This window comes from Crocuta crocuta, unplaced genomic scaffold (assembly GCF_008692635.1).
Source record: "Crocuta crocuta isolate KB4526 unplaced genomic scaffold, BGI_CrCroc_1.0 scaffold176, whole genome shotgun sequence".
Classification (NCBI taxonomy): Eukaryota; Metazoa; Chordata; class Mammalia; order Carnivora; family Hyaenidae; genus Crocuta; species Crocuta crocuta.
Window position 1 is genome coordinate 1,823,229 of NW_027531905.1, and position 144,179 is coordinate 1,967,407.

A 144,179-nucleotide genomic window follows, 5' to 3' on the forward strand; every position below is an offset into this window, starting at 1 on the left:
TGCCATGACTGTGCGAACCTCAGTCCCCTTACAATCCAGGTGCGATGGAGCTATTCTCCACCCAGTCCAAACTGTGACCTACTGCTTTTATAGAGCAAAGGGCATTATGGTGCAGAGGATCATTATCTAAAGTGGCACCATCTATGCGAGGTCATCTCTCCTACTTACTTAAAGTAGCACCTTTTGTGCACCAATTATCTCTACTAGTTATCTAAAGTGGTACCTTCTGTGCAGCACTATAGGGAAAATTGGAGCAAGCCTTTCTGCATTCCAGTCAGGGCACACGTTAACCTCCAAGGGACCTGGAACCTATAGCCCCAAGGGAGGTTATTGCATGAGCAGAAACAAGATGGAGGACCAAAGATGGAGTCAGTGCTGTCAGCACTCCTACGACTAGAGACATTAATATATGATGATTTTGAGACAAAAATCAAAAAATTCTGGGAACAGATTCCCAGGAGCCAAGATTTAACCAACTAAATAAATCAGTGGAAGAAGGCTCCATCTATCTGATGAAAGACTGACATCTGATCTTTAAGATCTTTTAAATTGGGCATAATAATTCTTGATCTATTAACATGGAAATATGGGGCATCTGGATAGCTCAATCAGTTAAGTGTCTGACTCTTTTTCAAATGTTTATTTTTGAGAGACAGAACACTAGCAGACAGAGCAGGGGAAGAGCAGAGAGAGGGAGAACAGAATCTGAAGCAGGCTCTAGGCTCTGAGCTGTCAGCACAGAACCTGATGCAGGGCTTGAACCCATGAACTATGAGATCATGACCTGAGCCTAAGGTGGCTGCTTAACCGACTGAGCCATTCAGGTGCTCCAAGTGTCCAACTCTTGTTCTTAACTCAGGTCTTGATCTTGTGAGGTTGTGAGTTGGAGCCCTATGTTGGGCTCCGCATCAGGTGCAAAGCCTACTTTTAAAAAAATTTAAAAACAACAACAACAACCATGGAAACTTTTTTTCTTTTTAACCAGTTATAACATATGCATCTCCTTGTTCAGTGGTTCGGGTGTCTGAGACTGTGCAAGAGTTTAGATTCTTGCTGTAATTGTAGGGATTTTGCAGAAGGTAAGATGTCACCTGAAGAGATTTAAATGTAGTCTTTTGTGGGTGTCCTTTCCAATAAACTAAGTCTCTAGGAATGTTTTCTTTTGGAATGGATCACATTTTAAAATCTAGTGGAAAATATGTTTCCTAATATCACATTAGTGCCTTACCCTATTAAACCATGTAATGATTACTGAGGATAAACATGAGGATGTTTTATTTCAAGAGTGTCATAGGTGCTTTTCTATCTAAGTTGGGCCTCTCTATGATGTGAGTAATTAGTCATTTCTATGGAAACAAAAGATAAAAGTTAACACTTGGAGCAAATTCCAGATTGTTTCTGAATCTGAAGAGCAAGCAGTCAAAAAAATTTCTAGATTTGAGCTCAAAACATCTTTGTTTTATTTTTATTTTTTTCAAAACATCTTTAGATGTTGGAGTGAGGAGGCAGTTTCAATCTGTTGGATTTTCCTTGTTTGCAGTTTGAATGATTTTGATGACATCATTGAATATTCTGGTGAATTCTGAGTGGCCTGAAACAGAAGTAGGCACGAAGGTTGTCTGTACATGATTTGTTGTGGTGATTTCTTTGAAGCTTCTATCAAGTTGTCTGGCTTTAGGTTGTAGAAATTGAGGAAAAGGGCAATTTTAGTTTTTATTCCAAGTCTGAAGGGTCAGAGAAAATTGGAAGTGTTAGGTTGGAAAGTTGTAGCCAGATACTGGAGGAAACTAGAAGAATTCAGGATCCAGTCCAGTTTACAGAAAGATAAAAAACCTCAAAGATAATGAACAGGACTAGAATCTGATAACAGGTACACTATAGTTTTCTATTGAAACATAATTTTTCTCTCTATAGTCACTTCATTTTTACCAAAGATAATCACAGAAAGACTAATTTATTTGTAAAATGAATCTAATCCCATCAAATTCAGCTTGTTATTTACATAACAGTGCAGCAGAATAGTTATTTTATGCACATTTTAAAAAATGGTATTCAAGTCCAAGCTTTGGTAATCCAACGGTCTTTGTTGGCTCCACAGATCCAACATTAGTTTCTTAAAAAATGCCTGGTGGTAGGAAATCTCAGATTGGATATTTAAACACCCTTTTAGGCCAAGAAGTCAAGCCAATGAGTTGTCCAATTATGTTCTGTTACAAAGAAACAAATTCTGAGGGAATTTATGCAAATACCTACACTGCCATGAAAATAAGAATACTTAATAAGAGGGCTGTTTTGTTTTGTTTTTAATTTTGGAGGGATCAGGTAGAGAGAACAAGGTAAATGTTTAATATTTGTTTTTGTTTTGTTTTGTTTTAAATGTTTAATTTTTATTCACAAAAGTTTACCACATTGTTATGTTATGTAGTAGTATTTTATTTTATTTTATTTTAAGAGAGAGACAGGGAAGAGAGGTAGAAGAGAGAGAATCTTAGTTAAGTTCCACACCCAGCGCAGAGCCTGACACAGGGCTCCATCCCAAGACCCTGGGATCATGACCTGAGCCAAAATCAGGAGTCAGATGCTTAGCCGACTGAGCCACCCAGGCACCCCGGTTATATAGTAGTTTAAAAGAAAAGAGAAAGGGGTTCTTCAAATTTGGAAAGCAAAACAGTAAAGAATGAGCAATGCTTCAAACAATGTGATAAAAATTATAATCATCTCCATTAGTTGGTTTTGTCCCATATAATCAATTCTACTTTTCTTGCCCTTGGGTTAGCAGTTTTACGAATCAATCAGTTTCTACATTAGCATGCTAGAAATTCTTACCCAGTTAAGTGGTATGATCTTCAAGTTATCAGAAACTTGTACTCTAGAGTATTTGTCAGGGTCTTTTCCATGAATCTCCTTGAAGACAAAGCATTTTAGCCTGTAGGTAGTTGTAAATGCTCTCATAGATGATTCACTGTATATTAATAGCTGTTTGTAAACGACAAGAGACAAAAAGAGCCATTGTTATAGTTCACTATGAAAAAATGATGTGATTGACAGGTAAGTTTGGCTATTTTTGGGGTATATGACATTTAAAAATAATTAGACTACGATGACATTGCATATCAGATTCCTAGGAATTCCATGCAATTTCTGGAATACTTATATTAATAACATGTATCCATACAAATACAACCTAAGAAGGTTAAGCATCACTTTTACTTGATAATGTTTTCAATGTAATCTCACATTTAAAAAGTCTATAGTTTAATGTCTCCCTTTTTGTAAGAAGAGAAAAAAGCTTTGAGATTTTTCAGGAACCTTGAAAGTTAGTTCAAAGTCAAAAAGACTGCATTTAGAATTTGATTTTGTGAAGTTTGTAAAAAATGTCGAAAGCTTTAAAACACTTGATTAAACAGGATCACTAGTCATTGTGAAATAATACTTAGTCATCTATTTAACCAAAGAGACAAAAAAGATTTCAAAAGCAAATATAGAAAGTACATAGTTATAAAAAAAAAAAAAAAACCTTACCTCTTTTAATATATTGAAAAGATTAAGCAATCAAAAACCTGATAAAGACAAAGTGAAACACAGGAAATGATTTTCATAAGGTACAGAATCTTTGTTTCCTAGACAAAATACACAAAGGTAAAGAAAAACCTATCAGAATCCCTTATTAAGAGTGACTAACATAGGGCGCCTGGGTGGCTTAGTCGGTTGAGCGTCCGACTTTCGCTTAGGTCATGATCTCGCAGTTCGTGGGTTCGAGCCCCCCGTCTGGCTCTGCTGACTGCCAGCTCAGAGCCTGGAGCCTATATCAGAGTCTGTGTCTCCCTCTCTCTCTGACCNTTAACAGAGAAAATTAAACTGTGGTTTTGTGTCAGTATATTATTCAGCTCAGTTTTGGAAATCTTTATAAATAAATCCATTGAATTTTAGCTAATTTTGACCATGCAACATGAAATTTCTTCACAATTTTTCTGTAACATTCTGTATCCATTTAGATTTTTGTTTTATTCCTTTTTCTTTTTCATTTTACTTTAAGACAAAATTACTGTTTTCCCTTAATAAAAACACATCCTATATTTTTTGCTTACTCTTCATGTAAAAAACACATCCCATTCTCCTCTCATACTTTATATACAAAGATGTTTTCTTTCATTCTTGTTTTTAGGTGGCTTATTTTTATATATCAGTTATAAGCTTTAACCATTATAATCTTTTTTTAACCATTATTAACCTTTGTTTTCCAGTGAAAACTAGTAAACAAGCAGTTGGGAACTGTCTGGCATATATCAGCATCCTATAGTAGATTAGCAAATTTATGAATATTTAATAATAAAAAATATACTTTTTAGAGATGTACTTCTTCATAGTACATTTTTTTAATGTGGGAAAGGCCACATTAAAATAGATCCAAATATCTTTTGTCTTTTTGTAAAAAATAAGCAGTCAAAAGTAAATAAACTTAAACATATGTTTAGCAGTTAATGTTTCAGTAACATTAGCTTATTATTGGAAATGACCTACATATTTAACAAATACCCATCATCTAATTTAATCTATTTAACTCATTTTTAATAATTATACTTGTATTAAACTTTAAACACCTAACTAGCATCTTAACAATTTTAACCTTTTTTAAAGTTTATTTATTTATTTTGAGAGAGAGAGAGAGAGAAAGACAGAGAGAGCGGGCAGGGAAGGGACAGAAGGAGAGAGAAAGAAAGAGAATCCCAAGCAGGCTCCTCACAGTCAGCCCAGAGCCCAACACAGGACTTGAACCCACAAACCATGAGATCATGACCTGAGCCAAAATCAAGAGTCGGAACCTTAACCGACTGAGCCATCCATACCCCTAACTATTTCTGAAGCTTCTATAATTCAAGATTATCCAGATCATATGAACTTGAAAAGCATTTCAGTTAGTTTATATTTCTGAGAGTTTTAAGAATCCTTAACTCACATAAGTACTTATTTTTCCTTAAGCCAATTAAATAGAGCTCTTTTTGAAAATTACATATACATAACATACATACATATACATTAATATAAGGACAGTTGTAAACAGAGATCTGTAGCTTTCATTTAAAAATTTCAGCTGTGGAGCGAAATAAGTCAGGCAGAGAAGGACAAATATCATATGTTTGCACGTATAGGAGGATTAGGAGGAACTTGACGGAGGAACAAGGGGGAGAAGAAGGGCAGAAATAGTGGGGGAAAGGGAGAGAAGCAAACCATGAGAGACTCTTGAATGCTGACAAAAACTGAGGACTGATGGATGTGGGGGGAGGGGGGATGGGCATGGAGGAGGACACTTGTGGGGATGAGCACTGAGTGTTATGTGGAAACTAATTTGACAATAAACTATTAAAAAAAAAAATTTCAGCTGTGTGTCAGGTATAACAATACAAAACTCAAAGGAATAGCTGAACCCAAATTGTTTTTCTGGCTGATGGGATAAATTAAGATTATTTGCTGAAATGACTTGCGCTTTTACCACAAATTTTTCATTTGCTGTAAGAATTCTTTAGAGAAGCTATTTTTGGAGTCATTTTGTCTTTTAGAAGCTTTGGCATACCAGCCAATGAATGCATGTATTGCCTTTAAGAAATTTGGGATCCTCTTTTTTTAAAGGTGCCCCCATGTTGGGCTATTTTATCTTAGTTAAAGATTTTCCCAAAGTGGTCACTGCAGTTCCATTGATTCTTTGTAATATTTACCCATTTCTCTAAAAAGGTATAAGATCATTGGGGCACCTGGGTGGCTCAGTTGGTTGAGCATCTGACTTCGGCTCAGATCATGATCTCATGGTTCATGGGTTCAAGCCCCGCATCAGGCTCTGTGCTGACAGCTAGCTCAGATCCTGGAACCTGTTTCGGATTCTGTCTCCCTCTCTCTCTGACCCTCCCCTGCTCACACTATCTCTCTCTCAGAAATAAATAAAAACATTTTTTTAAAAATTTAAAAAATAATAAAGTAAAATAAATAAAAAGGTATAAGATCCTGGTCTGAGCTTTGGACCAGATGGAATCCATCTTTGCCTTAGAATCCCTAAGAAAACTTAATTAGCATGGGTTTGACAGTTATTCCAAAATAGAAGGAATCACACATTCCTCCCTCTTTTGAACAGAATAGCATGACTTACTGAAAAGTTTCAACAAGCATTGCTCAGTAAAATCAGATAAATCAACACAAAAGGAGTGGAGTTTAGATATAAGGAAGATTTTCCCTGGAATTCCATGGTTGGTAGTGCGCAGTGGTCTCCATGGGTTTTGGCACCTAGTTACTCACTGGCCTTGGAGCTCATCAAGGGTCATCCCTGGATCCCACTTTTGACACCAAAAACTTTCAAAAGAAAATTCAGAAATTTTTAGTTGATATAAATGTTTTACTGAGTGAGAAACAAACTGTTAGTGTACAGGGAGACTTCAAACCAAAAAAGGTTAGACTCTCAAGGCATGTGATCATAGGAGAGCTCATAAAGTGAGAATGAGGAAGTTGTTTAATCTTTACAATGATTGGTTATTACAAGGGGAGTTTACACAGTATGGAAGTTTCTCAAAAAAATAAAAATAGGATTACGGGATGATCCAATAATTTCACTACTGGGTATTTATGCAAGGAATACAAAAACACTAATTCAGAAAGATATATACAGCCTTCTGTTTATTGCAACACTACTTACAATAGCCAAATTATGGAAGCAAACCAAGTGTCTATTGAGAGGTGAATAAATAAAGAAGATGTGACACACACACACACACACACACACACACACACAGGAATATTATTCAGCCGTAAAAAAAAGAATGAAATCTTGCCATGTGCAACAAGATGAAGCCAGAAAATATAATGCTATGTGAAAGAAGTCAGTCAGAGAAAGAGAAATACCCTATCATTTCACTCATATGTAATTTAATGAGCAAAACGAACAAGCAAAGTAAAAGAGAGAGGGAGAGAGACAAACAAAGAATCAGACTCTTAACAGACTCTTAACAAGTTTGTATACAGAACAAACTGACATTTATCAGAGGGAAGGTGGGTGGAGGGATGGATGAAATAGGTAATGGGGATTAAAGAGTGAACTTATGATAGCACTGAGCAATGTATAGAATTATTGAATCATTATATTGTATACTTGAAACTGATATTACACTATATGTTATGTATACTGGAATTTAAAAAAAAATTGTTTTTAAATGGGAGTTTACAGGGGCGCCTGGGTGGTTCAGTTGGTTAAGTGTCCGACTTCGGCTCAGGTCATGATCTCATGGTTTTTGGGTTCGAGCCCCACTTGGGCTCTGTGCTGACAGCTAGCTCAAAGCCTGGAGCCTGTTTCAGATTCTGTGCCTCCCTCTCTCTCTGACCCTCCCCTGCTTATGCTGTCTCTCTCTCAGAAATAAATAAAACATTAAAAAAAATTTTTTTAAATGGGAATTTACATATATCAGGGGATTGGTTAAAAGTGATCCTTTATACTATTTTAGAAAGGTGATGTAAGTTTTATGATTATCAGAGACAGTTACAAGAAATAACCTAGGTTAAGTTTCTCTTAAATTAATGATGTAAGGGGGTGCCTGGGTGGCTCAGTCGGCTAAGCGGCCGACTTCAGCTTAGGGCATGATCTCATGGTTCATGGGTTCGAGCCCCGCATCAGGCTCTGTGCTGACAGCTAGCTTAGAGCCTGGAGCCTGCTTCAGATTCTGTCTCCCTCTCTTTCTGCCCCTCTCCTGCTCACACTCTGTGTATCTCTCTCTCAAAAATAAACGCTAAAAATTTTTAAAAAATAATAATGATGTAAGCTAGATTAAGTTTCACTTACATGACCTGACTGGTTTTATCTGCTTGAGGAATTTTTAAGCCTGGTGTCCATGTTATTTTAAAACTAGTAAGTAATAAACATCACTAAGTGTTATTTATTGTTATTAATTATTTCACTGGGATATATGCTGAAACTTGTAGTTACAATAGCAATTACTTCTCTCTGGGAGCTTCAGTACGTTAATATTGTATAAAAAAATATTGCCATGCAAAAATTGAGGCTGAGGAGAACAATTATCTGCTGAATGCTTTTGAAATCCATGCTTTTGAAGTGACATTTACATTATATCTCATAAACTTCTGGCCCTCAGTCCACAGTCACTTTTTAGTTTTTGTTGTTTTTTTTTAATTTTTTAGAAGTTTAGTTTTGAGAGAGACAGAGTACGAGAGGGGGAGGGGCAAAGAGAGAAGGAGACACACAATTTAGAGCAGGCTCCAGGCTCTGAGCTGTCAGCACAGAGCCTGACTTGGGGCCCAAACTCACAAAATCATGATCTCAGCTGAAATTGGATGCTTAACCAACTAAACCACACAGGTGCTCCTCATGGTCACTTTGTGTAAAAGAGAACTCTGTTGATTCCCTTTTGTTTAACTCAGGTTGTATAGAGTCCTGTGAAAAGTATTTTGCTTCCATTCTTGGCTTTAACTTTACACCTGATCCAAATAAGAGTTTCTCTCTGTCAGTAAAGACAGAGAAATAGTTAAGAGTGCAAGTTAGTAAGACAGATGAAAGCCTAGCTATCCTCCTGTCTTTTGATTCCTGCCTTTATATTGAAGGTTCCCTGAGGCATCCATATAAATGATCCTCTGAACTTCTGTGGCCAGAATCAAGTCTTTTATCTCTTCATAGCCACAGTTCCTTATTTTTAGGAGCTGCTCAATATTCAGTAAGCATATATTTGGCATATGACACATTATGCAGATGGTTTTGACAAATATCTAGCATAAAGAAGGTACAGTTTTATGGGACTAGCATATGCAAGTATATAAATAACTATAATATAGGTAGAATAATAGCACAGAAGGGAGATTAACGAAGTATTTTGTAATTTCTGATGAGGAAAAGAATATACAAGACTAGGAGAAGGCTTTGTAAAGAGGGTTGTATTTGAAGGTTGGTAGCATCTGACATTTGCAAATGGGAGGAAAAGCATCTAAGAAGGAGAGGAATGATAAGGGCAAAGGCTTGACAAGCAGGAGTTAGAAATACGTGAGAAGATCAGAAAGTAGTATTTCAATTTGGCCAGAGAATACAATGTGGATAGCAGAGTAGGGAAGCATAAAGCCAATAATTAGGAGTAGAACTTTGGGGACCAGAATGATATAAGACTGCTTAATTTTGTAGCAGTAGGGATCTATAAAAGGTTTTGGAACTGCACTGGGTGTAGAGAGAGATTTGCATTAGGGACAAGTTGGGAATAAGGAGACAATTAGGAAACTGTTGCAAACTCTTGGAAAGAGGTAAGGAGTGCCCAAACTAGGACACATGTATGAAGATGGTCATTGCAGAATTCCACGGTGGAGAATTTGAATGTCTATCAGTGGGAGAGGTGCCATCAAGTATTATGCAGCTGTTAGGAAAGTGAAGAGTAGATGAATATATACTCAAATCGATGGAACTTACAACGTAGTGCTTAGTGAGAAAAGAGGAAAAAGAATAAAACATGTTAAGAAAAATTATCTAGGGGGCCCTGGGTGGCTCAGTCAGTTGAGTGTCAGACTTCGGCTCAGGTCATGATCTCACCGTTTGTGAGTTCGAGCCCCGCATCAGGCTCTCTGCTGTCCACACAGAGCCTGCTTCACATCCTCTGTCCCCACCTCTCTCTGCCCCTCCCCCACTTGCTCTCTTTTTCTCTCCAGATATAAAAGAAAAGAAAAATCATCTAGAACTTGAAAGTAAACCAAAAAGATGACCACATGACCTTCATTGTCATACTAGGGTGTGGTCCCCCGTGTAAGGGTCCATATATGCCTTGAGAATCCTATTTGCTAATCCTTTTGGGACAAGGTATGTTCAGGCTGGCAGTTGGTCAGCAGTAAGCTATTTCTGGGTTGTAACAAGGTAAGGAGCTTGATCCAGAATAGCAATCAACGTTTTTACTGAGTGCACTGTTTGTCCACAGGATCGGACTTCACCATGAAGGAAACTGCTTGGTGACATCCTTGCATGAGCTCCTAATCTCACTGACTAGCACTATGAACAGCACTGCCTTAGAGAATCCTTTGGATCTGGGATGTGTTGAATAGTTTTGGATAGAAGGACCTAGGAAAGAGAAAAAGCAAAAATTACTCTAAAGTTTTCAGCTTTGTTGACCAGGAGAATGGTGATATCATTACATAATAGTGGAGAAGTAGGTATCTTATGGGGAATACATGGCAAAGACTGCACAGCTGAGCTCAGGGACCCTCAAGGGGGTCCCTTGAAAAAGACTGAAGAAGAGTCATGGGGAGAAAAAAGGAAACAATATATATCTAGCTGAAATCTGCATAAAGGAAAATATAAGGGGAGTGACTATCAGTGTAGAATTTGATTTTACCTGTCTTACATATAAACGAATACATTTTTAGTCTGGTCTCGTTTCATGGACACTGGTAGAGGAACAAAGGCTCCTGGGTCAAAGGCACAAAGGACTTTATTATTCATTGCACAGCAAGCAGCGCGAGCATGCATTCGCATGTTTATGTCACTTCCTCTTGACTTCCAAGACGCTCATGGGCAACACAAAGGACTCAGATGGATGCCAACACAAACAATGGGTTGCATTCCAGGAGGGCAACACAGCCCAAACGAATGTCTACTCAAGCAATGAGTTGCATTACAGGAAAGAAACACTGAATTTGGGGACTCTGCCAATGTATAGTGAGCGGTAAGCAACTTCTTTGTCCTGGAGGGAGACATGACTTTATGGCATAGCGCTGCTCATTATAAACACAACCCTGTGAATGGCCCAAATAAAGCATATCAGGGCTGTATATTCTTGTCATTCCCAGCAAGACAGGTAAGATGATGAAAAACCCGTAAAGGACTGCCTTTCATAACATTCCACTTTTTGGTCCGACCGTCTTGGCCTTTGACAAGTTATCACATGACTAAGACACTTTTTCAGCCACAGTGATTATTGATCAGCAGAGGCTAGGACCAAATGCATTCAATTTATATCATACACCATTTAACGGAGGCTATTAATAGAACTCCAAGAAGCAAGGTGAGGTTAACCTGCAATATTGACCTTTGCTGTGCCCTCAGGAGCCCAGATTCATCTGTGAGTAAATCCTAAGGGAAACCAGTAGGTCTTAGACAGCCAAGATGTAGTGTAAGCCCGGGATAGTATCCATTATGACCTGCACAAGGAAATTAAAGCTTACCTGTTAATAGTTAGTGATATTGTCAGTAATTACAGGGATAGTAGATGGGCCAAAAAGAAACCCTCAACCTAACTGAGAGATATTCCATGGCCTATTCTTCTATATGTACAACTATATAAACCAAAGAGACACAGGCCACTCTAGTCTGGATTTACTGTTAAACTTGATTTGGATCACTATGACATTGTTTTGCTTCTGCCATATGGGCAGTGTCACTGACACTTGTAATACATAGAAGTTCAAGGCCATTCATATACATGCACATTTTTCTGTTATAGCACATGGACTGGGATAAGAAACCCAGCATCAGGTCAGATTGACAGCTAGCTACAGCTGCTGCTTGCCTCAGGTAGATCATAAAATATCTTTGGCTGGAGGTGAAGGAAGCAACAATGTTTTTAAAAATGGTATTTTGGATGAGAGCACAGATTGCTGTAAATGTGGAGAGCATTTGCTACCAGATTTCAAGGAATCTCCTCATACCCCCGGACCTGGCCCACAGAACCTTTCTTCTTCCTCTTCCATAATACTAGGTTTCCCATCAGGATCCAATTCTCATCACAATATTGTTAGATCTAGGATATGATTTTACTTGATTAGACTCTTACTGTTTCATGGATACTGACAGAAGATAGAGGATTTCTGGGCTGGAGACAAAGACTTTGTTACAGCACAGTGAGCAGCACACGCAGTTTGCCTCTTTTGCCCTTCTCCCCCAAATCCCATGAGGGTGACACAGAGGGCTCAGATGGATACCTGCATAGAGGGGATATTACAGGCGGGAAAAAAACACAAAACACTGAGCTTGTGTGATACAATTTTATAACAAGCAATAAGCAAACTCGTCCTTTGTCTTGGTGAGGATGATACCTCATCTCTCAGGATTGTTTGCTGCAAACACAACCCACCTGAGAAATGGTTCAAATAAAGAGCAATTGGGACTTTACATTCATGCATACCTATGGAAGTATGAAAAACTTAACAGTGACCACGAGCCAGAGGTAGGGAAACTATCTCACCTCAATTTTTAACACAATTTAGCAAATTTATGTATTTTTAAAAATGCATGAGTCTGTCTCTTTCCCTCTCTCTCTCTCTCTCTCACACACACACACACACACGCATTTCTTTCCAAGAATTGTAGAATCAATGGAGATAGAAAGACCTTTTACTGAGTAAGCAAACTTAAAGTGAACAGTTTATTTTAAAAGCAACCAAGTACATATTTGAAAGAAAAGGAGTCACTGTATTTCTTATTAATGGGATACAGGTATTTGTTAAATGGATGTGAACATTGGATGATATTTGGAAGACTTACAAAAAGGCTCTAAGAATAAGCTCCCCAGTAAAATAAGCATAAAAGTTGAAAATAATAAAACACTGCCTAAGGTCTCTAGAAATCCTCCTAAGGACATACAGCAAATGAAGAAACATTCATTCAAGATAATCTTTTAAAACCCGGTAAGAATAAGAGTCTAGCATTTGAACTGTACCTCCACTCCAGGTGGGTATGGCCAAGGTGTTGAGGCTACCTCTCTCCCCAGCTCCTACTCAAAGCCTTCAGTATTTTCCTGGGAAGGTCAGGATGCCACCATTTCTCATCACACTCCTCCCCAGATACTTGTGCACAGGCTAAATTATGGGTGAATATGGTCTGTGGTTGGAGGATTGCTACCTCCACCCAGCCCCCACTTATCAGACATCTCATTCGTGGGTGGCAACTACCCAGCACCCGCTCTGAAAGTAGGGGTTTCACTCAGAGAGAAGCACATCATCAACCTTGTTCCCAGTTCTGAAATTGTAGTTTAGAGATTTTTTTCCAGGAAGAAAGACAGGCTGCAAAACACAGAACTCCAAGCTCTCAAGAAAATGACTTTATTTGAAACAGAGTGTGGGGGAAGTTCAAATAAAAGTAAGTAGTACAAAGACTCTGACAGCTTCATGTGAGATGCAAGCTAAACCATAGGCCAGGAAGTTTACCAGAGATGCAAGTTAAACCATAGGCCAGGAAGTTTACCAGAGAGAACCAGGGAAAGGAACATCTAACAAGAGCATGCCTGGTGTCAGAACAAGCCTTAAATACTGACCTCTGAAACTAATCCTACAAAGAAGTCCAAAATGAATTGGATGACATTATGGAGCAATTTTTACCCCATGCATTGTTGAATACATTAGAGCAATCGATCTGTAATGAGTGAAGGCTGACAGCTAGGTGTGATACCAATACAGACTTAACAGAATAATCAGAGAAAGGAACAGTCAAGAGAGCCCTACTACAATCACTGACATCCCAGCGCAACAATGCTTATGTCCAAGCTGTGCCCACTAAGAAGCAAATCAGAAGTTGCATAGGGTGAGGGAAATAGACTTAGTCAAGCCATGTCACTAAACAAACACGAAATAATTACAAATCTGTGGCATCAATATTTAGAGTTACTGTATTATATTATCTAGACTATGCTATTTTCAAAAAAAAAATTACAAGACAAACAGAAACTGTGACCCATACACAGAGAAAAAAATAGGCAACAGAAACTGTCTTAGAGAGAACCCAGATGTTGGATTTAGTGAAGGCTTCCGAGAAAGTATTATAAATGTGTTCAAAAAACTAAGGGAAGTCCTATTAAGAAGTAAAGGAGAAAACTGCTTGGCAGTTCCTCAAGAAGTTAAACATAGAATTACCATATTACCCAACTTCCACTCCAACTTCCACTCCTAGGTATATACCTAATAGAACTGAAACTAGGTACTCAAACAAATACTTGTACACCTATGTTCATAGTAACAGTATTCACAAAGCTAAAAAGTGGAAACAACTAAATAAATGTCCATCACCAATAAATCAATAAACAAAATGTGGTTCAGTAGAGCACGGGACTCTCGATCTTGGGTTGTAAAATCAAGTCCCACATTGGGTGTAGAGCGTGCTTAAAAATAAAATCTTAAAAAAAAGCAATCCCTATCAAAATAACACCAGCATACTTCACAGAGCTAGAACAAACTCCTAAAATTTGTATGCAACCAGAAAAGACCCAAATAGCCAAAGCAATCTTGAAAAAGAAAACCAAAGCTGGAGGCATCACAATCCCAGACTTTAAGATGTATTTACAAAGCTGTAATCATCAAGACAGTATGGTACTGGCACAAAAACAGACACTCAGATCAATGGAACAGAATAGAGAACCCTAAAATGTACCCATAAATATATGACCAACTAAGCTTTGACAAAGCAGGAGAGAATATCCAATGGAATAAAGACAGTCTCTTCAGCAAATGGTGGTGGGGAAACTGGACCACTTTCTTACACCACACACAAAAATAAACTCAAAATGGGTGAAAGATCTAAACGTAAAGTAGGAAGCCATCAAAATCCTTGAGGAGAAAGAAAACAGGCAAAAACCTCTTTTACCTCAGCCACAGCAGTTTGTTACTCAACATGTCTCTGGAGCCAAGGGAAACAAAAGCATAAATGAACTATTGGGACCTCATCAAAATAAAAAAAAGTCTGCACAGTGAAGGAAACAATCAGCCAAACTAAAAGGCAACCGATGGAATGGGAGAAGATATTTGCAAATGACAGATAAAGGGTTAGTATCTAAAATCTGAAAAGAACATATCAAATGCAACACCCAAAAAAACAAATAATCCAGTGAAGAAATGGGCAAAAGACATGAATAGACACTTCTCCAAAAAAGACATCCATTTGGCCAGACACATGAAAAAATGCTCAACATCACTTATCATCAGGGAAATACAAATCAAAACCACAATGAGATACCACCTCACACCTGTCCAAATGGCTAACATTTACAACTTAGGCAACAACAGATGTTGGCAAGGTTGCAGAGAAAAAGGGTCTCTTTTGCATTGCTGGTGGGAATGCAAACTGGTGTGGCCATTCTGGAAAACAGTATGGAGGTTCCTCAAAAAATCGAAAATAGACCCCATGACCCAGCAATTGCACTGTTAGGTATTTACTCAAGGGATACAGGTATGCTGTTTCAAAAGGACATATGCACCCCAATGTGTCGAGCAGCACTGTCGACAATAGCTGAAGTATGGAAAGAGCGTAAACATCCATTGACAGATGAATGGATAAAGAAGATGTGTATATACATACAATGGAGTATTACTCGACAATCAAAAAAGAATGAAATCTTGCCATTTGCAAGTACGTGGATGGAACTAGAGGGTATTATGCTAAGTGAAATTAGTCAGAGAAAGACAAATATATGATTTCATTCATATGAGGACTTTAAGATACAAAACAGATGAATATAAGGGAAGGGAAGCAAAAATAATATAAGGACAGGGAGGGGGACAAAACATAAGAAACTCTTAAATATAGAGAACAAACAGAGGGTTGCTGGAGGGGTCGTGGGAGGGGGGGTATGGGCTAAATGGGTAAGAGGGGCATTAAGGAATTTACCTGAAATCACTGTTGCACTATCTGCTAACTAACTTGGATGTAAATTAAAAACTAAATTATAAAAAAGAAAAGAAACAAAGGTACCATAAAACAACAACAACAAAACGAGAGAACTGCAGGGGACAATCTTTCTAGACAAGGCAGTTGAGGAGAAGGGAGCTACTGAAGAGCGGGTTGGCTTGGTGTGTACTCACACCTCAGAAACAGCTGCTTTTAGAAGACTGTTTCCCAGATGAGATGTTTGGTTTTCACAAGCCAGAGATGGACCAAAGTGTAGAGGGCTGCTGTATTTACAGAGCTAGGTCTTCCAGTTCTTGACTCACTGACAGTGAACGCTACGAAGAGGACTTCCAGAGCTGTTTGGGGTTGCATGAGACTCATTCAGGAAACATCTGTAATTTTTGTGTCCTGCTTGTGAAAAAATGATTTAAAAAAGCAAAACTGAATCATGTGGTAGATGCAAGGGCAGGACCCAGTCTGAAGACAACATTGAAACCAAAGAAAGTGAAAACTCTATCTGGACACAGATAGATAGAAAGCAACCAGATCTGTAAACCTCAGAAGGAATTTCAACATCACGATTCTGATGCTCACATTACCACCTCAAGTGCCTCCCGTGCTCAATCTCTTTGTTATTGTAACCAGTCAGATAATGGCCCAGATAGAGAGATGTCTCCAGCTCTAACAGAACGTCAGTTTTCTCCTTTTTAGATCTCACACACTGGAAAAGACAGAAAATATGTTGTGGGATTATCTATAAAGGCCGTTTTGGAGAAGTCCTCATTGACACACACCTATTCAAGCCTTGCTGCAGCAATAAGAAAGCAGCTGCTGAGAAGCCGGAGGAGCAGGGCCCAGAGCCTCTGCCCATCTCCACTCAGGAGTGGTGACTGAGGTTTAGGTAGAAGGGGAACAAAAAATGATTTTAATTTGGGAAGAAAACAAAGCAACAAAACCCTCCTATTTTCACTTGGACACCTGCTATTCTGGCCAGAACACACTTTCTAGAATAGCATTGAATGGGTTGTTATTTCTCCTCCAGTTCCGCAAACTCTGAAGCCAGTGTCTAGCTGACTAAAAGAAAAAATGTGCACACATTTAAGATGCTGATAATTTCTTAGGAAAGCCGAATGCTGCCGTAATGAGGTCTTGCCAAGGTTCTGATGATGCAAACCTGTACTGCTGAATATTAAACAGGACAGACTAATTTCCCTGGTGCAAATACTTTGAAGGTATAATTTTTTTTTATTCCTTTTTTTAATGTTTATTTTTGAGAGAGAGAGAGCATGAGCGTGAGAAGGGAAGGTACATAGAGAGAGGGGGACAGAGGATCCAAAGCAGGAGGACAGAGGATTCTGCACTGACAGCTGCAAACCTGATGCAGGACTTGAACTCATGAACCATGAGATCATGACCTGAGCTAAAGTCAGATGCTCAACTGACTAAGCCACCCAGGTGCCCTGAAGGAGTAACTTCTAAACATACAGCGAGGTAAATTGAGTGTATATGCTGCATCCTATGTCACCTCCTACCATATTGATTTTTAAAAACTTTTTTTAATGTTTATATTTGAGAGAGAGAGACAGAGTATGAGTGGGGGAGAGGCAGAGAGAGAGGAAGACGCAGAATCTGAAGCAGGCTCCAGGCTCTGAGCTGTCAGCACAGAGCCCAATGGAGAGCTTGAACTCAACAGTCATGAGATCATGACCTGAGCTGAAGTCGTACACTTAACTGACTGAGCCACCCAGGCGCCCCTCTCCATATTGATTTTTGATAAAGATTTTAATCTATATTGAAACTTCTTTTTTTATATTTTATATAAAAATTAAATATATATTTTATATTTTTTTAAATGTTTATTTTTGAGAGAGAGAGACTGAGCGTGAGTGGGAGAGGGGCAGAGAGAGAGGGAGACACGGAANTAAAAATGTTAAATTATCTGAAAAAATGTGCAGGTCTTCAGGATAGGTTATCCTTCACAAAGAAACAAAGGTTAATGCTTCTTGGGGCACATTTCTTAGAGGGCTTGCCTAGTGTGTAAATAATGGACTTTTGTTTGTGTTACATGACTGGTGACTTCACTGAAAATCTGCACAATTCAGTTTTAGCCCTGGATTACTTCAGTTGACCTTTGTGAAGGCTTTGCCTGTGTAGAGTGGTTGTTTGACTTGTTTTAACCTATTAAGGTTTGGGGTTTTTTTTTTCACTCTATATTAAAATAAAATTCTACTAAAACAAAACAACAAAATATGGTATATCCATATAATGAAATATCATTCAGCCAGTAAAAAGGAATGAATTACTGGGGCACCTGAGTGGCTCAGTTGGTTAAGTGTCTGACTCTTGATTTTGGCTCAGGTAATGAACTGGAGATTCGTGGGATCAAGCCCTGCATCAGGCTCTGTGCTGACAGTTAAACAGACGCTTAACCACCTGAGCCACCCAGGCACCCCTGAATTGTACACTTTAAATAATTAATTATATTTTATGAATTTCACCTCAGTTTTTAAAAAAAAGTAAAAGAAGGAAAGTATGATGGCAGTGCCTCATAAAATAGTATCAGAAAAGCAATAGCAATTATAATTTTAAAAAATCCTAATGGAAATTCTGAAATTGAAAAAGTACAGTAATTGAAATGGAAGAACTTAAAAATGTTATGCAAAGTAAAAGAAGCCAGTGACAAAAATCCGCATAATACATTATTCCATTTATGTAAATGTGCAGAATACACTAATCTAGAGAAACACAGTAGATTGGTGGGAGATGGAGGAGATTGGCCACTGACAGCTAATGGGTACAAGATTTATTTTTAAAAATGTTCTGGAATTAGACAGTGATGATAAATGCATAACTCTGTGGATTACTAAAAAAACACCGGGGGTGCCTGGGTGGCTTAGTCCATTAGGATCAGACTTTATTTTGACTCAGGTCATGATCTCCCAGTTGGTGAGTGCGAGCTCCACATCAGGCTCGCTGCCATCAGCGCAGGGCTCACTTCAGATCCTCTGTCCCCTTCTCTCTCTCCATCCCATCCTTTCAGAATCAAGCATTTAAAAATGAATAATAAACTTAACAACCAAGAACATGTTGGGTGGATGGTGGGAGAGGCAATCTGCCATGAACCTGCCGGATGTGCCAAGAATGTAAGGCTTTGACTACTCTTTACCTAGGGCATTTCTCAAATATGTTTTTGCAGCAAATATTGTCTGCTTCAAAAAAAAAGTAGACTTGCTTCAATTTACCATAAAAGTTTTAAATCACCCAAGCTTGTTGTTTTTCTCAAGCATTTATCTGGATGCTACCTATATTACACAGTAGGACTTAGAAGACATGAGGAACCAGCATAAATGTGAAGCTCTGACTACTGCCCTTGTCACGTGCAATAAAGTTCTTTTTCTTTGACTCAGGAATCTCTTCTCTTCTGCTAGCATTCATGAAATGGTAGTAGGCTAACTTGTAAGCTTGAGTGGGAGAAACTCTCAGACTCTGCATAGTTCTTTTTTTTTTTTAAATGTTTTATTTATTTCTAGGAGAGAGAGAGAGAGAGAGAGAGAGAGACAGCGTGAGAAGGGGAGGGTCAGAGAGAGAGGGAGTCACAGACTGAAACAGGCTCCAGGCTCTGGGCTGGCCGTAGGCACAGAGCCTGACGCGGGGCTCAAACTCACGAACCGCGAGATCATGACCTAAGTGAAAGTCGGACGCTCAACCGACTAAGCCACCCAGGCGCCCCAGACTCTGCATAGTTCTTGACAATTGCAAACTTCAATTCCAGGTAGTTTTTAAGTCAAAAAGTGAAAACCATGGGTGCCTGGCTGGCTAGGTCTGTAGAGCATGTGGCTCTTGATCTCAGGGTTGTAAGTTCAAGCCCCACATTGGGCACAGTGATTATGTAATTTAAAAAAAATTTTTTTAAGGGAAAGATAAAACAATACATTTAGTGAATTTTTTCTAGAAGAAAGTATAGCAGATTATCTTCATGAATTTAGAACAGTGAACGAGTTCATAAACAGAACGCAAAAGAAACTTGCCATAAAGAAAACATTAGACTACACTTCTTTTCAACATAAGACACAATTAAGAGAATGAAAGGCAATCCACAGAATAGGAGAATATATTTGAACATATGTAACCAACAGAAAGCTTATGTCTAGAAGAGAAGAGGGACTCCTACATATCAGTAAGTAAAATGTAGACCCAAAAGAAAACTGGGCAGGTTACTTGAACAGATACTCCACAAGACACTATCCAAATGAACAATAAAGAAATGAAAATATGCTCAAATTAATTCATAAAAGGGGTTGCAATTTTTTTTTAAATATTTTTTTAATGTTTATTTATTTCTGAGAGAGGGAGAGACAGCTTGAGCAGGGGAGGTCCAGAGAGAGAAGGAGATGCAGAATCTGAAACATGCTCCAGGCTCTGAGCTGGCTGTCATCACAGAGCCCGACATGGGGCTCGAATCCACAAACCGCGAGATCATGACCTGAGCCGAAGTCAGAGGCTCAACTGACTGAGCCATCCAGGCACCCAAAAGGGGTTGCAAATTAAAGTCACTTTGCATTGCTACCATATATTCATAAATTGGCTAAAATTAAAAAGGCTGACAATGCCACGTGCTGACAAGGATATGGATTCCAGGAACTTTCACTAAATGAAGATAGGAAGCAGTACAATCACTTCAGAAGACTGGCATGAAGCTAAACATATGCATACCCTATGACCCAGCAATTCTACTCCTAGACATATACTTGATTAAAATACAGGCACACATGCGCCAAAAGACCTGTCCAAGAATATTCATATGAATATTATTTATAATAGTAAATTATAAACCATCCAAATGTATACCAACAGTAGAAAAGATAAATTGTTCAAACAATGGACTATTATGTAGTATTGAAAATGGACTTGAACAGACCCAATTAAAATGAACTATAGCTACTTGCAACAATGCAGATGAATCTTGTAAACATGTTAGCAAAAGAAGCCAAAGAAATATGGTAGAACAGCATTAAAACCAGACTGAATACAATCTAATGTGAAAAACATTAATGTGAGTAGAGACATTACTTAAAGAGGAAAGGAATATTCCACAAGAAGATATGATGATCATGAATTTGCAACTAACACAAAGTCTTATAAAAGGAATATTGTCACATACAAAAACAATTGACAGATTCAGCAATGGTAGGAAACTTAATCTACTGCATTAAAAAAATTTTTTTCTTAATGTTTCCATTTTATTTTTGAGAGAGAGACAAAGTGCTAACAGGGGAGGGGCAGACAGACGGAGACACAGAATCCAAAGCAGGCTCCTGGCTCTGAGCTGTCAGCACAGAGGGGGCTCGGACCCATGAACCATGTGATCATGACCTGAGCTGCAGTCAGACCCTCAACCAACTGAGCCACCCAGTAGCCCCTACATTTTATAATTATAGAAAACAATACTCTATATTTACACATACATACTTAAGTAGTAAAAATAAAATAAAATCATAGAAACTGTTTTAAAAACTTCATGGTAATGGTTGCAGTGGTTGCCTCTGCAAAGGGCAATAAAGAGAGAAAATCTATGTAGGTGTACAAAGGATGCTTTAATTTTATCTGAAATGTATTATGTGTGATATGTATGATATTATTATGTATGATATTAATGTATTATGTATGATAAATATTTATCATACATCATTATGTATGATAAAGATATCGGGGCGCCTGGGTGACTCAGTCGGTTAAGCATCAGACTTCGGCTCAGGTCATGCTCTCACTGCTCGAGAGTTCGAGTCCCCATTCAGGCTCTGTGCTGACAGCTGGGAGCTCAGAGCCTGGAGTCTGCTTCGGATTCTGTCTCCATCTCTCTGCCCCTTTGCCACTCATGCTCTGTCCCCTTCTCCTCCAAATATAAATAAGCATTTAAAAAATTTTAAAAAGAGAAAGATATCTGACACAACATGATAAATAATAAATTTTAAAATTCTAGATTTATGATGCATAGATTTTATATCCTATTTTATTTTTATGTATTTAAAATTATTTTCATTATAAAACAGTAATGTACAGAAAGCAAAATCTGGTAGAAATGAAAGTAACTTCATAGGGGATTAATGACTGAGTTCTACTCCTGAAATCATTATTGCACTATATGCTAACTAACTTGAGTATAAATAAATAAATTTATAACAAAATATCCCCCCCAAAGAAACAAAAGTAACTTGATTTCAAAATACAAGTATTGTATTGTAAACTAAGAATTCTACAAGTTTACTAGAAAAAATGAGAACATAGAGTTAATTCTATCCATAAACAATCATATATGTCTACATAATATGTGTGCATACATATATACATACATGGAGAGATATATTTAGACAAACATGTATAATGGAGAGAACATTATATCTCTTAGAGAATATACATTCCCTAAATATTTATAGAGAAAATACAAATTAAGTCATATATTTGGCCACAAAAACAACTCTTACAAATTTAAGTCAAAAAATAGCAAAATAGGCAAAGGATATGAATAGACAATTTAGAGAAATAGACTATCCAGGTAGCCAGCAAGTTCATGAAAAGAGGTCAAATGTACTAGTAATTAGAGAAATACAAATTAAAGTAATAATGAGATACCACTTTTCACATATGACACTTTCCAACATTCAAGAGTAGGTAGATTTTTAAAACTGTGGTGAGTGAAAAACTATGACAAATACCATATATATAGATATATTAGAAATACATATGACAAGCATGTTAAAAGGACACAAACAACAAAAGGGTACATACTGGACATTAGAATGGATTCCTGGATGGTGAAGGATGGGATTGGGAAATGGAGATGATGGAAATAAATGAAAAATTAAGTAAAACAAACCTGTTGCCTGAGGGATGTAGAGGAAATGGGGTAGGTGTTATAGACTTTCTAGAAAACAGTCTGACAGCATATGTTAACATGTCCTAGAAGCAGTGGAATACTCATATATAGAATTACCAAATAAATCATCCACCCTGTGAACTGTTATATAGCCATGAAAGGAGAATTAGAAGTATACTTGATGCTTTGAAGAATTTTGTAAGATATAATTGAAATAAAGTTTATATAGAAAAGAGTACACAATGATGCTATTTTAGGAAACAATGCTTCCCCCACCCCCCCCCCGNCTAGATATTAGTGGGAAGGAAGGGGAAAGGATCGGAGAGAGAAATTCATGAATGTAAAATTATGTATATGTGGAGATGTTTGTAGTCAAAAATTTAAGTAAGATTTATATGTATTTGCTTGTTTAAAGAAAGGTTCTCAGTTGGAGTTTCAGGCTACATATGAGATATGTTGGTCATATGCGTCTTGGTCATAGCCTGCTCTGATAACCCTATTCTAGGCATACACAACCCTGCTTGTTATCTCTATGATTTGTACTATTTGTGCAGTCTTTGGGGTCATAGTTCTTTCATGATTTCATTACACAAAGAATTTTTAAGCGAAATCATGAAAACTTTGCTGCATGAATAGATAAAACTTGTCAATTAACAGGCCTTAGCTCAATGTTTATTTAGGAATATGTAACTGAAATGTTGGTAGTAACTACGTCTTAGGAATTAGAGAAAAACTTAGGACTTAGGAAAAACTTTTTTTGACATTTACAATGCATTTTAGTAAATGAGGTATGCTGAGAAAAAAATGTGAAGGAAGAGCCTCTTGTCTGCAACTGAGTACATGCTAGGCTTTTAAGTCTTACCAAGCTTAGGTTGCAAATATTAATATAAAATGTACACCCTGTTTATGAAAAGACTAAGTGCTACAAACAGCATTAAATATTAGGAAGCAGTACCAGTACCATGTAATTTACTATATTGTATTTGTATTTCAGATCCCTTTGGTGCTTCATGAAGAATATTTCCAGATATATCACAGACATTAAGCCTTTGCCTCCAAACATAAAAGATAGACTGATTAAAATAATGAGTACCCAGGGGCAGATAACAGATTCAAATATAAGTGAGGTAAGAGTATGTACATTTATAAAGCAAGCGTGTTGTATTTTACTGTTTAGACATGGTTTCAGATTTTTGGAGCAATGGCATATAGTAGGTTTAGTAATAATTTTAAAATATAATAAAACATTGGGATCCTTTTTTCTCTGCAGAAAACCAAAACGTTCATTTGTAATAGTTACTTAAAAATCTTCTCCCACCATTCTTCCACTTGCTTCCTTTGTCTTCACCATACCAGCACCCTTGATCTCTACATTTTCAAAAAGTTTTAAGATTTTTGAACTATTATACCTCAGTAAGGCTGGAAAATATCAAAATGCAGGATGAATACACAAATGGCAAAAAAAAAAAAACAGTAAGAAATATATGTTTCATTATGACTGGCACACAAACCACACTTACATGTCACATACTGTGTGCAATACATTTGGATAGTTTCTATTTTATTCTATTATGTCATATTTCAGTTTACAAAAATGTTGATCAGAGTCCACTAAGGTGATTTTATCCACTCAAGGCTAACAATCAGCAGTTAAAAGCCACTCTTCTAAACTCTTCTCATCCTTCTGGATACCTCACTCCTGCTAACTGATACTCTCCCTCCTTACAACTAAGCTAACATTGGCTATTCTATAAGGCAGTAAGTATAGTAAGGGCCTCCAACCCGAATTGAAATCCTAGCTTTCCCACTCTCTGACATTGAACCTCAGTGCCCTTAACTAGAAAATGGGTTTGCAGCCATCATCACTGTCTTCAGAGACTCTAGTCTAGTCTAGTGTACTATAGAAACTCAGGTTCTAACTACCAACTGCTCACTTTAATACACATTCTGCCCGAAGCCCAGTATCAAAAGGGAGCAAACTGTGATGATAGCACTCCAGCACATGCCTGTCCCTGTGACCTCAAGTTGTAATTGCACTTACATGTGCCATGAGTGTTTCTTTTAACAGGCTGAGGTACCTGTAACTCTTCAATTTCTTCACGTTAGCTTGCATTGGAATGTAGACATTTGAGTGTTGTAGTCTGCTTGGCTCTCTGGAGGTAGGACAGTATCCCCAGGGTCTTACTGTCAGTGTTCTATGGATATATATAGTTTGTGTGTGGCTCACAGAAGAAACATTATGAAACTACAGAAAACTGACAGTTTTCTTCACTTTCCCACTGTCCCCATTTCGTTCTAACTGTTTAGCTTATATTGGAGTGGCTTAAATGTTCATTTTATGGCAATCCTTAATATTCATTTAAACCTAATTTTACTTGAACAGGAAAGGGCTAAGGGTTGAATGAGACAGAGAAAATATAGTAGTATGCTTTCTTTAGTGGTCTCTCTCAAATCCCCGTCCTTATAAGAGTCCTGCTTGTGAAATTGTTCAAAAAGCGAGATCTAACATCTGTTGCAAAGTTGCATGCATCATTGGATGGCTCTTTTTGAAATATTTCCTAAATCTTTTTATAGTTGGATGGAGGAGACCTTTCTAAACATAACACCAAAGGTAGAAACCAAGAAGAAAAATATTGATGGCTTTGATTACATAGCAATATGAACTTCCTTATGGCAAGAAGAAAAAAAAAGAAGCAAAGTCAAGTAACAAACTAGGAAAAATATTTGCAATACACATGTAATACTTTGTTATCAAGGTAACAAACCAATAAGAAAAATCAAATACTAGAAGAATCAGGAAATACCAAAGGAAAAAAAATATAAATCACTATCAACATATAAAAGGATATTTAACTTCATTAGTAATAAAAGTCAGTTTGTCTTTCAGTTTGGCATTGCCAGAGTCTTAAAAAATAATAATACCCAGTGTTGACAATAATGTGAGCAAAAGTCACTTTTGTCTCCTGTTGGTGTCAGTGTAAACTGATAAAAACCTTTTAGGAGGACAGCATGGCGTTAACTATCAGAGGTCCTAAAAATGTACTTACTATTGACTCAGAAATTTTAGTCCTCGTATTTTTTCCAGTTTTATTGAGATATAATTGACATATAACATTGTGTAGGTTTCCAGCATACAACATAACATGATGATTTGATACATTTATATATTGCAAAATGATTACCACAATAGGGTTATTTAACATCTGCATCACCTCATATAATTACCATTTCCTTCTGCATTAATCCCAAGAAAATAATAATCAGGAAAGTACACAGGTATGCTCATCATAATATCATTTATAATAATAGTTGACAGTTATAAATAACATATAAGCGAGACACCTTTATTTCTCACAAAATATCCCGTTTAATAATAAGGATATTGAGGCGCGCACACACACACACACACACACACACCAGAATTTGCCCACACTCACAAGGCAGTCTGCCTTTAGACGACATGTTCTTAATCACTATACTTTATTGCCTCCTAACTCAGCCTAAATGTTCAACTGAAGTGTTTGTCACTGTAGGAAGCATTTAGTACATTATGGTACGTTCATAAAATGGAATAGAATGCAACCACAATAATTTTTTTTGTAAAAAGTGCTCATCTTATAAATAATCTGATCCCATTTTTCTTCAAAGTATTTTTTTAACTCAAAAAACATCAAAACTAATATGTTTTCTCTTGGCATTGGTATGATGGGTAATTTTAGTTATAGTGGATAAAATCATAGCCTTTGGAATTAGAAAGACCTGGTTTTCAATCTTAGCTCTGCTTCTTTTTTGCTATGCATTTTGTGCTACTATTTAAGCTCTGGGTGTCTCAGTTCCATCCTTTATAAAATGGTAATGATGAATCTCTCAGGAGTGTTTGTGTGTTTGAGAAAGAGAGAATACTAAAGGGCATAATGTGTATAACGTACTTAGTACCCTTCCTAGTAAGTGCCCAATAAATAGAAATAGTTATTCTTATTTTTATAACTTTTCTATATTGTCTTAATGTTTTATAATAATAATACACTACTTTTACATTCAGAAAAGTAAAGTTAGTTCTACTTTGAAAAAAGTAAAATAAAAAGAAAACCCAAGAAAAGAGCTCAGAACCCTTTGAAATTCATTTGCTGTATTTGTTGCCCTCAAGTAAACATTCAGAAATACTGGGTCTGCTTGTACTAGTTCTCAATAAGAATGAAGGAGGTAAATGTTCTAGATAAGTAATATTCATATCCTATAACCATTCAGTGTCTAAGTGATTGAAGATTCATACTTGCTGAGCAGAGGCATGTAGCCAAGATCTCTAATAATAGTCAAGAACTACCGGAACAGGATAAGCACATGCCACCACCCCGCTCCTGCTTCTCAGGTCTAGTGGGTCCTTACTCTGTACCAGCCATCTCAACAGTGCTATATGTTTCAGTAAAGACTTTGGGGACGCTGGAAGCTGCACCCCCTGGTTAGTAGTAGGTTTGTATTTTTCCTGCTTTACGCATGTGTCTCCACACAGATATTTCTTTGTATTTTCAGCTATATTTTCCATCTGCCATTTGTCTGTCATGACTGCCAAAACACTGAATGTGGAATAAACATTTATATTCATAACAAAAATTAATTTTTTTAATCATGTATTTTTTTTTTTTTACAGATTTTACATCCTGAAGTGCAAACTCTAGATCTTCGGAGCTGTGATATTTCAGATACTGCTCTCCTGCACCTATGCAACTGCAGAAAACTGAAGAAATTAAATTTAAGTTCCTCAAAAGAAAACAGAATTTCCATAACTTCAAAAGGTATGTTTGTTAACACTGAATAAATTGGTAGACTACTCTATATCATCTAGTATAATTTTGGAACAAAGAACCGGAGGGGTACTAAATATGTCAAAAGATGTCAAAGAAACAGAAATTATATTTGTCAATAAAAATATTCAAACTAAGGGGTGCCTGGGTGGCTCAGTCAGTTATATGTCTGACTTCAGCTCAGGTCATGATCTCACGGCTCATCGATTCGAGACCTGTGTTGGGCTCTGTGTTGGCAGCTTGGGGCCTGGAGCCTGCTTCAGATTCTGTGTCTCCCTCTCTCTCTCTGACCCTCCTCTGCTCATGCACACACATAAATACACACTCTCTCTCTCTCGTTTTCTCTCTCTTTCTCTCTCTCTCTCTCAAAAATAAATAAACATTAAAACAAATTTTTTTAATATTTAAGCTAAAGAATCCAAATTAGAGGGACGCCTGGGTGGCTTAGTCGGTTAAGCGTCCGACTTTCGCTTAGGTCATGATCTCGCGGTTTGTGGGTTTGAGCCCTGCATCGGGCTCTGTGCTGACTGCACAGAGTTTTTACCCTTTTTTTCTATCAATATAGAATTTTAACCTTTCCCTTCAATAAAAGAAAGAGGAACTTATTTGGCTAGCTAGATTTCAGGAAAGTTTTGTGAGTAGTTGGCTATATTTTGCAGTCATCATGGTTAGCAAGTTAGGCTACCTATAATATTACAAAAAAGCATAAGTTTTTATTATATTTTTATTTATTTATTTTTTTTTTNTGGCTGTGCAGAAGCTCAAAAAAGCATAAGTTTTTAAAGTGTTTACACAAATAATAACTCACTAAAAAGAACTTTCATGCTGGACACTGATAAATATAAGTTCTTTTGGGGGGGGTAAAAAAATAAAAAGTAGAAGTTCTTTCTTAAGATACAGAAAACAGTAAAAATGACCTACACATGAATTCACCATCTTTCCTTTTGTGTCTTCTGCTCATAAAGGTATCTTTTTAACAATGTTGTGTGTGTGTGATTGAACGGTCCAGGGTCCCCAAAGCACTCTCTTCTTTATGTGGCTCATTATCATGGACAAGTCTCCAATGTGTATTTTCATCAGTTTAATTGGATTTAAGGGGGAAGAGAGAATGCAAAAACATATGTATGATTCCTAAGGAAAAGCGTGAAAACTATTACCTAAGACATTTGGACAATTTAACTTTTGATTTCCCTTCAGAGTCCACAAGAAAATTAATTTTATTACTTTAAAACTTTTTGTTTTAACAAAAAGGAGATTTACCTACTAATTTAATTACCTAATTTGGTTCTGAATGACTTTTGGCTGTTTCCTAAAGGCAAATCTACTTGTCAACAATAAAGACTTCATTACAGATACTCTGAATGATATACCACAGACAAAGTAGAGAATTCCTGAAACATTCTAAGAGAGTTTTAATAATGGCAGCATCCCTGGACTAAGTATATCCTCACAGATGGACTACTTTGCAAAAGGCTCACATACGGTTGCATATATCAATACTGGTGACAGCTAAAATGAAAATCGGTCACATTTCTCATATACATAACATATATAGCTCATTGACACGTGATTATGTTTTCCCTCAGGAATAAAAGCTGTGGCTGCCTCCTGTTCATACCTGCATGAAGCTTCTTTGAAAAGATGCTGCAATCTCACTGATGAAGGAGTCCTTGCTCTTGCACGCAACTGCCGGCTGCTAAAGATCATTGATTTAGGTGGCTGTTTAGGTATTACTGATGTGTCCTTACATGCCTTAGGAGAAAACTGCCCATTTTTGCAGTGTGTTGATTTCTCAGCTACTCAGGTAAATGAAATATAGACTTAAAATACAGAGACTGTATGTGTTCGCCCAGTGAATTTCCATGACTCATCAGAAGAGCATAATTAATTCTTTCGATTGTTGTTGAATTTGTTGACTACCTCATGCTTCAGTGTTTATATAATTGCAACATAATTTGGCACATTTCCCTCAATTATTTTAAGTAAGGGTGAAAAAGATAAATTTGGCTAAAGCACACGTTTGCTAAATGGGAGGCAATAAAACTGTACATAAATGATTAATAATATTTAGGAAATTTTACTTCCCTCTTTCCCATTAGTGTGCTGTGTTGCTTTTTCTCTTTGCTTAGGTATCTGATGATGGTGTGATTGCACTTGTTAATGGACCTTGTGCCAAGAAATTAGAGGTAATTTTTAAAAATCTATGAAGTTGATGCTAACTAAATGTTTATATTATCCTCAGAAATTATTTTTTGCATGTAGCAAACAACCAGTGCCTTATTATAAATTAGGTGTTTCCATGGCATTTTTTTTGGTTGGGTTTGCTTTGGTTTTTGCCTCCTTCTGTTTATTTCCAGAGTGAAGAAAAACAGTAAAGTTAGGAGATAAAGCATGCTTTAAATAAAAACCCATTTTACTTCCAATGAAAGTTCTTATTTTCCAGAAGTTTCACTTTCTAACACGTTTAAGGATAATCTTATTATGGATGAAGAATATGAAAGTTTATCAGTGTAAAATTATATTCTTTAGAATTTTCATTGCCAAGACTACTAGTCTTTTACTATTCTATTTTCTTAATATACATGAAGGGTTCTGGAATATACCAGTCACATAACACTTATTTAGATCTAAAGATGTTTAAAAATCAACAGATGCAGGCACCTGGGTGGCTCAATTGGTCAAGCATCTGGCTCTAGATTTCTGTTCAGGTCATGGTCTCATGGTTAGTTAGTTCAGGCTATGTGCTGGTGGTGTTGAGCCTGCTTGGGATTCTCTCTCTCTCCCTCTCTCCAACCCTCCCCAGCTTGCTCTCTCTCTTTTTCTCAAAGTAAATAAACTTGAAAAAAAAAATCTACAGATGCAAAAAGAGGCTTTGTCTGAAACACCCCCCTTCCATCTATCTAAAAACAGAACCTTCCAAAAGAATTCAACTGCACCAAACCCCTTTCAAGGAAGACTACCTAATACCAGGAGGATTTACTGGATGAGTCAGATGAGAAATTGCATGAACAAACATTGTGACAAGACTATCATACCTCCCATCTACTCTCTAAAGGCCCATTTTGTTTTCCCTAAAAGTCATCTGTTTTTCTCTAAGTGTCCTATCTCCCCTCCCTTTCTCCTGTTAAGATGATATATAAACTCAAAGTCATAGCCATTTCTTTGAGCCACTTTCTTTCCGAGCTAGTGTGTGAATAAACTTTATCTTTTCTCTTGCTAGTCTGTCTTTGTCAGTTTAAGCCACAGGCTCCCAAAGATAGAACCTAAGAGAATGGAGAAAAAGTTTTCCTCCCCAACAGCCACATGGTACAGCTATTTAAAAAGATCCTAAATTAGTGTGCAGCCCTTCTATTCAGGGATTGATGTGGCACCTATAACCTGTTTCTAAATATAGTAAGAAGCCTTTTATCCCAGGATTTTGGTTTCCACCTTTCCCAGTTTATAGTGAGGGTTTTTAAGCCTATCAATATAGATGTACTTTTCAACAATAAGCCATGTCAAAAATTTTTTGGAAGTAAACAGGCTATAAATGAATTACAAATATTAGTAATAACTATCGTAATAGAAAAGCAATGCCATGTTTTTGCCCAAATATTTCTCCTTGAGTTACTGCCCTGAGATAACTTTTTTATGTTTTTATATCTGCATGATGCTTGTATGTATGTGTGTGTGCATGTGTATACATACATACATACATATAGCATATCTATTTTAACAAATCTTTTGAGTAAGAAATTACCATATTTTCTTATACCAAGTTCCAAATTCCAAATTGCATTCTGACCATAGGGGTAATAAACTCTGCCATAACGTTTACTGTTTGAAATACTAACATTTGTTGAGTACTTACTATATATTACATACTACTGCCTTATATTCATTAGGTTATCTAATTCTTATAACAACATTATCCTATAATTATCATCATCAATTTTATTTAAGTTTAGAGAGAGAGAGAGAGAGTATGAGCAGGGGAGGGGGCAGAGGGAGAGAGAGAATCTCAATCAGGCTCCACACTCAGCACAGAGCCTGATGCAGGGCTTGATCCCGTGACTCTGGCATCATGACCTGAGCCACAATCAAGAGTCAACACTCAAACAACACTCAATTCCTGATCTACCCAGGAGCCCCCATCATCATTTTTTTTTAATTTTTTTATTTTCTGAGAGAGAGACAGCATGAGCAGGGGAGGGTCAGAGAGAGAGGGAGATACAGAATCTGAAGCAGGCTCCAGGCTCTGAGCTAGCTGTCAGCACAGAGCCCAACGCGGGGCTTGAACCCATGAACTGTGAGATCATGACCTGAGCCGAAGTCGGACGCTCAACCAACTGAGCCACCCAGGTGCCCCTCCCTATCATCATTTTTAATGAAGTTCCCAAACAGTTAACATAGTTTATCATTCCCAAATAAAACCGCAGAAATTAGATGTTATGCAATGATGGGAAATATGTCTACATATTTACTTCAATATTATAAAACTAGGAACACCAGGGGCGCCTGGGTGGCTTAGTCGGTTAAGCGTCCGACTTTCGCTTAGGTCATGATCTCGCGGTTCGTGGGTTCGAGCCCCGCGTCGGGCTCTGTGCTGACTGCCAGCTCAGAGCCTGGAGCCTGTTTCAGTCTGTGACTCCCTCTCTCTCTCTGACCCTCCCCTGCTCACGCTGTCTCTCTCTCTCTCTCCTAGAAATAAATAAAAAACATTAAAAAAAAAAAAAAAAAACTAGGAACACCAACCTAAGCAGACTTAGGAAAAGATTGAGGAACAAATAAGTGTTGGCAATTATAGTGCCATATCATTCAATTTTTTGTATTTTCAGTTTTACAAATCTTATTTCTTTAAGTCCCAAAATATTTCAGTGGAAATCTTTCTAAACTTTATTAGAACTTTGGGCACCTGGGTAGCTCAATCGGGTAGGTCTCCGACTTTAGCTCAGGTCATGATCTCACAGTTCAAGCCCTATATTGGGCTCTGTGCTGACAGCTCAGAGCCTGGAGCCTGCTTCAGATTCTGTGTCTCCCTCTCTCTCTGACCCTCCCTCACTCACACTCTGTCTCTCTCTCTCTCAAAAATAAACATTTAAAACTTTTTTAAAGAATTTAATTCCTTCCTTAAACAAAGAAAATATACTTTAACTTTTATCTCATTGCATGTAGTATTTTTGTGACCACAGTTTCTGACTCACTGAAACACAAAATTTTTTCATCTTTTTTACTGACTTTTCTCTTGTGGATATGTATTCCTACCTTTTATCATATGCCCTGTTTTAATCTCTTGCTTTTCATATGTTCTGTTCCTGGAAATTATATTATCAGTGTTACTAAATTGTTTGTAACTTGAAAATAAATTTGGAGATGTCAGTCAGTTGAGCATCCTGCCCTTGATTTCGGCTCAGGTCATGATCTCATGGTTTGTGGGATTGAAGCCAGTGCTGGATCTGTGCTGACAGCATGGGGCCTTGGAATTCTCGCTCTCCCTCTCTCTCTCTGCCTGTCATGCTCACTCTCTCTGTCTCTCAGAATAGATAAATAAGCTTAAAAAAAAAAAAAAGATAAGAAAAGAAATTTGATTAAAAGTCTAAGGACCTAAGATGCCTGGCTGGCTCAGTCAGTAGAGTATGCAGCTCTTGATCTCAGTGTTATGAGTTCAAGCCCCACATTGGGAATAGAGTTTACTTAATTAAAAAAAAAAAGTCTAAGAAGCTTTCCTAAAAGATTGACAAACAGTTATACAAACCTATGTTACAATGTTTATTGAATGTCGTGATTGTTTCTAAGATTTCTGTTGATTTAAATTCCCAGTGGGCAGAGATCATTTTGTTCATCATTTTATCATCATTTTATCCCCATGTTTTACTGCAGTTCCGGACACATAATAGTACCTCAATAAATGTTATCATATTAACTTTAATTACAGTCATTTTGTAAATTACTATAATCTTCATGGTTAAAAGTGTTTTTGCCTGTAAAATTTCATTTATTCAACAAATATTTATTAAGCACCTACCGTGTTCTAGGCATTGGTATATCAGAGAAAAAAATCTGTTCAGATGATGTATTATTCCTTCCTTAAATCATTTTTTCTGTTGTTGGTAATTCAGATTATTTCCAGTTTTTAACTGTTAGAAATAATCATATGTCGGGGCTTACAAATTTTTTCTTCCATTTGTGTAATGAACCCCCCAAAATGGAATAAGTAGGTCAATAGATATGGACACATTAATGCTCCTAAATTGTTGTAAAATTGTTTCCTATAACGCTTATGTTGTGAATTCACAATTTTGCCAAGGCCCCACTTAGCAGCATTGAATCCTTTTTTTTAATGCCTTAATATATTTTTTTTAATTTTTTTTAATGTTTTATTTATTTCTGAGAGAGAGAGAGAGGGAGAGAGAGAGAGACAGCGTGAGCAGGGGAGGGTCAGAGAGAGAGGGAGTCACAGACTCTGAAACAGGCTCCAGGTTCTGAGCTGGCAGTCAGCACAGAGCCCGACGCGGGGCTCGAACCCACTAACCGCGATATCACGACCTAAGCGAAAGTCAGACGTGTCACCGACTAAGCCACCCAGGTGCCCCTAATGCCTTAATATATTTTAAATGGTACGTGAGTGGAACACTCTTTTATCCATCTGTTCTCAAATTGTATTTCTTTGGAGCCTTTGCCAATTTATAACAAAAAATGCTTTTTTCCTCAATTTTTGTGAGTTTTCAGTATACTCAGGTTTCTTTTATTTATGAGATATGATTGATTATAATATGTACACCAACTTAATATCAACTTTTCAGGAGGAAAAAGATTACTACCATAAATATCCATGTCAACTATTAGATAAACCTTACTTCCAAAATTCTTTTTTTTTTTTTTTAGTTTANGATCATGACCTGAGCCGAAATCCAGAGTCAGGCACTCAACCAAGTAAGCCACTGGGGTGCCCCCTTACTTCTAAAATTCTTAAAATGTTTTTTTACTGTGGTCAAATATACACAATGCGAACTTTACCATTTTAACCATTTTTAGTGTACTATTCAATGGGATTAATACATTCACATTGTTGTGCTGCCAGCACCACCATGCATCCCCAGAACTTTTTCCTGATCCTACACTGAAACTCATTACCCATTAAACAATAATTCCCCATTACCCCTTACCCCCAATCTCTAGCTACCTCTATTCTACTTTCTGTCTCTATGAATTTGCCTATTCTAGATAACTCATATAAGTGGATCATACAATGTATCCTTTTGTGTCTGACTTATTTCGCTTAGCATAATGTTTTCAAGGTTTATCTATGTGTTGCACATATCAGAATTTCATTCCTTTTTAAGAGTAAATAATATTGGGGCGCTTGGGTGGCTCAGTTGGTTGGGTGTCCAACTTCAGCTCAGGTCATGATCTCACCCTTCATGAGTTTGAGCCCCATGTCGGGCTCTGTGTTGACAGCTCAGCGCCTGGAGCCTGCTTCAGATTCTGTGTCTCCATCTCTCTCTGCCTCTCCCCTGCTCACACTCTGTCTCTCTCTCAAAAATAAATAAACATTTAAAAAAAAATTTTAAAAGATTGAATAATATTTCATTGTATCTATATGGTATATTCATGTGTATATGCACACACATGTGTATGTTTATATATGAATGTGTTTATATATATGCATATGTGTGTGTGTATATATATATAAGTACATAAACACTTTGTTTATACATTCATCTATCAATATTTGTTTCTACGATTTCACTATTATGAATACTGCTGCTATGAGCATAGATATACAAATATCTGTTCAAGTCTGTGCTTTCAATTCTTTGGGTATTTACCTAGAAGTGAAATAGCTGGATTATATGGTAATGCTATGTTTAATTTTTTAAGGAACTGTCATACTGTTTTCATAGTGGCTGTACTATTTTATATTCCCACCACCAATGCAGAACAATTCCAAATTAAAACATCAAACAAGAGACATATAATATTTCAAACATATGAAAAAGTATAGAAAGTAATATAACACAAAACTGTGGATCAAACAGTTGAATTTAACATTTTCTTTTTATTTTTAAGTTTATTCATTTATTTTGAGAGAGAGAGCATGAGCAGGGGAGGGGCAGAGAGAGAGGGAAAGAGAGAGAGAATCCCAAGCAGGCTCCATGCCGTCAGCACAGGGGACTTGATCCCACGATCTGTGAAGTCCTGACCTGAGCTGAAATCAAGAGTTGAATGCTTAACCGACTGAGCCACCCAGACGCTCCTTGAATTTTAATATTTTCTGCACTTATTTCAGATCCTTGTTAAAAATGGTACCTGTAAAGCTCCCCTGACACTCATTCTCCCTTTCTTTCTTCAAAAATAACCACTATTCTAAAGACGCCTGTGTATTTATCCTTGTGTGTTTGCATACTTTATCTATATATGGATAGAAATATATAGATATAGATCTATAAACATAGAGTATTGCCTTATGTTATAAATTTTCAACTGATAGTTTCATAATATATGTGTTCTATTACAATTTGCTTTTTTATTCAAAATTGTTTAATCTTTCAAGCTTTATTAAGGTATAATCTGTAGGGGCGCCTGGGTGGCTCAGTCGGTTAAGCCTCCGACTTCGGCTCAGGTCATGATCTCACAGTTCGTGGGTTCGAGCTGGCAGTCAGCTCAGAGCCTGGAGCCTGTTTCAGATTCTGTGTCTCCCTCTCTCTGACCCTCCCTTGCTCACGCTGTCTCTCTTCTCTCTCTCTCAGAAATAAACAATAAACATTTTTTAAAAAGGTATAATCTGTATACAATAAAATGTACGCACTTTAAGTGCACAGTGTGACGAATTTTGGTAACTGCCACCACCACCTGTAACCACCACATTGACGTATAAAACATTTCCATCAGCCTAAATAAGTTTCCTCCCATCCCGCTGCAGTCGTTCCCTGCCATGCCTCCATCCCCAGGCAACCAGGGATTTACTTTGTCCTTATAGTTTTGCCTTTTCGAGAATGTTATGTAAATGGAGTCATGCAATACAGTTGTTGTTTTTTTTTACTTTTTTCCTTTTACTTCTTTCACTTAGCATAATGTTTTTGAGATTCATCCATGTTATTGCATGTGTTAATATTTCATTCCTTTTATTTGCTGATTTTGCTGAGTAGTATTCCATAGTGTGGATATGACAGTTTGCTCAGACATTCACCATTTGAGGGACATTAGGGTTATTCTAATTTTGGACTGTTATGAATACTGCTATGGAAATTTGCATACAAGTCTTTGTGTAGACATACATTTTCATTATTCTTGGGTAAACATGTAGGAATGAAGTTGCTAGGTCATATAGAAAGGTGTTCCAAAGTGTCTGAACTAACATGCTGTTTGGGATTTGTGCCTGTTAACACAAGGAGATGTTCTTCATTTTAACTCTTTTATCCGTTCCATTAATAAGCCACCATTTGTTTCTTCATTACCCACTTCTTTACTATTACAGATAATATTAAAATGAGCATATTTATAAGTTATTTCCTTGGGAATGTATGCAAGAGCTACTCTATGTATAATGGACATTTGGAGTTGGAACCGCTGGGTTCTGGGGTACACTTATCTTCAGCTTTAACAGATTTTGCCATATTGCTTTATAAAATGGTTGGGCACTTAACTTTTAAATCATCTATATTTTCCAAATTACTGCATACTTACATTAGTCCTTTCTATAGAATTTTTCTTGCAAGTAGATATTTCGTTCTTTTTGTTTGTTTGCTGTTTAAGCTTTATTTATTTGAGTAATCTCTACACCCAACATGGGGCTCAAACTCATGACCAAGAAATCAAGATTTACATGCTCCCCCAACTGAGCTGGGCAGGCGCCCCTGGTTCTTTTTGTATCAGAATATTTCCCAAGCTTTTTCATACTGTCATCATAAATCTATTTATTTCTTTTAACTATCCTTTCTTTATTTTTAAATAGGAGATTCATATGGGACATTGTGTGAATCTGACTGATGAAGCTGTAGAAGCTGTCCTCACTTGCTGCCCTCAGATACGTATATTACTCTTCCATGGATGCCCTTTAATAACAGGTTAGTATGATAGATTGCTAGATCCTGGCTTCATCATTTAATAACTGTGTGGCCTTGAGTAAATTACTCAACCCATTCCATTATTCAGTTTCCTCATCTGTAAAATGGATATAATACTAGTAAGCTTGGTCATGAAAATTATCTGACAGCACTTTATATGGTGGCTAGCACAGAGTAAGGGCTCAGCAAATGTTAGTCACGATGATGGTGGTACTGGTGATGCTAACTGTTCAATAAATGTTAACTATAGGGTCGCATGGGTGGCTCAGCCGGTTGAACGTCCGACTTCAGTTCAGGTCATGATCTCACAGTTCGTGAGATCGAGCCCCACATTGGGGCTCACCCCAGTGAGCTGACCCCAGTTTAGATTCTCTATCTCCCTCTCTATCTGTCCCTCCCCTGCTCACACTCTTTCTCTATAAAATAAATAAATGTTTTTTTAAAATATTTTTAGTGTTAACTATGATGAGGATGATGATAGTAGTGTTGATATTAAACATGATGTTTTATGTAGACAAAAAAATTCAAGCTTCTAATATTACATCTATTAAATATGCTAAATGACCTGTTGACTATAATCTCATCAAATTATAGCTATTGAAATTCCGAACAGTGTGGACTCAGACTAATGTGATAGATACTTCACTGAAGGAGAACAAAGTAGTCACAGCCCATTTGGCCTGTGACTGGAAGCCATGATACTGGAGATAAAACACAGCATAGGGAATATAGCCAGTGGTGTTGTATGGTGACAGATGGTGGCTACACTTGTGGTGAGCAGAGCATAATGTATTCAGAACAATTTAGACTCTTAGGCTAATATGATACTTCACTGAAGGAGAGCAAAGTAGTCGCAGCCCATTTGGCTTGTATAAGAGCCTTGATACTACAAATAAAAGCTATAACATAGGGGATTATAACCAATGATATTGGTGTATGGTGACAGATGGTATGGTAGCTACACTTGTGGTGAGGATAGTATAACATGGAGAGATGTTGAATCACTATGTGGTACACCTGAAACTAATGTCACATTGTGTGTCAACTGTACTCAAGTAAAAAAATTTTTTGGAGAAAAAAGAAAAGGCTACTGACAATAGTAAAATATAAAGATTTTACCTTTAAAAATATTTTATTGCTTATAAAATATAATAGCAGTAATAGTAATATATAGGAATATAAATTTTTAAAGGGCAAAATATCATTGGTATCAAAATTTATATAAAATAATGAATAAAATAATGTTATTGTGAGAAAAAAAAAAAGAGCCATGATACTATACACGACCGTGTCTTGCAACCATAGCACCTCAGCCATTTTGCATTACCTCTGCAACGGCCCACATGCCACAGTGTAACCTGGACTTCACTTGTCAGTCAGCACTGATGCCCAGTCCTCCCAGGTCATTTCTCTAATATCAGTCTAAACAGATTTTCTCTAGGTTGAGTTATGATCCTAGAGGTCCTTTTAGCAACCTTCTGTTCTTATGTTTGGATTGTCCACGTAAACCCAGCCTACAACAAACAGGTTGTATTTGGTATCGGTGACCTCTATAATGAAGACCAAAACTTATTTTTGGCCAAGCCATTTCTCAGAAAATTAAACCCAAAACAGATATCAGGAACCGTTAACAGGAGCACCTGGGTGACTCGGTTGAGCACCCAACTCTTGATTTTGGCTCAGGTCATGATCCCAGGGTCAGGGGATCAAGTCCCATGACTTGGGACTTCTCTCTCTCTCTGCCCCACTTGCCCGCTTACACTTGCACACGCTCTTTCTCTCTCTCTCAAATTAAAAAAAAAAAAAAAAGAAAGAAAGAAAGTGTTAACAGTGCTTACCTCCAGGGAAAGTTGTGAAGGGACAAGAGTAGGAAAAAGCCTATACTATATACCCTTTGTTCCTTTTGAATTTTGTATCATGTGGATGGTTGTATCTATTAAAATTAGTAATAATAATTTAAAGAAAATCACTTAGAAGGGCACCTGGGTGGCTCAGGCAGTTAAGCGTCCGACTTTGGCTCAGGTCATGATCTCACAGTTCGTGGGTTCGAGCCCCACGTTGGGTTCTCTGCTAACAGCTAGCTCAGAACCTGGAGCCTGTTTCAGATTCCGTGTCTCCCTCTCTCTCTGACCCTCCCCTGCTCATGCTGTCTCTCTCTCTCTCTCTAACAAATAAATAAAAATATTTAAAAAAAAGAAAAAGAAAATCACTTAGAACAAGAAAAACTCATGGAACTGAGTGCAGGGGATTGGTACCTATGTACATTATCCTGAGGGTTGAAAGAAGGCAAACAGGTTCTCTGGTTATCAAATAAGGCAAAAAATTGTATTCTAACAAGTAGGCTCTTATTTTAAGATCAAAGAGACCACAGCATAACAACAATCTTTGATAATCTTTCTAGAATAACAATCTAAGTGTGTAAATCTACCCCCTGAGCTATGTGTGCGTTTGATCAATATATTGAACAAGCAAGGGGTACTCAAAAGTCACTCGCTTTTCCTTACAAAAACAAATTACAAATTTATTTATTATTTATTACAAATATTACAAACCTACTCTAAAGAGCAGATTTTCCCTACTGCCAGATGAAATCCCACATGCCATTGACTTTTCTTATCATTCTCAGATGGTTAAAATGCCTTGTCATTTCTTATCACTGAAACCTCTCATTTCAGTAACTAAAATGTCTTAGATCCATGCATTACTCCAAACAAGTTCAAGTGAAAGCTTTTGCTCCCCCGGTCAGCTCAGATCTGGCCTTCAGTGCATAAAGAGACATTATTAGTTCCTCTCTTTTACCAGCCCTCACGTCTCTTCCTTCCCCAGCTTGCCCACCGTGGTTTCTGATCCCACCAATGTTAGTGCAGGGCATGCCTGGGATAAGCAGGAACAGAGGTGCCACTGTGACCAGGTGTCAGCACTCTGGGGCCCTGTGGGTGAGCGGATCCGGACTCTCTCAACAGTGGGACACTTCTGAGGTGCTTCCGGGCTCGCTTCCTACCACCCACCCCCATCACTGCATGTATCTCCTGTCTGCAGTTCTCTTGATTCAAGCCACAGTGCCTCTTCTGGCTAGTAGGTAATGTTTTCTTTCTCTGTCGCCAGGCATCTAGCAATATACCTCAGTCTCTCTCTGTTTCAGGTTTCCTAACTTATCCCAGTTGCATTCATGAGCAAAATTTAAGGCAAACCCATGGCATCCCATCTCTGTCCACAGGAAACACATACTTTCAGCAATGAGAGTGCGGGTACTTCCCAACCCAGTCTTCTCTTTAGCTGCATAGACTCTCACCATAGCCTTTTGTCCTTTAGTTTTCTTAGATATGGGTCTGATATTGGTGTCCTATGTCCCCCAAGCTCCAAGGGATATATTAGACTCACCTACTGATCTCCTTAGAATTTCCTCTCACTAGGCTTGAAGGGAGGGGCAAGCACCTCTAGGCTTCTTTCTAGAACTCCAATCACAGCTGTCTTCAAAGAAATCCTTTCTTCAATTTCCTATTCTCTAACCCTTCTCACTTTAATACTCTCGTATCTTTGAATGGATGAAGTGCCGTTGATTCCAAAATCAGATTTTAGCCAAGCATTTTCAAGTCATGTGTAGGTGATCTGGAATCCCACTAGAAGCAGACAGTAGCTGGTATCTCTAGTCCTAGAACAGTAGCTGTAGTAATTCTATTTTAATGTTCTGTTATATTTGTCTCAGGATAACTTGGCTAAGCAACATGTCATAAAGACAACTGTTGCTCATTTTACCCTCATTATCTCTCTGGTTACTCTGTGGATGCTTTTCTTTCATATTACCCCCAAACTCAGTAACTGGTCATTTCTTAAAGATTAGTTGCAGTGTAGGAAGTGAAAACATAGTAATGAAATTTTTATATACTTACATCATAATCCATTGGTCTGTCTTGCATTTGATTAGATCTTTGGATCTTTTACCCATACATAAGTTAGTAATGTCATGCATCGGCATTTTGGGCAATATTGGTTCTCTTAGTAATATAGATCTTCCAATGTTGACACATTTCATTATACCAAAAAAGTCACATTTGTTAATATCACCATTGGGTAGTTGTCAAGATCATAGTGGCAGCTACAGATTTTCCAAAATTCACTTGGAAGCTAAAATTTGATCATTGCCAACAAACTCTGTCATTTGTTTCCTTTAAACTGACAGGTTCATTTTGCTCATTTTTAAGAAATAGTCTGAGAAGCACCCAAGTCTGAATAACCTTAGGCTGTCAGTCACTCTTTCAAAGAGAAGTGGTGCTCCATGAATAAAGTGACCAGTTTAGCTCACAACCCTCAAAAGATCTGACTGTAGAATCTGCAGACCACACTTTGAGAATCATTGCTTTACAGCAAAAGAACAGCTATCAGTTAACTTCGGCATTTGGAGCAGTAACAAATACCCCTTTCAAATCACTTCTTATATTTTCATGTGGCTACTGGAAGTGAAAGTAGACATTAAAATGACAGAAGTTCAAAATACTTGGGATAAAATAACTATAGTTGACCTGGAAGATTGTCTAGGCCAGCATTTACCAACTATATTACTGTTAAGTAAATGAACCAAAGATGACCTCTGTGTTGTCTACTTCTTCACATCCAGTTGGGACTGTTAGTTCAAAAGCCCACCAGCACCGAATCTTCATTTATCCAATGGTTCTAAATACAGGCTTAAAACACAGATCTTGGGGCACATGGATAGCTCAGTTGGTTGAGCATCCGACTCTTGATTTCAGCTCAGGTCATGATCCCAGGGTCGAGGGATCGAGCCCCGCACTGGGCTCCACAGTCAGTGTGGAGCCTGCTTGGGATTCTCTCTCTCCCTCTGTCCTCTCCCATTCACATTCTCTCTCTCTAAAATAAAAAAAAAATAGAGGCACTTGTGTGGTGCATTCAGTTAAGCATCCAACTCTTTTTTTTTTTTTTAATGTTTATTTATCTTTGAGAGAAAGAGAGAATATTAGCAGGGAAGAGGCAGAGAGAGAGGGACACACAGAATCTGAAGCAGGCTCCAGGCTCCAAGCTTGTCAGCACAGAGACTGACATGGGACTTGAACTCAGGAATCATTAGATCATGACCTGAGCCAAAGTTGAATGCTTAACTGACTGAGCCACCCAGGTGCTTCAAGCATCCAACTCTTGATCTCAGCTCAGATCATGATTTCACAGTTCGTGAGTTTAAGCCCCACATTGGGTTCTTCACTAATGGCATGGAGCCTGCTTGGGATTCTGTCTCTCCTTCTCTCTGCCCCTCCCCCACTTGTGCTCTCTCATCTCTCTCTCTCTCAAAATAAATAAATAAACTTACATTTTAAAATATTTTTTTAATTTTTTTTAATGTTTTTCTGAGAGAGAGACAGCGTGAGCAGGGGAGGGGCAGAGAGAGAGGGAGATACAGACTCTGAAACAGGCTCCAGGCTCTGAGCCAGCGGTCAGCACAGAGCCCGACACAGGGCTCGAGCCCACAAACTGTGAGATCATGACCTGAGCCGAACTCGGACGCTTAACTGACTGGGCCACCCAGGTGCCTATCAAACAATTTAAAAATTAAAAAATAAAATAAAATAAAATAGAAAATACATTTTTTAAAGAAGCATATTTAGCCATCTAGAGCCTGCCTGCTTTGCACACCCTGAAAAACTGCGTTCAGCATCTACCACCATAGGTAAGATGAAACCTAGGGGTGTAAAAGATGCCCTTGCCTTTTGAAGCTCTCTGACCCAGAGACTCCTTATCTTGATGCAGAGCAACACCGTGATATCTAATCCTCCTGTCTGGTCCTCTGAGAGTTGCCTCACCTTCCTTCCCTTGTTAGTAGTGCCCTCGCAGACACACTATTGTCTTTGGAAGGTCTGACGTTGTGAGGGACTTCTGCAAGCAAATCTGTCAAAGCACTGCCCAAATACAGCTCGTTGTGTCCTACTGCCATCGTGTGGCCGTATCTTTTTCCTTGCTCTGCCCTGAAATCCCTTAAGCTTGCTATAGTGGCCTGGGATGGTTATGATGTTATAGAAAATATCATAGGTAGGTGTAGTGTTGGGACTCAGGGAAGGCCACCCCAAAATATGCCCTGGAGCGTATTTATTATTTTGAATTAAAGTTACTTAAGAGGGGCACCTGGGTGGCTCAGTCAGTTAAGTATTTGACTTCAGCTCAGGTCATGATCTCACAGGTCGTGACTGAACCCCTCATCCTGCTCTCTACTATCAGCACAGAGCCCACTTCAGATCTTCTGTCCCCCTCTGTCTCTGCCCCTCTATCCCTCAAACTCTCTCCTCCTCTCTCTCTCAAAAATAAACATTTTTTTAAATAAAAAATAAAGTTACTTAAGAAACAGCCAATGCAAGAACACTCTGACCCTCTTTTGTCTCCAGAAAGGTAGGAAGCAAATTTCCCCGCACCAGGAGATAGAAAGGCATCCTTATCATTAGAGATGGGGAACTTAAGACCTAAGAAGCCTATATAAACAAACCTTATTCTTTTACCTATTTACTACCCCAGCCCAAATTCTGTTTGGAACTCCTTATTAATTCAAGCTCCCAAAGATAAGTTTTCCTTTTCCTATCAGTTCCCCACAAATTTATTGTTTCTCTGTCTAAAAGCTGCCTGTGATGGTCACTTCTTAGGTACCATATCTATGAGACCTCCATACATGCAAGTTAAATTTGATTTTCTCCTGTTAATCTATCTCATGTCAATTTAACTCATAAACCGGCCAGAAGAATCTTGAAGGGTAGAGGGAAGTTTTTCTTCTCCAACAATAGCATAGAACTAAGTGTTTATATGTCCAAAAAGTTAGAGAAACACAACATACCACTATAATGAATTTTAATTTATCAAAGACTCTGAGAAACACTATAGCTAAGAATATTATTTAACTTTCTTTATCCAAGCATTTCCCAAAGATTTTTTTGGATTCCCACAGAACCCTTTCGTGGACCTCAGCTTTCCCTTGTGTCTAATTGTCAGCCATAAAATTGGGAGATCTGGTAATAATGCAAAAGAATTCATACCCCATGGTTTTATTAATAAAGGTTCATAAAGAGAAGAAGCCGAAGCTTCTCAGCTACCCAGATCGTCTCTACTCTTCCCCCTTTCCTGTCAGCACTCCAAACCATTGTATATTTTTGCTACCATCATTGAATGAAAATAAAATGAGGTAATATATTCACTTTATATTTAATTTTTATTTATTTTTTTTCCAAAGAAGTTTTTGGCCTGGTAAATGAAAGTTTTCTTACTTCACATGACACATTATATGACGTTTTCCCTCATGCTTATATATCTGTGTGGTTGCTTGTATATGACTATATAAGATAAGATGATTTATTTTCCATAAAAACATATGCATATGTATGTTCAATTATAATGTTAACCTCACAGTAATCAGACTGCCAAATTGGCAGTTTCTGCTGTATTTTCTCATCGGATTCCCTCAATTAATAGGTTCATCTTCTCTACTATAATTCTTAGTATGTTTAAATTTTCTTAACCTTACAGTCAGACTGTAAACAGAACTCCACATTATAAATTGGGTCTTGACACTTAGAAACCTTCTGATTTTATTCCTGCAGAAGAGAGAAAAAAAAAAAAACAACTAAGCTATTTAAAATATTGTAAATTATGATTGTTAGAAGGCCACAGGCCAAAGGTAGAGTCACTTGCCTCAGTACAGCAAACTAAGACTTACCAGAAGTTTCAACTTCTCCAGGAGTGAAACTGCAAGCCAATCAGTGTGAGTTTTCTGGTCAGCACCTTTGAGGTAATCTGTCACATGGGCCCTTTATCCCCCAAAGAAAGATGAGATACTCCACCTAATAAGACCCCTTGCCTTTCCCCCTGTGAGCAAGGGAACTAGCCTGAACCAATACTTTCTTTTCTTTTGCTAATAAGTTCTTGCCCTACTCTTCTTCCTATAAAAATCTTCCATTTTGTACAACTCTTTAAAACTCCCTTCTGCTTGCTAGATGGGATGCAGCCTGATTAATCAACCAATTAGTAAAGCCAATAATTTACTTGGTTGAATTTTGTTATTTCACATAATGTACTTTTTATAGATGTTTTATGGAGGTAGGAAAATAATTTTACAACTTATTAAACTATTTTTAATTCAATTATGTCTGCAATGATTATCAGTAAGTTCAACTCACACACCTTTGCTGATCTACAACAGACATGCATTTCAGTTTCACAGTATTTGCAGGCATGGAGGTTTAGATTTTAGAAGGACAATAAAACAGTAAGACGGCACTAGATTAATTTATATTTTACACTGAAAGACAGGAAAATCCAACAGGAAATCTGCCACTTTTGATTGAACTGACCCAAATTTTAGTCATATGTGAGGATTAGTTTCACTCTGATTACTATACAAGGAAGTTCTTGACTTCAATTCCTGGATCATAAATATGTCAAGATTTACCACACAGAGCCCAAAACAAAAGTACTTTAAGGGACACCTGTGTGGCTCAGTTGGTTAAACGACCAACTCTTGGTTTCAGCTCAGGTTGTGATTTCCCTGTTCATGAGTTCAAGCCTCTCATCAGGCTCTGTGCTGACACCATAGAGCCTGCTTGAGATTCTCTGTCTCCCTCTCTCTCTGCCCCTCCCCAGCTCATGATCACTTGCTCACTCACCCGTGCTCTCTCTCTCTCTCTATCAAAATAAATAAATAAACTTAAATATTTTAAGGGGCGCCTGGGTGGCTCAGTCAGTTGAGTATCCGACTTCGGCTCAGGTCATGATCTCACAGTTCGTGGGTTTGAGCCCCGCATCGGGCTCTGTGCTGACACCTAGCTCAGAGCCTGGAGCCTGTTTCAGATTCTATGTCTCCCTCTCTCTCTGACCCTCCCCTGCTCACGCTGTCTTTCTCTCTCTCAGAAATTTTTAAAAAAAAATTTTTTTAATTAAAAAATACATTTTTTTAAGACCCAAGTGTTTTGCTTCAGAGTTTCCTTTAATTAAAGTTGACTCCTTGCTTAAAGGACAACTCTTTTTTTATTTTGCATTTTACTTTTTCTAAACTCTATATTATTATTTCCTCCTCTGTATTTATTCATCCATTACCAATCCCGCATGACAGAACTTTTTAAACATATTTGTAAAATGCTTTTATTATTTGTTTTTGAGAGAGACAGAGACAGAGAGACAGAGTGTGAGCAGGGGAGGGGCAGAGAGAGAGGGAGACACAGAATCCGAAGCAGGCTCAAGTCTGTCAGCACAGAGCCTGACAGGTGACTCCAACTCCCTAACTGTGAGATCACCTGAGCCAAAGTCTGATGTTTAACCGCTTAACTGCCTGAGCCATCCAAGTGCCCCTGTATGACAGAACTTCTTTATGCCAGACACTAATGAAGCACTTGAAGCATTAGAACTATTGTTTGTAAAAATCTGCCAGCCTCACATTTTTCACTGTGAATNGTCAGCACAGAGCCTGACAGGTGACTCCAACTCCCTAAATGTGAGATCACCTGAGCCGAAGTCTGATGTTTAACCGCTTAACTGCCTGAGCCACCCAAGTGCCCCTGCATGACAGAACTTCTTTATGCCAGACACTAATGAAGCACTAGAACCTTGAAGCATTAGAACTATTGTTTGTAAAAATCTGCCAGCCTCACATTTTTCACTGTGAATTCTACAAAAATATCTAAACTACATTTTCCTTGATCATTTGAAAATATTCGTTAATTTATACTTCCCACAATTTCTTCTTTTTCTTGGTGCTCCGTGTATCTCTTTCAAAACTTTATTATCTACAGTCTCATCTATATTAGTCATAGATTTTGAGAGATGGTAGAAGCTTCCTTAGACTTCATTTATACAACACCCCTGTTTTAAGGATAAGGGAACAGAGAATGAATTTAAGTGGAAATACTTAAAAGTAGAACTAAAAGAAAAAACCTAAGTCACCTGATGCACAGTCTCTAATTTTTCCCCCAACAGAGCAATTCCCTGAGCTGGTGGTGTCAAGTGGCTTAATTGTTACTAGAAAAGGGTGGGAAATAGGAAAGCGACATCAAGCAACAGCAGTGGGATTGGTTTGATGACTTTTTGAGTCTTTTTCAATGTTGAGTCTTTGTTTTCTAGGGTGGCAGAAGATGCCACCTTAAAATACGCTTCTTTAGGATAAGGATTTGTTTTTTGAGCTGATTGTTTTTGAGAAATAGCAGACAACCAGAGAGCTCTGAATATGAAGAAGTTATCCTTAGAGAAATTTGCTTTGTAAAGAAAAATCTCCATCTGTAAGGATCTCCCTCTCTACACTGGGAAGAAAAGGGTAACTCTAAATACAAGAGAATCTTACCTGTGGAGGAGACACCAACCTAAATGTGTAGAGCAAATCCTACCTTTTACTTCTGAAGTAACTTTTTCTAGTAACTTCCTATAATTGGCCTGCCCACCCCACCCCAATATCTTTCTTTTGTCTTTGGCTGAAGATGGTATTTAAGGTGGTGACTAGGGCCATCTCAGGGAGCTTACTTATTTTCCGTGGTATCTCTCATGCATAGATGAAATAAGTATGCATATTGATAAACTGTTTTTTTCTGGTTAATCTGTCTTTTTATTCAGGAGGATCTCAGCCAAGAACTCAGAAGGATAAAGGGGAAATTGTTTTTCCTCCCCTACAGTTTCTACTGTGTTCTGGCAAGGGATCACTAAATACTTGGAGAATCCAGTTTCTCCATATAGCATAATAAACTCATAGGCATCACGTATTCCTACTATTCAAACTCACAGTCCTAAATACTCTATTTTCTCAGGAAAAAGGTGCCTGAGGAGACTTTGAGTAATATAATACTGCCATCTAGCATCAAAAATTTTAAATTACATAAAAATATATTGTCTGGTTACTACTGGAGGGAAAAATGTCCTCTTATTTATGTGCAGTAATAAATTTCTACAGAAGAATGACTCAAATACTTAGAAAACAAATACGTATGTATAGTGTTTGATAACATATTCCTAACTAGTAAAAATGCCAAAATAATCCTAAAAACACCAACTGAAATGAAATTGGGAAGTGTAGTTTCCAATTTTGTTCTTCTTTTCAAAATTGTACTGGCCGTACTGGGTCCCTTGAATTCCCCAAAACATATTAGTGATGAAGTTTTGGGGTGATGGTGGGGTTCGGAGCTGATGGCCAAGAAAGAATTCTTGAAGGTGTCTTTGGTGCAAAAAGGTGATTTTATTAAAGCACGGGGACAGGACGCATGGGCAGAAAGAGCTGCACTGGGGTTGAGACCAGTAACTGATTATATACCCTCAGATTGGGAGAGGGTTAGGGACAGTGTAAGTCTCTAAGGAATTTTGGAAGGAAGGTTTCCAGGACCTGGGGGGACGCTAGCTGTTGTTAGGAAAACACCGTTTATTACCGTTTAGTAAAGCCTCAGTCATGAGACCCTTCAGATGTATATCGGGGCCATAAGCTTGGAGTATGATTGACAGCATATATGTTGGGGCAGTTGAGATAACGGAAGTAGATTTACAGGATCCTGGAGATTGGGATAAGTTAAGCTAAGATTCTCTTTTGCCCCCAGCAAAGGGTCATCATTGAGGCAGCTGAACTCCTAGAGACAGGTCACTCTGCCAGTTTCAAGGACTTGTCAATGGGCTGTAGTAAGAGAATTTAATTTTTCACTTGCCTTAGTTTCCCACAACACCACGGAAGCACTTAAGCCGCTTTCCTTTGTTCTTGAGTAGCCAGGAGCGTCAGAGGAATATCACACATATTCCACCCTGGGGTAGGAGTAGGGGTGTTAGCCTGTAGTTTGCCCTCTGCTTGCCCCACCCTCCCTCATCATTAGGATCATCTTATCAATGTCTTTTTTTTTTTAAGATTTTAGTATTTTTATGTAATCTCTACACCCAATGAGGAGCTCAAACTTACAACCCTGAGATCAAAAGTCGCATGCCCGGGGCGCCTGGGTGGCTTAGTCGGTTAAGCGTCTNTTAAATTAAGAAAAAAAAAAAATGGCAACTAGAATTTGGGGAGAGATTGCATTGAATCTGCAGTCAGTTTAGGGAGTATTGCCATGTTAATATTATCTTCTGATCTGTGAACATAGATGTCTTCCCATTTATTTAAATCGTGGATTTCTTTCAACAATGTTTTATAGTTTTCGGACTTTTTCACTCCTTTTGTTAAATTTACCCCTAAGTATTTTATTGTTTTTGATGGTAACATAAATGGAATTCATAATTTCATTTTTGGATTGCTCCTTGCTAGTGTATATAAGTCATTTGATTTTTGTATATTGATTTTTTTTTTTTAATGTTTATTTATTTTTGAGACAGAGAGAGACAGAGCTTGAGGCAGGGAGAGGCAGAAAGAGAGGGAGACACAGAATCAGAAACAGGCCCCAGACTCTGAGTTGTCAGCACAAACCGATGCAGGGCTCGAACCCACGAACCGTTAAGATCATGACCTGAGCCGAAGTCAGATGCTCAGCCGACTGAGCCACCCAGGCGCCCCTTGATTTTTGTATATTGATCTTGTGCTGTGCAACCTTGCTGCACTCATTTACTTGTTCTAATTTTTTGGTGTATTCCTTAGGACATTCTGTATACAGTATTATATAATGTACAAGTAAAGATAGTTTTACTTCTTTCTTTCCAACAGGAATGCCTTTTATTTCTTTTTCTTCCCTAATTTCCTTGGCTAGAACCTCCACTGCAATGCTGGATAGAAGTGGAAAGAGCAGACATCCTTACCTTGTTTCTCATCTCAGGGGGAAAAAACATTAGTCTCTCATCATTAAATATTAGTTTTTTCCTAGATACTCTTGATCAGGTTGAGGAAGTTCCCTGCTAGTCCCAGTTTGATGAATGTTTTTACCATGAGTGTTGGCAAATGCTTTTCCTGTGTCTGTTGAAATGATAATGTGGTTTTTGTCCTTTAGTCTGTTGATATGGTATGTGTCATAGACAGAATGATGCCCCCACCCAGAGATGTCCACATCTTAATGCCCAGGACCTGAGTATGCTATGTTACATAAGGTTGCAAATGGAACTGAAGTTGCGAATTAGTTGACCTTAAAATAGATTATCCTGGAATGTCCAAGTGGGTCCAGTGTAATCATAAGAGTCTTTATAAGTAGAAGAGGGAGGCAGGAGAATCATCGAGATGGCAGCATGAGGATTCTGTCCAATGTTGTTCCTTTGAAATATGGAGGAATTCAAGGAATATGGTGACCTCTAGAGCTGGAAAAGTCAAAGAGGTAAATTCCGTCCCTTGAGCCTCCAAAAAGGAATGCTGATCCATTGTAGCCCAATGAGGCTTAATTTGGAATTCTGACTATACAATAATAAATTTGTGTTGCTTTAAGCCAGTAAGGGTGTAGTAATTTATTACAATAGTAAGAAACTAATACAGTGTATTACATTAGTTGATTTTCAGATGTTAAACCAACCTTTCATTCCTGGGATAGATCCCAGCTGATCATGGCAGATGAGCCTTTTTATATGTTGTGAGATTTGATTTGCTTGTATCTATTGTTGAGGATTTTTGAGTACATATTTATTAGAGATACGGGTTTGTAGCTTTGTGTGTGTGTGATAAGTCTTCATTTGACTCCCACATCCGGGTAATACTGGTCTTACAGAATGAGTTGGGAAGTATTCCCCATATCTGCTACTAGTAAAGCCACTCCAGCTTTGTGAATAGTTACTATTTTCATGATACAGCTTTGTCCATCTTTTTATTTTCAACCTATTTAAAACCTGCCTTTGATCTAGATTTCCTCTATAATAAATGATATTTTTAAAATTTACATTAGAGAGAGAAAGTGAGGGGGAGAGGCAGAGGAAGAGAGAAAGAATCTTACACTGAGCGTGGAGCCTGACGTGGGGCTTGATCCCACGACCCCGAGATCATGACCTGAGCCAAAATCAAGAAGAGTTGGACACTCAAATGAACCAGCCACCCAGGAGCCCCTGATATTTTTATGACAACTGCATTTGTTCTCTTACAAGCTTTAAAAAAAAAAACAGCTGCCGATGTAAACCTTTGTTTTTTGAACTATAATTCCCATTTCATATACTCTGGTTCTCTTGCTGCACTAACTCTTGGCATTTTGGCTTATTTTTGTATTGTTTATTTTTTTTAACATTTTTTTTTATTTACTTCTGAGAGAGAGAGACAGCATGAGCAGGGGAGGGTCAGAGAGAGAAGTCACAGACTCTGAAACAGGCTCCAGGCTCTGAGCTAGCTGTCAGCACAGAGCCCGACGTGGGACTCAAACCCATGAACTGTGAGATCATGACCTGAGTCGAAGTCGGATGCTTAACTGACTGAGCCACCCAGGCACCCCATTTTTGTATTGTTTAAAATAAAATTTAGTGGCCATATGTTGGGCCCACTTTTTTTTCTATTGGTTTGTGAAATCTGTAACTAACAACCACTAAACTAGAAACTTTCCAAGACTACTTTTGAGATCTGTTGTATATACAGCATAGGCTGTTTCTATGGAACAAGTTTGGTAAACTTATGCACAGTTTTTAAAGCAATAACATTTTATCAGTATTTTTGCTTTAATTCATATTTTTAAAAGATCTTATAAAATCAACTTTGCAAAAGAAATGTAAGCCGTATTAAAACTGCTACTATACATTGTGACTAATTGAGAACCATCTAAATGTCCAATAATATAGATTGGTTAAATCATAATGAATTCATATAATAGTTACCTGTTAAAAATCATGCCGTTTAATAGTATTGTATGACGTGGACCATGTTTACCTACAGGTCAAATTGTCCTATTCTAGTAACTGCTCCTTCCCCTAACCATTTATATTGCAGCTCCCCGGGGTGCTTTACCACACCTATAGGCTTTCTTTAATCCTGCTCACTTTGCAAACAGTTGCTTCATTAAACCCTGTTCAAGCATACCACCTAAGTATGTCTATTTCCCTTCAGGACCCTGGGAAAGTTTATACACAGATTAATCGTGAAATTATACCATTACTCTCTGGTTGGTGAAATTAAGATAAAATTACAAAGAAAATAATGAATGCCCAATTTTTAAGAAGTATTACTATGACATGTGCACTGCAGCTAATAAAAGGTTACATTAACTAAATGTTTTTAGTTGTATGCATATCATCCCATTAATCTTTTAAATACCCCTGTGAGACACAATAGTTATTATGACCCCTAGTTTATACATGAGGACATATTAAATATCTCTAATTATTGTTGAGGTAATATATTGTCATTGTTTTCTTTTGTAGATCATTCACGAGAAGTCCTGGAGCAATTAGTAGGCCCAAACAAACTAAAACAAGTGACGTGGACTGTTTACTGATGCTTATTGAAGCTTATCAAAGCACTGATCTTCACACTACATTCCCAGGGAACAATGCTCTTAGAGACTGGCTTTCCAATAATGTGGTTTTTGCTTTGAAGTTAACCAGACTCTTAAACATTTTACTAGTGCTGTTATTCTGTTTGTTTGAGGAGTCCTTGTTTTTGACTTGGTAAGCCTAGCATGCCCTCTTGTATTTGGGGTGGGGGTGGGGGGAGTGTTGTGTTTGTTTCTTAAATAACAAAGTTTTAAGTTACCAGTTTTCCCTGGAGATATCCTTCTCCTACTTTATTTGTCATTATAAGAGAAATTTACCAATATGAATAACCATTAGAATTCTAACTAAAGTATTTCTAAAGGCATAATTACCTTTCTAGCTATTTTCTGGTCCCTTCCTTCCTGAAGTATTTAAATGCTCATTGGCCAAAAGAAAAGCTGAACATCAGACCTGTAAATCTTCCCGGAATTCAATATTTCAACAAAACCAAGAAATACAATAGTTTAATGCCATGAACCCGTGACATCGTACACCTCAGCCTTTCCAGTATATAAATGTTACTGAGGCCCTTGCCCAGCCACTTACTTTTTATGGCTACTTTCCCCAAATATATGCTGTGCATCTATGAAATTTCTTCCTCAAAAACTGCATTCAGGAATGTGTAAGAATGAGTAACTACAACATATCATTATAGAGGCTGTTTCATAAAGCTCTGTTGGCTTCAATTGTGAAATAGATAGCACAGGTCTTAGTTTTCAAATGAAATGCATTGCTCTTTTATTATCACAAAGCTCTCTGAAGTATAGTGTTTAAACGACCCCCAAATTCAGAACATTCCCTATGCCATGAGCCTGTCTCAGTACGACTTTCTTAAAGATTTCCTATTTTAACTCTGATGTAGTGCAAAGCAAGGGAAGTACAGTATAGGCAAAATCCTTCTACGTGTTTAGAAAGAGGGTTTATACATTCAACTCTATTTCTTGACCTTACTATTAATTACTTTATAAATGTGGTATATTTACAGTATGGATATATGTATTGCCCCTCAAAGGTGGTATATATGTATATGTGTAAAATGGGTAAAGCCTGTTTTACCCATGAATTTTCTTTTAAGTAGGCTCGATGACCAACATGGGGATTGAACTCCTGACCCTGAGATTAAGACTTACCTCCTCTACGAACTGAGCCAGCCAGGCACCCCTAAAGACAAAGTCAATAAAATTTAATAGTAAACATCAAACAAAGTTAGTGGCTTTATCCTCTTTTGGGGAAACAAATTTTAAGATCTAAAGATTAGCTTTTTAGGGTCTATAAAGGATTATCTTCCTAAAGCACTTTGCAGTTTAATATTCTTGACTTTTTATGTTGCTGGTTGTATTAGCTATTTCTATTTGAAATTTCAGTATCCCATGCCTGTCTATATCATCCTCACCTACTACCTTGACCTCTGTTTTTCACCTTACCACCTACCACCATCTGACATCTTGTCTATTTTTTCTTATCTTTCTCCCCACCCTAGAATATAAGCTTCATGAAGACAGAAATTTTTTTCTTTTTTCCCCCATTGCTGTATCCCCAGTGCCTAGAACAGTATCTTGTACATAATAAGCATCCAATATTTGTTGAACTGATGGACACAGAAAAAAAACAAAGGACAAAAATAAATAAATTAAAAATAGCATCTGTACTTCCAGTTTCCAGTCTGATGTTATAAAGAGATTGGAAGTCATCACTCCTAGCCTCAAAAGATAAAAACTGAACAAACTGAAAGTCATGAACTGCTACAATACTGCTTATACTGTAAGTGGACTCAGACTAGTTGTAAATGTATACTGGGGCAACCACTAAAAACTTTTTTTAATATGTATAATTGATATCCTAAGGGAAGAGAGAATGTGGAATCATATAAAATGCTCAATTAAAAGCAGAGAAGGCACAGGGCACCTGGGTGTCTCAATAGATTAAGAGCCTGACTTCAGCTCAGGTCATGATCTTGCAGTTTGTGAATTCGAGCCCCACGTCAGGCTTTGTGCTGACAGTTCAGAGACTGGAGCCTGCTTCAGAATCTGTCTCTCCTTCTCTCTCTGCCCCTGCCCTGCTCATACTCCATCTCTCTCTATCTCTCTCAAAAATAAATAAACATTAAAAAAAATTTTTTTAAAGCAGAGAAGGCAGGACAAGAGTAGAAAACCAAAAGGAAACAAGAAACTCAGGCAATAAATAGGAAATAGTTATAAATATGGAAGAAATTAATCCAACTGTATCAATAGCCACTTCAAAATGTGAATGGTCCTTTTTTTATTTTTTGATTTATATTTTTAATTTACATCCAAGTTAGCATATGAATGGCCCTTTTTTTAATGATTTTTTTTATTTTTTTAAGTAATGTTTACACTCAATATGGGGTGAGATCAAGAGTCCCATCCTCCAATAATTGAGTCAGCCAGGCACCCCTAAATGTGAATAGTCTTAATACAAACCTGTTTGTTAAACTATGAGGTCATTCACAGCTCACCATTATATACATGGGAGATTTTAAAGTATCTTAAGTAACATTTGGATGCCTCAAAGACCTTCTTGTGCCCCCCAAATAAATCAAGAGAGGATAACAGAAGCCGGGTTTGTAGATATTTAAGCTTAAATCGTCTCAGGTTAATTTCCACAGTGCTCCACAGTGTAATTTTCTCCAATTTTCTCTTTCTTCTCTTGCTGAGAAGGGCAATAACCAGCAGTATACTCTGAATTTTCAAAGGATATGAAAACAAAACTCTTTCCTCTCAAATCTCATCCAGTGCCATTGTAGCCTATGATTTCTATTAATTTTCACCAAGGATGAATAAAAATTTAGAGTTGATAATGTTTGAGACCCAGTAAACCATTGGGAATTAGATGCACAAGAGCTGCTTCACCAAGCTGGAATAAACTCTGACTTCCAAGTTCGAGAATCCCGAGTTCCTCTGCAGCCCCAGCTCCAAAGTTCCCATCTAAATTATCCTATTTTCCTATCTAAGCAACAACCTGTCCTTAACTGCTGTATGACTATAACCCTGATCACATCTCCCTGGTACCCTAATCCCAGTAGCATGCATGTATTATCAGGAAGCTTACGTATAATGCATATGTTATAAACAATTCCTAAGCAGTGTATAAGAACATGAAAGTACATTAGGGGCACCTGGGTGGCTTAGTCGGTTAAACATCCGACTTTCGCTTAGGTCATGATCTCGCGGTTGTGGGTTCGAGCCCCACGTCAGGCTCTGTGCTGACTGCCAGCTCAGAGCCTGGAGCCTGTTTCAGTCTGTGACTCCCTCTCTCTCTGACCCTCCCCTGCTCACGCTGTCTCTCTCTCTCTCTCCTAGAAATAAATAAAATATTTTAAAAAATTATTAAAAAAAAAAGAACATGAAAGTACATTAGAAAGGTTGCATTTTCTACTTTGCTTGTAACACATATAATGCTGGAGTTTAGTTTTAAATTAGAGAACAGAAAAATATAGTACATGGGGGCACCTGGGAGACTCAGTAGGTTTAGCGTCCGACATCAGCTTAAGTCATGATCTCATAGCTTATGCGTTCAAGCCCCACATCGGCTTGCTGCTGTCAGCGTGGAGCCTGCTTCAAATCCTGTCCCCCTCTCTCACTGCCCTTTCCCCACTCATGGTCTCTCTCTCAAAAGTAAACATTAAAAAAGGTAAAAAAAAAAAAAAAAAAAAAGGGGGGGTGCACCTGGTGGCTCAATCGGTTAAGCATCCGACTTCAGCTCAGGTCATGATGTCGTGGTTCATGGGTTCAAGCCCTGCATCAGGTTCTGTGCTGACAGCTCAGAGCCTGGAGGCTGTTTCAGATTCTGTGTCTCCCTCTCTCTCTGCCCCTCCTCCGCTCATGTTCTGTCTCTCTGTCTCAAAAATAAACTATAAAAAAATTTTTTAATAAAAAAAAGAAACTTCAGTACATATAATTAATACAAAATTATAAGACCCAAAGGTAACACCTAGATCTCCCTTCCATCCCAGTCTACCAGCTACCTGGTACCCTCCCCAGAAGGGTACCACTGTTACCAGTTACTTATCTTTTCAGGGATATTCTATGTATGTTGCAAGCAAATACATATTTTATATGTATACATATATGTAAGTATATAGGTATATCTTTTCTACATCAATAGTGATACACTGTACATATTCTTCACATTCTCATTTATGTCATAGGGTTTTTACTGATACATCAGATCCTGACAACCTGGGACATGTAGCAGCAGCATAATCAATTTCTAGCTAACCTTAGTGAAACATAAAGAGGCATCATAAGGTATCACAGTACAGAGTATGTAGGAAATTTTAAAATCTATATTTTTATCCATGATTGTCCATTGAGGTCCTATTATCTATTAGGCACTTGATGCTTTCATTTAATAGAATAGCCTTTAAGGTGAGGTTTACTAAGTTTTGTTACAGTTTTACAGATGAAGAAATTAGAGCTCAGAGAGCTTAACTACCTGAAAATCCCAACTAGAAAGTGACAGACTTGCCTGACTCCAAAGCCCATGTACTCTGTACCATACTAAGAGCATCTTTGATCTTTACAGGTAGTTTATTGGAAATACAGCATTCTTCTATATTTTGTATTGTGTTTAATTCAAAGATATATCATAGAGTTGTCCTCAACTACATGAACAGACTTTGCTACACTTTCTCATTCCTCTCCACTACTTAAATTACATATTGCTACCATTTTGGTACTGTCTTCTATATTTCTATCCCTACAGCAGTAAAACTAGAAAATTGCAGGTAGAGATTTGTACATTTGGCATAGCGCAGAACTACATGACAAAAGCTGATAAAACTTTAAGTCTTCACATTTTGGAAACAAGACTTGCCATTTAACAGGAACTGCATGCTCTAAATTGGCCGTCTTTAGGGTTAAATCCAAACCTAGCTATATTCATACTTAAAAGCACTTGGACAACTCAAGGTTGAAAATCCCATACTGTGCTTGTTGTCAATCCATTGTTTTCCCTCCTGGTAGACTCTGGAAGTGAATATTCTACCACTTTATGCAGCTGGTGTTGAATGCTATGTCCACTGAACTGGGGTCGCCCAGGGTCACCAATCAGTACTCGAGTTCCATGCGTCCAAAAGCAATTCTTCAGCCATTGATGAAGACCATCTGCAAGGTCTTCATCATAAAACATATCTCCAAGCACAACAAGGTCCCACTTATCTTGTTCCAAATCCAAAATGTTTTTGGTTAAAATGGGAAGAGGATTCAGTTGGTTCAATTCACAATTCAGTGTGATAGCCATTCCTGCAACTTTGAAAAGAACATAATGCATTGGTATATGCTGGGCAGTTTTAATCCCCCATTGATTAACTTAAGCAATTTAGAAAGTCTCCCAAAAATATCTTTCCCTTCTGTTGAAAGTCGTTTTTTGAGGTAAAGAAGTTTATACCAATAAAGCCATTTACTGCAATTTTCAAGTATATGAATGGATATCCTGAAAACAAAACAAACAACACAAAACACCTAAAACTGTGGGGGTTTTAAGGAATACTTGCTAATCTAAAAACCAAGAGGTTTGGCATGTGAGTCCAGCAGGCAGAGAAACAGCCTTGGGCTTGAGCAACGTGGCAAGTTAGAACTGAGACTCCTGGGGGCAGCTGGGTGGTTCAGTTGTTTAAGCATCTGACTTCGGCTCAGGTCATGATAGTTCAAGCCCTGCGTCGGGCTCTGTGCTGACACCTCAGAGCCTGGAGCCTGCTTAGAATTCTGTGTCTCCCTCTCTCTCCCCTGCCCCTGCTCATGGTCTGTCTGTCTCTTTCTTTCAAAAATAAATAAAACATTAAAAAAAAAAGAACTGAGACCCCTGTATAAAATAGGATCTTCAAGAGCTAGAGCCTCAGTAAAATTGAGAACTAAAAGAAACTCAGATAAAATTAAAGCTTCCCTGTCTCAACTTGGGTTTTAATGGAATAAAATCTCCCTCAAGAACCCAAGGCCTCTCCTCACTTGGGTTTTAGGCCAAATGCATACAACCTGCATATTTCAGGAAATTTGTAGCCCAGAAATTAACAGTAAGTGCTCCCAGGGTGGTATCACTTTGGGGTATCTGACAGACATAAATACAAATCCTCTTGAGAAGAATGCACTTCAGGTCTCACAGGATCCTCACAGATAATATCAATATCCCACCAAACAGAAGTTCACAATATCAGATTACAAAATACACACAGAAATAAGCAATCACGTTGAGGCATCTATAGATCTTTATCCTGGAAGAAAATCAAGATGAGCTTTAAATATTTTAAAATATGAAATCCTTACTAGGGTCTATGTCATTGGCCAAGATCCTTGATGCCCCGCCCATTTCAGCAGCAATAGCTGTAGCTCCACATCCGCTCCCAAGATCCAATACTGACTTTCCTCTGACAACATCCGGATTATCCAAAAGATACCTAAATTAGAAGGAAAGCAAAAAGCACTATCTGCGATGGGAGAATATCAGGAAGAAGCATAAAAGAAAAATCCTTTCTTTCTTAAGCTCTACACCCAACATGGGGCTTCAACTCACACCCTAAGATGAAAAGTCACATCCTCTACCAACTGAGCCAGATAGGCACCCACCAAAAATGTGTTGTTTTAAAGTACTGAGCATTTTACTAGGATCCAGAAACCGTTAAGCACCAAGAATATAAACTGACAAAACACCTACAATTAGGACTCAGTAAGTGAGATCCAAAATTCACAGTCTCCTTCTGGGGCGCCTGGGTGACTTAGTCGGTTAAGCGTCCGACTTTCGCTTTGGTCATGATCTCGCGGTTCGTGGGTTCGAGCCCGCGTCGGGCTCTGTGCTGACTGCCAGCTCAGAGCCTGGAGCCTATTTCGGAGTCTGTATCTCCCTCTCTCTCTGACCCTCCCCTGCTCACGCTGTCTCACTCTCTCTCTCTCTCCTCGAAATAAATTAAAAAATATATTTAAAAAAAAAACAAATTTCACGGTCTCATCTTGATTGTTCATCCTAGAGTGGTTTTACCTACTGCTTACGTTATGTTATAATGACCTCTCTGATAAGGTTCATTCAAAGTCCAGTTCAACCAAAGTATCTGGACCAGGGCTAAATAGTTATCAAACGCTGAAGATGGATGAGAAATCTGGAAATAATAAATGTCAACTGACACTTGACCTTACTATAGGAAAGGTAAGAACAGCAGGGACTATGGCAAAGTATGGGTGTACAGGGCCGGTCTAAAAGGGAGAGCTGCTACCCATCTTCAGCTCACTGTTGCCACACAGAAATCCCATGTTATCACATAGTCTTCTTTTTCAAGTCAGAATAGATTTTTACATGAAATTTTCCAAGTTTTAAATGTTAGCAACTGGGGCACCTGGGTGGCTCAGTCGGTTAAACATCCGACTTCCACTCAGGTCATGATCTCATGTTTAGTGGGTTCGAGCCCCACATCAGGCTCTGTGCTGACAGCTAGCTCAAAGCCTGAAGCCTGTTTCAGATTCTGTGTCTTCCTCTCTCACTGACCCTCCCCTGCTCACGCTGTCTCTCTCTCTCTTTCTCTCTCGGAAATAAATAAAACATTTAAAAATTTAAATAAATGTTAGCAACTGATTTTTTGTTTTAAGCTTACAAGTAAAGGCCAAACAAAACACAGCTGTGGGCACACCAACGCGTGACCTCTGATTCAGTCTGTTAAGGAATTTGTATTTGTATTTGAAGTTGATAAACAATCACTTTAATAGACGTCACTTAAAATGTCAATATTTTTAAGGTAGGATGTAAGTGAAGAAAGCTTGAAAATTTGGCAACAACAACCAGGAAATCAGAATTGTTTATTAACACCTAGAAAGCTTTCCAATCTTCATTCTCTGAAAAGCTCTATGTTTACATTTATTTATTTTGCTTTAAAACTGTTGACAACATTAATTCTCTTAGGCCATATGATTTCTGTGAATGAGAAGTCATCCTTTTCATTTCAGAGCTCCATAACCTCAAGGCATAAACAGGTTTAATCATTTACCAATCCAAGAGCAAACACCAGATTGAAATGCTGCAAGTTCTTGCCTTTGTTTCAGCAGCTCTGTTTTAATAAAAAGCATAGTGTGAATGTGTGAGAGAACGTCCTAAAGAACACCTTTGTGGGCACCTCGTTGGCTCAGTCGGTTAAGCCTCTGACTCTAGATTTTGGCTCCGGTCATGATCTCGAGGTTCAGTCATGATCTTGAGATTCGAGAGATGGAGCCCCTGGGCTCGAGCTGACAGCACAGAGCCTTCCTGAGTTTCTCCCTCTCCCTCTCTCTCTCTTTCTCATACCCTCCCCTGCTCATACTCTCTCTCAAAATAAATAAATAAACTTAAAAAAAAAAGCTGATTCAAGTACAGGTTCACCTGAGATGTCAATAAGCCACTACAGACGGGGGAAGCCTTGAGGGGTCCACTCACATCTCTTGTTCTTTGGGAGACTGAGATGACACAATAATGGAGGGAGTGTGAGGCTCGAGCAGCAACATTTATGAAATTGAACTAGGAAAGCTGAAGGACTGGAGCTTTAGGTTCTCTCTAGGAACTCTGCACTGGCCACACATCATGAACTTTGAACCTGAGAACAGTGTGAAATGTCCAGATCACTTATAGCTGGCAATGGTCTTGATGGCTGACCCTGGGGTTTCTCTTGGAGAGAGAACTGTATTTGGGGAAATACCTTGATAAGCCTGGAGTAAACTGTTCCAAATTAAGCAGACAAGAATTTAGGGATCTGCTCTGGGTTTGTTTTTTGGTTTTGTTTTTTTTTTTTTTTGTGAGAAGCAAGGAGAATGCAGAAAAAAAGGATCTGTAGAAAACAGAAAGGATCTGAATGGTCCTTAAAGGTTCCCATTTCAGTTAGGGCAGTACCTAGACAGGGCTTGGCCTCCTGGCCAGTAGATTGCCCAGTAAGGATCGCTGTAGGGCCACAGGTCAGCTCTCTGCCACCAGAATTTGCATCTGGGTGTCAAAAGCCGCAGGTGGATTTCAGGAGTGAGGCTGCCACTGTTGGTGACTTCAGTGTTCTCCTCCAGGAAAGCTTTCATCTCAGGATCCAAAATGCTTCCAGCTCCTCTCCAGGGGCAGTGGCCCCAGGGAAACAAGGGAAGACCATTGCTTCTCATAGCTTTCGGAAAGACACCAGAGTGGTTCATGGGAAATGGTGCAAATGTTCTCCAACCCAGGCTCAAGGCCATCAGTCCTTTTCCGAAACACAAGTTCTGTCAGTGATGCTGTTGACAGGAGCTACTGCTCCTCGAGAGGAAGGAAGTGTCTGGCTGCCACGCTGATCTCAACTGGAAATCCGTAGGTCCCTAAAAACAGAATACTGAAAATTCCAAGGCTCACTGACACTTCCAAATCCCATTACGCTGTGAGAAAGTATTATAGTGTAAGCTCTGTAGCAGACGATTCACAAGTGCAAGTCCATTTCCTACGGAAGTGTTCATGCACCAATTTAGTAAAATATAACTGTTTAAAAGGAAGCCTTTTTGCCACAAAAGCCTTTTAATACTTTAGAACAACAAATACACAAGCATTTGAATCTGAGAGAAATCCCTGGGCATGTGCTTGTTCCATAAAAGAAGGTTTACCTTTGACATTCTTTCACACATTTAATAAATCACTTACCTATAAGCAAGCACCCTGAACAAAATAAAAGTCGGCAGCTTTGGGAAGCTTAGATTCTAGTGAGCGATGCAGAGCTATTACCAGGGCAAACACAGTTCTTGCCTTTATGAAGCCTTGCCAAGAGCTGTGGAGGTTAATGAACTATAACTGCCTGTGGACAAAGATATACAAATCATACTGAGTACACTCTCTATTTCAATAAAAATTGTTGTAACATAAAACATCAATGTAATCAAGATTCACACGTTTTCCTTAAAAGAAAACTTTGTCGATTTAATTGTCACAAAAGACTATCAACTCCCAAATATCTTTCTGTAAATATCTCTGATGACTCACCTTTCCCAAGCCTGGGCCAAAAACGCGTGTTCCAACAGAAAAGCATCTTGAATGAGAATAAGAGAGAATAAGGAATGGCAGTTTACACATGAACTATACACCCAGTTATTTGGGACCTCTGGTCTGTTCTGCATAAGTGTTTTAAATAGTCATACAACCATCCACTCCAATATTTAGAGGAGAGGCTCCAAACTCAAATGCCTACCAGGGACCAGACTGGTGATGAGTGATACCTGGTTCTAACAGAAAGACTGTAGAGAACTAAAGATTGTTTCTCAACAGTCCAAAGAGGCCAGCAAACTGCTTCCAGGTAAGAACACCCTGCCACATCTTCTCAAGATAATAATCCAGATATTTACACATAAACTCCCACTTGTAAACGCAAGCAATTAAAATATCCAAACACAGCGCAGGCTAAAATGCCTGTCAGGCCACTTGTGTGACCTTGGGACAGGCTTCCGCGGGTGTTAACCCTCTCCAGATCATGCCCTCAGGATCCCAGGGTCTCTAACAGCCTGACTTCTCACAGGACTAATTAATTCTGTTAGGAAGTATTGGGTCAGCCCTTGAATCACACAGGCCTAAGCTTAAAAATACCACAGAACAGGGGTGCCTGGGGGGCTCAGTCGATTAAGCCTCTGACTTAACTGAGGTCATGAATGATCTCAGGGTTCGTGGGTTTGAGCCCCGAGTGGGGCTCTGTGCTGACAGCCAGCTCAGAGCCTGGAGCATGCTTCAGATTCTGTGACCCTCTCTCTCTCTGACCCTCCTCTGCTCACGCTGTCTCTCTCTCACTCTCAGAAATAAATAAAACATTAAAAAAAAAAACCCACAGAACAAATGTGAAATTGATTTTCGTTTGGGACACCATTTCATCTAGACCGACGCTTCCCCCTCCCACTCAAGCACCAATGAAGCATCCGTTAGGATCACGCGATTCCGTAGTGGACACTTGATACACCTATGCATTATTAAAGAAAGAAGGGGGAGGTCAAAAGGGTAAGTCCCAAAAGTATGTGTGACCACGTTATTTTCCTCCAAAAAGACCAGGAGTCGGTCTTAAAGGGGCAGGCACAGTCCTCTCCTCCTTACCAGGCTGGGCTAACAGCGCCCAGGGAAGCTAAGGCCCGGCCGCCGCGCATCTCTTCCAGCATTGTTTAGAAGCGCTATTGGCGCCACACTCGGAGGGAGACTCCCAGCTCCGGGTGGTCAGCGGGCCCCGCCCACTTTCCCAGCAGCCTCTCTGCCCTCGCCTACCTTTCTTAAAGGGGCAGGTCTTCCGGAGGAGGCGGCGCTCGACCTCACTCTGGGAACGGGGGACCGCCAAGCTCTGATTTTTACAAAATCCTGTCAAACGGTGGAGCATCTGCTTTGTGCCAGTCACATGTTGGAGAGGAAAGATGTTTCTCTTCCTTTCTTCTACCCTTCAAAGTTTCTTCCAGCTGATCTTAGTTTTAAATTGACATTAAATACATTAACAGAAGAGCAAATTGAATTTTGTACCTATGGGGAATGCCAGGTGTAGAAGTACAAAGACAGGAAGGTAAAATGAGGATATATGTCATCCTGAACTGAGGAGAAGGGAGGTGGAGACTTCAAAGGGGAGGAAAGCAATTCACAGAAGATGAAAAGGAGTAAATGTTCGGTAAACAAATGTACGCTGGGCCATACAGAAACAATGGGACAGAGAGAGGAACTTTAAGACTGCTAAATCCCTCCCTACCAAGCGTAGTTCATATTATACTGTAGTTATCTAACGCGATAGCTCTCATCTGGAGCGGGTCCTCTATTTAAATTCTTTCAGGCAGTTAAGGAAGGTCAAGGTCTTCCTGAGTCTTTTGTACCTACAGGTACATCCTGATCATCTGTCTTCTGTCAGTTGAATATAAAGATCTCATAAGAGGTAGAGGAAAGCTCTTCCTCCCCTACACTAAGAACCAGTTTTCTCATCTGTAGAATAGTGATGATGATAATAATGAATTGGGAGGATTTAACGAGATAAATGTCAAGCGCTTAGCATATAGTAAATGCCTGATAAGTACACTGTAACTGATTATCATTGTTGGAAATATGGAGATAGTGTTGGTAAGGCACAATACTGGAGGCTGAAGATCAGGTTTTCAGTTAAGACTGAGAAGATCAGATTGAGTTTCAGAACAGCGTTTTAAGCTGCAGGTGGAACAGAGAAGACAGAACGGAAGACAAGGAGGCCCCTGTTGGAGGATGTAGTGGCAAGCCAAGCAAGCAATAATGAGGACAGAACTAAGGCAGTCGTGCCAAGGATGGAAAGAATTGGACACATCTGAACAGATTCAGGAAAATCTATTAGCAGGACTTGGAGACTAATTAAATATACTTGTTTAACCATAACGATAGAAACAACTTAGGGCAAGAATGTTGGTGTTTCTTTCTCAACTTAACCTGTCCATGCTCTTTATCACCATGCTATTTGATTATGTTCTCCCCTGCTTAAAATCCTCTCTGGTTCCCCAGACCTTCCGTATCAGAGTCAAATTCCTGCTCACAGCTTCCTAGGATCTTAGGGCTCCGTCCCTATCTCTCTATCCTGCCTGGTTTCAAAACCCTCCTTCTCTCTCCTACAGTTTGCTCTCATGCCTCAGGGCCTTGTTCCCTCACCCTAAGCCTTGGTTAAGACAGTCAGCTAGGGCCACCACCACACACCCAGCCATCCTCACTGTCTCTAACCACCTCCTCATCCTTCAGAACTCAGCTCAGGGTCAAGGCCCTCTGAAACGCCTTCCCCAACACATATACACACTAATCTTGACATTTTCTTAGCTTCTTATGGGTCTGTTTGACAAGAATATCATGCAGAACTGTCTGTCCCTGACTGTCTCCTCTAATTAGACTTAGCGGCAAACCATCTCTTTCCTCTTTTGGCACTTTTCGCACAGTTGAGATACTCTATAAGTTCCCTTAAATGAAAGAAAAAGCAAATAAAGGAGTAAATTAACAAACATTACACATCAGTGTTTCATTTTTCACTTTTAACAGTTTTATTGGGGTATAATTAATATGCAATAAACCTTACATATTTAAAGTGTACAGTCTGATGTTTTGATGTACACACTCATGAAACCATCACCAAAAGCAAGGTAGTGAACATATTCAGTGCTCCTGTGTTCTCTCCCCACCCCCACCCCCCATCCTTGCCCTCCCTTGGCAGCCACTGACCTGCTTTCTGTCACCATATTAGTTTGCATTTTCTAGATTTTTATATGCAGTATGTACTCTTTTTTGCCTTTACTTTCACTCAACATGATTATTTTGAGATTCATCCATGTTGTTTGAGCATCTTTTCATACACTTATTTGCCATCCATTCATCTTCTATTCAAATTGCCTCATTGTATTTTTTAAAATATGTTTAAAATTTATTTATTTTGAGTGGGGGAGGGGGGAAGGGCAGAAAGAGAAGCAGAGAGAGAATCCCAAGTACGCTCCGCATCGTCAATGCAAAGTCCAACTTGGGGCTTCATCTCATGAACTGTGAGATCATGACCTGAGTCAAAACCAAGAGTCGGATATTTGACTGAGCCACCCAGGTAACCCTGGTGTCTTATTTTAAACTGAAATTGTTGCATTGTTTTTCTGTTCTTACACAATTCAGGTAGACTAAAAATAGGAGCTTTCTATCTTTGTTTTTCCTCAGTGCTGGTAGAACAATAAAGCTAATGGAATTATTTGGAATAATGAGAAAAACATAACTTCTTTTGCCACTTTGAGAGATACTGTTTGTAAATATAACACATTTTTTAAAATTTTTTAAGGTTTATTTATTTGTTTGAGAGAGACAGAGACAGCATGAGTGGGGGAGGGGTAGAGAGAGAGGGAGAGAGAAAGAATCCCAAGCAAGCTCTGCACTGCCAGTGTAGAGCCTGATGAAAAAACCATGAGATCATGACCTGAGCTGAAACCAAGAGCCAGACTCTTAACCTACTGAGCCACGCAGGCCCCAACGTAACATAATTTTTAAGTGTTTAATAATACAATTTACAAATAAGTTTGTAAAAATACTTCAAATAAAATATAGATACTTCTGTTTTGTTTTAAAAACAGCCTTGGGATGCAAAGAATATATAAATTGCATCCCAGGCGGGGCGCCTGGCTGGCCTAGTCTGTAGAGCATGTGACTCTTGATATCAGGGTCTTGAGTTCACGCCCCATGTTGGGTGTAAAGCTGGCTTTCAAAAAAAAAAAAAAATTTGCTTGCAAGGAAGTGTGATTTGCCTCCCGCATCCCAGAATGTGCTTCACACCTGACATTTGAAGTGTGAAGTTAGGGGGTTTCTAGAGCTTACGCTTCCTTCTAGCTTCTCTCCACCAAACTATTGTTGCAACTATTGTGTAGGACCACGTCTGTGTGAATGTGTAGGTTTTTTCTTTTTAGTTCCTCATATGAGGTTTGCAGTTGCTGCTCCTTCTGGAGGCAAACTTGTAAACCCACTTAGGCACGACTAGAAATCCTGATAGCTGGCCCTTTAAAACCAATTTGCAATGAAAAGGATCGAGCTGTTACTGAGCCCTGCAATCTGAAGCCAACTAAAGCTACAGTGCCATCTAGTGATAATTTAGCTTAACATCAGCCAGGTGTGTCAGCTAAATGGCGAAAGAAACCAAACCTGCGACTGTGACATAGGCTTAATTCTGTGTAAAGAGCAGATTCTCATTCACAAGGTTACCATATACTGGCACACTCGTTCAGTTGGAAAATACGGTGGAAACACTTATCACCGATAATAGTTAAATCCTAAAGTTTAAGGAAGATTTGGTTTCATCCCATGACATTCTCTGCCTGCCTTTCTCTCTCATTCTCACTGCTCTCTCCCTCTCTCTTCTGCCTCTCCCTCTCCATCTATCTCCCTCTCTTTCCCTCTCAGTGTCCCTTCTCTCTCTCTCTCTCTCTCTCTCACACACACACACACACACACACACACACACACACACACACACCCCAACCAGTCCACCACCAATTCCAAAAGACTTTGCCTTCAAAATATACCTAGAATCAGGGGCACCTGGCTGCCTCAGCAGTTAAGCCTCCAACTTCAGCTCAGGTCATGATCTTGCCAGTTCATGAATTCAAGATCAGCGATGGGCAGGGTGCTGACCAGGCTGAGCTCCAGGCCCAGAGTCTGGAGCCTGCTTCAGATTCTGTGTCTCCCTCCCTCTGCCCACTCCCACCCCCAACACACACACACACACACACACACACACACACACACACACAGTGTGTGTATGTTTCTCAAAAATAAAAATTTTTTTACATTTTAAATAAATAAATATTTAAAAATATGCCCAGAATCTGGCCACTTCTCACCACCTGCACTGCTTCTCTCTACTACAAGCCACCATCACCTGTCGCCTAGAATATTGCAATAGCCTCCTAACCTCTCCATTTCCACCCTTGCTCCTTGTGGTCTGTTCCCAGCAGAAAAGCCAGAGGGATCTTCTGAAAAGAAAGTGAGGTCATGTCCATGCCCCCCCTGAATGCCCTCCGGTAGCACCGCACCCACTGCGCCTCCTCCTCACACAAGCCGGGCCCCTTCTCTGACTTCCGCTCCTACAGCCTGTCCCCTTCTACACCTTTTCAAACATGCCAGACCCACCGTCTTGCTGTTTTCAAATATATTTGCTGTTTACTGCTTCAGGGTCTTTGCACTCGCTATACCGCCAACCATGGACCCTCAGACCATGAGCACAACTAACGCTTTAGTTGTCAAATGCTTTTTCTATATCAATTAAGATGATTGATTTTCCCCCCTCATCCTGTTAATGTGATATATTACATTGATCAATTTTTGTATGTTGAAGCTTTCCGGCAATGACTACCTGCCCGGACGAACATGTTCCTCGTGCAGGACCTCCCACACCCGTCCCCGGAAGAGGAGAGAAAGCACAAGAAGGAGCCCCTGGTGCAGAGCCCCAACTCCTACTTCATGGACGGTGGTTTTGTGCGTGGGCTGCTCCACTGTCCTGTGCCAGCCCACAGGAGGAACAGCGAAGCTTACAGAAGGATGCTCCTTCAGGACCAAAATCACCCTGAATCAATATGGGAACCATTGGGAAACTATCCCAATAAACAGATTTTAGATTTAAAAAAATGTCTTTGTATGTTGGATCATCCTTGTGTTCCAGAGATAAATCATGCTTAGTCCAGTATGATCCCCTCATTATGCTGCCCAATTCAGTTCTTTAGTATTTCGTTGGACATTTTTGCCCTTCCTCTCTTTTAAGTCTGTTCAAATGCTACCATCTCTACAAGGTCTTACCACTCTACTTAAAATTGCAATCCTCCCTAAATAAATAAATAAATAATAAAATAAAATCATAATCCTTCTTTTCCCGGCTTTGCTTTTCTCCATAGGTATTCATCCCTTATTTTGCTTATTGAACTGAGGACAGGGACTTGCCATGAGGACAGGGATTTGTTTCCTCCCTCCCTCCCCCCACCTCTGGGTGAGGCCTAATTCACATTCTCTGAAATGCACAAGTCTTAAGAAAACAGTCTGATGAAAGGTCTTTTTTTTTTTTTTAAGATTTTAAGTAATCGCCACACCTAATGTGGGACCTGAACTTACAACCCTTAGATAAAGACTCACATGCTCACTGACCAAGCCAGCCAGGCACCCCTGATGAGACTTTTAATAAATGTATACATGCATGTAACCCACGCCTGTCAAATATAGAATGTTCCCATTGCCCCAGAAAGTTCCTCCTGCCCCTTCTCAGCCAATCTCATCCATCAACGCACCCACCTCTAGGCAGCCATTGTTTTGATGTCTATCACCATAGGTAACTATTACTTGTTCTAAAGTTTCACATAAATGGAATTACACCATGTGTAGGCTTTTGCATCTGGCTTCTTTTGCTCAGTATGTTTTGTTTTTTTTTAATTTATTTCTAGGAGAGAGAGACAGCGTGAGCAGGGGAGGGTCAGAGAGAGAGGGAGATACAGACTCTGAAATAGGCTCCAGGCTCCGAGCTGGCAGTCAGCACAGAGCCCGACGCAGGGCTTGAACCCACGAACCGCGAGATCATGCCCTAAGCAAAAGTCGGACGCTTAACCGACTAAGCCACCCAGGCGCCCCTGCTCAGTATGTTTTTGAGATTTGCCATGTTGTTGCTGATATTGGCACTTCGCCCTTTTTATCATTCTGTAGCTTTCCACTGTGTGAACGTACTTTATCACTTTTTCTGTTTATTGACATTTATGTTGTTTCCAGTTTGAGGCCATTACAGATAAAACGGTAAAGCTGCTCTGAACTTTCCTGTAGGACTCTTTCTGTGGACATACGTTTTCATTTCTCAGGTAAGTACCCAGGAGTGGAATGGCTAGACTATATGGTAAGTGATAAGGTTCAGGGCAAGCGGCCTCAAAAACGTGCCTCTTCGGCATGTAGATTATTTCCAGCTGAAGATAACTGAGGCCCGGCCGACTCGAAAAGAGCTTTTATCCTCCCCCCTTAACTGCCTAAAAGAATTTAGATAGGGGGCCTGTACTGGAAAGAGAGCTTTTACCAGAGAGAACTTTTTACATCAGAAAGACTTATCTGTGTAGCATGGCAACATTTATTTGCCAAGCATTTGATCTTCCCATTTCCCTGTGAATTGTCTTCCTTCTCCTTGAAACCCAGACCCCGGACTGAAATGAAGTCAAACAGAAAAGCTTTAGGACAGCCAGCAAGAGAGTTGAATTCTTTTTTTTTTTTTTAATGTTTATTTATTTTTGGGAGACGAGGGCAGCAGAGAGAAATGGAGACACAATTCGAAGCAGGCTCCAGGCTCCGAGCTGTCAGCCCAGAATTTGACCGCGTCTGGAACTCACAAACCGTGAGCTCATGACCTGCGTTGAAGTGGGACCTTTAACTGACTGAGCGACCCAGGTACTTTGACAAGCGAATTCTAAGGACGGTCATTTTGTTTTAAATAAATGTAGTATTACAAATGAAACATTAAACATGAACTTGTTTCTAATGTTCAGTATAGGAAAACAATGTCTCTTCTTCCCAGTTTTCCCATCATAAAGCTGAAAGCAATTTGTCCCTTGCCAAAGTCCTTGTTGCTCACAGTTCAAATTCAGATCTTAGGGAAACAAAGTGGTCCCTCCTGAGAGCAGTGGGGACCCCAAGGCCAAGCTGAGCCTCTTCAGCCATGAACCCCTCCCAGCAGCCTCACATTAGCATACGCTTTCAAGACAGCCCCCCAACATTCCTTCTCACCGTATTGTAACCCCTACACTCTGAACCCCCAGCCTCGCTCACACACACCCCCACTTCCTCTTCCACAGCAGCACTTCCCCTTTGCCTATTTCCAATTTCCTCATCAGTAATAACTTTTTTCAAAGCACATATTACCCAGAACCCAAAAAGGTGTGGTGGGCTCCTTCTTACAGGTGGCTCAGTGCCTCCCCTCTGGAAGGAGGCCTGTGCTTGTCCCACATAAAGTTGGGAATGAAATACCTGCCCCTCCAAGTACCCCAGGGCAGTGCTTCTCAAACCTCAATATGCATACCAGCCACCTAGGAATCTGGCTCAGACCATGGAGGTACCTGAAAGTCTGTATTTTTCTTTTTTTTTTTTAATGTTTTATTTATTTCTAGGAGAGAGAGAGAGAGAGACAGCGTGAGCAGGGGAGGGTCAGAGAGAGAGGGAGTCACAGACTCAAACAGGCTCCAGGCTCTGAGCTGGCAGTCAGGACAGAGCCCAACGGGGGGCCCGAACCCACGAACCGCGAGATCATGACCTAAGCGAAAGTCGGACGCTTAACCAACTAAGCCACCCAGGCGCCCCAAAAGTCTGCATTTCTAACAAGTCTCCAGGGAAGGCAGTGCCATTATTGTGTATCACCTAAAAAGTTTTAACTAACGCACGCACTCTCCTCACTACACATTTAGGTGCAGAATCCTCAGAATGGGATCCGGGAGCTGTAACTTTGAAAGCTCCCATAGTCAGTCCTATTTGCAAACACAATTCTACAACAACGTATTCCAAACCCCCCTGATGATAAGACCTACCTGAGACACTTGATTAAGTTTCGATCCCCAGACCTTGGCCCGAAAATGCTGACTTAGTAGGTTTGGGTAGAATCCAGAAATCTATTTTATAAGAGACACAAATGATTAGGGACCCAAAAGTGGATCTCAAACATAATTTTAAAGCCATTCAATTCTGGGGGCACCTGGGTGGCTTAGTCAGTTAAGTGGTTGATTTCAGCTCAGGTCATGATCTCACAGCTCAAACCCCACATCAGGCTCTATGTGGACAGCTCCTAGTCTGGAGCCTCCTTCGGATTCTATGTCTCCCTCTTACTCTGCACCACCCCCTTCCACTTGCTCTCCGACTCAAAATTACAAACATTAAAAAAAATTTTTTTTTATTTTTTAATCTTTATTTATTTTTGAGAGAGAGAGCACGAGCAGGGGAGGAACAGAGAGAGAGGGAGACATAGAATCCAGAGCAGGCTCCAAGCTCTGAGCTGTCTGCACAGAGCCCAACATGGGGCTCAAACCCATGAACCACAAGATCATGGCCTGAGCTGAAGTTGGACGCTCAATGGACTGAGCCACCCAGGCACCCCTAAAAAAAGTTTTTTAATAAAACCTTCTATTTTGTGTTCTAGTTCTCAGATTTCTTCATTATTTCATTGTCACTATTAACTTCTGAATTATCTCCTACAGATGTTGATAAGCTGCTCTGTTTCTTTACTGTAATCAGACTTTCGGTGCTGATTCAAAAAGGGAGCCCAAGCATTCTCCCAGAGGGCAGTTTAGAATGTTTAATTATTGTTTATGTAGGAAAAAAATAACCCAAGAGTGTTAGCACAAGCTTTTATTGGAGAATGCCTGGCATGAGAAATCTCGAGGAGCCGTCAATTTAGAAGAAAAGAGTGGAATGCTTTATAGGACTTGAGCAAGAGGGGTCTGTCGAAGTTCAGTTTTGGGAATAGAGAGGAATTGTTCTAGAGACTTAGCAGCCATACCTTGAGCAATCTGGATTTTCCCTGGAGTGATGGAGAAGATCAAATGGGGCTAAAGTCCTGTGCAAGAAGGCAGAGGAGCGGGAGGACAGACACCTGCCAGGTCATCAAGGGAAAATGTCCAGTCTTTCAGGGTCTCAAAAGCTCTCAGTTAACAGGAACACCAAGTTTCATATCTTGGTTTGACCACATCGTAGTCTGTTTAGTTCACTAGGTCTACATTACTCCTAAAGATTGCTATCTCAGATTCTGGTAAGAATAAGCATCAAAGAGGGGTGCCTGGGTGGCTCAGTCGGTTAAGCGTCCAACTTCAGCTCAGGTCATGATCTCACAGTTTGTGAGTTCAAGCCCCANGAATAAGCATCAAAGCTCCCCATGACTTTTATCTTTGTGGTTAAATACCAATTATTTGTCAAGTGAGTGGCTGCCCAAATGAGGATATAGAGAATGACTGTGAAGACAAGTATTAACATGAGACTTATCTGAAGGTCTTGAACAGTACCTCTAAGTCATGTTAGTACTTGCTGTATGGTTTGCATGTTTATACCCCCCCCCCATTCATATGTTGAAACCCTAATTCCCCCATGTGGTGGTATTTGGAGATGGGGCCTTTGGGAGGTAATTATGTCATCAGGGTGGAACCCTCATGATGGAATTAGTGCCCCTATAAGAAGAGATAGGAGGGGCGCCTGGGTGGCTCAGCCAGTTAAGCATCTGACTTCAGCTCAGGTCATGATCTCATGGTCCATGGGTTCAAGCCCTGCGTCAGGCTCTGTACTGACAGCTAGCTCAGAGCCTGGAGCCTGTTTCGGATTCTGTGTCTCCCTCTCTCTCTGACCCTCCCCTGCTTACGCTGTTTCTCTCTCTCTCTCTCAGGAATAAATAAAAAACATTAAAAACAAAGAGATAGGAGAGCGCTTGCTTCTCTTTTTGCTCACCACCATGTGAAGATAAAGAAGGTGGTCATGTGTAAAACAGGAAGAGGGACTTCACCAAGAACCCAACCATGTGGCCCTCTGATCTTAGACGTCTAGTCTCCAGAAACGGTAAGAAACATGTGTTTGTTGTTTAAGCCACCCAGTCAATGGTATTCTATTAATTCTGAACTAGCCCACCTGGGGTTAGGAGGGAAAATAAGTTTCATCCCCATCCTAAGTCTGCAGAGAAATGAAATTTGATATTAACAGTTTTATGTCACACTTTCTTTGTTTATCATCCATATTTACCCAAAGTACCATATATTAGGGATGGAAACTTTAGGTATTTAATTTTAGCAATAAAAGCTCTAAACTAACAGAGACAAAAGAAAGCCAAGAAAAGGAGGAGGAAAAGATAAAGAAGCGTGTGTCAATCCGTGACTCCTGGTTTGCCTATACCCTGTTTTCAAGGTCTTGGGTAGAATCTGTTCATGGCTAACCACTTGCTGTGTAGTCTAAGGCTTTTAGGAAAATTGTCTCCTTCATGATGTCTTCTGTTTCTGATAAAGTTCCTCCTGGTGCTTTAGAGAACACTCTTACATTGATATGCTTTTCAATATGGCAAGTCTTTGGGATGAAGGTTATGAAGTGATTCTTGCGGTTTACCTTTTGGATTTGATTAGAGAACATACTGGGGCACCTGGGTCGCTCAGTCAGTTAAACATCTGACTTCGGCTTAGGTCATGATCTCATGGCTCCTGAGTTTAGCTCTTGAGTTTGAGCCCTGAGTCATGCTCTGTGCTGACAACTCAGAGCCTAGAGCCTGCTTCAGATTCTGTCTCTGTCTCTTTATCTGTCCCTCCCCCATTCATGCTCTGTCTCTGTCTCAAAAATCAATAAACATTTAAAAAAGAAAAAAAGAGTCTCTGATTAGAGAACATACTGGGTATGACTCTAATATTTTTAAACCTACTAAGACTTGTTTTTTCCCTTAGCATATATCCAGCATAAGATATTTCCCCTATCCTGGAGAATGTTCCATGTGTATGACAGGAATGTATATTCTGCTGTCATGTGTTCTATCACTATCTGTTAGATCTAGTTGATTTGTACTGTAGTTTAAGTCTTCTGTTTCCTTGTTGATCTTCTATCCAGTTGTTCTATTATCAAAAGTGGGGTTGGGGCACCTGGGTGGCTCAGTCGGTTAAGCATTCGACTTCAGCTCAGGTCATGATCTCGCAGTTTGTGGGTTTGAGCCCCACGTCGGGCTCTGTGCTGACAGCTAGCTCAGAGCCTGGAGCCTGTCTTCGGATTCTGTGTCTCCCTCTCTGACCCTCTGCTCATGCTGTCTCTCTCTCTCTCTCAAAAATAAATGAAACGCTTAAAAAAATAAGTGGGGTATTAAAATCTCCATGTATTAAATTTTCTACATCTCTTTTCAATGCTGTCAGTTTTTGCTTTATGTATTTTGTGGCTTCATTGTTAAGTGTGTATAAGTTTATAATTATAATACATTCTAGATGGATTGGCCCTTTTGTGACTATATAGTGTCCTTCTTTGTGACTCATAACTATTTTTATCTTAATTGTCTGTTTTGTCTAATACTGTTTTAGTGACTCCAGCTCTCTTCTGTTTACTGTTTTCATGGAATATAATTTTCCATTGTTTACTTTCAATTGGTTTGTGTCTTTGAATCGAAAGTGAGTCTCTTGTAGACAGCATGTTCTTAGAGCACGGTTTGGTTTCTGATAATGCATTCTGTCCATCTCTGCCTTTTAATTGAAGTTTTAATCAATTTATATTGCATATATACTGATAAGGACGGACTTCTACCATTTTGCTACTTGTTTTGTGTCTCATGTCTCTTTTGTTCTTTCATTCTTCCATTAGTGTCTTCCTTTATGTAAAGTAGATATTTTAATTCCCTTGTCATTTGTAATAATACATATTTTTTTGAGTGATAGCAGTCCCCCCCCTCCCCATCCAGGATTTTATTTGCCATGGTTTCAGTTACTGTGGTCCATCTTGGCACCTCTTTTGGGAACAAAATCTTTGTCCTAATTAAGTCTTCTTTTTCATGGAGGAGACAGATAAAAGAAATAAAGGCATATGAGAGCTATTGATAATTTCTAAAGGAAAAAAAAAGAATAAAGTGATTAGGGAAAAGTAGGTTGAGGTACAATAATGTTTTATATGGAGGGTCAAGGGAGGCCTCATTGGTAAAATGATGTCATTGAGACAGGCATGGCAAGTGACACAGAATGGAAAAGGAAGGAGAGAAAGGTGAGAAGAAAACCAGAAAGAGTCAGGTCCTAGAATCTAAAAAGAAAGGGAATTAACAGTTGCAAATGCTGCAAAGAGGCCAAGGAAGAGAAATGTTTTAAAGTGTCTAATGATGACCTTGACCAGGACAGTGTCAGCAGAGCTGTGTGGGAGAAGCCATCCTGCTGCTGGAAGACCCAAGAAATATTTTATGATGAGTTTTCAAGGTCCTTGCTGTGTGAATCGAAGGTGCAAAATAGTGTGAATGCTCAATGAGGAATACAAACCAGAGGACAACATTCTTACATTTGTACCTGCACTTTTATTTGTTTTAAACTGAGAAGTGAAGATCAGCATAGAAAAGCTAAAGTGACAGGGGTTAACTGATGGAGATAGTACCCAGGACAAAAAGACATGTCTGTAGAAATCACTGTTCTCAGAAAAAACCCAAAGTCCCTACAATGGGTTTTAAGGGCCTCACTACGCCCCTGATGTCACCCCCAATCCTCTGGCCCTTACTCTGTTGAGGATTTAGTCACTCTGGCCTTCTTGCTGCTCCTCACGTGAGCTAAGCCAGCATTTCTCTGCTCTTTTGCTCCCCACCCCAGACAGCTAAGACTCCCCCTTGCTTCCCTCAGGGCTCTACTCACCTTTTCATGGAGTGTCCTTGAACACCCTCAATAGATAAACCGCTTTGCCCATCCGAGCATTCCCAACCCCTCTCCTAATTGTTTCCCATCATATTTATTACCATCTGACAAAACCTATGTCTTGCTTTAAAAAAAAATTTTTTAATGTTTATTTATTTTTTGAGAGACAGAGAGTGAGTGGGGGAGCGGCAAGAGAGAGGAAACCACAGAATCCAAAGCTGAGCTGTCAGCACAGAGCCTGATGCAGGGCTTGAACTCATGAACTGTGAGATCATGACCTGAGCTGAAGTTGGACGCTCAACTGACTGAGCCACCCAGGCGCCCCTATGTCTTGCTTATTTAATTGTCCACTGCTCATGTCCCCCCCACTAGAATATAAGCTCCGCAAAGCCAGGGACTTTGCTTTGTTTACAACACTAAGGACATTGTGGGGCGCAATATAGGCACCCAGCAAATATTTGTGGAATGAATGAATATGTGGCAACGAAGTAGCAGACACAATATATGAATTTAGAAAAAAGTCATTATTGTCAAAAGGCTCAGGTCAGAGAAGGGAACATGGACAATGACAGCTGAGCAGACATGTCTTGGCACACTAACCACTAGATAATGATCTAAGTGCTTCACTCCAATTGTCTTAAGTTTCAAAATAAGTCTAGAATTTAGGAACTATTATGACTTCTGCTTTACAAGTAATAGAATGGAGCCATGGCGAAGTTAAGTACCACGCTCGGGTCTCAGAACTACTCCACAGGGGAGCTGGGATGACAGGCCCAGCCAGGCTGGTTCTGGAGCTGTGTCTGTGTAGCTGTGCACCAGGCTTTCCTCCCTTCACCGGCCAGGATCTAGACTCGGTTGTGGGAAAGGAAAAAGATATGTTAAGCACTGAGTGAAAGGCAAGAATTTGCATGTTTGTTGTTTGTTTTCTGGAGAGCATCAAGAGCCCAGGCCATCTAGAAGGGAGCGTTCCTGTGCCAGTAAGTAGGAGATACAATTAGGAGAAAGTGGGGGCCAGCTGGTGGATGGTCTCAATGGCTGGGCTTACAAGCTTGGATTCCATCAGGAATTTTAATTGGGAATCATGGTGGGTGTGCGATCAGAGGAGGAACAAAATGAAGATGGCAGTACCTTTTTTGTACCTTGTCAACATGTTAACGGCCTCTGAAAATAAAGTACGCAAAATAAGGAGCGTTGGGAAGGTGAAGGAAAAGCTTCCTCATCACCAAGCTCAAGCTGTCTTTTAATTACACATTGTAAAAAGATGGAAATATAGCCAGGTGTCCTGACCAACTTTCCCTGTCTCCGAGAGACAGGCTCAGATGCACTCGTCAATAGTTAGCCAGTGTTAATAGTGATGATGTAATCATGACCTAGCCTCACCCATGTTACTTCATTTCACATCCTTTATGTAAAGTATTTCATTTAATCTGTGCAGCAGTCCGTTCAGAAGAGAAACACAACGCCCAGTTCTAGAATCTCAGGCTGTTAGAACAAACTTTCATGTCATGCCCACTAAGGCTCAGTTTTTTTCTACAACAACTTACAGTCAGTAGAGTCACTATGATGGAGCTTTGGAGGGGTGGTGGGGGTGCACAGCCAATGGCCAAGAAAGAATTCTTGAGATATCTTCAGTGCAAAAAGGTGATTTTATTAAAGCACGCAGACAGGACCTGTGGGCAGAAAGAGCTGCCCTGGGGTTGTGACGAGTGACTGGTTATATACTATGCAGTCAGGGGAGGTAGTCAAAAGGGAGACTTCCAGAAGGACTTTCATATGTTAAAGAAATGTCTTAAGATTCCTGAGCCCTAGCTATTGTCAAGCTAAGGTTGTTTTCCATCTAGTAAGGCATTAACATTACGACAGTGGGGGTTCCTGGAAAAAAACTTTATACTCTATTTGCCTCAAGTAGCTATCAATGGGCTACAGGTTATAAGGAAATTTAATTTTATCTGCCATTTCCTTCTTTGTTCCCCACATCACTGTGAGGGGTGGGTTCCAACATCCTCAGTCCAGGAAACTAAGTCTATATAGGTTTCTGGAGATTAGATTATTGATAAGATTGCCTTCTATAATTTGCTGAGATATTTGTAAACTGACAGAGACTCCTGTCTTACATGATTGCGATCTCTATCAGTTAACCATTTGTTTTCTTTCCTTTTTCTTTGTTTTTGGACAGCCAGGAGTGCCTGAGGAATGTCACACACACACTCTGGGGGGGGGGGCTCTGCTTTGCCCTCCTTTGCCTTAAACTCACTTATCAACTGGACTCTAGTATCCTGCCTAATGAGCCATGTCTGCTTCTGGGGCAGCATTTCACAGAGAGTGTCCCCAACCCTCAGCCTGCCAAGATCCTCAGAAGCTGAGGGTTGGTGGGGTGCCTGGGTGGCTCGGTCAGTTGAGTGTCCGGCTTCAGGCTCAGATCACGATCTTGCAGTTCGTGGGTTCGGGCCCGCGTGGGGGCTCTGTGCTGACAGCTCAGAGCCCGGAGCTGCTTCGGATTCTGTGTCTCCCTCTCTCTCTGTGTCCCTTGCCCACTCATTCTCTGCCTCTCCCTCTCAAAAATAAATAATAAAACATATTTTTTAAAATATTTTTTAAATTTATTTCTAGGAGAGAGAGAGAGACAGCGTGAGCAGGGGAGGGTCAGAGAGAGAGGGAGACACAGACTCTGAAATAGGCTCCAGGCTCTGAGCTGGCAGTCAGCACAGAGCCAGACGCGGGGCTCGAACCCACGAACCGTGAGATCATGACCTAAGTGAAAGTCGGACGCTTAACTGACTAAGCCACCCAGGCGCCCCTAATAAAACATATTTTTAAAAAGCAGCAGCTGAGGGTTGGGGACAGTGCCCACACCCCTTTGAGTTCATGAACATGCATGGCACTGAGTAGGGCATGTCCCTCAGGGGCATATGGCAAACACAGAAACCTTGTGTATGACAGCTAACAATGACCATTAGAGTCCCCAGCTAGCTCAGTTGTCAACAACTCTCCTGAGAATCTGCCAGAGGATAGACACTGTAGGAGAAACAAAAACTAATGAGACTTGGTCCCTGCCTTCAAGGAGCTTTATTTAATATGAATCTCAGAAGTAAACTGAGATTTTGAAATATGCCTATGTTCCAAATAAGTTCTGTAAGAAAGCAGAGCGAAGTGGCTCTAAAAATCAAATTAGTCCACTACCTAACAGCTCTGTGAGCTTATGATTAAATGACCCTCTCTCTGTTCCAACATCCTTGTCCATAAAATGAGACAGTGAAAGGTAGGTCCCTGTGTCATAGCATTGAGGTACGGATTGAATGACTCAATGCATGCAAACTTCTGAAAGCAGGGCTTGCCCGGAGAAAACATTCAATAAATATTTATAATGATTATTATTATTTAAACTACCAATGAGTATTCTATCACTGCATGAGTCAAATCAGCTAGAATTTTTATGAAGTCAGCACAAGAAGCCCTTGTCTGTTTGTTACTTCAGGAGTTAGAGTTTATCTTTACACAGTAACATTGTAATAGATGATGCTTAGCTCCCAGGCACTCAAACAAAAGGCTCATTAACCCCATGCTATCACTTAAGACTTGCATGTTTGTAGCTTAACACATTTAAAATCATTCTATTGTAGTAACAGAAAATAAATGGAACAATGATAAAAATATAATCAGTAGCTTTTTATTTATTTTGAAAGTTGGTACTTGAAGAAAAACAGGGTAGAATTTTAAAAGGATGAAAAGGAAAGTGGAAATTTGTGACAAGAGGAAAAGAAACATCTGTATACTTGAAAAGTTTTAGAGATTGACACTCCAGTTTTTTAGAAAGTCTTATTTTATTCACTACTTATATGGCTTTTGTTTTCAGCCACTAGTAGAAGTGGTTTTGCACCTACACATGGAATTTTTAAAAATGGACTAAAATAAGTTATGTTTCCCTTAAAACTATGTGTATACACATGGGAGAAAAAAAACTGACTGGAATGGAATTAACTCAGCATTAAGAAATAAGAGCAGGCAGGAGCCTGGGTGACTCTGTTGGTTGAGCTTCTGGCTTTGGCTCAGGTCATGATCTCACAGTTCGTGAGTTCAAGCCTCGCATTGGGCTCACTGCTGTCAGTGCAGAGCCTGCTTAGCATCCTGCCTCCATCTTTCTGCCCCTCCCCCACTTGTGCTTTCTCTCCCCTTCCCTCAAAAATAAATAAACATAAGAAAGAAAGAAAGAAAGAAAGAAAGAAAGAAAGAAAGAAAGAGAGAAAGAAAGAAAGAGAGAGAGAAAGAAAGAGAGAGAGAAAGAGAGAGAAAGAAAGGTGGGCTAGAGTTCCCCCAAAGAAAAAATATGTATCAGCAGCTCTTGACTTTCCTAATTTCAACCACTGCATGTTTCAAACCTGCACTTTTACCTGGTAAATATTGGGACCCAGCAAATGATGGAGTTAAGCCCTTCCACAGAAGTTTCGGCTGGCCAACAGTACAGTACGCCATCTTTGTTTGGCATTGTTTGCCATGTGATTTAATACCCTATTTTGTTTTCCCTTATTTGCATTTTAAAAATGTGAAAACAAAATTAAAATGTGAGAACATTTAAAAATAAAGAAAATATCAGGATGCCTGGGTGGCTCAGTCAAATGTTTGACTTCAGCTCAGTTCGCGATCTCACACTTCATGAGTTTGAGCCCCGTGTCAGGCTTTATGCTGATAGCGTTGAGCCTGGAGCTTGATTTGGATTCTGTGTCTCCCTCTCTCTCTGTCCCCTACCCCCGCTCACATTCTGTCTCTCTCTGTCTCAAAAAGAAACATTAAAAAAATTAAAAATATGCCTGTGGGGGCGCCTGGGTGACTTAGTCGGTTAAGCGTCCGACTTTCGCTTAGGTCATGATCTCGCGGTTCGTGGGTTCGAGCCCCGCGTCGGGCTCTGTGCTGACTGCCAGCTCAGAGCCTGGAGCCTGTTTCAGNNNNAAAAAATAATAAATAAATAAATAAAATAATGCCTGTGCCCTGGTCATTGATAGTGCAGGGAGAGGACTTGCGGAAAGCACTTCCCCATGTTTGGAGGGTCCACCCCATCCCTTCTGAACCCTGGAGCTTTCCCACACTTCAAAAAAAAATTAAATTAAATAAAAATTTAAAAATACGTAGACCACACAAGTAGAACACAATGGAGACAGAGAGGATTTGTCAAAGGAACAAATCCTAAGTCTCAGTCAAATGTCCACCGATGCACCTGTGAAGGAAAAGAAGAAAACGAAAGAATGTGTGCCAACTATTAGAAATACATATTTGAAGATTGTGAAATAAAAGTGAGAATTCGACTACCATTTTGGCTCTCTGGAAATCAAAACTCCCATCACGTATACATTTATTTAGATAGATATCTATATATCTACAGACATAGAATACATAAATCCAACTGTTTAGTTTTAATTTTAAGAAATGCTGTGCAAAGACACAGTAAGATGGCAAACACGAAGCCAGGAAGCGAGCTGTGCTCGGTGATTCCCCGTGCTGGCCACCAGGGGGCGCCACGAGCTCATAACTGCCTGGCACTGGGAGCAATGAGTGGGGAAGGGCTGTTTCCAGGGCAGATGAAGAAGGAAAAAAAATCAACTTGCTTTTTATGCATTCATTCAGCTGACATTTTTTTCAAATTAGCATTTGTAACCTAGAGACTGCCAGAGATGTAGGTTGTAATTAGGTTTCTGCTGTGTCACTAAGATATCTTGTATACAAGTTTTTAAATGTAGTCTTGTCGGTAACTGACTTCACTACTCCATTCTCTCAAGAGCCTGTAGAAGTATTCCAGTTCTTTTTTTTTTTTTTAATGTTTTATTTATTTCTAGGAGAGAGAGAGAGAGAGACAGCGTGAGCAGGGGAGGGTCAGAGAGAGAGGGAGTCACAGACTCAAACAGGCTCCAGGCTCTGAGCTGGCAGTCAGCACAGAGCCCGAGGCGGGGCTCGAACCCACGAACCGCGAGATCATGACCTAAGCGAAAGTCGGTCGCTTAACCAAGCCACCCAGGCGCCCCAAAAGTATTCCGGTCCTGACATGGCCCTGTAGCTTTATCTGCCGGAGGAGATAATCTTATCTCTTTGAATTCTGAAACGCCAAATCTAAGTAAGAATCTGACACCTGACCCTAAATGTTTCTGTCTTTAAATTATTTAAGCCATTGTGCTTATGTTTAGGTGCATAAGTACTATTTATGTCAAGACGGGAGTCAGATTCCAGACCAAACCAAACCCCCAGTCAGGCAAATGGCAGCTGTCCAGACCCAGTCCGTTTCCACGGCTCCGCTCCTCATGAAGATATGTACTGTGGCTGCATGATAGGTATGGGGACCCCTTTTCTGGCCTTAATGCTGTTCAGTAGTTTGCTTTTGCCTTTCAGCTGTTTCCTCTTGCTGACAGTCTGCTTTCGAAAGCCTAAGTTCCTTTAAACCACTTAAAAGACAACTGGGCTGCATGAGAAATTGTGGCTGGTAAGTCTCACTGGCTGCTAGTGTAGGGCCTGCTTGGAACCAGAAAGCTGGTGGGGACCTCACATTCCAGGGTCTGGCTCTCCTTGACACACAGCCCAAAAATCAACTTAGGCAGGGCATGACGGTTGAGTCTCATACTACCACCTTCCCTGGAGATAGTTACACAAAAAACAATGAGTTGCAATTTATTAAATCATAATGAACAACCAGAGCATAGAAATAATGATGGAAGCACACGGCTTAATGGGAAGAGCTCTTGGGTTGCTGAAGTTATTTTAACAGATGGCAGCCTAATCTATTAAATGTGAGTTCTGTTGGTTGATTTCCCAGTAGGAACATTATTTCCAAGTATGGGGAATACATTTGCCTGTAATATCGCCTACATACTACAATATGAATGTGTCTTATTTTATAGTTACTGTATATCCTGAGCTCTCAGGGTCTTAACACCATAAAGGTTTATTTCTCAAGCATGTTGGTGTTCCTGGTCAGCGGGTTCACCAAGCAGCTGTTCTCTAAGCAGCAAATTAAGGGATTGATGCTCCTTCTATCAAGTACCACTGTCCTCAGGTCTGGGCAGTAAGTGGGGGGAACCAAGTCTCCTTATATAGGGCAGGGAAAGGTGTGTGAGAAGTGTGAGAAGGAGCAATTAGAGAACCCTACATGGAAGGGCACTCAGAGCTGGGAGACTTAGAAAGTGAATAGGAAATAATAAACACAGGGAAGGGATGAGAGGCAAAGAACTCTTCACAAGGTCAGCCTCAGCGCAGCAGCCTGGCAGTCAACGGGAGTGAACTGGGAACCGGGTTACTACTGCTCGTCCTGGTGCAGGCGGTAGCTGCACTTGCCCTGATTTATTCTGTGAGTCAGAATTCCTTTCCAGCTGTGCTTGGGAAGGTTTGGCTGACATGTGGAGCTGACGCTTGACGTCAGCACTTACAGGTGGTCTCGATCTCATCAGTCAGTGTTGCTTATAGCTCTTGCCATGTTATTGTGCGCATTCACGGCCCTATCTACTGCTAACAGGAGGTCATCCTTGCAAATAAAGTAAAGATTAACATGAAGACTGCCAGCTCCCATCGACATACTCATGTTGAAAATTCACCTTACCTGTGTGGCCCTTAATGGGAAATACATATATAAAAATATCTTAGGGGCACCCGGCTGCCTCAGTCAGTAGAGCATGAGACTCTTGATGTCCGGGTTGTGAGTTCAAGTCCACATTTGGAGTAAAGATGACTTAAAAATACAATCTTCCAAAATAAATACATAAATAAATAAAAATTTAAAACGTCTAAAATCTGGAGCACCTGGGTGGCTCAGTCGGTTAAGGATCTGACTTCAGCTCAGGTCATGATCTTGCATCAGTGAGGTTGAGCCCTGCTGACAGCTCAGAGCCTGGAGCCTGCTTCAGATTCTGTCTCCCTCTCTCTCTGCCCCTCCTCCACCCATGCTCTGTCTCTCTTAAATCTATGCATTGAGATAAAATACCTAATAGATGATCTTAGTCTCATGACATCTCTGAGAGGCTGAAAGGAGGGGAGATGTTGTTTTCTCTCTTAAGAGGAGAAAAAGATGTATATGCGAAGGGTGATAAATGTAAATGTCTCAACATGTAACAGAGCTAGATTGGAACTAATGTTTCCCTTTTATTTTTTTGAATAGGCGTTTGAATGCCTACTGTGTGCCAGGCACCTAATGCATCTTTTGCTTTACTGCTCTGTTCTCCTTCGAAGGGAATGTACTTACATTAGCAGAGAAGCATAGCATTCTACCATTATAGTATTTCAACCAGATATTCATAACAAGAGGTTACACAGAGGTAGAGCCTGTGATGTTTGAATGTTCTGCAGAAAGCACTAATCACCTCTGATCACTTTCATTCATTATTTCTTTTTTTAATTTTTTTTTTTAATGTTTTATTTATTTCTAGGAGAGAGAGAGAGAGACAGCGTGAGCAGGGGAGGGTTAGAGAGAGAGGGAGTCACAGACTGAAACAGGCTCCAGGCTCTGAGCTGGCAGTCAGCACAGAGCCCGACGCGGGGCTCGAACCCACGAACCGCGAGATCATGACCTGAGCGAAAGTCGGACGCTTAACCGACTAAGCCACCCAGGCGCCCCTCATTCATTATTTCTTAATAATTGAAGCAAGAGCTAAGTCATCTTCACAGCCTTAGAGGAATTCATGGGGGCACAAGTCAGAGATAGTGACTCGGAGTTCTCTCCAGTTGATAAAGTGCCTTCAATTAAATGTCCTCTAATACCATCCTCACAATTTTCTGAAGGAACAGGGCCAGGATTATCCTCATCACATAGATGAAAACGAGATGTGGGTGTTAAAAGGATTCAAGGAGGGGCGCCTGGGTGGCTTAGTCGGTTGAGCGTCCGACTTTCACTTAGGTCATGATCTCGCGGTTCGTGGGTTCGAGCCCCGCGTCGGGCTCTGTGCTGACTGCCAGCTCAGAGCCTGGAGCCTGTTTCAGTCTGTGACTCCCTCTCTCTCTGACCGTCCCCTGCTCACGCTGTCTCTCTCTCTCTCCTAGAAATAAATAAAACATTAAAAAAAAAAAAAAGGAAAAAAAAAAATAAAAGGATTCAAGGACAAATCTACTCTTTCACTCTTGATGAATCAGAACAGTATCTGAAGAACCCAGCTGGGCGTCAGGAATGTGGCAAGAAAGTGGTTGTGATGAAATATTCCCAAATTTAATTTTACCCAGCTGACAAATTGTGACAGTTAGATAAATCTTGCTGTCTCATTGAGAAGTTCATCCAGTTTTTGACAACACATACAGGCTTGGACTTGCCGCATTTGTAGCTTCAAGCTAGCAGCCCTTTTATTATTTTTTTTCAATTCCAGTATAGTGAACATACAGTGTTACATTAGTTTCAGGTGTACAATATAGCAATTCAACAATTCCACATATTACTCAGTGCTCATCAAAACAAGTATTTTCTTAATCCTCATCACCTATTTCTCTCACCTCCCCCATCTCCCCTCCAGTAACCCTCTGTTGGCTCTACAGTTAAAGTCTGGTTTTTTATTTGTCTCTTTTTCACCCTTTGTTCATTTGTTTTGTTTTTTAAATTCCACATATGAGTGAAATCATATGGTATTTGTCTTTCTCTGACTGGCTTATTTCTCTTAACATCATATTCTCTAGCTCTATCCATGCAGTTGCAAATGGAAAGATCCCATTCTTTTTTCTTTATTTATTTATTACTAGGCACTCGGGCTGCTCCCGTAATTTGGCTATTGTAAATAATCCTGCAATACACATAGGGGTGCATATATCCCTTCGAACTATGGTTTTTGTGTTCTTTGGGTAAATACCCAGTAATGTGGCTACTGGATCATAGGGTAGTTCTATTTCTAACTTTTTGAGGAACCTCCCTACTGTATTCTATGGTGATTGTGCCAGTTTGCATTCCCACCAACAGTGCCTGAGGGTTCCTTTTTTCTACATCTTCACCAACACCTGTTGTTTCTTTTGGATTTTTTTTTTTTTTAACTATTCTGTCAGGTGTGAGTGGTATCTCATTGTGGTTTCGATTTGCATTTCCCTGATGAGTAGTGATGTTGAGCATCTTTTCATGTGTCTGTTGGCCACCTGTATGTCTTCTTTGGAGAAATGTCTGTTCAGATGTCTTCTGCCCATTTTTTATTGGCTATTTGTTTTTTGTGTGTTGAGTTGTATAAGTTCTTTATAAATTTTTGGATACTAACCCTTTACCTGATATGTCATTTGCAAATATCTTCTTCCACTCTGTGGTTTGTTTTTTAGTTTTGCTGGTTGTTTCCTTTGCTGTGCAGAAGGTTTTTATTTTTATGTAGTCCCAATAGTTTACTTTTGCCTTTGTTTCCTTTACCTCAGGAGACAGATCTAGAAAAATATTGCTTTGGCTGGTGTCACAGAAATTACTGCCTGTGCTCTCTTCTAGGAGTTTTATGGTTTTAGTCCTTAATCCATTTAGTCTAATGGATAGACTAATCCTACATTTAGTCCTTAATCCATTCTGAGTTTATTTTTGTGTGTGGCATAAAAAGTGGTCCAGCGTCATTCTTTTGCATGTGGCTGTCCAGTTTGCCCAATACCATTTGTTGAAGAGACTTTTTCCCTTTTTTTCCCCAAGCTTATTTATATTTGAGAGACATAGAAAGGTAGAGCACAAGTAGGAGAGGGGCAGAGAGAGAGAGACACACACAGAATCCGAAGCAGGCTCCAGGCTCTGAGCTGTCAGCACAGAGCCCAAGACGGGGCACGAACTCAAAAACTGTGAGATCATGACCTGAGCCAAAGTCAGCCCCTTAACTGACTGAGCCACTCAGGCGCCCTGAGAAGAGACTTTCTCCTATTGCATATTCTTATCTCCTTTGTTAAAGATTAAGAGACCGTATTTGCTTCTGGATTTTCTATTATGTTCCACTGATCTGTGTGTCTACTTTAGTGTTGGTACCATACTGTTTTGATTGCTACAGCTTTGTAATATAACTTGAAGTCTGGGATTGTGATGCCTCCAGTTTTGTTTTTCTTTTTCTGGATTCTTTGGCTCTTTGGGGTCTTTTGTGGTTCCATGCAAATTTTAGGATTGTTTGTTCTAACTCTGTGAAAAATTCTGTTGATATTTTGATAGAGACTGCATTAAGTGTGTAGATTGCTTTGGGTAGCAGACATTTTAACAATATTTGTTCTTTTATGAGCATGGAATGTCTTTCCATTTGCTTGTGTCATCTTCAGTTTCTTTCATCAAAGTTTTATAGTTTTCAGGCTACAGATCTTTTGCCTCTTTGGTTAAGTTTATTGCTAGATATATTATTCTTTTTGGTGCCATTGTAGCTAGCAGCACTTTCAGATTAGTTCCTCTGATGTTTATTATTGCAGGGAAGTGTCCCATCAGCTCAGGTTCAGCTGCACAAAGTTGCCCAGCAATCACCAGTGCACTGAATATCTACACACAACTTGCCTGTAGTCAACTAACCTCTGGCTAGCAAACCAAACAGCAGCTGGGATGATATTAAACTTGCCATTGGGAGGCTGCACAGTATAGTGGTTGGGAGTTTGTGACACTAAACAGCTGGATTTCAAAATCTGGCTTCATTGTTTACAGTGGTACAACTTGAACAATGGAGTCACCTCCTCTGTGATTTGAGCTCCTCATCTGTAAATGAATAAACAATGGCCCCAGCCTCAAGGCTGTTGCAAAGATGAAGGGTGTTATGAAGTTGAAGAGTGGCATAATATGCCATCCCCAAAAAGGCCACTTTGGCATAAGGATTATTTTGAGCTAAAGGCACTGAAAAATGAGGTGGGAGCACGAAGAAGCCTCTCTCCCCTTTATCTTCCTTATGGCAGAAGATAAAACTGCCGTATGGAAGATGTCTTCCCCATACCACAAGAAGTTGAAGGCAAAAGAATTTTGTATGAACAGACCTTGTTCAAATAATTCTTACTTTCATTTAGCCTCCCCATAAATTTAGTTGCTTTTCCACAATCGCTTCTTTTTGTTCAACTTGGTATAAAGGCATTTAGGTCACGCCACTTCTTTGGATCTTCATTTCCTTATGAGGGCTTGCATGTCACATAATCCTTATATAAAATAAATGTGTGCCTTTCCTCTGTTAACATCTTTGTCTAGTTAATTCTTAGGTCGAGATGAAAACTCTAAGAAGAGAGAGGTAAAATTTTGCCTCCCCAACATAGATTAAATAACAATGTATCTGAAACATAACAGTACAGAGGAAATGTTTACTATTATTATCTACCAAATATGTGTATATACATGGATATAAATGCAAAACACATGATCTGGAAGCAAGCACACAAAACTAGTAATAGTGGTTATTTTAGGGAAGTGAGATTTTAGGGGGAGTGGTCCAGAATGATGAGTGACTTTCACCATTTACTCTGTATATTTCCGAATTTTAGTTTTTTACAATGAGAATTTACTTATCAATGAATTAATTGTGGAACTTTAAAAGTGATGTGTAGGTTGCAGAAGAATGAAACTAGATCATTTTCTCACACCNGACAATAAACTATTTGCAAAAAAAAAAAAAAAAAGATGTGTAGGTATGAGTGGCTATTGCAGCACTGTTAGAAAACATCACATCACATACTAAAAATATCCATCATTTCATTAAGTAATACAGGTTTTGTATTTTCTTTTTTTTTTTTNCGCCCCTGTATTTTCTAAAATAACCTGGAAATATCTGGGAAAAAATACAAATGTGATTAAAAATCATATTGATTTAGGGACTCCTGGGTGGCTCAGTCGGTTAAGAGTCTGACTTCGGCTCAGGTCATGATCTCATTGCTCATGAGTCTGGGCTGTGTCAGACTCTGCTAACAGATCAGAGCCTGGAGCCTGCTTCAGATTCTGTCTCCCTCCTTCTCTCCCTCCCCCACTTGCACTCTGTCTCTGTCTCTCTCTCTCTCAAAAATAAATAAACATTTTAAAAAATCTATTGCCCCTATTGATTTTAGCGGCGCCTGGGTTGCTCAGTCGGTTAAGTATCCGACTTCGACTAGGTCATGATCTCACGGTTGGTGGGTTCAAGCCCTGTGTTGGGCTCTGTGCTGACTGCCAGCTCAGAGCCTGGAGCCTGCTTCAGATTCTGTGTCTCCCTCTCTCTCTGACCCTCCCCTGCTGATGCTCTCTCTCTCTCTCTCTCAGAAATAAATAAAACATTGAAAAAAAAATAAAAAATAAGTAAATTATAATTTCTTTTTTAAAAATCCTGTTGATTTTACTATAGGGATTATTGCTTTAGGAAATACTTAAAGCAGTGTCATAGAAACCTGCATTAATGTGTTCATTAGAATTCTCAAGTAGTATATTATAACAGAAGTCAAGTGCATGACAGTGTTATCCATTTTCCTTACCATGTTGCTGTATAGTCTTCAGTCTGCTACAGTCATACCACATATATTTGGGTTTCCACATCATAAACTTGCATTCATGTGACAGTGTTCTAGATATGTGCTTCTGTCATTATTCATGTGGGGCACGCTATGAGTTGTTACATAGGACATTATCTACAGATGATAAAAGAAAGTTCCAACAAAAATAAAACTTTTTAATTCACAGCCTATGTCCTGCCCCTTAAACAAAAAGTTTTTGTGACTCTTATGATTGGTATTTGGGAATATTAGTAAGGTCAATTGTTTAACTGTTCAAATAGTTTTCTCCTTCACCTCAAAGATCTAACTTAATTTAAGTTAACTTACATAACTCAAGAAGTAAACTGGGAAGAGAGGCTTCTGGAATTCCTATTGCCCAGATGGAGTCTGAATACACCAACAGAGGTCTCTGTTGACGCCTTTCCTCCATTTTCGGGTGTGTCAAGAAACCGCGGGGAGACTTAGGGCTCTGCAGCTGACAAAACTGAGTTGAAGACAACCAAATTAGACCTCTTCAGTATGGTAAACCATTTGCAATATCTCAAAGGAAATAAACCCTTTTCCAGAGGTAGTTAAAGGGGAAGATGGTGGAGGTGGAATTGGAGGGGATGATTCACACATGCAGTCACATAAAGTAGGGTTTATTACTTGCTGTAGCAAAAATAATTATAAACCTTGGAGACTGAGCAGCATCTAGATAAGAGGGAATTAGGAGGGGTTTATATTAGGACTTGGGTTTCTGTTAGATGGTTTGGGGGATAGTTCAGGAGAATGCTCTGGATTGGGAGCTGTCAAAATAGGGGTGCTATGGTGATTGAGTGCCTTGATTTTTATCAAGGAGGTGGGAGGAGTGGGATCAAGAGGCCACGGACATTGATAAATTGGCAGGTGCTCATGTTAGCCAGGAGAGGGAGATGTTTGGTTGTTTCTATGGTTCACACAGGATCTTGTTTTTGTGCTAAAGGCATGATTGTGGAGTGGGCTGTTTTGTGTTACTCTGTGACAGTCACAGAGGGACATGCTGCTGTGTGAAATGGTTCGTGTTTGCTAAGTGTTGAACCAGTACCCAGCTGTCGATGGCAGGCCAGTTCCCAGCTTACATTTGTCAGGACTCTTTTTTTTTTCTTTTCACATGCTTCCTGTCCACAGATAAAAAGGAGCAGCTGTGAGAAGGAGCATCCCCGTGAAGCCATCCCTGAGGAAAGTCCGGGACGTGGTGGTTAAATGCCCACCTGTGGCCTTGTGTCCCAGGTTGTGACCAACCTGACTTTGTGTCCCAGCTCTGCCACTCATGGGCTATGTGACCTTGAGTAAGTTATTTAACTTCTCTGTGCCTCAGTTTCTGCTTTTGTTTTTTTAAAGGTTTATTTTATTTTATTTTGTTTCATTTTATTTTATTTTTAGAGAGAGAGAGAGAGAGCATGTGAGCAAGGGAGAGGAGCATAGGGGGAAAAAGAGAGAAAGAGAATCTTAAGCAGCTCCACACTCAACTCAGAGCTTGATGTAAAGCTCAATCTCGTGACCCTGGGATCATGACCTGAGCTGAAATGAAGAGTCAGTTGCTCAATGGACTGAGCCACCCAGGTGCCACCCCGCCCCTTTTGTTAAGAGTCTCTGCTTTTGTAAAACAGAACTAAAAATAAGACCTAACTCTTATGGAATTTGGGAAAATTAAATAACACATATAAGCACTTAAAACAAGTGTCCAGCACATGATAAGCATTTAACTTAGATTATTTACTCTTTTCATCGTTTGTCAGAGGTCATCTTCTCTTGGTAAGGAACGATCACTCTGGAAACCCATTCAGGGGGCTGAAGAATCAAAGAATATTCGATTTCTATAAACTTCCTCAGATAGAAGGAGCTCAGAAAGGGAGCTGGTGGGTTGTCTTCCACATCAGGCTTAACAAATTAAAAAAAAAAAGTCCCAGACTCAGTAAGAGACTTGTATCCAAAAGGATCATTGCAAAACAACACCCAAAACCCAAAAGGATTATTGCAAAAGAAGGGGGGGTGGGGGGGGGAGGGACTACTGCAATAGGAAAATGCTGTGAACATAATGTCTGCAAACAGAGCAAGAGTCAGGTAAAAAGAGTTTTTCTGTTAGAGAAAAGAGTAAACAAGGCTAGGAAGACCCCATGGGGAAGTGAGATGTAAGAGTGGCATGACTGGATAGTAGGCCAGAGAATGTTTGATCCTAAGGCCTGCCCATTCGCACCAGGGGTTGTGTGCGAAGCTCAGGCTGAGGGTGGGCCAAAGTTCAAGGGCCTGCAGGTTGAGAAGCTTAACCAAAATTTGGCTAACAGCACTTTGTGGCAATAGATCAGTGAGGACACGCAGTTCAGCTAATCATTTATGAAGCAAACAAAGGGAATTTAGAGCCTGTGTCCAGCCTTGTCACAGGTAAACAAGGGGACATCAATGAGTCTTACCTAAGGAGAAGGGTGGTTCTTTGCAGTAAGCCTTTTTCCAGAACACAAAGGGTTGGGGATTTCTTAATACCCAAGGCTCTTTTCCAGGAACACAGGGCTCAGGTCAAATTGAACATGTTTCCTAATTCTCAACTTGTTCTATTCCCGATAAAAGACATTTAGGCTTAAATATGACCTGAGACATTCTGGATCCTTATACAGAGGCGCAGGTCTGTCAGGGAGTGGGCTTGTTTACTTGTGATGCCCTCGGCAAACCAAACTGTTTTGGAACATGGTCGCTTGTTGCATGGCTTGTGTGGCTCTGCATTTCTTCTGACCCCCAAGAGGATCAATGAGAAATAAAACTTCAAATGAGGCAACATCAGCACAAATGCTGAAACTGCACTTGACTTCAATCCATATTGAGGGAACAACTCTCTCTCCCGGGGCGATTTGGCCCAGTCCCTGCCTGTAACTCAGCATTGAAATGCTGCTCACTGGGCCGACTTCCCCTGCACTTCCTCTGCCTCTACTACACGACTGAATGTTTTCCTGTCTTACTTTGCTTCCCTTCTAGGAATGCAAGCGTTTCACCTGCACGTCGGGGCTTTCTCAACCACATTGCCCCTTTGACTTCTCCCCTCTCACCCTTTCCTTTTCATAGCCTTTTGTTTACAGTGACATGGCCTGAGGGCTGATCATTCATTCTGCAGTAGAGCCTAGCCATCTTGCAATTCCTACAGCCTGCTGTATTTTTCTGGAAGCCAGCCTGGATTGGAAGTAGACCCTGAGAGATGACTGCAGATCCTCAACCCTGCCCCCACCTCTCATGAACGACTTTATTAAGAGTTCCTGCCAGGTTCTGAGCAGTCAAGCTCTGATTTACTTTCACCTTCAAGAGCCAAGGGAATAAAGCTGTCAAGTAGCAGCTGATGATTTGAACTAATTCTGAGGATTTGTGGAAATGTTCAAAATCCATGTAGGAGGGAGGAGCAGCCTGACAGCTACAACTGGAAAATGGGTCAAGTGTGTCTGCCTGCACTCACCCTTCCCTGCCTGCCCCTTGCCTCTTTCCTGAAAGACTCCCTCCTCTCCAGCAGCCACTTCAGGAGCAATGCCCTCTCCCCTTCTCCTTTTTTTCCTTTTTATTTAAAGTAGGCTCCACACTCATGGTGGGGCTTGAACTCACCACCCCCCAGATCAAGAGTCCCTTGCTCTCCAGACTGAGCCAGCTATGTGCCCCTTGCCCTCTCCCCTTCTTAAAAACAATAATACCCCACACTGGCTGTTCTGAAAGAAAGGCTGTGAATCATAGACTCCTATCCTGAGGAGGAATTCTGGTGAGTTATCTAATCCAACTCCTCCTTTTTGTAAAGTACTTCTCACTCCACATTCGGAAATCTAGCTCTACTCTTTTCCTCACATCTTGGAAAATTCTAATTATGTATTTTCCTGGGAGTGGAAGGAAAGAAGCAGCTTTTCATCTGCTGGCTTCCTTCCTTTCCCGGGAGGCTGTTTCTCCTAGGAAAGAAGGACATTTTGTGGCACCTCAAAGAAGTGACTGAACCTTTAGAACTATCCTTTTATCAGTACACTAAAACAAAGCTGAGACACTCTGAATCTCTGGTACAGAGATAACACTTTTAGAGGCACTGATTAAACTGGGGCGCGGGGGGGGCGGGGGACCAGTATTCAGTCAAACAAGGTTGTGAAGGCAACGCTCAGTGACACCATAGTGTCTGCCGAAAATTCCGGCATAGGAGTAAGAGACAGCCAGATGTGCTCTTCTGCAGCTACATCTTGGACAACCTCTTATTTTCCCTCCCCCGCTGAGAGAAGGACTCAGCACCAGGATGGAACACGTGGCCCAGCCTAAGTCAATCAGTGCATCCTTACCCACCCCCTCTCGCCCACTGGGTGCTTGGTTCAGCCACTGGGCACAGCATCTGAGATGTTAACAATCCTTGAATGCCAGGGCAGCTCCGTGGAAGAATCTCTCTCTTTCACTGAACTGGAACCCACGATGCTGTGCCCTGGAGCCGCTGTTTGGAGCAAGCAGTCAGAGCCTGAGAAAAGAACCAGAGGGGAGCAGAGTCAGCGGAGAAACAGAGAAATCCATTTTGTTTGAGCCCCGACTCAGGCTTCTCCTGAAAGCAATCCTCAATTCCACGTGCCCATAAATTCCCATTTGCCTTAATCCGATTTAAATTAGTTTTTATCACTAGATACTCGGAGTCCTACCTGAGAAAATCAATATGCTTAACACATAGTAGCTCCAAGAGGTTTTGGAACGAGTTTATGAATCAAGGGTATGTTTGTCTTTAACGTATTGTACTGGTATCCACACACACTTCAGCCCTTCTTGGTTCCTCTCTTAAAGGAAGTTCAAGTTGCTTCATGTGTTTCAATTCAAAATAGGTGAATGGCAGGCATTATTTTTGTTTGGGGACGAGCAGAACTTAAAATGGTGGGGGTCGGAGGGTTGGCAGGGGGTGGGGGATGTGGACAAGAAGGAAGAAAGACATAAACCAGAGCTGGTGAGGGTACGACAATCAGTGGAGGACTTCCAAAGTGAGAAACTGCCTTTTCAGAATAGAGGCAAAATTAAAATCCCTTCCGAAAAGTTGGATGCTATTGCCCTCCCTTAAATGAAGTCATTCCGAAACAGCCCAGACAACAAAATCCTTCTAAGGTTTGCACCTTGAAAAATATAGATTTTTTTTTTAAGGCACTATTATTCATTGTATAAACTGTTTCAGTCCTGCTAGAAATGCTTTTTGCCAGAAAATTTGGGAATTTTTTTTTTTTCAACCTTTTGACCCATGTCAGGAAGGAAGAATTTCCTCTGCCCTTCAAGATTCTTCTGGCTGGACTAAGAATTAAATTGACATGAGACAGGTTAACGGGAGAAAATCAAATTTAATTTCATGTGTAGGAGGACTCTATACCGAAGATAGAGAAAATTAGGTATGCATGTCATTTTGAATTAAGGAGAAGTGGGTAGGGATCTGGGACTTCAAAGGGAAGGGATACAAATCATGGGAAGGTGAAAATCACTGGTCAACAAATATTTGCTGGGCCCCTCAGAAACCAGGGAATATAGGGGACTTTGATCAAACCCATCTTGCCAGGTTCCTCCCTGTCTACCATAGCAGTTCCTCTCAAAATAGAATTATCTATGGTGATAACTCTCTTCCTAGAGCAGGTTGTTTATCTAAATTCTTTGTAGGCAATTGAGGGGGAAGTAAAGAGCTTTTCCCCAATCTGCTGGGTTTTAATTGCTTTGCTTTGTAACTCAAAATAATCATGCCAAAGAGGCCTATCTTTAGACATTCTGCCCTTGGCCCCTGCATTCATATTTCAAATACCTATGACTAAGTAACTAACACAAAATTCAGTGGCTTAATGCAACCATTTATTTTGCATCAGGTCTGTGGGAAGGGCTCTGCTGGGCAGGTTGCCTGGCATCTTGTGAGGTTGTGAGGTCTGGATGATACATTTCCAAGGTTGTGTTTTTGTTCACATATCTGATATCTCAGTGCTGCTGGGCTTTTCTTGTTGTCCACCTGGTGTCTCAGATCCCTGGGCTTCTTCATATTGTTTGGGCCTCTCACATCATGGTACTCTCAGGGTAACTGTGCTTTCCAGAAGCAGGAAATAGGTGTTAGCAGGACAATTAAGGGCTACACTTGAAAAAGGTACAGTGTTACTAACATGGTATTCTATTGGTCAAAGCAGTCGCAGAGCCCGCCCATGTTCAAGGGGGAGTGTCAAGGGCCCATTGTGGAAGAGTAATGGGATTGGGAGATATTGTTGTGGCCGTTGTTAGAACATAAAATCTGCCACAACTCCTAATCTTAGGAATTTATCGCATGGAGATTATGCCAAAGAACGTATTAAAACAGAGATGTTCATTACAACTTTTGTAGCCCAAAAAAGTGGAAACAGCATACTTGTCTACTAATAGATAAATGACTAAGTAAATTATCACACATCAACGGATAGAAAAATGAAGCCATGATAATTAAGACGATTATGAAACAACAGGAACAAATGTTGCTATAAAAGGAGAAAAGTAAAATGGAAAAGCATGTGCACTATGGCGGTAATTATATAAAAACCTGCATGTGTCTGGACAGAGTCTGGAAGAAAATATGTAGAAATGAAAATAATTGCACTGAGGTGGTAAGATTATACATGACTTCCATTTCCCCCTTTATTGTTATAGCTTCACACACAAAAAAATGAAACGAGAAGAAAAGAAGCTTTAATTGTCAGTGCTCAGAACTTGACAGGTACATGTACTGAAGAGGTACAGGAAAGACAAAGGGAACCCACTGTCTCCCTATAATTCACTCAGATTCAGACAAACTGCCAGCGCAGAGGATCCACACATATTCTTCTTTATTATTACCCTTCTGCATTGACTTCTCATCTTTGGAATGCTGATTGTCACAGAAGCAATAATTACTATATTAGTCTTGCTATGTTCTGAAGCTGTTTGTGATAGAAGACTGAAAATGCTTTAAAAAGCTACTATGACACATAAACATAAGGTGATATTTTCATCTTTTTCGTAAATGAACCCATCTTACCCAAGGTTTCTAATATCGTCAGTGGTAATTTGGCCTGCACATTTACCCTAGAATGCTCTGGTGAGAACTAGATTAACTCTAGTCCCCCTTTTTACAGCTTTTGTTTGCTTGGGGACTCCCAAGGAAAAGGCTGTGGAGTCTGGAATAGTCTATGCTAAGGAAACTGCAAGCGAAATTCCTGGAGTGGCCCTGAATTAACCTGAGTCACAAGAAACTAGGGACCAGCTCTCCTGGGACTATGACACTCATAGCTGTGAGTGACTTCCAACCCTGCACAATCAAAACCAACCTTTGAACGAGTACTGCTGTCCAATATTACTTTAGTTTGCCCGTCATGATTGCGTCTTTTTTTTTTTTGAAGGCCTTTAAAAAGAATTCTTAAGGAAGGTGAAAGAAAACGCAATAAAGGTCAAAGTCTTAAAGTCTGATTAAGTAATTGCAAAAACAAATTTAAGAAAAGAACTGATTAGTTGCATGACCATGGGTTGTGTTTATATAGTTAATGATTGGAGAAACTTGGAGGAGAGAAAGGTTTCGATTACATCTTGGTAAATTATTTTGATTTAGCTCAATTGCCGTTTGGAAATTAAAAACAAAAAGATTATCTACTGTTTGATTAATGTAAGTACTGATGTTCTTAAAATTCACATTTTAGGGTTTTTTTTTTGTGTTCCGTTTAACAAATGATTACATACCAGTCACTATGTGGCATTATCCTGTACTTTATAGATATTAACCAACTTAATTCTCAATGACCCGTAATGTAGTTTCTCTGATTACTATCCTCATTTTACAGATGAGGAACTGAAACATGAAGAGGTTAAGAAACTTGTACAAGATCGCCAGCTGGTAAGCTGTCTAGCCAGGACTCAAACTCAGGTAGTCAGGCTCCAGAGTCCTATATTGAACTATTACACTATGCTGCCTAGATAAGGATTCCATTAGAATTCCATTTTAACAAAAAGCTACAAAGAGTCTATAATAAAACATGTCCATCTCCAGGCGTGTGCTTTCTGACCAAGTTGCAGAAAGACTCCTATACTCAAAATAATTAATCATCTTTCTCATATTCTTGTTCATACAGCTCTGCATTAGGAAACATGCTCCAATAGGCAATACAGGCGACTCTGTAAAGCATTTCCTCCTCCAGCTACCGGGTCGTTGTAATAACAATAAGTAAAATATACTGAGCCTTTGCATGGAGTGCTTGCCAATTTCATCAGTTACCCTCCTGCCCAACCATCCTCAGGAAACATTCCTGGTGTTCATGTCCGTGTGTAATCCCTTGAATCTGGGCTGTCTTTGTTGACTCTGTGAGCCAACAGAATATGGCAGAAGAGATGCTGTGCTAGTTCCCAGGCTTAAAAGCCTTGAAAGGACAGCAGCTTCCACTTTTTCCCTCTTGGGCCCCCTGAAGTGCTCTGTAGGAAATCCAGCCACCTTGACGTAGAGACCATATGCAGAGGCCATNTCAATCTGTTGCAGCTACACAAGTGACTATTGGCAAGACCAACAGAAAAATCACTCAGCTGAGCCTAACCAAAATAAACAGTTGTTTTAAAACACTAAGTTTGGGGATAGTAGGTTAGGCAGCGATAAATAACTGGAACACTAGGTGTTTATTGCTCATACCTATATATTTGTTGAATCTCTAGGAACTGGATGTAATGGTGAAAATTAATAAACAGATAAGTAAATGATGTAAGTACTCTGAATAAAATATAGTCAGATAAAGGGATAAAGAGTGGTTGGTGGGAGTGGCTATTTTAGATGAGGGGGCCAAGGAAGGCGCCTCCAGGGACATTACTTTCAAGTAGAGATCTGAATGTAAATTAGAAGGACCAGCCACACAAAGATTAGTAGGAAGCAGGTCCAGATGAAGGGGGGAAGTTGAAAGGCACTGAGGTGGGAGGGGCTTGGCATGTTTGTAAAGCGGAAGTGCCTGGGCTGGCCCACAGCAAGTGAGGGGGGAGTGGTGAGGGGGATACAGTCAAAGAGGTGAGGCGGGACTAGATCATGTGCCAGTCCCGGTGGAGCTGGGGTTTTATTCCACGTGTAAAAGAAAACCACGGGAGGTTTTTACACAGTAAAGTGATATCCTCGAATGTGAGCTCTTAGAAAGATGGCTCTGGCAGTTGTGTGAAATAAAAACTTCAAGAGGGCACCAGGGTGGGAACAGGGAAATTAGTTAGGCGAGTCTTGCGATAGTCCAGACAGTAAGTGAGGGTGGTTTAGATGAGGGAAGTGGTTCTCAAACCGTGGTGTCTCTAGTTTGGTGGTTCCTCAAAAAATTAAGTGTAGAGCTGCCATATGACCTAGCCGCTCTGCCTCTAGGTATGTACCCAACAGGACTGAAAACATGTCCACACACAAAATTGTACACTAATGTTCATAGCAACATCACTGACAATAGCCAAAAAGCAGCAGCAAAACCAAATGCCCATCAAACAACGAATATATCCAGAGGTGCCTGGACATCTCAGTCGTGAAGCGTCAAACTTGATCTTGGCTCAGGTCATGATCTCACAGTTTGTGGGTTCGAGCCCCATGTCCAGCTCTGCACTGAGTGTGGAGCCTGCTTGGGATTCTCTCCCTCTCTGCCCCTATCCTGCTCTCTCGCTCTCTCTTTCTCTCTCTCTCGCTGTCTCTCAAGAGAAATAAATACAGTTAAAAAAAAATAGAGACACCTGGGTGACTCAGTCAGTTGGGTGTCTGATTTCAGCTCAGGTCATGATCTTGTGGTTTGTCAGTTCAAGCCCCACATCAGGCTCACTGCTATCAGCCTGTTAGCATAGAGCCTGCTTTGGATCCTCTGTCCCCCTCTCTGTGCTCCTCCTTGACTTGTACTCTCCAAAAAATAAACACATATTTCTAAAAATTTAAATAAACAAAGAAGATATATCCATACAGTGGAATATTATTCAGCCTTACAAATAAATGAAGTAAAGTATGATGTATGCTACAACACGGATAAACTTTGAAAATGTTATGCTAAGTAAAAGAAACCAGAAAGAAAAGATCACATATTATATGGATTAAACTTTTGAGATATGTCTAAAATTAGCAAATTCATAGAAAAAGAAAGATTAGTGGTTACCAGGTGGTGACAGGTGATGGTATCAGGGGAATGGGTAATGACTGCTAATGGAATGATGAAAATGTTCTGGAATTAGATAATAGTGATTGTTGCACAACTTTGTGACTATACTGAAAACCATTAAAATGTATAGCTTATAAGGGTGAAGTTTATGGTATATAAATTATAGCTCAAGTTAAAAAAAATATTAACTCAGGAATCCCTGAGACATGCTATTGGGTCTGCTATTTTCAGGTGAAAACTATTTTTATAGGGGCGCCTGGGTGGCTCAGTTGGTTAAGCGTCTAACTTCAGCTCAGATCATGATCTCACAATTTGTGGTTCGAGCCCCATGTTGGGCTCTGTGCTGACAGCTCAGATCCTGGAGCCTGCTTCAGATTCTGTGTCTCCCCCTCTCTCTGCTTCTCCCCTGCTTGCACTCTGTGTCTTTCTCTCTCTCTCAAAATTAAATAAACATTAAAAAAACTATTTTCATAATAACACTAAGACATTATTTGTCTCTCCTATTCTCATTCTTCCATGTGTATAGAGTTTTATGACATGATATTGAAGTAGAAGTTACTGAATGCAGAAGTAGATATGAAAATTACCTCCCCCCATTTTTAAAAACTAGACATTAAGGGGATTGGCAAAAAACTACAGCAATGCCACTCTTCTCACTTAATTTTTTTGGCAAATATGGATACACTACATAGACATATATAATTTATATTAACATGGTATGAACTTTTATTCTTTTTTGTTTTTATTTTTAAAAATTTTTAAAATGTTTTATTTCTTTTTTTATGAAAATTATAAAAATATTTTATTTATTTTTTAGAGGGAGAGAGAGACAGCATGAGCAGGGGAGGGTCAAAGAGAGGGAGACCCAGAATCTGAAGCAGTCTCCAGGATCTGAGCTGTCGGCACAGAGCCTAACGCGGGGCTTGAACCCCCGAACCGTGAGATTGTGACCTGAGCCAAAGTCAGACGCTTAACCAACAGAGCCACCCAGGCACCCCTTAAATAGAGTTTTTTTAAAATGTTTATGTTACTTATTTTTAGAGAGAGAGTGTGTGTGTGTGAGCAGCGAGGGTCAGAGAGATGGGGGAGACAGAGAATCCCAAGCAGGCTTCACACTGTCAGCACAGAGCCCGATGTAGGACTCAAAACCAAGGAACTGTGAGATCATGACCCAAGTCAAAATCAAGAGTCAGATGCTTAACCGACTGAATCACCCAGGCACCCCTGGACTTATTGCTTTTTAATGAAAAAACATTTAAGATGTTTCAGCCTACATTTCTAATAATGATGATAAATATTAACATAAACCACAAAAACAAAGGCTTTTGGAGTCCACAGTAGTTTCCAAGAGTGGAAAGGGATTCTGAGACTGAAAAGTTTGAGGATTACTAACACTAGGATGGTAGCAATGTAGGTGGTACAAAGTGGTCAGATTTAAGATATATTTGAAAGCAGGCCCCCTTGCTAGGTGGATGTTAGTGGTAAGGGAAAGAAAAGAGTAAGGATGACTTCTGGTCTCAGGCCTAAGCAAATTTGGATGGCAGTGCCGTGAGCTGAAATGGGGAGAAGTGTCTAAGGAGGAGGTCTGGGAGGGAAATGAAGTTGTGTATGGGAAATTTAGATGTTTGGACTTCAAAGGGTGATCTTATTTAATCCTCCAGCAGCTTGGTGAGTTAAATATTATTATCCCCATTTTATAGATGAAAACATCGTGACTCAGTTTTCCTGGAACATAGGAGATGGATCCTGATCTGCACCAGGTCTGACTCTGAAATCCACACCCATCTCAGTTGCCCTAATTAAATTCATCTAAACTCCCCAACAAGAGAAAATAATGAAAGGATTTAGATAAAAGTGATACTTAAGTTATAGAAGAAGCAGGCCACAGAAGTTTATCTGTGGGATGGAAGGTGGAGAAACCAAGGTGAAGGGGACCAAATGGGCACCAAACGTTGCCTGCCAGAGTCGCCCAACGGAGCCCGGGCCTGCTCTAGCTCAGGTCAGAGATGCCAGTGGGTGAATGGGAGAGAGAAGGGTGAAAGTGCTAGGGTAGCTGTCCCCACTTTTTTTTAAATGTTTATTTATTTTTAAAAATTTTTTTAATGTTTTATCTATTTCTGAGAGAGAGAGAGAGAGAGCAGGGGAGGGTCAGAGAGAGAGGGAGGCACAGAATCTGAAACAGGCTCCAGGCTCTGAGCTAGCCGTCAGCACAGAGCCCGATGTGGAGCTCGAACCCACGAGGGCACCCCTGTCTCCCTCTCTCTAAAATAAATAAACATTGGGGTGCCTGGGTGGCTCTGTCGGTTAAGCGTCCAACATTAGCTCGGGTCACAATCTCACGGTTCGTGGGTTTGAGCCCTGTGTCGGGCTCTGTGCTGACAGCTCAGAGCCTGGAGCCTGCTTCAGATTCTGTGTCTCCCTCTCTCTCTGCCCCTCCCCCACTCATGCTCTTTCTCTCTGTCTCAATAATAAATAAACACAAAAAATTTTAAAAAGAGAGAGAGACTGTACCTGCATGTGCACACCAATGGGAGGAGGGAGAGAGAGAATCCCAAGCAGGCTGCATGCTCTCAACACAGCATCCAACATGGGGCTCAGTCTCACGAACCTTGAGATCATGACCTCAGCTGAGATCAAGAGTCTGGCACTCAACTAACTTGAGCCACCAGGCATCCCAGTACCCACTTTTTAGGCAGAATTTTGTATTGTAAAGCTGAGTGCAACATAGCGGTGTAAACAAGCTGAAAGTCAGCCATGGCATTAGGAAAAATGTCAAAATATTTCTCGTTCTATCCTGGACTCAGAGAAATTATTTTCAAAAGCAGAGAGGTTGGACTTCAGCTTTGCTCTGTTTGTTTAGTCTTGCAAATAATCAAGTTTCTTGGTTTCTAGTCCTTGGATAAAATAAATTAACCAACCAATCCATCAAATACAGGAATGTGACTTATAAGATATTTTCATTTTAACATACTTTCAGTACAACAAAACAACTCAAGTATCGCATAGAAATACTTAAAAATACTCAAAAATTCAGATACCTGTAAAGTTCAGTCTGAAAAAAATGTTGTATTACTACTAAGTACTATCAAAATTAGAGGACTATAAGTAAAACTCTTAATATTACTGACTGTATGTTATTTATAATAAGCTGTTCATTTTTTTTAAGTTTGAAAATGGCATTATGGTGATACCTTTTAAAAAAAGTCTTTATCTCATATATACTACAGTATTTTCTGGCAAAATAATATGCTATCTGATAGTTTATTTCATTTTATTGTTGAGGGTTTTTTTTTTTTTAATTGAAATGTAGCTGGCACACAATGTTACATTACCTTCAGTTCTGACAGTTGGTGTTAAATAATCTAGTGTGGTTGGAGTTAGGGGACAGCAGGGTTATGAACAAGGTTGGTCATATGCTGATAAATGTTGAATCTAGGTAATAGATACATGAGGACTCATTACCCTATTCTTTCTACTTTGTATATGATTGGAAATTTCCATAACAAAAGGTTTAAGAAAAGAGTTCAATATTTATCCAATGTTTGGAGACTGTGGCTGCTGTTCGAAAAAGAACACATAAGATCCGAGACTGTAAATTGTTCTATATTTTACTCGCTTGAGGTTTTTTTTTCTTGAAAGGATTTTGTGCAATTGTACATTTCAAGATGAATATAAAAAGTAGTGTGTATTTATCTATAACCTCCTATAGTAAATCCTGGGTACTTCCTATACACTTCCAATCATAGCAATGAGAGTAAATAATTCCCCCTAATTTGGTCTTCACACTTAACTGCTGTCACATTAATTGCTACTTTTGTGTAGCTACTGCCTGCCTGTAGCCACTGATAACATTTTAAAATACATCACCAGACAAGACAGACATTTTAGTGTCTAAATTCACATGTTAACTTAGCAAGCTTTCCATTTTTCAGTAATTATTTTTAGGTTAGAATTTTTAAATTCTGTNGTCTTTCTCTCTCTCTCAAAATTAAATAAACATTAAAAAAACTATTTTCATAATAACACTAAGACATTATTTGTCTCTCCTATTCTCATTCTTCCATGTGTATAGAGTTTTATGACATGATATTGAAGTAGAAGTTACTGAATGCAGAAGTAGATATGAAAATTACCTCCCCCCATTTTTAAAAACTAGACATTAAGGGGATTGGCAAAAAACTACAGCAATGCCACTCTTCTCACTTAATTTTTTTGGCAAATATGGATACACTACATAGACATATATAATTTATATTAACATGGTATGAACTTTTATTCTTTTTTGTTTTTATTTTTAAAAATTTTTAAAATGTTTTATTTCTTTTTTTATGAAAATTATAAAAATATTTTATTTATTTTTTAGAGGGAGAGAGAGACAGCATGAGCAGGGGAGGGTCAAAGAGAGGGAGACCCAGAATCTGAAGCAGTCTCCAGGATCTGAGCTGTCGGCACANTCCATTTTTCAGTAATTATTTTTAGGTTAGAATTTTTAAATTCTGTTATTGACTTAGTTCTTTATTATAATCCAATCGCATTTTGCCTTAGAGGAGACTTGAAAACTCACTTTTTACCCACCAATGTTGAAAAGGTCACTCATAATATTTTAACATTCCTATCTATAAATTATATAATATACACATATATCACTAAATAAGATATTCTGACCCCTTTCCACTGCTTCTCCACCCCCCTTGTGAGGATATAATGCAAAGATGGCCGACTACAAACCAGGAAGATGGCTCTCTCCAGACACTCAATCTGCTGGCATCTTAATCTTGGACTTCCCAGACTCCAGAATAGTCAGAAATAAATTTCTACTGCTTAAGCCACCCAGTCTATGGTAATTTGTTACAGCAGCCCAAACTAAGACAAAGAATTTGTGTTTTATAAGCCTTGATAGTCAACAATTTTGTATAATGATACAGAGGTAAGCAAACCAAATTTAAGGACAGGGCAGCTAAATACAAGGTGTTGAAGTCATTTAATCCAACTCAAACATTGAAGAAATGAGAGTATACATTTTCAAAGGTTGTTTCAAGCTCCTGTTTCTTCACTACTAGATAATGCTCTTTCCTACTCTTAGTTAATAACATGCATGTCTAAAATTAAGCCTCTTGTGTTGCCTTGGATTCTGTTACTTTAAATAGGCACTCACCAGATTATAATTTTTACTTGTTTGAAGATTGTTGGAGTCTGATATTAATTTTTTTCCTGCCAAAAGAAAAATCACAATGGGCAAGCTGGAAGTCAGAAACAATTATTCAGCATAGTACAATTAAATTGGCTTTTCTCCCGGCACCTTTCTTGCTACCTTTAATTATTGTTTGAGTCTGAAGTTCAAGGAAATCGTCATAGGAGAAGAATTCTTTAAAAGAGAGAGAGAGAGAGAGAGAGGGAGAGAGAGAGACCATTGTTTTTCTAAAACAGAATAAATACTTTCCACAGTGTATTCCAAAAAACTGTTATGTAAGCTAAAATTGCTCCCTGGAAATGACGGCTATTGAGGGGGCTATAAGCTTGAAGGGTAACAGTTGCTTGGATGCGAGCTGGAGTGAATAAACACCCTGACATTTCTCTCTATGACCTGAAGCCTAATTCAATGATGGGATTAGGTCTAAATTGATAAACTTAAAATAATTACCTCACGAATAGTCATAGTGATTATGACTGAAAAGCACAGAGGATCCACCTTCTATTTTTAGTACATTTAGTAAATGTACATTCTAAAGTGGAGGAAGCTGAGGGATGCATTTAGTCAACCAAATTTCTGAAATAATAAACTGTGATGTAAGATTGTGAGGAAAGAGAAAACAGTTCCTGACCTCTAGAAGCCCTCAGCTACACAAGTTAGAAAGAAAAGATTTATATATCTGAATTAATTAATATTGGAATACTAAATTGTATGGGACTAATTACAAGTGCCTCTGAATTCAGAGTGGGAGCGAATAAATGAGTATGATAACCATGATTTAGAAGAGGTGTTAGAAATTGTATGTCAAGTCTGGAACTGAGAACTCAGTTTCAAATTCTGGCATGTGGTAAGGGTCTAAAGATACTGCATCCAAAATATTCTTAGTTAGCTATCCAATTTAGTGCTTTCGACTATAAAGTTTATAGATGAAATGGGGAAAGATTACAAATTTATAACATGAAATCAAGTTCATCACTGATTAACCAAATTAAATGTTTTTGATGATTGAAAATTACACATACATAAACATACATATTTCGCTTAATTTCAATATATATTTACATTCTTGAGACTATTTTGGATCTATATATATGCAGTACAATATATCTATAGGACTTTTACTCATTTATAGTAAGCACACGGTAAGAATTGTTGAATAATGATCATGTATGCATGCGTATATATGCTTATATGAATAGAATGTATATATGCATACATGAATATGAATATATGAATAGTCATTTGAATTCATCTCAATAAGTCAATAAAATAGTTACAAGTTTGAGTTATTTATATACAATGGCCATGATTCACAATACTGATGGTCTTTTTTCACAGAAAAATACATATATATATATATATACACATACACTTTAAAAAGAAAGGTTTTGAATTACAAAAGCAATAGATACCTGTTGTAAAAATTTTCAGCAATACTGAAATATGAAAAATAAAGGTGGAAGACTTTCATGTTTTTTAAAGCACAATCATGTATACAGTTTGTTTTCAACACAATAAGATCATACCATATATTTTTCTTTCTTGATTCTACCATTCAATTATATATTAGATAATTCTTTTCTATCACCGCAACATCATTCTTAGCATTGTATTATATCGATATACCAGCTTTTTTTTTAGAATGTTCATTTATTTTTGATAGAATGCACATGAAAGCAGGGGAGGGGCAGAGAGAGTGAGACAGAGGATCTGAAGCAGGCTCTGCGCTGACAGCAGAGAGCGGGATGTGGGGCTCCAACCCATGAACTGCGAGATCATGACCTGAGCTGAAGTTTGACACTTAACCTACTGAGCCACTCAGGCGACCCTGGATATATCAAAATGTATACAACCATTTCCTCCTGGTAGATATAAGATTGTCTCCCCGTTTCTAATACCACGAATAGTGTTTCAGGGAATGTCACTGCACGTATATTGTTTGCTTGCGTGTTTTTATAGGAGAGACTCTGAGAAGCAAAATTCATGAATCAAAGGGTATGAGTGTTCTAAAATTTGATAGAAAGTACACATTTTATTGCTATTCTTGTATTCTCAACCTTTGGTTAGTAAGAAGGAACCCAGCCAACCAAGGAAAATGTTTTCTATAGAAGACTACTAGAATAGCTTACTCATCCAATGGGCCCTCATTCTAGGGGACAGCCTGCCTTACCTGCCTGAGGCTCTAGTGACATAACACTGTCACCTCCTTAAGAGATGGTCCTGGGATTTTTTCCAGAATATGGAATTAAATATTTCTTTCCTATTAAATTTAGAATATGTTTTTTTTAAGTGAAAGGGAACTTAGAGATTAACCCCCTTATTTGGGGGTATACTTTTAGTCGCAAGTAAAAGAAATGACTCCAACTGGCTGGAACAATGAAAGGAGTGTATTGGCTTACATTCACTGACAAATGACAGATATTGGGCAGGCTTTCTGTATGATTTGATCCAGGGTTCATGATATAATCTGCTTTTTAGGGTTTCTCTTGGCTCTGCCCTGTTCTGCATGTTGGCTTCATCCTCGGCCTGGCCTTCCTTATAGGGCGATCAGCAATTTTAGGGACTGAATACTTCCTTATTCATATCTGAGGTGAAAAGACGGTGTTCCTTCCTCCAGCTACCAAACAAAAGTCCCGAACCTCACACTAATTAGACCAACTTGGGAGAGCTGTCCATCCCTGAATCAGTAACAACTCTTACATGGGATATAGGTCCACAAACTGTCAACCTAGAGCTAAGTGTAGGGCCAATCCCACCCAACCAATATGAATGCTACATAGTGAGGGAGGACGGGAATGGATGCTGATTAAACAACCACTTCTTTTTTTTTTTTAATGTTTTAATGTTTATTAATTTTTGAGAACAGAGTGCAAGCGGGGTAGGGCAGAGAGCAAGGGAGACACAGAATGGGAAACAGTCTCCAGGCTCCCAACTGTCAGCACAGAGCCCAATGCGGGACTCGAACTCGCGAGCTACAAGATCATAACCTGAGCTGAAGTCGAATGCTTAACTGACTGAGCCACCCAGGTGCCCCCATCCCTGTTTTAGAAATAATAAAGTAAGGCCCACAAAAATGTTTTTGGCTGTTTTTTTCTTTTTAAATAGGCTTTATTAAAGTATAATTTACATATATGAAAATACATCCATCTTAAGAGGAGAATTCAGTGGGTTTTGATAAATGTATGTATCTGTGAGATGACGACCATAATCAAGATAGAAGATTTTTCCAAGGTGCCTGGGTGGCTCAGTAGGTTAAATGCCTGACCTTGGCTCAGGTCATGATCTCACAGCTCGTGGGTTTTAGCCCTGCATTGTGCCCTGTGCTGACAGCTCGGAGCCTGGAGCCTGCTTCAGATATTGTCTCCCTCTCCCTCTGTCTCTTCCCTGCTCACACTCCGTGTCCCTCTCTTTCAAAAATAAATAAACATTAAAAGAAAAAGATATAAGATTTTTCCATCCTCCAAAAACTTCTCTGTGCTCTTTTGTGGTCAATTCCCTACCTCACCCCACCCCTGGCCCCAGGCTGCCACTGACCTGCTTTCTGCCCATTTTCGAACTTCACATAAATGCACGAGTACACTATGGACGCATCATCTGCAGCTGCCACCTTTGCTCAGCATATTTTTGACAATCATCACCTGATTACGTGTACCAGTAGTTCCTTCCTCTTTACTAATGAGTAGTAGCTAATGGTGTGAGTATATTGTACCATGTTTATCCATTCATCTGATGATGGATATCTGGATTGTACATCCGTCAAAAGACAGAAACCAGCCATTTGAACAGGAAAATGTGATATAATTGTTGACTAGTAAAAGGTGGTTAATGATGTAAAAGGGTAAAAGAGGGAGCACCTGGGTGGCTCAGTTGGTTAAGCGTCCGACTTTGGCTCAGGTCATGATCTCACGGTTCGTGGGTTCGAGCCCCACATCGGGCTCTGTGCTGACAGCCAGCTCAGAGCCTGGAGGCTGTTTCGGATTCTGTGTCTCCCTCTCTCTCTGACCCTCCCCTGCTCACGCTGTCTCTCTCTCTCTCTCTCTCTCAGAAATAAAACAGTTTTTTTAAAAAGGGGGTAAAAGAGGAGCTAGAAGTAAGAGGCAAGGCGAAGGCGGGCAGACTCAGGAGGAGCCAAGAACTTACAAGTGGATGTCCTGCCCCTCACAAGTCTTTGACTCTGACCTCTTTGAAGAGACGGTGGCTATCCTAGGAATGCACAGCCTGCTTGTCAGTTGTGACGAAACGTGTCAGAGGACCTAGGCTGGAGCTGGTCCACAGGCGGCCTGCATCGGGGTGATGTGGGTGGCCGGGAGCTGGTCTGTAGGAGCAGGCTGGAAGTGGGAAGAACAAGACCGGAGACTGTGACTAGAACTGGCCAGTGAGGGCCATGGAGGTGAGTGCTACCGGGTGTTAGCACCCGCCCTGAATAAAAGTATGGGAAAAGAGGGGCGCCTGGGTGGCTTAGTCGGTTAGGCGTCCGACTTTTGCTTAGGTCATGATCTCGCGGATCGTGGGTTCGAGCCCCGCGTCGGGCTCTGTGCTGACTGCCGGCTCAGAGCCTGGAGCCTGTTTCAGTCTGTGACTCCCTCTCTCTCTGACCCTCCCCTGCTCACGCTGTCTCTCTCTCTCTCCTAGAAATAAATAAAACGTTAAAAAAAAATTAAAAAAAAAATATGGGAAAAGAACCAGAATCCAGAAGGTAAATACCTTCCTCACGATACGTTTCTTGTAGAGTCCCTCCAGCGCCCTCAATCTGACAAAGGGCAACACTGTGCCAGCTGGCAGAGGACAAATGCTTACAGGTTCCTGCTCTAATATCACAAAGCAGGTGAAGAAGGGTGGATTCAAACCTGAGAGACACAAAATTGACAGTTAGCATAGGCCTTTCCTAGCTTGGGACTGTTATGAATAAAGCTGCTATGAACATTTGTAAGAACAAGCCTTTTTGGGATCATATGTTTCCATTTCTCTTGGGAAGTACATAGAATGGAATTTTCCTTGAAATATGGTAAGTATATGTTTAAGTTTAAAAGATGGGGCGCCTGGGTGGCTTAGTCGGTTAAGCGTCCGACTTTCGCTTAGGTCATGATCTCGCGGTTCGTGGGTTCGAGCCCCGCGTCGGGCTCTGTGCTGACTGCCAGCTCAGAGCCTGGAGCCTGTTTCAGCCTGTGACTCCCTCTCTCTCTGACCCTCCCCTGCTCACGCTGTCTCTCTCTCTCTCTCCTAAACATAAATAAAACATTAAAAAAAAATTAAAAGAAACTACCACATGGTTTTCCAAATTGTATCATTTTGCACTCCCACCAGCAATATCTACAACTTTCCCAATGCTTGGAATTGTCAGTCTTTTAAATTTTAGCCATTCTAGTGAATAGGAAGTGATAGCTGTTTGTGGTTTTATCATCCCTGATGTAATTTACTCATCCTTGATCCTTTCCATCTCTACATATTGAAATAGTGATATTGGGCATCCTTTCCTGTGCTTATTGGTCATTTGCATATTTTCTTCTGTGAAATGTTTGTTCAAATATCTGCCAATTTAAAGAATTGCATTGTCTTGGGGCAGCTGGGTGGCTCAGTCAGTTAAGCATCTGACTTCAGCTCAGGTCATGGTCTCGCGGTTTGTGAGTTTGAACCCTGCGTCGGGCTCTGTGCTGAGCAGAGCCTGGAGCCTGCTTCGGATTCTGTGTCTCCCTCTCTCTCTGTTCCTCCCTCAGTCGCACTCTGTCTCGCGGTCTCTGTCTCAAAATAAATAAAGAATTTAAAAAAATTGCATTGTCTTATTTTGAGTTGTTTTTTTAAAAAATTTATTTAGCATTTATTTAGTTTTGAGAGACAAAGAATGAGTGGGGAAGGGCAGAGAGAGAGGGAGACACAGAATCTGAAACAGGCTCTGAGCCATCAGCACAGAGCCCGATATGGGGCTCGAACCCACAAACTGTGAGATCATGACCTGAGCTGAAGTCGGATGCTTAACTGACTGAGCCACCAAGGCACCCCTGTCTTATTTTGAGTTGTAAGTGTTCTTTAAACATTCTGGATAAAAGTCCTTCGTCAGAAAAATGTACTGCAAACATTGTAACACTGAGATTTTTGAACACAAAATACAGTTTGCCAATAAGAGAAAAAAATAGATATTTTTAATGTAGTTTTGCTATTGTTTCAATAAGTAGACAGACAAGGTACAATTAGTTTTTATAGGCTTCATATAGAGGCCTTGAAAACATACTACGGAATTACAACTTCTCTTCAAGTCTTTTGAATTTAGGTGGGGTGAATATTTAGAATGATCTTTATACCTTTTAGCTGGGATAGCATGAAGCTTTTGCCTGATTCTTCCTAGTGATCTCCCCCACATCATATTTACACATATGCTCTTTTGGCTGCAAGTGCCAGAATTCTAATTTAATTAGCTTAGGCAAAAAAGTCAAATTCACGATAACAGTACAGGATGCTTGCTTGGTTTGTCTTCTGTGTTCTGTCAGCCTCGTTCATCTCTCTTATTATCTTTCTTCATATAATGGAAACGGGACCACTGACACCTCTTGAGATTTTCAGTTTAACGACGTTGGTCACCTGCAAAGAGACCATCTCCACTCTCTGGGCCCCTAAGTCTAATACCAATGGCAAATGGCTCTTTGGCCCAGGTTGGGCCACAAGCTTTCTAGATCAGTTGTAGAGAGAAGGGAGAGATGTGTATATGAAGTTATATCATATCATTGTAGCTCCTGAGAGAACAGTTTGGATGGAATGAAGGATAGAGGTTCTCAGATGAAGGAGGCAATCCTGAGGAAACAATTACACATAAATCTATTATAGTATTATTAGGGGAAAGAAGGGGTGTAAAAATAGGACTAGCTGATGAATAGGAACTAACGCTGGACGTTTTATGTGAGGTAAAAGGAGAAAAGAAGTTCTGGGGATTTCATTGAGAAAGTAAGGAGACATTTATGAGAAACTTTAGACAAATGGACATAATCAAAATGTCAACAAATATTATGCCTCACTTTCAAATACTTCAGTAAAAAAATAGATGAAGCAAAATGGCATAATGTTAATATTAAAACTAGGTGATAAGTATATAGAAGTTTATTATTCTAGTCTTCCTTTATACTTGAAAATCTTTCATTATAGAAAGAAGAAAAAAATAATCAAATTCCAAAGTGGATCAGCAACGAAAGCAGCATACAGCAGAAAGATCAGTCAACTCAGGTAAAGAGATTTCAGAGCGCTATAGGTATTAGAACCAAAAAGGCCTTTAAGACCCTACAATGCAGACTTTTAGGCTTCACTCCTGGTTCTGCCACTAATAATGTGTGTTTGGGTAAATCACCAAAATTCTGTAAGACTCACAGACTTTTTTTTTTTTTTTTACAAATAGTTTATTGTCAAATTGGTTTCCATATAAGACTCACAGATTTTTATTTGTAAAACGAGACGACTGGCTTAGCTGATCTCAAATATTGTGTGTCAAACTCACTCAAATCTAGGTAAACTAACATTTAGGTATCAATCTGTGAGGTGAGTAGAAGAGAGTAAAAAAGTGAGTCAACCCTACTCCCCTGGCATTCAGTTCTTCATGCTCTGCATCCAAGTGAACTTGGATACTTTTTTTTCCCATTTACATACTTTCTACCCCAGTCATTTCTTCTGCGCCTGGAATGTCTCCCCTTCTGTCTCTAACTCATGACATCCTATTGCTCATGTTAAGACCCATCTCAAATATTATTATTTTCATAATAATATCTTACTGAATTCCTTAATAAGATTTGACATCTCTGCTCAGTAAGTCCTATATTGAGTTTTGAACTTGTCATGTGGACTATAACATATTTTACTTTTTCTCATCTATTTTTGGTTATTTATTTGAGAGAGAGAAAGAGAGAGCACCGGCGGAGTAGCGAGTGGCAGAGGGAGAGGGTGAGAGAGAATCTTAAGCAGGCACTGCCCTGTCAGCCCAGAGCCCAATGGGGGGCTCCATCTCACCACTGTGAGGACATGACCCTAGTGGAAATCAAGAGTCAGATACTTATCTCACTGAACCACCATGTGCCCCTCTATTTTTGGTCTTTTAATTATTTTTGAAAAATATTTTCCTTCCTACTAGACTGTAAACTCCTGAAAAGGAAGGATTATGTCTTTTTAAATTTCATATTCTCAAAGCATTAGCACAATAACTTACATAAAGGAATTCTTAATAACATCAGATTCATTGTAAAAGGTAAAAACAGATTTATGCAAAATTGTGAGTCAGCTATTTTCCTACCAAGCTCTTATTGGCACAAACTACCCTTTTTCTAAAACTGTGATGAGAGAACATGATTACCAATTTTCCGAATAAACTTCTGTAGTGATAAGATTTTCCCACCAGGCAAAAACCCCAGCAGATGAAAATGTCACTCAGGATTTCCTTTTGTTGGGATTGTGATTATTTGGCATGTTTTGTGCTACTTAAAGGTTAAAGTTGGGATTATTGCCTCTACTGCAGGTTCTCAGTTCAGGCAGCAAATACACAAGAGAAAACGGCAGAATGGAAGGCAGTGCTCTAAGTATCTGAGCAATGATTTGTTATCTCTGAAGGACTCTGGTAATTCCTCAAATGGAGGGCATGATTTATGCTTGGAGTAACTGAGCTCCGCTAGGGTCTGCTGTCCGCAGGAAGCTAAAGAATGAGTAATTGAGCACTGCTAACCTGGTGGTGTGTAGTGATTCTGATTGTTAGTAAAATGTGCTCCAGTGAAGGTCTGGGGCTCTGAAGTTAGGTTAGCAATCCCTTCTGTGTTGGTTTTGTGCATGTGTGGATGGCCTGGTGGAGGTGAAGAATGGTATTGATGAGGGCTGTCTTAGCAAAGTAAGAGGTATACGATCTCTTTCCTCCTCAGTCCAATTTAAATATTTTGGATGATTTATTTCAAGTCATTTTTATTTGTTTAGCTAAATTATATCTGTCATGATTTTAGAGGAAAACATGTATGCAATGATAGTTAATTCTCGATTATCCTTTTACTTCATTGCAACTTAATGCCTAATGTACCTACACAGTATAGTTTTGAAGTGATAATTACGAATGCACGCAGGTATTTTCAAGGTAGAGTTTAATTTTGTAATGTGTGACTCTTGGAAGCTTTAGGAAAGCTTTTGGAGATTTTGTCTGTTTTGATGGGATTTATAGATCATTTACAGATCAACGCATTGTGTTTGGGTTTCTTTCTATTTTTCATCTTTAAGACATTAATGTAGGGCTTACAAGCTCATAAGTCAGTTTCTTTTCTTCTGTTTTTTTTCTAAGTAGGCTTCAGGCCCAGAGTGAAGCCCAACACAGGGCTTGAACTCACCACCCTGAGATCAAGAACTGGGTTGAAATCAAGTCCAATTTAACCAACTGAGCCACCCAGGTGCCCCTAGTTGCTTTTCAAGTGAACAAAACATGACGTCTCTTGGCTAGTGGAAATGGTAAATTAGTTTTCTTTCCTTCTTTCTTTTTTAATGTTTATTTATTTTTGAGAGTGGGGGAGGGGCAGAGAGAGAGAGGGAGAGAGAATCTCACTAACCTGGAGATCATGACTTGCACCAAAATCAGGAGTCAGATGCCTAACTGAGCTACCCAGGTGCCCCGGTAAATTAGTTTTCTATTGCGCTTTGTTTGATTAGTCTAGAATCTAATATTCTGTAAGAAGCTATCACCAAAAATAGGAGAAACACACATCCCAGTGACTCCCTCTCCTTCTTATTAGTGAAATTGTTTTATGTATTTCAGTACTCTCTGTAGGAGGAAAAGCAATAATTATATAACACCAAATTAGCAAATGTTCACAGATACTAGTACAGATACTAAAGTTTGTATATTTTCTCATAACATTAACAAGTTTTTGCAATCTGGATAACCTTTCATTCATTCAATAAAAATGAATTAAAAAGCTTAGTGGGGCGAGGGTTCTTCTAGATACCAGAAATATGATGAAACACAGAGCATGACTTCTGCTCCCTGGAGCTTACAATCCAGCTAAGAACCAGAAAAAGTCATCACAAGTGCTTTGAAGAAAGAGTACAGGGTGCAATAGGAGCAAAAGGTCAATTATCCAGGCTGTGGTTCACCCTGATTTCTTGATTCTTCTTACATTCAAACACGGAAGAGAGAAAGTGAGGATTCAGGAAAATGAGGAAAGAAAACTAGAGTAAATGATGATAGGCACGCATGCATATCTTCCAGGAAGAATATTATTCAGTCAAATAATTGAGGTTCATTCTCTCAGTCTACCTCCCTGGAAGGTTTGGTGCCTACCGGTGGTATTCATGATGCTCCCCCCACCTCCGCCTACCTTACACCCAAATCCTTAAAGAAGAGTAGGAAGAGGTACCGAAAGAATGACAATGTGGAAAATGGAATCCACTCGGTTTTTTTTTTTTTTAACCTTTCAAAGAAATACAACCTGGTTAGTGAACTCCTGAATGGAAAATCAGGGAAGGGCAGGGTAAGAAATCCATGGCCTTGTGAGGAGCAGAGTTCAGGGTCTAATTCCTGTTGCCTTATCAGCCGCTGATTGTACCTGCAGGGAGAGCTGATGATATCAGCTGAGTACAGCGCTGGGGAACCGAAGTGCTGCGGCTACTTTACACTGACCTGGAAAATGTCAGGGTAAATTACAGGAGGGGAGCAGTCGGGAATCGTCCTTTTAGAAGTCTCAACGCTTTGTGGATATTGAGTGGTCACCAATTCACCAAGGATGGCTTGTGCATGGGGTGAGGGCTGAGGGCAAGATTCAAGGATGAAGGTCTTAGAACGAGACAGGCATCTGCACATGCCGCAATTGAAAAGATGTTAATGGTCCAGGCCGTTGTGGGAAATAATCTCAGACCAGCCCTAACCTCCCCCAAAGCTGCAGTTTTTATTTTTTAATTAGGATAGGTAGCATCTCCTTTAGAAGACAGAATCCTGCTCTGCGGCTAACCCCTCCGCTTGGCGGGCGGAGGCCCGCAAGCTTGCGTGGGGGNCTGCGATCCCGTGCATCCTACCCCCCCCACCCCCCCGCCTGGCTGCGAAGTTTCAGCCCTGGCACGTGACGCGGCGCTCAGACCCCTTCGGGGGAGGCGGCGACGGAGACCGCCGGGCGGTGGGGGTCGCGTCCGCCGAGGCGGGGACGGCCCGGCCGCGTGCGTGTAGGCAGGAGGCTGGCTGGACTTCATCCTGCACTGTGCTGGGTCTGCGCCGCTTCCCGCCTCGCGTTCTGCGATGACGGTCGACTCACCTTTTGCAGTCCTGTCTGTTTGGCAGTGTCACGGAAGCTGGCGAGGACCTTTGGATGCTTGGGACTCGGCAGGACGCTTTGTTGACACTGCCCACACTGTTTCTGAGTTTAGTAGTTAGACAGTCTCCCCCTCCGTTGGGTGCACCTTGTGTTACTGCCTGGCTTTCCTTGGAGGAGCACCGTTTCCTTCTTTTTACTCAGTTGATGGCGCAGTGCAGGGCCGAGCTGGGAACCGATGCTGGGAAAAGGGGCCGTTAAAGGATGCTTGCGGGGGGTGGGGGGAGGCGGGTCATGAGTGCGCAGTGTTGAGGCTGGGGAGGAATGACCGATTTCATTTTTCACAGCTCTTTCTGCTTGCCTTCTTGGGATCTGAATCTTGAGTTTTTTCTGTTGTTGTTGTTGCTAATGGGTGAGACAAGTGACATCTATCGCCTGAACTTTATCTGTGTCAGTGTCAAACACTTAGCTCATAGCCCTTCAGAACAGCTTGCTTTGGACATAGCATGCTTTATTGATGGCACCAATGTGTATTTTTGTTTTTTCTTTTACTTTTTTGGGAGTAGGAGAGGAGACTCAGAAGAATGTATTAAATAAATAACACTAAACAAAAGTATTCTGCTGTAAGATATAGTACTGATCAACTCGGGTCTTAGCTGAGACAGTTATCTTTTAAAGCCAGGCTCACAGCAAGACATTTTCAACAAAAACTCAAAGTCTAGTTTTAAAGATTTTTTGGAAAAGAGGGATGAGTGCCAGGTTTTTCTGTATGTGTAATTATATAATCATGTTTCTTCAATTAAAATTTCATGTATATATAGAGAATATCTTTTTTAAGTGATAATGAAGTTAGAAAACATGTCTGCCAAGAGATCTGGAGAGATCCCTCTTTGGGGATTGAAGGGATTATTTTATTTTTCTAGAATCCTTTCTTCCCTAAACTTTGTAATCATTTGTGGTACCGGGTCACTTGGAGGCCTTTTGTCAGTAGTGACTGATGAAAGGAAAAAGCCAGTATTTTTTCCTTATCTATTTCCAGTCTGTATGCCTAGTATAGCTAAAACACCTGTAGGTGGGGCCTGGGACCTTCAGGTGCAGTGCAGATGGCTTTAACAAAATTACACAGTGAAGAATTAATTTTTAATTCATTTTTTTAGATACTAACTGGCTTCTCTTTTTGGAGTATTATTCACAAGTGTGGATGATTGTTTGAGGTTTCTGCTCCTCATAATATTTGGTGTTTTGCATAATAGTCCTTTCTACCTGGTAACATTTCAGCACTATGATTCATTCATCAAATAGTTTGGAAAGCCTTAAGGTGTGAATTGTGTTCCAGGCACTGGGGGCTGCTCTGAACAAAGCAGTCAGGAATCCCTGCCATCATAGTGCTTACATTCTAGTGTAAACAAAGAAAGAAAATACAGAGTTTACCAGATGTCAGTAAGTGCTATGAGGAAAAATAGAGCAGGGAAATGAAACTAGGGTAGTGCCAGCACAATCGTGGGATGGTGGGGTCGCAGATTTTAAATAACATGGTTAGGGAAGGCCTCACAGAAGAGGTGACCTTAGAACAGAGTCCTGAGGGAAATGAAGCAAGCCACGAGGATTGTCCTGGGGAACAGCATTGCAGACAGTACATGCAAGGATGAGATGGGAGAGTGCCTGGTTTGTGCAGGTAACTGTAGGGACGCCAGGGTAGTTGGAGCTGAGTGGGGAGGAAAGTAGTAGACAAAATCATAAAGGGAGATTGTGTAGGGCCTAACAGGCAATTGTTGAGCCTTTACTCTGAGATGGGAAACTACCAGGAGGGTTTGAGCAGTGCAAAGATAAGATGTGAAAGATTTGATGTACTCTCTGAAAGGATTGCAATGGCTGCTTTGTTGACTAGACTATGTCAGGGGCAAGGTTAGAAGCAGACCAGTTAGGAGATGGGAGGTGGTGGTGGCTTAAACCAAAGCAGTAGCAGTGAAGTGGTGGGAAACTGGATATATTTTGGAGGTAGAGTCAACAGGACTTGCTAATGAATTGGATATGGTATTCATATTCAAAGAAGGAGATCAAAGATGATTCTAAGATTTTTGGCCTAAATAATTATAAGCATCTCTGTTTACTGAGATAAAAAGATGGATGGAGAAGCAGGCTGGAGAAGATTCAGCCCAGTTTTGGACATGTTAAGTTTGAGGTACCCATTAGACATTCAGATGGAGATGTCAGGTGCAAGGCATCTCTCCAGAGTCAAAATTTGTATATAGACATGAACTGAAAGCCATGAAATTGGATGACCCAGGGAGTGAGTACAGATAGAAAAGATGAGAGAAGAAAAAAGGTTGAATCCCGGAGATACTCCAACATTCAGAGGCGAGGAGGATGAAGAGGAAACAACCAAAGAGATTAAGACTTGTGGCCAGTAAGATGAGAGGAAAACAAGACAATGGAATATCATGTTCCCAACTAACAATCTTCTTGACTGTTTCCACAGAGCTACGTTTGAGGATGAGGAAACAAGGCCAGTGAGTTAGGCAAATTAGTCAGGAGGTTGTTTCTGTTTTGCTGCATTAATTTCAAAGTTAAAAATAGTTAAGTTTCTATTTTACTTTTATGGAACTGATCTATTTTTATCACACTGTTTCTTAGCAAGTTGTCACCCTGCCTGTAGAAGGTCTAAGTTGAGTTCTATTAAACATAAGTTCTACTCATTGGTTTACAGACTTTTTCCTAACAGACGCATGTTCCTAGAATTCATGCTCTACAGGTGGTGGGTCATTGAAATAAAATTAAAGGGGCACCTGGGTGGCTCAGTTGGTTAAGCATCTGACTTCGACTCAGGTCATGATCTCATGGTCTGTGGGTTCGAGCCCCTTGTTGGGCTCTTGTGCTGACAGCTCAGAGCCTGGAGCCTGCTTAAGATTCTCTGTCTCCCTCTTTCTCTGCCCCTCCCCTGCTCACAGTCTGTCTCTTTCTCAAAAATAAACAAACATAAAAAACTGAAGTAAAATTAAGGACACAAACCATATGATGAAATAATAGTTAGACTAAGACCTTATGATAAAGTTATCAGGGCTTTAGACCGATTTTTCGACACTCCTCCCAATAAAGCCTACCTTTACCAACAGTAGGAAAGACTTCTTATATATATATGTATATATAATTCTGTATACATGTATATATACTCATACACACAGACATACTGGTATTCCCTTCTGTTTTTTCTTTAACTCAGCTGTTGTGCTTCTCCTATTTGTTGTATATTAAAAAAAATTTTTTTTGAATCTTTATTTTTGAGAGAGAGAGAGACAGACAGACAGAGTGCAAGCTGGGGAGGAACAGAGAGAGAGAGGGAGACCCAGAATCCAAAGCAGGTTCTGAGCTGTCAGCACAGAGCCCGATGTGGGGCTTGAACTCAGGGATATTAAGATCATGACCCAAACCAAAGTTGGACGCTCAACCTCCTGAACCACCCAGGTGCCCCTCGCTGTGTATTTTAAAAATGCATTTTATCCATAAACAAAAAATGTCCTTTAGATATTAAATTAGAAATATTTAAATTTTATTTAAGTGTTAAATACATAAAGATTTCAAACTGGCTATTGCATAAAGAAGGAAGGAGGTGTAAATAGAAGTTGTTAGAATTAGTTGACATGAAGGAAGGCAGATATCATTTTGAAATTTTATGTCTCTCACTCCCTCTAAGACCTAGCTGTAGGAATTTACATGGCTTGAGTTACAGCAACACATTTTTTAGGCAATAGAAGGACCCTTATTTAAGTAATATGCAAGCCCCTCTAGAGGGCCTTATGGTCTTTGCTGTCTCTCTTTCATAGGACCCTCTACACAGTGTTTAATAAGTGAATGAGTATAAAGTTTACACATGGGTCCACAAATTGTCTGGTGACCAGAGTATTTTAAAGCATTTCAGTGGTAGGCAACTGGGTGAGTCCGTTGGTTAAGCATCTGACTTCGGCTCAGGTCAGGATCTTGGAGTCCCTGATTTTGAGCCCTGTGTCGGGCTCTATGCTGACAGCTCAGAGCCTGGAGCCTGCTTCAGATTCTGTGTCTCCCTCTCTCTCTGCTTCTCCCTTGCTCACATTGTCTCTCTCTCAAAAATAAATAAACATTAAAAAAAAACTTTAAAAAAAAATTAAGCATTTCAGTGGTAGCCTGGATTCACTTATGCCGAGCGATACTGAAGTATGATGGATGCAATCCCCGTCATAGGCCTTTGTTTAGGTCTCTTCCTTGGTGCCTCTATTTATTTTTAGCTTTGGTTGTTTTGGGTATGGCTTTCAGAAGAGCTTTGAGGCAGTGAAGACTGTGGTCTAAATTCAAATACAGTTAACCCTTGGTTAGGAGGCCTGAATCCCCCTACACAGTTGAAAATCCACATATAACTTTTGACTCCTCCAAAACTTAGGAAGCCTTACTGATAACATAGTCATACATTTTGTATGTTATGTGTATTATGTACTGTATTCTAACAAAATAAGAAAGAAAAGAATATGTTATTAAGAAAATTGTAGGGAAGGGCACCTGGGTGGCTCAGTTGGTTAGGCATCTGACTTTGGCTTAGGTCATAATCTCATGGTTCATGAGTTCGAGCCTCTCTTCGGGCTCTGTGCTGACACACGTCAGGCTTTTTGCTGACAGCTCAGAGCCTGTATCCTGCTTCGAATTCTGTGTCTCCCTCTTTCTCTGCCCCTCCCCCATTTGTGCTCGTGTTCTCTCTCTCTGTCTCTCAAAAAAGGAATAATTATTTTAAAAAAAATTATAAGGAAGAGAAAATATATTCACAGTACTATGCTGTAGTTATTTTTAAAAATCTGCTTATAAGTGGACCTGCACAGTTCAAACATGTGTTGTTCAAAGGTCAGCTGTACAAATTTAGTTGGGACTGACAGTATTCTGCCATGATGGTTCTGGAGGGGACATCAGACATCATTTATCAGGGAAGCAACCAAGGCTAAGAGATTAAGGACCCTTTCAGAGAGCACATTTGACTAGCAGCAGACAGCCAACTAGAACCTAGTTGTTCCAGTACAAAACCTATGCTCCATAGTTATTTTATTTAAGCTCAGAAAAAAGATGAGCTTGACTTGAGTTTAGCAAGCATTTCAGGCTTGCCTTTATTCCAGGACTTCATGTCATAGTTAAGACTGGTAAATATGCCTTTAGAAGCAATGGCTTGATGTACAGGCTTGGGTGGGTTAGAGCTGCCCTGACCTGACCACCATTGGTAGTATCTTCTTGTTAGCTATGTTGACATTGTTCATCTTAAAAATAAAACTGTCAAGTTATTTTACCAGGAAAAATGGGTTTATTCAGGAATAGCAGAGAATTGCAATTCAGGACATTCAAACTACAGCAAAATTGTAGGCAAGTCTGGAGAAGAAAGTAGAGTACCCCTTTTTTACAGAGGAAAGAAGGGAGTTGGGGAGGGGCTTATAAACAAAAAGTCCATTGGAGTAAACTGAGAGTTCAAAACATAGTGGCTTTTCAGTGTCACTGAATTGTGACAGTCTCTTATTGGGTGAGCTGTTGCCAGGCAAGGAGAAAACCTTTCTTCCTCCTGTTGAGGCAGTGGTTTGGACTTGCAAGATCCCTTTCTGTTGGTTCTGCAACTGAAAAAGTCTGGACAGAGGAACGTATGATTGTTTGTGAAACCATAATTAGAGCTGGATGCACAGTCAGAAGCCAGGAGTCCAATCCTGGCCTGATACTTAGGACATCTGTGGACTTTAGTGTTTTCGTCTATTTTGAAGGGGTAAATGAAGTAACTGATTTCTGAACATTACCCCACTCTCTTTATTGAGCCTGAACTTTTTGAGTGAAAAAACCCAAATATATCTTTTTAAAAAATTTAATTCTAAATGACATAGAGTAGGGGTGCCTGGGTGGCTCAGTCCAGTGGAGCAGCCGACTTCGGCTCAGGTCATGATCTCATGCTCCATGAGTTCAAGCCCAGCGTCTGGGTCTGTGCTGACAGCTCAGAGCCTGGAGTCTGCTTCAGATTCTGTGTCTCCCTCTCTGTGTCCCCTGTTTGCTCTCTCTCTCAGGAAATGAATGAACATTAAAAAAAATTTTTTTTAAGTATTTATTTTGAGAGAGAAGGAACATGAGCTGGGGGAAGGGCAGAGAGAGGAGAGAGAATCCCAAGCAGACTCTGTGTTGTCAGCACAGAGCTCGCCAGTATGGGGTTCAATCCCATGAATCATGAGATTATGACCTGAGTGGAAATCAAGAGTCAGATGCTTAATTGACTGAGCTACCCAGGCGCCCCTAAAATTTGTTAGCCTCTTCCTTCTCTCTTGATATACACTATGATAAATAAGTAACCATTTTTTTAAACAGATTTATGCAAGCAAGTATGCAGGTAGTAGCAAGGTTTTTTGTTTTTTTTTTTGTTTTTTTTTTTTTAAATATTTTTATTTATTTCTAGGAGAGAGAGAGACAGCATGAGCAGGGGAGGGTCAGAGAGAGAGGGAGACACAGACTCTGAAACAGCCTCCAGGCTCTGAGCTGGCAGTCAGCCCAGAGCCCGACGCGGGGCTCGAACCCACGAACCGCGAGATCACGACCCAAGCGAAAGTCGGACGCTCAACCGACTAAGCCACCCAGGCGCCCCAAGGTTTTTGTTTTTTAAGCATATAACATGTCTTATTTAAAAACTAATGCCAGGTGATGAGCACATAAATGATGGGTAGTGTTTATGAAATTTCAGAAAGTGGTTGGTTATACTAAAGATCAGTTGTAGCTTCAATTGTGATTTTAGAGAAATATCTTAGGAAATTGCATTCATAGTAGTTTCCTTTATGAGCATGCCACATCAGTTTTGGGCATGGCCAACCAGGACAGTTTCTTTGTTTCTATAAAGTTTTTGTCTTTATTGTACCTTGAGTAATACTCTGTTCCATCTAAGACTCAATTTGTTGAAATGGCACCATGTAAAGACCAAAAACTTTAGTAAGACTGTCTTTTCCTCTTTACTTTTCAAACAAAATAAGTATAAAGAGCTAAGAAGTGAGAATTCTAGGTATAAAAGTGGAAGTATTTCATATGCTGCTGGAATAGCACATCATGAGGATAAAAAACATGAAACATTTGCTTTCTCAGACATCCTGCGCCTTTTCCAAGAATCTGTGACTTCGACTAACTTTATTCTAAATTAAATATTATAACTGTTTTAGTTAACATGAACTTTTTGAGTTAATACCTTACATTTTTCTTTTATAAATTTCTGTGTCACTGGTACAAAGCTATTTTTGAAATCATGTTTCCTTTAAATGACTTTCAAAGATACGTACTAGCAGTATTAGAAGGAGCTCTAGGAAGTCACCTTTATACAATGAAGCTATGAAATAGCTAACATTTATGGAGTCGTGAATTGTGGTTGGTGATTTATAAGCATTATTTTTAGTCTTCACAGTAACCTGAAGGTATCATTTCCCTCATTTTATAAGTGAGGAGGCTGAGGTTCAGTGAGATATTCCCCAAACTCAGACCAAAAGCTGGTATTGTATCCCAAGCTCTCTGATTCCCGGGTAGCCTTCTTCCGCTGTGCCTTGCTCCTTCTCCAGATTCTCTAGACCAGCTATCCTCAACCTCTGGGTGGTGGTGACATATTAGTGTGCCTGCCTCCTCTGAGCTGGGTCTCAGTAATTATTAACAGTTGAGATACTAAGGTTGTAAATGATACAAGTTTAAAAAATAAGTGGAATGGGTTCAAGGTCTTCCCTCTAATGACACCATTCTCTCTCAGATCCATTCTTATGTGGTTTTTTGCATGGAAGAGAAAGAGGTGGCGTTTTATGCACCATGCCAGTAATCCTGTATAGCTGATACATAATGGGAAATATGTCTAGTTAATGCTACTGCTAAGCTGCTGTTACTGATGAGCTGTGAATAGTTTTCACATGTTCATACTGTTTTAGGAATACCACTGCAAAAGTATTCTTACTTGCTTCCCTTGCCTGTAGATTAAGAAAAATTTTTTTTGTTCATAATCTGAGCACACACACCGGAGTACGTTTTTCAACACTTAGGTTGATCTAGACTACTAGATACTTTTCTAGATATTTTTTTCAATTATAAAATGTGATGGTGTCTTGGAAATCGCCTTAAATGATAGGTGCAATAAAAATAGGAGGTAAAACTGTAATTTTAGAGTTGTAAAATCTTTTAAGTTCAACCCTGCTGCAAGGACCAGCATGCTGAATGCTTAGGTATAGGTTCTAAACTGTGAAACCCAGTTTAAAGATATTTTTAATTAGTCTATTTTCTAGATCTCAGAGGCCTTGTGATGTAAATCCACCTGTTTTACATAATTTTCTCCTGCTCAAACCTGGAATCGAGTTTCTGCTTTGAAGACCATGTTTTCTTGCCCTTTCCTCTCCTCCTTTCTAGTAGAACACATTCTTACAGTCATTTATTAACATGGGGAATCATTCTATAGTTTGAGGAAACATTATGGTTGAAATGATACATAAATTAAGTTTCTGATAGACTTAATTCTTCTGTACAGTTTAGCACAAATTTGCTCAGGCCAGGCTTTTTGTACCCACCCCCCTTTCTACAAAGATCACCCTTACTTTCACCTTAGCCCTCCTGAAGTCACTCCCTGTTGCTCTTTTGGTTGTCTCTTTCTATGAAGAAGAAAGAAATATTGTTTTGATAAAAATTTCCATTGTCATCATGGTGAAGAGTTTTTAATGTCTTAAGTAAATTCTACAGTTACCGTCATCCCCAGCAGAAACTGGGCATAGTTTTTTTATTTCCCACTGCTTTTCAGGTTTAACACTTTGTTTCTAATATATCTTCCGTTTCTTTTCTTTGTCATTTCTCACTTTGCTAGATAAACAATATTCTTTTTATATACTAATTTAGCATTCTTTTTTTTCCCCTTTTGCTGTAGATTGGGACTAAAATAGCAAGGAGGGATTGTTACCTCCTAGGCAGATAAGGCAAGGAATTGTTTTGAAGGGGAGTGAGCATCTTGGACTCTTGTATGATTTCCTGACATGGAAGTCTTCCCTATCATAAGAATCAATATTAGCATATCAAATGGAATTCCATGAGAATCAGCTACAGACTTACATTGGAATAATTTGAGTAATAGAAATTTAGTATTAGTTATAGGTTTATTTTTTTAAATTTATTTTTAAAAAATTTTAAATGTTTTATTTATTTCTGAGAGAGAGAGAGGCAGTGTGAGCAGGGGAGGGTCAGAGAGAGAGGGAGATACAGAATCTGAAGCAGGCTCCAGGCTCTGAGCTAGCTGTCAGTACAGAGCCCGACACGGGGCTTGAACCCACGAACCGTATGATCATGACCTGAGCTGAAGTCTGACGCTTAACTGACTGAGCCACCCATGCGCCCCATAGTTATAGGTTTAAAGCTTAGGGGTGACTCATTTCTAGGACCACAGTGTTTTGTTATATTTTCTAGGTTGCTTTCTCTTCACTTCAACTTTAACCCTAACCTTTAAGGAAATTTAAATGGCTGGGCTAACAAGATAACAGACTGTTAAAGAACGTTTCCCATCTCCTGTCTCAAGTGTATTCTTTTTCTTAATAAACTTTTGTCTGGCTTTCAGAATATTCTGGCTCAGCTCCAGGAAAGTGAGCTTTCCAGCTTGACTTCATTTGCTTTGTGCCATTGTTCACGAGAACAATGACTATGATTTTACAGTTTATTCAAACACAAGCATTGGTACCATTGAGGTGAGTATGCCAAAATAGGTTATTTTGTTTAGTTGTTCTTACTCCTGTCTGGTAGTGCTTATTTTTCCATTGGCAGCTCTAGTTACCATTTGATTTAAAATAAATACAAGAAAGCTGTGTGTGCTCAATGTAAAATTTTGTGTTTTCCTCATAGTGAAGGATGGACAAGCTTCAGTGTACTGTGAAGCACTTGTAAAGTGTCTTGTCCCTTGTGGAAGGGGGTCAGTGGGGAGAAAGCTAAAATGGGTTCTATGGGAGGGTGGAAGGCCATGGAAAACCACACCTCTCACTCCAAAAGTCCTCTTTTCCTGATCTTTTGATCTCTCTCTTATTCTCTTCTACTTGGAACACAGATTTTATGGTTAGAGTGTGAGAAATTATGCAGAGATATCCAGACAAATGTCCTAGACTTTGGAGCCTCCAGATTTAATTCCCTGCTGGAGGAGTCATAAAGACTCTAGCACAGATGTTGCACTGACTGAAAGTTTAACAAAATCACATTCATTCTTCCCTGGAAGAGAGAAAATTTAGATTTTCCTGCATGTGGCCTAGGGCCACAAGAAGTAGACATACTTTGTTGAATGATTAGGAGGCAGAGGACTTGATGTGAAATATCTGTTGACATGTATGCACGTTTAGTATCTATTTCTGTGCCCCGTTGAACTCTGTTGAATATATCAGGTGACCGCTTTTATCTGAAAGTCAGTGTTTGAGGGACAGCTGAAGCACTGGTGTATGTGTGTGAGAGATTGTTTTTTTTGTTGTTTGTTTTTTAATATGTAGGAGAAAGAAGGAACTTAAATTCCTTGTTTTTAAAAATAGGAAATCCTTTTTGAAATTCAGATTTGCTTTGGGACTTAAAGGAGAATATAAATGGCTATATTAGTTTAGTAAATACAACTGAATAGTTTTTGACCATCTTCTGAGATGAGATATAGTCTCCTCTCAAGTGTGGGAACTGTTTTACCCCCTGTTTCCCTGTTGCCTGACCTCTGCCTTTTGACCCTGCTGCTTTGTGAGGAGATTATGGGCCTTTGAGCTTTTCCCCAATGTACCCAAGGTTTCCTTACACAGCAACATTAAAGCTTTACGCTTTCTTAAAAGATGTTCTTAGAATTGAGGAGAACATTCAGTTTTCGTTGTGGACATGCGTTTTTTCTTTAAATTTTTTCTTTAAAAAATCTGTTTTTTTCTAACACTTTCAGATACCTGTATATTTTCTAATAGGAACTTTAAAGTTTTGTGGGTGTCTGTATGACCAAATATGTTCTTTCTTCGGAGTAAAACTTTGTGATGTTGCTTATTTAGGGAGAGGCCAAAACTTACAGCTTTCCAGAGTAAGGGAACCCAAGACAAACCCTATTTACTCTCCATTGTTGTCTATTTGTAATGAAAAGTTAAAATCTGGATTCAGATGGTGTCATTGCAAGAGCAACAACTTGAATATTTTCAGAGAATCCTCCCTTTAACCTGCTTATCTGATAATAAATGCTTTTTAGACACCTTATTAGATGCCTAAAATAGAGTAGAAAGAGCATCAGGGACAGACAAAAAACGAGATGAGCACATCTGGTTTTGCTGCTTGTTGGTAGAGCATATTTTTGGGTTTTTTTAATTTTATTTTTTTTAATTTTTTAATTTTTATTTTTAACGTTTATTTCTGAGAGAGAGGGGGAAACACAGAATCTGAAACAAGCTCCAGGCTCTGAGCTGGCAGTTAGCACAGAGCCCGATGCGGGGCTCGAACCCACGAACCGTGAGATCATGACCTGAGCCGAAGTCGGACGCTTAACCTACTGAGCCACCCAGGCGCCCCTGTTTGTTTGTTTTTTTAAACAGGATAAAATTAGTGTCAAAAATAAAGTATTGGGGACGATCTATTATTCTTTTGCATACCATCTTCCGTTTTACCCAGAAAATTAAGCATTTTGCTGTTTCAGACATTTTAGTAGGACTTTCTGAGGAATGTCTGTTTTACACACTGAAATTCAGTTCCACCAGAGGTGAGGACAAATAAAATAATTGGTTTGAATTAATACAAGGCAGTGAGTGCTTTTTAAAAAACTGTGGCTTTATAGGGCGCCTAGGTGGCTCAGTCAGTTGAATATCCGACTCTTGATTTTTGACTCTCATGATCTCACATTCGTGGGATCGAGCCCCATATCAGGCTGAGCATGGAGCCTGCTTGGGATTCTCGGTCTCCTTTTCTCTCTGCCCGTACCCTGCTCATGCTCCTTCTCTCTCAAAATAAATAAATTAATTAATTAAAAATAAAAAGTTGTGGCTTTTAAATTATAGAAGTAATATATGCTCATTTTAATAAATGGAGAATAATAAAAATAAAAAATAAAAACTGGAGAATACAGGATTGCACTAAAGAAAACAGTGAACACCTGTTATCCCAGAGAGGTAGAATTTAAAATAAAAATAGAAGTTCTGATTTCTGGTCACTAATTAGATGCCAGAGTGACCATTTAACTGCAGTGATGTGGTTAAATGAGCTGAGCAATAATCCAAGAAACACAGTAGCATTTTTGTATGTTGAAGTCATTGCCACTGATTTAGTATATGACATCTTTAAAGATGTCTATAAATAATTATTGATTGAAAGAGTGAATAAATAAATGGACTTGCTCCCTCAGGTGTTTCATTTGAGGGATAAACATTAAATCCTTAATCCTTGCAACACTTTGTTTTAACCAAAATCCTTTATACCTCCAGTAATTGAAATGAGAAAAGAAAGAGTAGCTTTGAACCCTAGGAGTTTAATGCTAAAATGATCTATTAATTTTTTTTTCCAATTACAGAAAAGAAAAGGGGAAAGTGCTGATGACAAATGAGATGGGAAGACAGAGGAAAGAAGCTAGTAAGAAAAAGGCAGTGAGTTCAGGGACAAATAAGATAAACTCTGGATTTTTGTCTTAGTGGGAATCTGATTTATTTGTAGTGATAGAGCAGAATGGAAATATGTTTAGGTGGTGTGAGATACCTCTGATGGAAAATCTGATTGTCTCCCTTCAGGTTGCTGGGACAGAATCATCTTTTAGGGAGGCTTAATCTAGAAGCAGCAGCAGATTTGACACTTCTCCCTCGCAGCTCCCTGCCTGTCTCCCATTGTAGGGGCTGTGTAAACATCTCATGGTTAGTGCTGGCACTAGCTGCAGAGAACACAGAGATTGTCTGCAGTTTTCCTTTTCATGTAGTGGAGTAATAAGAACAAGGACAGTCTTTGATTGTCTGGCACTGTTTTGGCTGTTGGAGGTTTTAGATCCCTTCTGTAAATGATTTTCCTCCTAAAATCCATTTATCATAAACATACAAAATATGTTTAAACCAAATGAAGACCTTAAGAAAGAAAAGAAGGGATATTTATCATAGTAATTTGAAAAACTTATACAAGGGCAAACGTGCATATCTTTTTCTTTAAACCGTCGGTTTACTGTCATGAATAGGACTTTTGTCAGTAATGACAGTGCATTCTAAAATTTTTTTTGAGTAAAGGAAACAAACGCTTCTAAAAAAAGAAAAAAAAATACTCAAGACAGCACAAGAGAGGGAGAGAGAGAACCCTAGTTAGTTTTTATCTGGAGAGTTGTTATTTGCATTTTTGTTTCTATTTAGTTATTTTTTAGGATGGGCCAAATTGAGGTGAATTTTAGTTCCTCTAAGTCCTATGACTGGTATTGGTACTTTAAAAAGTTTTTGGAGCATATAGCACAGTGACTAAAGAAAGTAGAGGGGCACCGTGGGGAGGAAAGGGCTTATTTTTTCCCACATCTGTGTTCCCACATTTTGTTTCTAGGACCAAATGTACGTGTTACTCACTCAAAACAGATATGTAGACTAGCCTGCTTTAAGTATTTTATGGAGTAGGAGGTGAGTTGGGAAGAGAGGTTGAATCTAGCTTTTGGATGATTTTTCTGTCAGAATGCTTATTGTTAGAGGTCAGAGAGGATGTAAGGAATAAAGGAATCTGACTGATTCACATAACGAGTTTTTTAGGGGATGGGGTGTTCAGGTATAATTTGAACATAGCTCTAGCTCCATTTCATTGCAGTTCTTTACGCTCTGTCGCCAATGCTGAGTTCCTTTACAGGATGCCTTCATTCCTTCATGGTAATAAAATGGTGGCAGTAGTTCAGGCTTCACATTTGCACATCACATCTTCCTTAGAAAGGATTTAATCTCTTCCTCAGAAGAGATTTCCTCCTCCACTCTCCAGTCACATCATGAAACAAAAATCTGGGTCTTTGCTATGATTAGACCCCTTTAGGTCACACTTTCCTGAGCCCATCCTTAAAATATTGGTGTAGCAAGGAAGATGGGATTAAATTGACCGTTTAGAGACCAGTTTAGGATGAAAACTAGGGCTGCTCCACAAAGGAAGGGGAAGGGAAGTGGCTGTTAGGAACCAACCTAACTGAATGCTAGACTATAAAGAATGCCCTTTGAGAGACAGAAAAGAGCCCCTCAGAGGTTTTGAACAAAGGGAATGTCATGCTCAAAGCTGTGCTTTAGGAATATTACTCTGGATGAGGCGTGTGGAATGGAATTAAACTGGGAAGAAACTAAAAGTGCAGATACCAGTTAGGAAATTGTTATTCTGCCTCTTTTTTGAATTCATTTATTCTAATAAATTTCTGTTGGAGTCTTTAGGGTTTTCTCTGTATATTATGTCACCTGCAGATAGTGACAGTTTAACTTGTCTAGTGATTTGGATGTATTTTATTTCTTTTTTTTTTTTTTTTGGTCTAATTGCTGTGGCTAGGACTTCCAGTAGTGATGCTGAATAGAAGTGGTGAGAGTGGACATCCTTGTCTTGTTCCTGCTCTTAGAGGAAAAGCTCTTAGTTTTCCACCATTGAGTATGATGGTAGCTGTGAGTTTTTCAGATATGATAGCCTTTATTATATTGAGGTATGTTCCCTCTAAACACACTTTGTTGAGAGTTTCTTTCATGAACAGATGTGGAATTTTGTACAATGTAGTAGACATTTCTATAAAGCAAACTAGAGGGGAAGGGCTTGAATTAGGATAGCGGCAGTGGGAGTAAAGAAGAGAGGATGGATATAAGAGGTAGGGTAGACATTAGATGAACTGACACGGCAGCTTTATTGTATGTGAGGTTAAAGAGGAGATGAGACTCCCATGACTGAGATTTTGGGCCCAGGCAGCAGGGATATGATAGTGCCATTCAGAGAAGGGAGGAAGACAGGAAGAAATAAGGCTCAGAGGATGTTTAGGTCAGTTTTGAATTTGTGCTAGTGTCAGTGCTGGTATAACTTTATTTTCCTTTACAGGAGGGAGAATTAAAGCTACTTTCTTCACATCTTAACCTTGGTAGTAGTGATAAACTATGTTAAAGGGTGTGTGTACAACAAGTGGTGGAGCTAGAGCTTGAATTCAGGGCTTCAGACCAGGAATTCTGTGTTCTTTCCATAACGTCACACTTACATCTATTTGTAGACCTAACTCATGAATTCTTTCCCTCCCTTCTCGCCCATCCTTCCTTCTATTGAAGGAACCACGAATGCGTGCATGTAAATTTACACGAAGTGTAAAATTTCCGTAGTTAAGAAAAATGTAGAAACTGGCCAGATACAAGCTGAGACTTATTTTTGAATTAGGATAATTTGCTAGGCATTAATTAGTAAATAATTTACCTTTTTTCTGCAGTGCTTCAGTTTGTAGCTAAAACGCACAGTTGTTCTGTGACAGGTTTTAGTAGTGTATTTGGGATGCATCTGTATTCTTCAGCAATGAGGCAGTAAGCCATATGCTCTTTAACATTTTGGAGTTTGTACAGCAAACAACCATCTAACCAGCTTGAATGCTTGCAGGTGCGTGCAATGGGTTCTAGGCATTACCACCTAGAATGTTCAGGTCATCTGGTATTGCTCTAGAACTGTATATACCAATTGGCTGTGAATGCAGATATGATGCTTACTGTAGAGCCTAACTGGATGTAATTGCTCTGTAAACATTAGCTATTCTCCTCATTGACATAATTGATTAGAGGAAGCCTCAGACAGACTTCCTCTGTCTGAGAGATTTGATGAGATTTAAGGGATTGATGGAACTCTATTTCAGATGTTCCAAGCCAGTCCCTAGGGTTGTATCCTTTTTTACTGACAGGTAATTTTATCCATTTAAAATAAAATAAATAATATATTCGTGTTGTGTCATTTTCAGAAGATAGAAAAAAATTGTATTAAAAAGTGTATCTCATCCTTTTCCCTAGCCTTCCAGTTCCTTTCCCCAGACACAGAGTTATCACTTTCTTGTGGCTGCTTCTAGAGGCTCCAGTATGTTTTTTTATTAATCTTAGATTATACTCTTTGAACTTTGATGTATTTATTTCTCTTAACCCGTGTTACTGCCTTTTTACCTCACTATATTTGATAATAATATATTGCTCAAATTACATTTTTTACTTAAAGCAAGTCAGACACAGTCTCTAGTTTGCAGTTGGCAGTCATATTCAGAGGTGTTAAAAGAATTAAGTTTACATTGCTAGTTGCCAAATTAGAACCAGAAGGAAGGTTCTTCTGAGTCCAGATCCAGGCTTCTTATTCATTATAGGGGAACTTAGACATTCTTTTATGTGAAAGAGCTCACCTTCCTAATTTAATGGAGAGCATTGCACTTATATTTAAAAAGAATAATAATAAACCTGTTATATGTTGACTCAAATCATATTCTGAATGAAAACAGGATTACCTTTGGGCCATTTTACATGGGAATGACAAATTTTGTTGGTTGCCCATCTGTTTTAGGAATATATTTTCTACATGTAATTGACTAAAGGCATCCACATACGTAAGACATATAAATTAGTCAAGAGGGTTCAACAACATAAATGTAGGTGGACTCAATAGATAGTCTTTTCTTTTTAGCAGGTAGTTGAAATTTATCCATAAGTGTAAATACACATGTTGAATTAATAAAAGTTTTACTTAAAAAACAACAACAACCTTACTGAAGCACCTTGGCAGCTCAGTGGGTTAAGCCTCTGTGGCTCAGGTCATCATCAGCTCACAGTTTGAGTTCAAGCCCTGCATCGGGCTCTGTGCTGACAGCGTGGAGCCTACTTGGAATTCTCCCCTCTTCCTGTCCCCTGCGTGTGTGCATGTGCACGCGCGCTCTCTCTCTCTCTCAAAATAAATTTAAAAAAAGTCTCTTTCTCTTAACACCTTCATTATAAATCAGCTTGTCAATAGAGCTGCTTGATTATATTACTTAACTATTACTGTGAGACAAAGTATCCTAAAGTACAGTGCTCAAAACATGTTTATTCTCTTGGGTACTTTGTGAGGGTCAAGAATCCAGGAGCAGCTTAGCTGGGTAGTTCTGGCTCAGGGTTTCTCTTATAAGGTTGCAGTCAAGCTGTTGGAAGGGGCTGCAGCCTAACTGTGGCTGAAGAATCGGAGTCCCAACCTGTATGGTTGTGAGCAGGCCTCTCTGTTCCCCACCACTTGGGCCTCCATAGGCTGCCTACCTGTCCTAATGACATGGCTGCTGGTTTCCTTCAGAGCAAGTGATAAGAGAGAGAGAGGGGGTGGGGGGGAGGCCTGTGATGGAAACCAGTATCCTTTACAACCTAATCTCAGAAGTAGCATACCATCATTTCTGCCTTATGCTTTTGGTCACACAGACCACCCTGCCTGGTATACCGTGAGAGGGAACTCCACAAGGCTGTGAGTTACCAGAGGCAGGGTCCTTGAGAGCCATCTGGGGGGCTAGCTACCACACTGATTTGGGCAATGTTAAAGCTCATAAACTTCTGATTTAGGACCTACAAACCTCAAGAACAATTTTTAAATAGAGTATATGAAAGCTGTAGTAGTGTGCAGGATTTTAAAGCAATTGGTGTTTGCAGTAAATAATACAGATCTGCTGGTTTAGTGAAGCAGTGCTGCAGAGTTTGAGCATGGGCTCTGAAGAAGGACTGCTTTGGACAATTACTCAATTCTCTTTACTTAATACTAATAGGACTCTTAACTTGGGATATGCTGTCAAGTGCTTAGAATAGTGCCAGGCACATGGGGGTACTCACATGGTCTGTTTATTATTTTTATTGTTAAAAGAACTTGAGAATACAAGTGCACTCAGCTGCTTTTGTGTCTGGAATATATGGTACAGTGTTGGAAGTGGAGTCTGGAGAGAGAGGCAGGGGCAGTGTGCTGGGAAGGATGGGCCTTCACCTCTGCGGGCTAGGCAGAGTTGATTCGTGTTTTTGCTATTGCTAACCTCTGGCAATTCGTGTTTACGTTATTTTAATTTTTTTAATGTTTATTCATTTTTGAGAGAGAGAGAGAGAGAGAGAGAGAGAGAGAGAGAGTGAGTGGTGGGGGAGGGGCAGAGAGAGAGGGAGACCTAGACAGAGCCCTATGCGGCGCTCGAACCCACGAGTCGAGTCGTGAGATCATGACTTAAGCCGAAGTCACTTTATCGACTGACCCACCTAGGGGCCCCTGGTGTTTATTTTAAACTACTTTGTTTAAAAAGGAGTGGTTCGCTTTTGTTTATTTTGCCCATTTCTGCTTCAGTTGTAACACCTGGATTGATGTTTCAGACTCAGCAGTTCATGGCACACAGGTGTTCTTTTCTTTTCTCTTTTTAAACTTTTATATAATAGTCCTAATTTGAAAGAGAAGTTGTGATGGTATTGCTCTTTAAAAAAGAAAATGAAAATGAGAAAAAAAGGAACCAAAAGGGTTGTAGTGGAGGGGCACAGAAAAGTGCTTGATAAATTATGCAGGGAAGCATTTGGCTTTGGTCAGAAATTTAGTTGTTAGCCAGCAGTAAGCAAACCCATCTGGCACACTTTTTCATTTATTCTTCTGAAATATTCATGGACTCCAGCAGTCCCTGCCTTGTTTCCATTAGATCCTCACATATTCTCATCTTCTGGTAGCCAGTCTGGAGTTGCAGCGGGTTGCCCTTGTTGTGGTGGATGTAATCAATAAGGAATAGGCACTCAAGGAAACGTTTATATATTCTCAAGTCTCTTACAAAATAAGTTGTGGAGCAAATGAAATAATGTAGGATTTGAGGTCAGTTATTACAGTTCATTATGCTGGTATCTGTGGTACTTTGAGTTATGAAACTCTTCTGATTAGTAAGCAGTACCCTTCATTTTTATTAAATAAATTTTATTTTGATTTAGAGACCATGTGATTAGTAAATTAAAAATTTTTTATTTATAAAAGATATTTGCATGTTCCTTGTTAAATCCCAGAGATCTTTTGAAATAGTTTATGATGTAGATCAAGGAGATCATAAGTAATCCTTTTACATTTTAAAGTTAATTTTTATTTCAGATCATTGGTACTAGGATTATTATTTGGCATTCAAAAAAAAGTTCTGAAAATTGATCATATAAGTTATTCTCAAAGCTTATAAAACTATTTTACTCCATAGTAACTTGAGATTCATCTGGTTATGCCTACTTTTTTTTTTTTTTAAGAAGAAACTTTGCCACTATTTAGGAATGTCTTCAATGTTTAAATATGATTTCCTTCCATTAGCTCCCTGTTTTACATGAGAAGAGAGCCCTCTTTTTTTTTTTTTTAAGGAGGTTGGCAGTTGTGTTCATACCAACTGCTGAGATTTTACCTAGTTGAGTGATAGATTAAGATTTTAAAAACAGTGGGGTTGGTCTTTTCATTTTTGTAGGTTAATATTGTGACAGCAATGTTGAAAAATAGCTGGTCAAATTTGTATGATATGGATTTTAATGTTTAAGTATAATCTTCTTTGCTTTCTCTTTAAGCTTTGGCTCTTTTGTCTGCTCTGGCTTTGCAAGATGAAGAAACATAATGTCTTTATTGGGGTCAGTGCTTCCCAGAAACCTGGCTGACTTTAGTGGTCAATAGGACCCATTTGCCACCTTTTGAACAAAAGATTTGAAGGCCTTGCAGGCTGCCCATCTGTCTTGGGAAGCTTTGTGCAGCCAGTGTGCAAAAAGAAGTTTTACTTGGCAAAAGGAAGCCTTTTCTACATAAGTACGTAGAGTGTGTAAAATACAGTTTCTACGTAAATAATTAAAGTGTATTTAGTTTTGTGCTGTGTTACAAGTCATCTGATTTTGTTCCCATGTTTAGGAAGAGATGAGTTGGACAGAATTAGAATTGACATTATTATGCAGTAGCTTTTTTTATGGTTGAAAGAAGCTGAAAATTAGTTGCTTGTATCACCTGTTATTTAGTTCATTTTATTTTTCTTGAAAAATTATCATTTCCCAGCTCATATGCAACTACAAGCCATTTATTTATTTAAAATTAAATTTGGGAGTAATTCTGTAGTATAAAATGTGTGATCTCTTTACCCACGAGTACTTAATTTGCTCTTTTTGTCAGGTAGACTTTTGGGCACTAATGAGGTAAGGCTGGTCAGGTGTATTAACATTATTTCTAAGCATATCTTTCTGCCCTGTAGACTTAAAGTTATTTGAGGGAACCAAATAGCATGGTAGTTAAGAGCATGCATTCTGGAGTTTAAAGTGCCTGAGATTAAATGTTTATTTTTGAGAGAGAGAAAGAGAGAGCATGTGTGGCAGAGAGGCTCCAAAGAGTCCAATGTCTGACTCTGACAGCACAGAGTCCAATGTCCAACTCACGAACTTTGAGATCATGACCTGCTGAAGTCGGATGCTCAACCAACTCAGCCACCCTGGTGCCCTTAAGAACCTAAGATTAAATCACAGTTCTGCCACTTGTTGTGTTGCGCCTTAAACACTTTTCTTTGAAGTTTATTTATCTGTTTCAAGAGAGAGGAAGTATTCCAAGCAAGCTCCACACAGGTAGGACAGACCCTGAAACAGGGCTCCATGCCAAGAACCAGGAAATAATGAATGACCTCAGCCAAGATCAAGGGTCAGGCACTCAACCAACTAAGCCACCCAGGTGCCCTGACCCTTACATTTTCTGGGCCTTACTTTATGATTTCTAAAACAGGGAGGGGGCACCTGGGTGGCTAAGTTGGTTAAGCATCCGACTTCAGCTCAGGTCATGATCTTGTGGTTCATGAGTTCGAGCCCTGCATTGGGCTCTGTGCTGATAGCTTAGAGCCTGGAGCCTGCTTCACATTCTGTCTCCCTGTTTCTCTTTGCCTCTCCCCTGCTTGTGCTCTCTCTCTCTCTCTTTAAAAAATAAACATTAGGGGCGCCTGGGTGGCTTAGTCGGTTAAGCGTCCGACTTTCGCTTAGGTCATGATCTCGCGATTCCTGGGTTCGAGCCCCGCATCGGGCTCTGTGCTGACTGCCAGCTCAGAGCCTGGAGCCTGTTTCAGTCTGAGACTCCCTCTCTTTCTGACCCTCCCCTGCTCACACTGTCTCTCTCTCTCCTAGAAATAAATAAAAACATTAAAAAAAATTACAAAAAATAAATAAAAAATAAACATTAAAATTAAAAAAAAGGGATATATTTAATAAAGTTGGTAGGTTGATAAGTAAGATAATGTACAGTGTCTGGGATACATAGGAAATAATACATATAACCTATTGTTTACCTTTATAACCTCTTAGCACCTTATACAGTGCCATGCGCATAATAGAAGCTCACTGCACATTTGTTGAAATGGGAAACTTCCAGAATATATAGCCAGTATCGTCAATATGTTTGATAAATTTACTAAAAAGAAAAAAAATTCTCATGTATTTGATATTTATGCCTCATTTCGAGTACAGTCGCTATACTTGAGGTCACATCTCCTGTCACAGGCCTATAACATTAGGTGCTCAGTTCATGATTAAATAAATTATTGTTTTTTCATTTCCCCATTAAAATGTAAGTTTTTTTGTTTGTCACTTTATGCTAAACTGATTGGAGTTTTAGGTTTATTTTTTTTTAATGTTTATTTTTTGAGAGGGAGAGGTAGACATAGCACAGGCAGGAGAGGGGCAAAGAGAGAGGGAGACACAGAATCTGAAGCAGCCTCCAGGCCCTGAGCTGTCATGATAGCACTAAGCCTGACATGGCACTCGAACCCATGGATTGTGAGATCATGACCTGAGCTGAAGTTGGATGCTTAAGCAACTGAGCCACCTGGTTGCCCCTTAGGTGTCTTTTTTGAAAACTGAAACTATGAATTCAGGAAGTCAGATGTTGGCTAATCAGGTTTAAATGACGAGATTCTTTTTTTTTTTTTACTTTTTTTTTAATGTTTTATTTATTTCTGAGAGAGAGAGAGAGAGAGAGAGAGAGACAGCGACAGTGTGAGCAGGGGAGGGTCAGAGAGAGAGGGAGACACAGAATCTGAAACAGGCTCCAGGCTCTGAGCTGTCAGCACTGAGCCTGACGGGCTCGAACCCACAAATGGTGAGATCATGACCTGATTGATTTCTTGTACTAAAGGAAGGGCTCAAGTAAAATAGGTTGGAGACTGATTATTTTTCCTTGGTTATAAGGATTATCTGTCAGTACTAAGATGGTAGAAAGTTTGCGTTTCATTTTTCACCTATGGTTAAAATGTTCCAAATGTTGTATTTACCATTGAATTAAACTGTATTTGGTAATTGAATGACTGATATTTGTAGGGAAGCATACTTTTTTCCCTGTATAGATCATGCTTCAACAATGCTGAGTAAATAAATGGCAGTCAAAAGAGTTTTAAATCAATCCTAATGAGGGATGAAATGGTATTAGTTGCATTTGTTAATAAAAATCAATACCCAACTATATTCATGAGGTTTCTAGTTTGAAGAACCACAGAGTTTCAAATACTAAAATAAACTTTCAATTGCTAAATGGACAGATAGTCAATTCTTATTCATTAGATTGATTTGTGTCTGGGTTTTTCTCTATAATTAAGCCAGTCCTTTATAAGGAGGGAAGTAAATGGAAGTTGGTTTAGAGCATCGTGCAGAATGTGTTTTTATCCGTCAGTGTGAGTATTTTTCTTGTTTTGTTCATGGAGTATGGGTTCAGAGAATTGTTAATATAATACCAAATTTTATTTACAAGGCCAAAATAAGTCTTGTAAATGAAAGTTTTGCCCCTTGGGTACTAAAAGACTAGGAATTGAGTTATTTGGATCTTGCATCTAAATTTTTGGAGTTCTAGGAGAAATTTTATGTTAGACCCAGGAGGTCTACAAATTTCCATAGATCAAAGAACTATGGCTCAGTTCTCTTATTTTGCCATTCTTTTGGTTTCACTGGAATAATCTTTGTTGGGAAAACAGAGAACTCATGTCACTAGGAAGTGTCACCAGTGCAGTTGCCTCTCACTCCAAGCCTCAGGAAAGAAGAAAAAAAAAAAAAGAGGAGCAGGGAAGCTCTGATCCATATTGGTACATCACAAAGAAGATAATTTAGAACTGCTCTTTATGAGGAATTACTGAATTACCACAGTAAAACTTTGTGGTTTGTGATAAACTTCCATATTACTTTAGAAAGGGCTCATTGAGTATAGTTAGAGCTAAATTATCACCATAGTGAGCTCCTAAAACTAGTCTGTGTGGTTGGTTTTGTTTGGGGGTTGGTGTTTGAGAAAGAGAGAGAGAGCAGGGGAGGGGCATAGAGAGAGGGAGACACAGAATTGAAAGTTGGCTCCAGGCTCTGAGCTGTCAGCACGGAGCCCAACATGGGGCTCAGATTCATGAACTGTGAGATCATGACCTGAGCAGAAGTCAGACGCTTAACTGACTGAGCCACCCAGGTGCCCCATCATACATGATTTTGTGGAAAATTCAAGCTATACATGACATTATATGGGAAGTAAAAATAAATAGCAACCCAACTGTCAAAAGATAACTAGTGATATATTTTAGTGGACATCATAGTTCTACCTACTCTATATATTAAGATACAGCATATAAGTAGTTTGCATTTATTTAATATATAATAGGTAATGTTAATATATAACATGATTTAAATATTTTTATTTAATATATTTTAATAATTACATGGTTTTACAATATACAAACACTATCTTAACCTTTTATTTGAAAAAGATTTTAGTGCTTATTTTAGAGTGAGAGAGAGAGAGAATGAGAGAGAATAAGTGATGGAGGAGCAGAGAGAGAGGGAGGCAGACTCCGAAGCAGGCCCCAGGCTTTGAGCTGTCAGTACAGAGCCCCATGTGGGGCTTGAGCTCACCAACTGCAAGATCATGACCTGAGCCGAGTTGGACACTTAACTGACTGAGCCACCCAGGTGCCCCATTATCTTAACCTTTCAAAACTCAATAATATAATTTGGAGATGTCCCCATTTNAGGAGTAGAGGGGAGGGGGGGGAGGAGAGAATCCCAAGCAGGCTTCACACTCAGCGTGGAACCCCATGCAGGGTTTGATCCCAAAACCCAGGGATCATTGACTTTAGCCAAAATCAAGAATGGGATGCTCAACTTGATTGAGCCACCCGGGCAGGTGCCCCTACATTATTATCCTTTTAATGGCAGAACACTATATACTTTATGATGTACTTTTATTTATTTACACATTGCCTTCCTAAAGATTCTTAGATTGTTTCAAATTTTTTATTATAAATAGCATTGCACAGAACTTCTAGTAAGAAGATATTTGTCCACATTTTAAATTATTTCCTTAGGTCACATTTCTGAGGGAAACTACTGGGTCAAGCAGCGTGTGTGTGTGTTTGTGTGTGTGTGTGTATGTATGTATTTTAATGCATATTACCAAACTACCCTCTGTAAAGGCTGTACCAGTTTACTTTTCTAACAGTATTGTTGAAGGAATAGTATTGGTTTTGACATTTCTTTTTTACCCTCCACTGTGTATTTTGTTAAGAAAACATATTCCACTGAAAAACTCAGAATCTCTTCATTCTATAAACAATAGATTTCTTAATATTCTGTAGAAACCTCTGGAATTCCCATGTGTCCTAAAACTCTTTTCTGAAAATTAAGAATGGCCTCTTAAGAGAACTTATGTGGCTGAAAAAAAAATAATTTTTAAACAATACATAGATACCACAATTAAGGTAACATTTGCCTTTTTAAAATAATTTTAATATAAGGTTTTATTCATAATTTTCCTTAATTATGATTTCTTACCTTAGAATTAAGGGGAAAAGGCAGTGCTTTTTTAGTATAACAAGACTTGGTTATCATTGCTGATGGGAGTGGGTGGTACATTTTAACTCATTTCTGAACTTTCCTACCGAAGCCACAATAGAAAATGAGCCTGGCTTTCGGTATAGTGTTTATTGATCCTATGCTAAAAGGCCCAAGTTTTCAGCTGCACTCGATAATATATTCTCTGTGTAAGGAGACTATAGTACTGACCTTTGAAAAAAGTACATAGCCATTAATTAATTAAATTGGTCTCCTTGAAGGCACTCTTGCTGAAAAGGTCTATCCTTTTATCCAAAGAAGGAAGAGGTTTGATTAATTTACAGATTCTGCTCTAGCATATAATAAAGTATTTGGGAAAATGTCAGGTTCTCATGCATTTAAAAAAATATGTGGGATATTTATTTGTGAGTTGAATTCATTTCCAGAAGGATGTGGTGGGAATCAGCTTTGTTGAGAGACAGTATGTCATGTAAGGAGAAAAGACTGGTCTCACAATCAAATACTCTGGATTTTACTCCTTTTGGGAGAGTCATTTAACCTCTTTAAGCCTCTGTTTTCTCAACTGAGTGGAGTAGTTTCAGCTGCCCTTCAAAAAGTTTAATGAGCATGCCAGTCACCCAAGGGTCTTGTTAAAATACAGGCTGGTTCAGTAGGTCTGGGCTGGGCCTGAGGCTCTGCATTTCTAACAAGCTCCTGGGTATGTCAGTACTACTGGACCAACTATCACAATGTGAACAGCAAGAAATTAGATCCTATCTATCTTTCCTTCTAGTTCTGAAAGTCTGATTCTAACTTAAGCTATTGTAGACGTTAATAATTCTATCTTAACATTTTAAATATTTTTAATATGGTAAGATTTAAGTAAAAGAAGACAAGCATTTTTACAACTTTCAAGTTTGCTAGTGAGAATTTTTTCTGATCATGTCTAAGATTTGTTTGAAAATACTGTGGCACCCAGCTTCTTTCCCTTAGTAAGTTGGGAGAGGAATAGATAAAACAAGAATAATAAAACAATGATATTGTTGAAGCTGGGTGATGAGTACATGGGGTTCGTTATCCTTTGTCTTTATTCTCTGTCCTTAGGTATGTTTGAAAAAATATATAACAATACAAAAGAAAAAGTAAAATACAAAATAAATGTGAATATGCCAGGGTTATAGACTGAGGCTTTATTTATATATGTATATGCATACACATGTATGTGTATATATGGCTTCAGGCACTGGTTTCTCAGTACTAACTTGTCAGGTAGGAACCAATGTGGTAATAACCTGAGGGAAACTCTTGGAAGGAAAAAAGCATAATGGCTAATGAAGCACATTTGCTACAAACAGAGAAACTCAGAGCTACCATCCTCCATGTGCAAGTCTTGGGCTGTTTGTTTCTGTTAAACATTTCAAATGTGTGTATGCCAACTAAACTTTAATATGTTAGAGTGATATTTCTGGAAATTCACTCTGAAAACTAAACTCGACATAGATTTTGGTTGCTGCTGTTGAATATATCAATCAAATATTACCGTATTTTTATAGGACAAAGATGCTTAAAACAGGGTATAGGAAGTGTGCATTAGGCAAATGTTTTCTACTATACTAAGCGTCTCTTAGGTATAGGCTTATAATGTAGCTTTTAAATTGGGAGTAATTTTATACTCTGCAATAAAATCTTGATTCCTACTAAATAGCTGTTTCCGAGGGAGGAGTTGAGAACAAATAAAACAGAGAAAGAATGTAAGTTGAGCTTTGTTTTCATAAAGATTTGATCGGAAAATGGTTATATAGAATGATACCTGTCTAGGAAATAACATTTTGATATGAGATAAACAAATACCTAATATAAAGCTAACTTATCTGGATTAGTTGTTATATAATTTGAAAATTATATTTGAAAAGCACAAACTAGGGGCTCCTGGGTGGCTCAGTTGGTTAAGTGTCCAACTCTTGGTTTTGGCTCAGGTCATGGTCTCACAGTTCATGAGTTCCAGTCCCATGTCGGGTTCTGTGCTCACAGCACAGAACCTGCTTGGGAATCTCTCTCTGTGTCCCTCCCCCACTCAGCTTTGTCTGCCTGTTTTTCTCTGTCAAAATAAATAAATAAACATTTAAAAAATTTAAAAATACAATTTAATGCCAGGTATTAAAGACAACTAGAAAATAAAAAAATGGTTTAGATATGTAAACCCCAGCTACAACCATTGTTAATGTTTTATGGTTCCTTTCATTTTTTAATGTGATTCTGTATAGTTTTTCTCCTGCCTTATATATCCTTTTATCCTATTTTTTCACTGAACATTGTAAATATGTACTTTTCATTATTCATTCTTCTCTAAATATTATCTGAATGAAATAATTATCTGTAAGGTGTGGGTGAAGACATCCATGGCCTCAAATAGGAAATCTAGAAATACCTTTCTGCTTTGATTTATTTTTAGGCTTAGGTGCACATTGTCTATTGTGGTGAGTAGAATGGATAAAGGAAGTCATTTTCTGCTGGAGAGATCGAGGCATTTGCCTGCTCTGTCCAATATTTGAGTACTTTTGAACTGAATGAGAGTATGCATCCTGGAAAGAATGTAACCCCACATTGAGCAGAGCCACAGCAGCACTGTTAGTGCAGACCCATGATGGCTGTGATGCCAAGATGCAGGACTTTAAAGACTCTTCGTATGAACATCATACTTCTGAATCGGACCCCAAAGTGAACCTTCAGGGATATTTGGGATGTTATACTGGTAATTCTTATCAGTTCAGGGAATTCAAGGCTCACCAAAAATCAGTTTACCATTGGCCTTATGGACAAAACAAAACAAAACGAATATACAGAGATGTGAATTAAGTGAGCTCTAATACAAATAAGGTGCTAAGAACAGTTCTTACCACATAATAAGAATATAAGTGTTTGACATGAAACGATGCTCAGCATCCCTACTCATCAGGGAGATACAAATCAAAATGACACTGAGATNAAACAAAAAAGTTTCTAAAAAAAATAAAATGAGACTCACAAAGCATAAAAAAAGAATATAAGTGATATTGTATATAGAACTAAAGAAACTTTTAAGT

General features: G+C 39.4%; 2 protein-coding genes, 1 long non-coding RNA gene, 1 other non-coding gene and 2 pseudogenes across 9 annotated transcripts; 4 read left to right on the forward strand and 2 right to left on the reverse strand.

Annotated features, from left to right (window-relative positions):
• Window positions 1-1,474: 1,474 nt before the first annotated feature.
• On the reverse strand, window positions 1,475-12,797 carry LOC144240272 (uncharacterized). 2 transcript variants are annotated; one of them, XR_013337662.1, is made up of 5 exons: window positions 12,675-12,797; window positions 11,808-11,937; window positions 3,523-3,560; window positions 2,827-2,976; window positions 1,475-1,591 (listed from the first exon to the last, which is right to left on the reverse strand). It is a non-coding gene; the product is annotated as an uncharacterized LOC144240272 (long non-coding RNA). The 2 variants fall into 2 exon arrangements; XR_013337661.1 differs by having other exon boundaries at window positions 1,475-1,724.
• A 3,050-nt stretch (window positions 12,798-15,847) lies between these two features.
• Window positions 15,848-16,593, forward strand: LOC144240268 (SIN3-HDAC complex-associated factor pseudogene; annotated as a pseudogene).
• A 6,891-nt stretch (window positions 16,594-23,484) lies between these two features.
• On the forward strand, window positions 23,485-56,361 carry AMN1 (antagonist of mitotic exit network 1 homolog). 2 transcript variants are annotated; one of them, XR_013337640.1, is made up of 7 exons: window positions 23,485-23,611; window positions 27,133-27,277; window positions 28,873-29,090; window positions 29,416-29,472; window positions 37,221-37,332; window positions 52,573-52,818; window positions 53,762-56,361. XR_013337640.1 is itself a non-coding variant. In XM_077774439.1 (6 exons), the coding sequence occupies exons 1-6, from the start codon at window positions 23,495-23,497 to the stop codon at window positions 52,644-52,646; spliced, it is 723 nt and encodes a 240-aa protein (XP_077630565.1). In that variant the 5' UTR covers window positions 23,485-23,494; the 3' UTR covers window positions 52,647-56,361. The 2 variants fall into 2 exon arrangements, 1 of the variants encoding a protein (XP_077630565.1); XM_077774439.1 differs by having other exon boundaries at window positions 52,573-56,361.
• On the forward strand, window positions 37,269-68,749 carry LOC144240240 (small ribosomal subunit protein eS27 pseudogene; annotated as a pseudogene). The gene is made up of 2 exons (XR_013337651.1): window positions 37,269-37,332; window positions 68,471-68,749. The product of XR_013337651.1 is annotated as a small ribosomal subunit protein eS27 pseudogene (transcript).
• Window positions 57,215-63,828, reverse strand: ETFBKMT (electron transfer flavoprotein subunit beta lysine methyltransferase). Of its 3 annotated transcripts, none has more exons than XM_077774436.1 (6): window positions 63,730-63,828; window positions 62,638-62,683; window positions 62,302-62,452; window positions 61,543-61,985; window positions 58,965-59,095; window positions 57,215-57,953 (listed from the first exon to the last, which is right to left on the reverse strand). In XM_077774436.1, exons 4-6 carry the CDS (start codon window positions 61,866-61,868, stop codon window positions 57,610-57,612), a joined length of 801 nt encoding a protein of 266 aa, XP_077630562.1. In that variant the 5' UTR covers window positions 61,869-61,985; window positions 62,302-62,452; window positions 62,638-62,683; window positions 63,730-63,828; the 3' UTR covers window positions 57,215-57,609. The 3 variants fall into 3 exon arrangements, with proteins under 3 accessions (XP_077630562.1, XP_077630563.1, XP_077630564.1); XM_077774437.1 differs by having other exon boundaries at window positions 61,543-61,999; XM_077774438.1 differs by lacking the exon at window positions 62,638-62,683.
• Window positions 68,750-81,437: 12,688 nt separating the features above from the next.
• Window positions 81,438-81,543, forward strand: LOC144240298 (small nucleolar RNA SNORA71). The gene has a single exon (XR_013337671.1). It is a non-coding gene; the product is annotated as a small nucleolar RNA SNORA71 (small nucleolar RNA).
• Window positions 81,544-144,179: the final 62,636 nt, after the last annotated feature.

What these genes read in the sequence shown, in the direction of transcription:
- AMN1 (XM_077774439.1), top strand. Translation starts at nt 23,495, where the DNA reads ATGAAGAATATTTCCAGATATATCACAGACATTAAGCCTTTGCCTCCA. An exon ending in CAGATTCAAATATAAGTGAG is followed by an intron (nt 23,612 to 27,132) that starts GTAAGAGTATGT and finishes TTTTTTTTACAG; the next exon opens with ATTTTACATCCTGAAGTGCA. An exon ending in AATTTCCATAACTTCAAAAG is followed by an intron (nt 27,278 to 28,872) that starts GTATGTTTGTTA and finishes GTTTTCCCTCAG; the next exon opens with GAATAAAAGCTGTGGCTGCC.
- ETFBKMT (XM_077774438.1), bottom strand. Translation starts at nt 61,868, where the DNA reads ATGGCCTTGAGCCTGGGTTGGAGAACATTTGCACCATTTCCCATGAAC. An exon ending in GGAGGCCAAGCCCTGTCTAG is followed by an intron (nt 59,096 to 61,542) that starts GTACTGCCCTAA and finishes CTTCTAATTTAG; the next exon opens with GTATCTTTTGGATAATCCGG. An exon ending in GGCCAATGACATAGACCCTA is followed by an intron (nt 57,954 to 58,964) that starts GTAAGGATTTCA and finishes TTCTTTTCAAAG; the next exon opens with TTGCAGGAATGGCTATCACA.